This window comes from Sparassis crispa, assembly GCF_003851025.1.
Source record: "Sparassis crispa DNA, contig_000007F, whole genome shotgun sequence".
Taxonomy (NCBI): domain Eukaryota; kingdom Fungi; phylum Basidiomycota; class Agaricomycetes; order Polyporales; family Sparassidaceae; genus Sparassis; species Sparassis crispa.
The window spans coordinates 1651846-1784114 of record NW_020939754.1 but is presented as its reverse complement, the minus strand read 5'-3'; the positions used below and the strand labels follow the sequence as shown (position 1 = coordinate 1784114).

The 132269-nt window shown below is 52.7% G+C and overlaps 43 protein-coding genes across 43 annotated transcripts in view; 23 read left to right on the top strand and 20 right to left on the bottom strand.

The window, feature by feature from the left end:
- Positions 1-1001, bottom strand: part of SCP_0805970 (metallo-beta-lactamase protein) — a gene marked incomplete at both ends in the record, with an annotated part of 1620 nt that extends 619 nt beyond the window's left edge. Inside the window, 5 exons of the mRNA XM_027761185.1 lie at positions 1-354; positions 413-438; positions 497-615; positions 704-786; positions 849-1001. The exon at positions 1-354 is cut by the window's left edge and continues 120 nt beyond it. Of these exons, the coding sequence (XP_027616986.1) occupies positions 1-354; positions 413-438; positions 497-615; positions 704-786; positions 849-1001 (735 nt within the window). The remainder of the gene's footprint in view (positions 355-412; positions 439-496; positions 616-703; positions 787-848) is intronic.
- A 235-nt stretch (positions 1002-1236) lies between these two features.
- On the top strand, positions 1237-2070 carry SCP_0805960 (hypothetical protein; the record flags this gene model as incomplete). The annotated part of the gene is made up of 4 exons (XM_027761184.1): positions 1237-1380; positions 1446-1592; positions 1639-1908; positions 1966-2070. 4 exons carry the CDS (start codon positions 1237-1239, stop codon positions 2068-2070), a joined length of 666 nt encoding a protein of 221 aa, XP_027616985.1.
- A 420-nt stretch (positions 2071-2490) lies between these two features.
- On the bottom strand, positions 2491-4724 carry SCP_0805950 (Efflux pump vrtL; the record flags this gene model as incomplete). Its single annotated transcript, XM_027761183.1, has 12 exons — positions 2491-2557; positions 2612-2750; positions 2806-2896; positions 2954-3048; positions 3117-3308; positions 3361-3473; positions 3534-3645; positions 3698-3959; positions 4035-4126; positions 4179-4262; positions 4324-4484; positions 4555-4724. 12 exons carry the CDS (start codon positions 4722-4724, stop codon positions 2491-2493), a joined length of 1578 nt encoding a protein of 525 aa, XP_027616984.1.
- A 4167-nt stretch (positions 4725-8891) lies between these two features.
- On the top strand, positions 8892-10973 carry SCP_0805940 (hypothetical protein; the record flags this gene model as incomplete). Its single annotated transcript, XM_027761182.1, has 10 exons — positions 8892-8935; positions 8992-9068; positions 9120-9174; positions 9233-9260; positions 9305-9481; positions 9537-9621; positions 9679-9766; positions 9819-9885; positions 9940-10236; positions 10296-10973. The coding sequence occupies 10 exons, from the start codon at positions 8892-8894 to the stop codon at positions 10971-10973; spliced, it is 1596 nt and encodes a 531-aa protein (XP_027616983.1).
- Positions 10974-11493: 520 nt separating this feature from the next.
- SCP_0805930 (zf-CSL-domain-containing protein) lies at positions 11494-11895 on the bottom strand (the record flags this gene model as incomplete). The annotated part of the gene is made up of 2 exons (XM_027761181.1): positions 11494-11652; positions 11713-11895. The coding sequence occupies 2 exons, from the start codon at positions 11893-11895 to the stop codon at positions 11494-11496; spliced, it is 342 nt and encodes a 113-aa protein (XP_027616982.1).
- Positions 11896-12117: 222 nt separating this feature from the next.
- On the top strand, positions 12118-15059 carry SCP_0805920 (Mitochondrial translation optimization protein; the record flags this gene model as incomplete). Its single annotated transcript, XM_027761180.1, has 18 exons — positions 12118-12193; positions 12241-12438; positions 12489-12544; positions 12601-12769; positions 12821-12895; positions 12945-13159; positions 13211-13313; positions 13365-13460; positions 13594-13743; positions 13807-13832; positions 13886-13913; positions 13967-14125; positions 14184-14261; positions 14317-14426; positions 14487-14536; positions 14591-14700; positions 14749-14906; positions 14955-15059. 18 exons carry the CDS (start codon positions 12118-12120, stop codon positions 15057-15059), a joined length of 1962 nt encoding a protein of 653 aa, XP_027616981.1.
- Positions 15060-15247: 188 nt separating this feature from the next.
- Positions 15248-17422, bottom strand: SCP_0805910 (hypothetical protein; the record flags this gene model as incomplete). The annotated part of the gene is made up of 11 exons (XM_027761179.1): positions 15248-15381; positions 15442-15863; positions 15917-15928; positions 15982-16020; positions 16071-16322; positions 16373-16561; positions 16613-16714; positions 16770-16807; positions 16868-17016; positions 17070-17231; positions 17299-17422. The coding sequence occupies 11 exons, from the start codon at positions 17420-17422 to the stop codon at positions 15248-15250; spliced, it is 1623 nt and encodes a 540-aa protein (XP_027616980.1).
- A 787-nt stretch (positions 17423-18209) lies between these two features.
- On the top strand, positions 18210-19151 carry SCP_0805900 (predicted protein; the record flags this gene model as incomplete). The annotated part of the gene is made up of 4 exons (XM_027761178.1): positions 18210-18381; positions 18438-18575; positions 18627-18797; positions 18850-19151. 4 exons carry the CDS (start codon positions 18210-18212, stop codon positions 19149-19151), a joined length of 783 nt encoding a protein of 260 aa, XP_027616979.1.
- Positions 19152-20998: 1847 nt separating this feature from the next.
- On the top strand, positions 20999-24508 carry SCP_0805890 (hypothetical protein; the record flags this gene model as incomplete). The annotated part of the gene is made up of 4 exons (XM_027761177.1): positions 20999-21660; positions 21714-21874; positions 21927-22326; positions 22390-24508. 4 exons carry the CDS (start codon positions 20999-21001, stop codon positions 24506-24508), a joined length of 3342 nt encoding a protein of 1113 aa, XP_027616978.1.
- A 1229-nt stretch (positions 24509-25737) lies between these two features.
- On the bottom strand, positions 25738-29073 carry SCP_0805880 (hypothetical protein; the record flags this gene model as incomplete). Its single annotated transcript, XM_027761176.1, has 5 exons — positions 25738-25742; positions 25805-27485; positions 27544-27627; positions 28283-28594; positions 28654-29073. 5 exons carry the CDS (start codon positions 29071-29073, stop codon positions 25738-25740), a joined length of 2502 nt encoding a protein of 833 aa, XP_027616977.1.
- Positions 29074-30696: 1623 nt separating this feature from the next.
- On the top strand, positions 30697-31641 carry SCP_0805870 (hypothetical protein; the record flags this gene model as incomplete). The annotated part of the gene is made up of 2 exons (XM_027761175.1): positions 30697-30802; positions 30863-31641. The coding sequence occupies 2 exons, from the start codon at positions 30697-30699 to the stop codon at positions 31639-31641; spliced, it is 885 nt and encodes a 294-aa protein (XP_027616976.1).
- Positions 31642-32107: 466 nt separating this feature from the next.
- On the top strand, positions 32108-33669 carry SCP_0805860 (Geranylgeranyl transferase type-2 subunit beta; the record flags this gene model as incomplete). The annotated part of the gene is made up of 8 exons (XM_027761174.1): positions 32108-32164; positions 32210-32363; positions 32427-32543; positions 32599-32814; positions 33042-33175; positions 33230-33328; positions 33390-33465; positions 33545-33669. The coding sequence occupies 8 exons, from the start codon at positions 32108-32110 to the stop codon at positions 33667-33669; spliced, it is 978 nt and encodes a 325-aa protein (XP_027616975.1).
- A 221-nt stretch (positions 33670-33890) lies between these two features.
- Positions 33891-41077, bottom strand: SCP_0805850 (Brefeldin A resistance protein; the record flags this gene model as incomplete). Its single annotated transcript, XM_027761173.1, has 23 exons — positions 33891-34022; positions 34110-34363; positions 34417-34514; positions 34570-34646; positions 34700-34987; positions 35043-35394; positions 35449-35582; positions 35643-35673; positions 35736-35848; positions 35904-36018; positions 36076-36192; positions 36247-36350; positions 36407-36871; positions 36928-37143; positions 37293-37488; positions 37602-37823; positions 37975-38070; positions 38138-38546; positions 38660-38901; positions 38959-38976; positions 39035-39476; positions 40356-40660; positions 40710-41077. The coding sequence occupies 23 exons, from the start codon at positions 41075-41077 to the stop codon at positions 33891-33893; spliced, it is 4794 nt and encodes a 1597-aa protein (XP_027616974.1).
- Positions 41078-43998: 2921 nt separating this feature from the next.
- On the bottom strand, positions 43999-44579 carry SCP_0805840 (Mitosis protein; the record flags this gene model as incomplete). The annotated part of the gene is made up of 6 exons (XM_027761172.1): positions 43999-44024; positions 44077-44146; positions 44204-44231; positions 44293-44340; positions 44394-44437; positions 44487-44579. The coding sequence occupies 6 exons, from the start codon at positions 44577-44579 to the stop codon at positions 43999-44001; spliced, it is 309 nt and encodes a 102-aa protein (XP_027616973.1).
- A 305-nt stretch (positions 44580-44884) lies between these two features.
- SCP_0805830 (Peptidyl-prolyl cis-trans isomerase H) lies at positions 44885-45981 on the top strand (the record flags this gene model as incomplete). Its single annotated transcript, XM_027761171.1, has 11 exons — positions 44885-44917; positions 44968-44982; positions 45036-45077; positions 45149-45193; positions 45246-45259; positions 45315-45337; positions 45397-45458; positions 45570-45617; positions 45668-45700; positions 45756-45903; positions 45965-45981. 11 exons carry the CDS (start codon positions 44885-44887, stop codon positions 45979-45981), a joined length of 480 nt encoding a protein of 159 aa, XP_027616972.1.
- A 293-nt stretch (positions 45982-46274) lies between these two features.
- On the top strand, positions 46275-51386 carry SCP_0805820 (hypothetical protein; the record flags this gene model as incomplete). The annotated part of the gene is made up of 10 exons (XM_027761170.1): positions 46275-46944; positions 46992-48180; positions 48231-48609; positions 48657-49258; positions 49323-50456; positions 50509-50789; positions 50843-50951; positions 51009-51070; positions 51122-51262; positions 51316-51386. 10 exons carry the CDS (start codon positions 46275-46277, stop codon positions 51384-51386), a joined length of 4638 nt encoding a protein of 1545 aa, XP_027616971.1.
- A 582-nt stretch (positions 51387-51968) lies between these two features.
- SCP_0805810 (hypothetical protein) lies at positions 51969-53220 on the top strand (the record flags this gene model as incomplete). The annotated part of the gene is made up of 9 exons (XM_027761169.1): positions 51969-52023; positions 52085-52103; positions 52163-52262; positions 52322-52726; positions 52788-52796; positions 52859-52874; positions 52927-53030; positions 53088-53142; positions 53195-53220. 9 exons carry the CDS (start codon positions 51969-51971, stop codon positions 53218-53220), a joined length of 789 nt encoding a protein of 262 aa, XP_027616970.1.
- A 1446-nt stretch (positions 53221-54666) lies between these two features.
- Positions 54667-54973, bottom strand: SCP_0805800 (hypothetical protein; the record flags this gene model as incomplete). Its single annotated transcript, XM_027761168.1, has 2 exons — positions 54667-54863; positions 54913-54973. 2 exons carry the CDS (start codon positions 54971-54973, stop codon positions 54667-54669), a joined length of 258 nt encoding a protein of 85 aa, XP_027616969.1.
- Positions 54974-56144: 1171 nt separating this feature from the next.
- On the top strand, positions 56145-56431 carry SCP_0805790 (hypothetical protein; the record flags this gene model as incomplete). The annotated part of the gene is made up of 2 exons (XM_027761167.1): positions 56145-56205; positions 56262-56431. The coding sequence occupies 2 exons, from the start codon at positions 56145-56147 to the stop codon at positions 56429-56431; spliced, it is 231 nt and encodes a 76-aa protein (XP_027616968.1).
- Positions 56432-58159: 1728 nt separating this feature from the next.
- On the top strand, positions 58160-61179 carry SCP_0805780 (hypothetical protein; the record flags this gene model as incomplete). The annotated part of the gene is made up of 3 exons (XM_027761166.1): positions 58160-58464; positions 58519-58841; positions 58979-61179. 3 exons carry the CDS (start codon positions 58160-58162, stop codon positions 61177-61179), a joined length of 2829 nt encoding a protein of 942 aa, XP_027616967.1.
- A 393-nt stretch (positions 61180-61572) lies between these two features.
- SCP_0805770 (Ubiquitin-like protein pmt3/smt3) lies at positions 61573-62222 on the top strand (the record flags this gene model as incomplete). Its single annotated transcript, XM_027761165.1, has 5 exons — positions 61573-61653; positions 61732-61844; positions 61983-62050; positions 62105-62128; positions 62203-62222. The coding sequence occupies 5 exons, from the start codon at positions 61573-61575 to the stop codon at positions 62220-62222; spliced, it is 306 nt and encodes a 101-aa protein (XP_027616966.1).
- A 714-nt stretch (positions 62223-62936) lies between these two features.
- Positions 62937-64262, bottom strand: SCP_0805760 (hypothetical protein; the record flags this gene model as incomplete). The annotated part of the gene is made up of 3 exons (XM_027761164.1): positions 62937-63648; positions 63950-64004; positions 64064-64262. 3 exons carry the CDS (start codon positions 64260-64262, stop codon positions 62937-62939), a joined length of 966 nt encoding a protein of 321 aa, XP_027616965.1.
- Positions 64263-64611: 349 nt separating this feature from the next.
- Positions 64612-66225, top strand: SCP_0805750 (hypothetical protein; the record flags this gene model as incomplete). Its single annotated transcript, XM_027761163.1, has 1 exon — positions 64612-66225. One exon carries the CDS (start codon positions 64612-64614, stop codon positions 66223-66225), a length of 1614 nt encoding a protein of 537 aa, XP_027616964.1.
- Positions 66226-68500: 2275 nt separating this feature from the next.
- Positions 68501-70260, top strand: SCP_0805740 (hypothetical protein; the record flags this gene model as incomplete). Its single annotated transcript, XM_027761162.1, has 3 exons — positions 68501-68570; positions 68626-69385; positions 69444-70260. The coding sequence occupies 3 exons, from the start codon at positions 68501-68503 to the stop codon at positions 70258-70260; spliced, it is 1647 nt and encodes a 548-aa protein (XP_027616963.1).
- Positions 70261-71510: 1250 nt separating this feature from the next.
- Positions 71511-73951, bottom strand: SCP_0805730 (hypothetical protein; the record flags this gene model as incomplete). The annotated part of the gene is made up of 7 exons (XM_027761161.1): positions 71511-72844; positions 72896-72995; positions 73054-73128; positions 73180-73317; positions 73388-73543; positions 73599-73832; positions 73907-73951. The coding sequence occupies 7 exons, from the start codon at positions 73949-73951 to the stop codon at positions 71511-71513; spliced, it is 2082 nt and encodes a 693-aa protein (XP_027616962.1).
- A 758-nt stretch (positions 73952-74709) lies between these two features.
- On the top strand, positions 74710-75907 carry SCP_0805720 (WHI2-like protein; the record flags this gene model as incomplete). Its single annotated transcript, XM_027761160.1, has 5 exons — positions 74710-74967; positions 75025-75431; positions 75486-75684; positions 75740-75847; positions 75902-75907. The coding sequence occupies 5 exons, from the start codon at positions 74710-74712 to the stop codon at positions 75905-75907; spliced, it is 978 nt and encodes a 325-aa protein (XP_027616961.1).
- A 566-nt stretch (positions 75908-76473) lies between these two features.
- On the top strand, positions 76474-77532 carry SCP_0805710 (DUF1715-domain-containing protein; the record flags this gene model as incomplete). Its single annotated transcript, XM_027761159.1, has 6 exons — positions 76474-76514; positions 76578-76751; positions 76816-77022; positions 77084-77207; positions 77266-77306; positions 77391-77532. The coding sequence occupies 6 exons, from the start codon at positions 76474-76476 to the stop codon at positions 77530-77532; spliced, it is 729 nt and encodes a 242-aa protein (XP_027616960.1).
- Positions 77533-79110: 1578 nt separating this feature from the next.
- On the bottom strand, positions 79111-81931 carry SCP_0805700 (Copper amine oxidase 1; the record flags this gene model as incomplete). Its single annotated transcript, XM_027761158.1, has 11 exons — positions 79111-79301; positions 79367-80029; positions 80082-80259; positions 80314-80389; positions 80443-80596; positions 80653-81016; positions 81081-81217; positions 81274-81440; positions 81499-81518; positions 81574-81762; positions 81824-81931. 11 exons carry the CDS (start codon positions 81929-81931, stop codon positions 79111-79113), a joined length of 2247 nt encoding a protein of 748 aa, XP_027616959.1.
- A 2093-nt stretch (positions 81932-84024) lies between these two features.
- On the bottom strand, positions 84025-85593 carry SCP_0805690 (hypothetical protein; the record flags this gene model as incomplete). The annotated part of the gene is made up of 1 exon (XM_027761157.1): positions 84025-85593. The coding sequence occupies one exon, from the start codon at positions 85591-85593 to the stop codon at positions 84025-84027; it is 1569 nt and encodes a 522-aa protein (XP_027616958.1).
- Positions 85594-86556: 963 nt separating this feature from the next.
- Positions 86557-89298, bottom strand: SCP_0805680 (hypothetical protein; the record flags this gene model as incomplete). Its single annotated transcript, XM_027761156.1, has 7 exons — positions 86557-87736; positions 87789-87890; positions 87960-88170; positions 88224-88785; positions 88834-88904; positions 89000-89073; positions 89159-89298. 7 exons carry the CDS (start codon positions 89296-89298, stop codon positions 86557-86559), a joined length of 2340 nt encoding a protein of 779 aa, XP_027616957.1.
- A 1996-nt stretch (positions 89299-91294) lies between these two features.
- SCP_0805670 (hypothetical protein) lies at positions 91295-92388 on the bottom strand (the record flags this gene model as incomplete). Its single annotated transcript, XM_027761155.1, has 3 exons — positions 91295-91533; positions 91603-92099; positions 92159-92388. The coding sequence occupies 3 exons, from the start codon at positions 92386-92388 to the stop codon at positions 91295-91297; spliced, it is 966 nt and encodes a 321-aa protein (XP_027616956.1).
- A 1120-nt stretch (positions 92389-93508) lies between these two features.
- SCP_0805660 (hypothetical protein) lies at positions 93509-93823 on the bottom strand (the record flags this gene model as incomplete). The annotated part of the gene is made up of 1 exon (XM_027761154.1): positions 93509-93823. One exon carries the CDS (start codon positions 93821-93823, stop codon positions 93509-93511), a length of 315 nt encoding a protein of 104 aa, XP_027616955.1.
- Positions 93824-95099: 1276 nt separating this feature from the next.
- Positions 95100-96170, bottom strand: SCP_0805650 (hypothetical protein; the record flags this gene model as incomplete). The annotated part of the gene is made up of 3 exons (XM_027761153.1): positions 95100-95335; positions 95401-95906; positions 95956-96170. 3 exons carry the CDS (start codon positions 96168-96170, stop codon positions 95100-95102), a joined length of 957 nt encoding a protein of 318 aa, XP_027616954.1.
- Positions 96171-100576: 4406 nt separating this feature from the next.
- Positions 100577-100882, bottom strand: SCP_0805640 (hypothetical protein; the record flags this gene model as incomplete). The annotated part of the gene is made up of 1 exon (XM_027761152.1): positions 100577-100882. One exon carries the CDS (start codon positions 100880-100882, stop codon positions 100577-100579), a length of 306 nt encoding a protein of 101 aa, XP_027616953.1.
- A 63-nt stretch (positions 100883-100945) lies between these two features.
- SCP_0805630 (hypothetical protein) lies at positions 100946-102298 on the bottom strand (the record flags this gene model as incomplete). Its single annotated transcript, XM_027761151.1, has 1 exon — positions 100946-102298. One exon carries the CDS (start codon positions 102296-102298, stop codon positions 100946-100948), a length of 1353 nt encoding a protein of 450 aa, XP_027616952.1.
- A 972-nt stretch (positions 102299-103270) lies between these two features.
- Positions 103271-107548, top strand: SCP_0805620 (hypothetical protein; the record flags this gene model as incomplete). Its single annotated transcript, XM_027761150.1, has 1 exon — positions 103271-107548. The coding sequence occupies one exon, from the start codon at positions 103271-103273 to the stop codon at positions 107546-107548; it is 4278 nt and encodes a 1425-aa protein (XP_027616951.1).
- An 11155-nt stretch (positions 107549-118703) lies between these two features.
- SCP_0805610 (hypothetical protein) lies at positions 118704-119713 on the top strand (the record flags this gene model as incomplete). The annotated part of the gene is made up of 3 exons (XM_027761149.1): positions 118704-118992; positions 119051-119191; positions 119250-119713. 3 exons carry the CDS (start codon positions 118704-118706, stop codon positions 119711-119713), a joined length of 894 nt encoding a protein of 297 aa, XP_027616950.1.
- A 232-nt stretch (positions 119714-119945) lies between these two features.
- SCP_0805600 (hypothetical protein) lies at positions 119946-121055 on the bottom strand (the record flags this gene model as incomplete). The annotated part of the gene is made up of 1 exon (XM_027761148.1): positions 119946-121055. The coding sequence occupies one exon, from the start codon at positions 121053-121055 to the stop codon at positions 119946-119948; it is 1110 nt and encodes a 369-aa protein (XP_027616949.1).
- Positions 121056-122478: 1423 nt separating this feature from the next.
- On the top strand, positions 122479-123321 carry SCP_0805590 (hypothetical protein; the record flags this gene model as incomplete). Its single annotated transcript, XM_027761147.1, has 7 exons — positions 122479-122544; positions 122600-122634; positions 122683-122764; positions 122818-122880; positions 122941-122993; positions 123048-123126; positions 123202-123321. The coding sequence occupies 7 exons, from the start codon at positions 122479-122481 to the stop codon at positions 123319-123321; spliced, it is 498 nt and encodes a 165-aa protein (XP_027616948.1).
- Positions 123322-123746: 425 nt separating this feature from the next.
- Positions 123747-124321, bottom strand: SCP_0805580 (hypothetical protein; the record flags this gene model as incomplete). Its single annotated transcript, XM_027761146.1, has 3 exons — positions 123747-124027; positions 124117-124202; positions 124251-124321. 3 exons carry the CDS (start codon positions 124319-124321, stop codon positions 123747-123749), a joined length of 438 nt encoding a protein of 145 aa, XP_027616947.1.
- Positions 124322-127466: 3145 nt separating this feature from the next.
- SCP_0805570 (hypothetical protein) lies at positions 127467-127751 on the top strand (the record flags this gene model as incomplete). The annotated part of the gene is made up of 1 exon (XM_027761145.1): positions 127467-127751. The coding sequence occupies one exon, from the start codon at positions 127467-127469 to the stop codon at positions 127749-127751; it is 285 nt and encodes a 94-aa protein (XP_027616946.1).
- Positions 127752-128174: 423 nt separating this feature from the next.
- On the top strand, positions 128175-128693 carry SCP_0805560 (hypothetical protein; the record flags this gene model as incomplete). Its single annotated transcript, XM_027761144.1, has 1 exon — positions 128175-128693. The coding sequence occupies one exon, from the start codon at positions 128175-128177 to the stop codon at positions 128691-128693; it is 519 nt and encodes a 172-aa protein (XP_027616945.1).
- A 3039-nt stretch (positions 128694-131732) lies between these two features.
- Positions 131733-132050, top strand: SCP_0805550 (hypothetical protein; the record flags this gene model as incomplete). The annotated part of the gene is made up of 1 exon (XM_027761143.1): positions 131733-132050. One exon carries the CDS (start codon positions 131733-131735, stop codon positions 132048-132050), a length of 318 nt encoding a protein of 105 aa, XP_027616944.1.
- Positions 132051-132269: the final 219 nt, after the last annotated feature.

Genomic DNA, 132269 nt, shown 5'->3' with positions numbered 1-132269 from the left:
GACAGCGTGCCCTTCCATGTGAGTCTCTACGACCCCTCCTTCACGGGCGATCTGCTCCAACGTCGGATCGGCGGGAAGACGCCCGAGGATCCGTGCGCGCGAGCCGACGCCGCGGAAAACCGGGCGGTCCGGGTGCAAGTCGACTATGCAAGGGGATGACTGTAAGGTGCTGGAGGTACGGCGCTGGAGGAAAGTGAGCAGGCCCCCGCTGTGGTCAGCATGCCAGTGCGAAAGGATGACTCGCTCGATGCGCTCGATGGGCACTTGGAGCGCATCGAGGTTGCGGGCCATTGTGCGGGAGTCGGGCCCGGTGTCGAAGAGGATCAGATGAGTCTCACCATCAACTTGGGTTTCCTACAACGCCCGCGATGATTATAGGATCCACTTCCCATAGCTCCCAAATAATGCTTACGATGAGGGCCGAAAATCCATGCGCACCTGTAGTCATCGAGGCATCAGTATGAGTTGAATCATACTTTGTTTAAACAAAATTCACCGCAGCAGTATTTCTCGAGATCGATGATAGGGACACCGCTAATCTCACACAATTCTGGCTTCTGCTCGAATAGATGTTGTGGTCGCTCATGCGTGAATCCAGGAGGTAGGGTAGTTAACCTGGAATCGTGATCCCAACGTCAGTTGAGTCAGTACTTGTCAGATCGAGCGATCGCCGTCAAAATTCAGAAGAGGAAACAGATTATACCATTCTACACTGTTATCCACGATGAATTTGACAACAAGACGATCCACGCTTTTCAAAGTGGGACTCATGGCTATTGCTGGGGGCTAAAACAATAATGTGAGGCGCTGAACTTCTATAGTTTGCAGATCATGGGACTCCAACATACCGGCAGGACTAAGTTACTTGTCCGAAGTGGCCGACTTGTTCGTCCACAATTCCCTGCGATTTTTGTACATGGAAAGGTTACCGTATAAGCTTCTTTCTTTTTTTTTGAGGCGCGACGGTCGGGGTTTGAGGTTGGCAGTAAGAAAACACGCATCAAGACAGTACATAAGTAGTACCTATCAAATTCAAGTTAGAGTTTGGGGCTTAGTAGAGCACGACGTTCTATGGAGCTTACTGCCTTTAGTAAACTGCTCAACTCAATCATCAGCGCTCAGCTCGGACTTCGAGGGAGTCAGTCGGGTTGACAAACTTCTATTTACGATATTCTACCACGCAGTTCTCCGCTGAACCATCATCAACCGCAAGCTGCTCTTACTACTTGCTACGCCATGTCAGACCCAGTTGCGGCGAAGTCTGGCTTTCTCTGCATGTACATGTCGAATCACCCGGACACCTTGGTCTCGTACGTGCGGCATTGGGGAAGAGTTGGCGAGAATGTGACTAGTGCTAAGATGATAGCCATAGACTCGAAGGTTTGAGCGCTCACCTCTCGGGGAGGCATATTCACGAATGGTGATTGATGTTTGTCGAAATGCAGGGAATGACTCTTACCTACAGCACGAAATCCGGCGGTGAAGCAAAGAAAGAGGTCCGTGTCGAGTTCGACCCGCCACTTGCTGGGTACGAAGAAGTCAAGCCGCGTCTGCTCAGCATGAAGGTCGATGCGGAAAAGGCGCTGGGCATGGTGTGTATGCCTGCTGTAGCTCGACACTCTCACTTACACTTCTCAGAGCACCGCACCACAGGTTACGACCTTCCACTTGCCATCTGACGCTCTGGTCACGGTGGTGGCGCTCGGTTGCCTCTTCTATACGATTTATTCGCCGGGGCCTTCGTCTCCGTACTATTCGCCCGTGTTCAAGCTCGGGTATTGGCTCCAGTGCAACCTCCCGTCCTGGGTTATACCTAGCTCTTGCATTTTTGCACTGGTCGTGCATGCCCTAGAAGCTACATATACCTTTTCTCTGTGCAAGAAGCATAGGACTGGCTTTGTTGTTGGCGTACGTCATTGATTAAACTCTACTGATGATATTCACTCAATATTCATTCGCTCTCAGGCACAATACGTACTGTCCAATTTTGTGTTTGGATACCCGGTGCTGTTCGAGCTTCGCCGCCATATCCACGCTGCCAGGATCGACAGTATTACAAAGGGACAGTGATAAATTTCCCCCTCCTAGTTTATCCTTGATCAAGATGTTTGCTACCGAGTGATTCATCGCCCATCGTCGGCAGTTAGAGTACGAGCAGTTATCTGTCATTCAGGGCCCCCTTGGAATTTCTTATAACTGAAGTTGTAATTATAGAAATTTGAAGGTTCGATGTAGCAGGATATCAGAAGTTCCCTGTGACAGATCTGAAACTTATCGGCCTGTTGACTCACAACAGCTGTAAAATAGCTGGTCTCCTGGCCGACCCTGGATGTTCCTTGGAAACACTTTCACTGTAGGATGGCGCTTTTAAACCTTCCATGTCAGCTGTATTATCATTGATGGGAATAACGTTGTGAGAAATACAGTATTATCCACAAGGCGCCCAAGTAACTAGAACGATTCAAGAAGCCAATCCAGAAGCAGTTGAGGTCACGCCTTTGTTGCGAACCTGCTAGCTTTTCGTATGCGTTCGCCATAGAAATACAAAACGAATGGCCTAAGAAAGGGTAGGTTGAGCGACGGTGAGCAGCCGGATACGAGAGCAACGTACGCAGGACAGCCGATGACGATACCTGCAACGGCAAGGATGGTGTTACCCTTGCCGAATCCTAGGGCAGTATACATGGAGGGGGTGAACAGCGGGAAGCCGAACCCCGCGAGACTGCGTAAGAATGTAACCGCCGCCAACGCTAAGCACAGAATTTAAATTCTAGCGCTACAAGCCCGGAACTGATTGAGTAATACCTGACGCAGCGTGAAGCGAGAAGGCATCGACGATGTACGTTTGTACGCAGATGAAGTTGAGGATCGTACCTGCTCCTACCATGAAGATTCCCTGATGTAAAATATGAGATTGAAATGCGAGAACCGTGCACGAGTGCAACGAGCTCACGATATCAGGGACTATCCAGTGAATGTTTGATCTTGCTGTCCAGCCCGACAAGAAGAGGCCAATGGGGGTAAGTATAGTCCCCGGCACCATGGAAGCTATTGCTGGCGCATCAGTGCGCACATTCGTCGATTTCAACCGCGATGAATGATGTGAGGTAGCTCACGTAGTCGGTACTCTGGCTTTCCTTCGCCGCCGTTCTTCTTTGTTAGGTCCTTGTATATCTTATCCAAGAGCAGCGCGTTGACCTGTGCGGCGCCTACTAGACCAACACCCAGAGCGAAGTAGTTGAGTCCAGAAATCCCAATAGTTTCCCTGTATACCCGTTGGAACATGGTAGGTATTGTTGTCAGAAACACTGTAAGGGGTGTCAAAGGAAATTCTTGATGATATAGCAATTATTGACATACCGTATAGCACGCCATACACAAAGCAGAAGTACGCACCGAGCAATTGCACGATCGGCTCGCAGAGGAAGAGCATAAAGGGTCGCTTCAGGGCTTTGACTACGGCCGCTTTAAATCTAAGAAGTTTTAAAAAATAATCAGGCTATAGGGCGTACAGTAGGATTGAAAGCACGGACTGTCGGTCAACGCCATCGTATGGAGTACAGATCTTCTGTCCCTCGCGGATTTTCTCAGTCGGATTGTTCCGTAACCGGTCAGCTTTCTGTTCTAGCAGGACGGGAGCAAAGGCTACATAGCACACTGATCAGCGATGCACAATGTCCGCGAATTTCATGCTCACACTCCCTCAAAAGAATAATGCCAAGGACCTGGACCACCCCATCTGCTAAACTCGTGCAGTAGAACTCCACCACATCATGAACACGAGTAAGCCGAGATGAGTTCCATCGACTTACCACCCATCGCCAGTGTGATTTCTGTGCGATCCAAGCCCCGACAACCGGACCCAGGACTGGACCGAGCACAGGGGCGGCCGAATACAGGGCGATGGCTCTGCCTCTTTCTTCGGGGGACCAGCAGTCCGCAAGAGCACCTGCACCAACCTACAAAATACGTAGAAAATGATTTAAGCCAGTGCATGTACCGATGACGGTGCAAAGGATGTGAATAGGACGTACTGATAACGGGGCGCTGCCGCCGAGGCCAGCAAGAAATCTGAATGCCAGAATCTGACCTGTGTTCTGAGCAAATCCACACCCTATATTCCATGCTACGGCCCGCGTTAACAACAAGGCTTAATTGCGCATAGAGTAGCGCCATACCCAAGAACCAGAGATTCGCCAGCTGAAGTACTCTTGTCCGGCCATATAGCTCACTTAAAGGCCCGAGAAGCAGTGGCCCGAACGCTACATGACGTCAATTTGTTAGTTCGGTTTAGGAGACAGCAAACGGAGACGAATGATTCACCATAAGCGAGCACAAAGATAGTCGTCACCATAGCTATCACCGTTGTGTTTCGCAAACCGAATTCCTCGGCCAGTTGAGCACTGGCGGGAGCAATTATGGAAGATGTCACAGGAGTTATGAAGGCAAATGCAGAGACGATCACAGTAAGTGTCCACTTTCGCCTGTAAGTCCAGCTAGCCATCGGACGGTATACCTAAACATACAGAAAAAGCAAGTAATGCTGCAACTCACTTCTTCGGGTTTTCGGGATCATCTGGGCCATCCCAATCCACGATGTAGACATCTGTGTCCAACGGCGATTTCCCATCGTGGTAAGACGTTGTTTCGCATGAAGTAGATTGAACATCTTTCGCAGTCGAACGGCGGGAGACCTCATCAACGCCAACGGAAGCGGAGCCCATGGTGCCGGTTAAACGGAGTGTAGCACAGTCACGCCACAATCGTTCTTATAGGTACTAGGATCCATCTGTGTGGGCGCATCTTTGCGTCCTGTGGAAATCTTCAACGTTTGTACCTTACAGGTGCCCTTGAGCAACAGGTTGTGAGCAAAAATCAGCTGCCTTGGTTCTTCCCACCGAACAAAGGCGGTGGGAATACAAGTGGGGGGAAGGGAAATGTATAGAACCTGCCCAGGGTAATCAAGACGTTCAAGGCACATCCTCAAACATATCACATAAGTCCGTGACACGATGGCGATGGAATGGAAGCACCTTCCTGTCGTAATACCAACTCGATGTCGAAGATTTCGGACGTTACCGTGATCTCCAAACTCACCCACGCACTGAAGACGACTTTAATAAATTGGTTAACTGTACTGTAAGTTGCCTGTATCAAAGCAGTTTCAGTTCTGAAAGCTCGGCGCACCAAAGAATAACGAGACCTGCCTTTCATTGCGGCAGTGAGGGGATTAGTCTACTCAGAAACCCCCCCTGCTTTGGGTAATTTCGTGATGGCTCTGAAAACAAATGAAAATGCTCACCTGTCAACGCTTAATAGCGGTCTCCTGGGTCCGCTGTGGATCTCAGTGAGGCGTACCAAAGGCGTACGCATAGGCCGGGCGCTACCGTGGGTCGCTGTGTCCGATGAATCGTCCATCGGGTGCCGCTCATCACCTACCGCATCGAGCAGTGGTGTTCCGTCGTTGTTAAGGTGAAGTGAAAAAGCTTCGTGTCAAGTGGGCATCTTGACCGCACAGAGCCAAAGAGATGACACACACCAAATTCGGCCGGCCGTTGCTCGTTATCAATGATGACGCCGACGCGGTCCGCCCTGTGCGACACGCCGAGCAATATTGTCAAAGACGCGCAGTGCTCGATGTCAGTGGTTGACGCCAGCGATGGCGCCTATTAACTTTGATGGTATTTTCGTCTTCACATTTTTCTCTTCAGCAGTTTCGGGGGAAGGGGAGGTTATTTTCCCGCGGGAGGCTTCTGAACAGACTCATTGGCAAGGAGGCTCCGAATAACGTGCATTCTAATGGCATCTCTAAAAACGAATAACCAATGTCGACGCTAAGTTCTCCGAGTCAGTAAACCGTTTAAATGATTCAGTCCGGCCTCTATCAAACTACCCAGACTTGTTATCCGATTGCGGTGGTAGGGTACATATAATAACCGTCTGGGTCGCTTTGACGTCGAAAATTTGCGGCCGAAGTCAAAAGAAGTACTCGCAAGAAAGCGAACTTGAATGAAGTGGGGGCCGAGAGGTACAAGTCGGCATCCGCCGCGATGATCAGACTCGGAGCATGTCAGTCTCTGTTTCCATATACTATAACTTGATAATTAATGGTCAGACGAAAAAAGACCGAACTGCGCAGTAACTGAAGATGCTCACGAGAAGTGCTCGTTCCTTGTTTCTCCGGGGAATTCTGGCATATTCAGAATGGCTACATCTCTTCCAGAGAAATTCCTGTAACGCTCTAATGTCCACCTTCATCGAAGATTGCGCTACTGTCCACGCGGGTCGACACGAAAAGTACACGTTGCGACAGGGCAGTTCGAACGCTTCGGCAGTGCAATAGATCGGCACTTTCACTCCGAGCAAGCAGCTGAATGAGTGTGGGTATTCAAGTCAGAGCGAGATAGGAGCCTTCTCAAGAGCTTCGAGAGTAGCCAATGCTTCTATGACAAACCAAAAAAAATGTAACGATGGTTCTCGTGGGGTAGAGAAAGCAAAGGTCGCGCCTTGGGACGAAATGGCAGACATCAGTAATTACATAAAGAAGCCCATAAGCGAACCTTCTCAAGCGGCTAATTACTGCAGGCTTCAAAACTGCCCCCAGACGTGTTATCAGCGGTGGTAGGTGCGAAACCTCCATTGTCTTCCTAATGCACCCGGTCAAAAATCGATGCGAATGTAGTCAATTCCCACCAAATCTGATCAAATTCTGAATGATATTTGTTCTCGTTCTGTGACAGTTGCCCACGTTTGAAAATGGCACGACTCCGTGAGTGACAGCGAGGATCATATCGTTAGGCCCCTGGTCAAAAAATCGAGCATAGGCGGCTTTTGGGCGCAAAAAAAAGCTCCTGATAGGCGGGGTAGCCTTCGCATCTCGCCGGGATCAGGGACATTGTGGATGCGAGCGGCCTGGTCTCGTACCCAGACGGTTATCTCATCGCACCCTACCACCGCAGCGGCGCAGATAACACGTCTGGGGCATTTGATAGAGGCCTCCTACTTTACGGTTAGCGCCCGCTAAGGCGCGGGCTAAATGATGGACCATGGGCTAGGTCTGTGCCGAATTAGGCAACTGTTGTGAATGTCTTCCTTCATCATGCAGGCCACAAACACACAAAAAAATCATCACTGTGTTTTAATGTTGTATATCCACATAGAAACATTTCACTACCCGCCATTTGAGCAGCCAAGGCAGCTGACTATGAGCATTTCCGACACCCCTTTGTGTCAGAGTAAACTCAGAGCCATCTCACAATAGTTTCAGAGGTTTTTAGAAGCTTACTGAATTCATAGAAACTCAAAAAATACATGCAAACTGTGAGCATTGGGCATAGAAAGCAAAAGTTGAGCTCAATGAGTGAGACGGCAAAGCCAGGTACAGAATTGAAGAAGCTGGGTGGCTAATGGGCGCTAACCGTAAGGTACGTGTTATCTGCGGTGGTGGGGTGCGATGAGATGACCGTCTGGGTACGAGACAGAGCGGCCCAGGCGGCGCGACTTGGTAGCACCAAGGTGCACGGTGGGGCCGCCACCCACCTGAATTTCGGGAGCGTTTGATTTCGCAGTCCGCAACGGAGCTTTTTGTAGGGGCCTATCGATATCGTCTTTGCTGGAAGGGCACCAATCGCTTTCGAATAACGCCGCATGAGGTGCTCTCCAATTGCATCAAATGCTTGCATTTCAGATGCTCACACTGAACTACAGCTGACACCCACAAGGATACCTGTGAGATTATGTTGAAAAATATATTTGTGCCCTACAAATTATTTACATACATAGGTACACATTTATTCATATCAGCATGCTGCACTGTGCATAAGGAGGCACCCTGTGACTGCCGCCCTGAACTTCCCCTGACGGGACTTAAGTAGGTCCGTATAGCGTAGGAACGGGTAGGAATACTCACCAAGTCGTGATTACCGGCATACGTGGATGAGCGTGCTCGGGTTCAAGCACTGCTTGAACTGCAGCACGCCTAGCCACGATTTTAAATTTGTTCCCGCAAGTAAACAAGTCACAACTAAGCAGGTGTTACGAAGTAGGAACATAGTAAAAGGATGACAGCATACCTGTTGTTCACACTTGACGTCGATAGGGTCACGGTATCGCCGCAAGGGTCTGAAGACGACACTGGAGCTGGACAACATTGCGAACACTGGCACATCATGTGGAATCGCGTAGCGTGCTCACCTCCCAGTCGATGCAAGGATGGATGGAGTGGGATTCCGGGAAGGAGGCAGTCAAAAGGACGAGACGAAAGTGAGAGCGGAGAAGGAGAGAGTGGGAAACAAGCAAGAGCGCCAGCACCCGTACGCCCGAAGTACGTTACCCACGCTCGCTTGGATGGTGCGATGAGACTCTGAGTGGTATAAAATTTTGAGATCCATTCCGGGGACGTTTGAGATGATTTAAGGCCATTGGAAGTTCTTAGTCGCTGCACGAACCTTGGTGTGAATTGGCAGAAATGAATGTTGTGGTCACACGCATCGGACAGTTGACCTCGCTTGCTCTCGTTACATGACACAGGTACGTTGCCTTTGCAGGCGTTCGACACAAATTGCTCCCATTTAGGACGATTTTCACCGGGCCTGACGAGTCGTCATACGATCAATGGCCTTTAATCTATAAATAATGAAGGAACATACAATAGCGAGAATTCCGTCTCCCGTCGCCGCACTTGTATCGTTAGGACCGCATCATCTACCATCCAGTTTCAGCACATCTTATCCGTACGCGAGGCACCATACGTCGGAAATTGCACAACATGTTGCGCTGCTTCTCAGGCTCGTTCTGACTCCGACAAGAGGTGAATTGAATTCGAATAGACCCAGACTCAAATAAAAGCTCACGGACGATGGCACTCCAGGCGTCGCGACCTGCAGTTCAGCATGACCGCAACCACCACCACCCCTTGGTCGTACTTCTGTATCAGGTATGTTTCCCACATAAACAAGCGCAACTCATGTTGATCGAATTTCGCCTGCAAAGACTGTTTCTGAAGCTGGTTCTCAAGATTTTCTACGGAAACATAGTCGTCGAGAATACGCACCTGATTCCAGGAGATAGTGAGTCTTGGTATATACCGTCGATTTGAAACAGTCGTGGCTTTCTCTCAGACGCGCTCTCCAGTATCTTGTGTGCCAACCATGACAACTCGATCACCGACGCTTCGTGAGTTGCAATGGGATTAATCAGAATGTACGTAGCATACTAACTTTCCTTACACTAGCGTACTTCTGACCTCTGTGCCTCTTGAGGTAAGCCACTTTGCTCACACGTCCGCTGGCTGAAGAAGTAACAGGCTCGGCTCATTCAGCGACGGAGTTTGCTAAGGATGACCGCGAAGTCAACTCACTTTGGAAAGAAATCCTTTGTAGGTTGGCTCATAGAGGCGACCGGCGCCGTTCCGGTCAAGCGACGAGTCGATTTCCCAGGCGCACCGGTTGACAATACAGACACAATGATCAAGCTTATTGAGGTATGCTTCCTGACATCTAAGTCCGACCAAATGTTGAATATCAGCTCTTTGCCAGGCATTAGAAGATGGAGAAATCATTGGATTCTTTCCGGAGGGCGTCAGTAGGTACAGTCCGGCATTGGCACCTCTGAAGTCCGGAGGTGTGTCTCGTTCGCTGCTTCCACCTGTTTGGCCAGCCCTCATCCTATTACGCTCAGTCTCTCGCATCGTTTCGCAAGTCTTGTCGCGAAATAGAGACAAGCCAGATTTTGAGGTTTCCATTCTACCTTGTTCGATAACTTACATGTAAGGCGACACTCTTTTCATCCCTATTTCGTGACCAACTAATGTTGGGCAGGCGAAGACAGCACTTCCGATCAGACGTCCTAGTGTCCTTCCAACCTCCGATCAAATTCAGACCGAAAGTGCGTATGTGCTCGCGACACGTGACATCTGGAAAGTTTCTCATCGTCGTACAGTACAACCCGGAATTGTTAGAACCAGTAGACTTCGAGTGTATTTGCAAACTCACCGGGATAATCCACGAACGTATCAGCGCGGGGACTCTGCACGCGCCGTCATGGAAGACGCTGCGCAGTGCGAAGACAGCGGCACAAATCTATGCACCTCTCGGCACTACGATCTCTTTGGGTGACCACGTCCGCATGGTGAAGACTTTCCTGGAGGCCTTCAAGGACGCCGGAAGCCATAAAAATGTCAAGATACCTGTTAATACAAACAGCAGCAGAATCATGCGGTTGGAAGACGCGCTCGAAGTAAGAATTAATATTCCTCGTCCTCGCCTGTAGCCTTACACCCATGCACTTGTTCGTAGGAGTATCAGGACCAACTATCGCGGTGGCACATCAAAGACGAATGTATCCACATACCTCTGTCACTGCGTGCCATCCTGTGCAAGATGACACTTAGCCTCATCTGGACGGTCCTCCTGCTTACATTGTGTCTTCCCGGCGTCGTTCTCTGGGCACCGGTCTTCATATCCACGGGGCTGGGTGCGCGGTGGTACAAAACCACAGGCCCGATGTCCGAGACGGAGGTTAGGATCGCCCACACGAAGCAGCTGCTCGGGTTCTTCTCACTATCGTCCGTTCTCCCTATCGCAATGGCCTGCACTTGTTTCTATTCCCCCGCAGCAGCGATGTTTGTTCCGCTGGTGATGTGGGTGACCCTCAGGTGGCTGGAAGACTCGATGGCATCTGCACGCATTTTCATCGCCTTCGCGTGCCTCCTGTGGATCGGTCCTGCGGAGCTCCACAGGATGACGCTCGTCCGCGAGTCTCTTCATCATCGCGTCATGGATTATGCCGAGAACTCGCTAGGACTGCCAGCCGATCCGGCGCGGCACTTCGCTGATAGTGTGGTGAAGGAGATGGTTCGGACGAGGGGATCCTGGATGAGCAAGTTACACTACTCCATCGGCGCGCGGAGAAAGAAGAGTTGGAACGAGAGCTTGAGGTTCGACGAGAAGGTCGATTATACTGAAGACGACTGACCGCGGCGCGCTCGTTGGCCGAGATATCTGCACCCTCCTTAGAGTATCTTTCATAATTTCCTATTATGCGTAAATGAAAGCTCAGACTACGTTAATACCGCAGGAGAATCTCCTTAATAGAAGGTGGGATACGTTGTACACACCGTTACGCGGTTCAAGACGCAGGTCAAAACAGACAATCATCGCCGACAAATTCGAACGCCGTCGAAGGAAAACCTGGAGTATGGCATTGGCAGTCGGTATGTCAGTGAAAGGTACGAGTCTGGAACGCCTGAGTATGTGCCGAATGTGTTGAAAAAGGGAGGTCAATCCACGTTATGGATAAAAGGGTTCTGTTGTGACCCTCGAAGCAAGATGTCAAGATCCGAATAAATCAACAGAGAGAATACATCATACTATCGATACAGTGGGAAATGCGATGGCATGGTACCCAATAGAATGGGAAAAAATTTATCCTTTGCAAGGATTTATCAGAATATATCATAAAAACTTTACGCACGCAGCCCACCAATCGGTACGACTAAGCCCCGACAAGAACAGGGCGCGGCTGTTCATCAGAGATGGTCAGACGCTCCATCGCGTCTTCAGAGTTGTTGTCGCTCTGTTCTTCGCTGTCGTCCGATTGCTCGCTCGCAAGCGCATCCTCATCGTCATCCGAGGGCTCATCCTCAAAGTCGAGCTAGACCGGAGAACTCAGATCGCTCGAGCTCATTGTAGCACAATAAGAATGATAGCTTACTGGATCGTACACCACTCTGATGATGAGGCTGCAACTTGGGCATATGGCAATGTCCTCGTAGTTTGCAAGCTGCTTCCGGGAGATTTCGAAGCGGTCTCCACAGGGACAAGGATAGTGATAGACCCGCTTTTCTTCATCCCATGCCATGTCTTCTATCTCTATCTCATCATAGTAGGCACCCATTGCGATGATAGCGTCAATGAAGCAGTGTGTCTTATGAAAGAGGGCGAATAAAGAAACAAAGTTTTCGGTTCGATGTGTATGTTTGGATCAGAGGTCGTTGCCAAACATGTTAGGATCAGAAGCTTTTGCCAAACAACCACCTGATCACATGACCATTTCACATGCAAGTTGGGACTTGCCTACTACATTCCGAGTCTATCCTCCTACTTAGATCTCTATTGGATGCGTCACCGTATATGCAACTTGTCTCTGCGTCGCACCTATACTTCATTAGCGTCCAGGAAGAACTTCTATGATGGTGCGTATCGACTATTCTCTAAACGAAGACTGCTGATAGACGATTAGTATGCGTTATCGGTGGTGGGCATGCGGGATGCGAAGCTGCTGCAGGGGCGGCACGTACAGGCGCACGGACGTTGCTGCTGACACAGAGACTGGACACGATCGGTGAACTCTCGTGTAATCCGTCCATGGGAGGGGTGGGAAAGGGCACATTGGTCCGTGAGGTCGATGCTCTGGATGGTGTCTGTGGCAAAGTAACAGGTATTAACCTTCGTTCCTATGCATTAATTGGAGTCTGATTATCAGCCCAGATAAAGCAGGTATTCAGTTTCATATGTTGAACCGTTCAAAGGGCGCGGCTGCATGGGTAGGTCATAACTCTTTCGTAAATGATTCCCGAATTTGCAACAGCAGAATGCCCAGGGTCCGCGAGCGCAGGTGGACAGAAAGCTGTACAAGGAGCATATGCAAGAAGCTCTCCACAGCCAGCACAATCTCCGTATTCGTGCAGCCAGTGTATTCGATCTCGTGCTCAACCACTTTGCTGGTTCAGATGCGAGTAATTGGGGAACAGTTGAGGGCGTAAGATTAGGTACATGCGTACGATCATACCCTGGACTTACAGCTGAAAGTATCATGATAGATTCTGGTGAGGTTATCAACTGCTCACAGGTGGTAATCTGCACTGGAACCTTTCTCTCTGGAGAGATACATATCGGTATGATGATTTCTTGGAGCTTTCCTTTCTCCGCTCATTGGGGTGTTAGGCCTGAAAACCTTTCCTGCCGGTCGAATGAACGAAGCTCCTTCGGTTGGGTTGTCGGGTTGTCTCCGCTCTGCTGGGTTTCAGCTTGGGCGCTTGCAAACCGGCACACCAGCAAGGCTGAAATTGGATAGCATTAACTTCAATGGACTGGAAGAGCAAAAGGGCGATGCTTTTCCCAGTCCATTCTGTTCCATGCACAGCAGTGTCGATAATGCCGTACGTTCTCACCTCCTTGGCCAAGATGTCGGAGCTCATTCTATATGTCAGAACCGCCAAATCTCGTGTTACAAGACCAATACAACCCCAGAGACTCATCAGATCATTCGAGACAATATACACCTCAGTGTTCATATCCAGGAAACTAAAAAAGGTTGTACTGTCTTGTTTCAGATGTCAGCCTCCCATATTAATTCACGTTAAGGCCCCCGATATTGTCCATCCCTCGAGGCGAAAGTAAGACGCTTCCCAGACAAGGCGTCTCACATAGTATGGCTTGAACCGGAAGGATACGACTCCGGTTTGTCTTTCCTTTTCAGTTGCATGGCGCAGCGGTCTGTCAAGCGTTCTCAGTTCTATTGCGGTGCTTGATAGCCCCCGCTTGCTTCCGCAAGACTCATCTTACATGTTATGACCTGATCGTGTCTACTCAGATCTCATCTATCCCAATGGGCTCTCGTGCAGCATGCCTGAAGAGGTGCAGGAGAATATGTATCGCACGATACCGGGTCTCGAGAATGTAGAGGTTGTAAGACCTGCATATGGAGTCGAGTACGATTACGTTGACCCAAGAGAGTTGAAACGTGAGTCAATGAAGTCCAATGCCGTTCTATAAACTTCTGAATCCATATCTTTCCTGTGTTTAGCAACGTTGGAAACGAAGCGCATTAAGGTATAGAGAACGCGTGTCGTCTGATAGAATTACTCACTGGATCACAACTCCAGGGTCTCTTTCTTGCTGGTCAAATCAACGGTAAGCGCTAAAATGATGGACGTTCCTAGCTAATTGCTCATCTGCAACTGCAGGCACCACAGGGTATGAAGAAGCTGCCGCTCAAGGCGTAGTTGCAGGTATCAACGCTGGCCTTGCTGCTCTCAGCCGTCCGGCGCTCATAATCTCGCGTGTGGATGGCTTCACTGGCGTAATGATTGATGATCTCATTGTCAAGGGGGCGCAGGAGCCGTGTAAGTGGCTCGCCCCGCTATACGCCTCTTGCTGATCCCGTTCCTCATGTTGTTGCAGACCGCATGTTCACGTCAAGGTCAGAGTATCGTATGTCTATCCGGAGCGACAACGCTGATTTGCGTCTAACTGAGCTTGGTAGGGCGACCTTTGAGGATCGATTCATATTGTCTTGACATCCCTTCTCGCACAGGTCGCAAAGCCGGCGTGGTATCAGATGAGCGCTGGTCGCGTTTTCTGTCCACCCGGGCTGAGATTGAACGACTTACGGAACACTTGAAAGGTCATGTCCTTACTCCCCATGTGAGTGTTATATTGTAATTAAATTTTAATCGTTTCATACTCATTCTTCCCGTTATCAAGGGCTGGCGCGAACTTGGCTTCGATGTCAACAATGATGGACTGCCGAGAAGGTTAGTATATACTCCGTCCGTCACATCTGAGTGTCAATTCATCATTGTATTCAGTGCTTATACCTTACTCTGTCATCGAGGGGTTACTGTAGACCGTATAATGAGTACGATACCCGGGATGGCGAAATTCGACCCTCAGCTTCTAGCGCGTGTCCAAACAGACAGTGAGTCCTGTCCTGCATAGCACGCTATTTTAACTCATGTAGCTGCAGGTATTTACAGATTCCATCTTCGTCGACAACAGGCAGATCTAGTCGCCTTCCACGAAGACGAAGCACTTGTCCTTGATCCACAGCTAGACTACTGTGCTGTTGATGGTTTGAGTTCTGAGGTGAAGGAGCGTCTGTCCATCGTTCGTCCCACCAGCATTGTGAGTCGCTCCTAGTGCATATGGTTGCGTGCACTCATGCATTTGTAGGGCGCCGCGAAACGTATGGAAGGCATGAAACCTACGGCGATAGTTACGCTACTGAAGTACGCGAAGAGGCCTTTGAAGACATCCGCACCGGAAATGGACATTTGATAATGCCACACCAATACTTTATTTTCACCAAAATACTTTAATACACATTAATGTCGCCTTCATGGGACAGTTTACCAGGTATGTTCAACGCCTTTGTATGGGCATCAAATGACATGCGAAGATCGAGATTGTGCTCAAGAAAGAACTCATTGCAATGACGACTGGACTTCGAAACATAAATATCAAAATCAAACGTCATTCTCTGCGTCTTGAATCTTGCCTCCGGCAAGCTCGATCTTCACGGGGGGCATAGTCGGATTCAGTGCTGTACGCCAATCAGGATCGTATGGCTGCGATTGCAGAAATGGGGACGGCGCCGCGTCTGCAAACGTGCGCTGAGTCAGTACCTCGAGCGACATACCACGTAGCCACGAGTGCGTACCTCCACCGAGCCATGGTCGGACTCCGCGACCGTAAGACAGCACGAGGAACATAACTCCTCTTCCCCGCATCCCAGTCGAGTCCATCTCGTCGAATATGCTCTTGACGTACTCCATTCCCTCTCCTGCATTGAGGTTCATTAAGCGCTCGATCTCACCGAGGACGTCGGCGATCAGGAACACCCCGCAGCGTAGGATGCGGAACTTAAGCCGCACCTGCGCGGAGGCCTTTGGGGTATACACAACTTCTTGGAAGATGATGTGCGTGCGCCCGCGACTGGGATCTCTCCGGAGCCCCAAGGCGTGGTGAAAGGCGGTTTGGTTACAGATCTCCAGCCAGGCGTGGAAGTCCTTCTCCTTTTGAGCAGCACTGGGTTGCGAGACGGCAAGCTTTGCAAGCCTGTCATGTAGCTCTGCCTTGTCTCTGGTGGTTGCACATCAGCAATGTACGAGGGAAAGGAGGATTCCTGTACTGACTTGCATCCGGCTCTAAGATCGAGACATGAGTACGAGGCCGGTCAGCCACAAAAAGGAATACTCACTTGTGATACGGCCAGTTCTGCTTCTGACACGCAGAGGAGCTTGGAGAACATGACGATGACGACGACCAACGAGCAGATAACGAACGCACCAGTAGTAGATGGTTTTGCAGCCACTGCACAGCGAGAGCTTCACGATGGGCTCTCTTGCACCACATTGTCTGCACTGCTTCGACAGCCGATGGACAGTCTTATCGGTGTGCTGACGATTGTCGAGCCACTCGGGCCCACCGAGTGCCTCAAGCACCGTACTTGGCTCCCCTGCAGGCATCAGCAGCTCTTGCATCAGGTTTTCCGGTAGGAAGTGGGGATTTTTGCGGAACCACTTGACAAGCCACTCTTCACTAGAAACTCATGCGTGAATGAGATCACGAGCATCAGCGAGAACACATACTGCTTCAGAGCCTTCTGCTCAAGACCATGAGAACGGTACACACGGGACACGAGCGCCTTTGCTTTAACGAGGTACAGTAATCCTTCAGGCGACGGATCCTCGACCTTTAGGACACGTTCCAGGACCGTCTGTGCCTCATTTTCCTCACCGTTACAAAGAAGAGCTTCGGCGTAGGTCACAAATAGGTCTCTGCCACTTTCTATCAGTTGTCGTGCCGTACACATAACGCGAATACGTCACCGATTTCCGCTGTATAAGTCGCTGCCGGAGGTACTCTTAACAACTTCGACGACGTGTTTCAAGTGCGTTACTGCATCAGCTGCACGGTTTATGGTTGGTTTTCTGCACAAGCCTCGAATCAGTCGTGTCGATGCACCTGTACGAAGGGGCGACCCACAGCATATGTATCGCAGCTTTGAATTTGGCATGCATGATCTTCCGGTTTCGTGCTCTGATTGAGTCTGGTACAATGAATATAGAGAGCGGTGAGCGCACCATCGCGTTCTTGGCGTACGCCATTTTACTGTCAGCAGTTCGTCGCGTAATGTGCCCCATGGCGCGGAGCTGAGCATCGGAACTCTCGATAAGCTCTAGGATGAACATCTCCAAGGCCCATACGCATTCTTTCAGTAGGTCGTCGGGAACTATGCGGCGCAGTATGGTATCGGCAAAGAGAATGCAAAGGGTGTTCACTTACCGTCGTCAGTATGAACGAAAAAGCTCCATTTGAAGAGGTTCGGGAGGAAATGATTGTATAACAGTCCGTCAGAGACGGGGTCGAGGATGACCTTCCCCGTACTCCCATCTGTCATTACTGGCGTGGATCTGTCACTACTTTGACTCTCCCTTAAAGACGGTGCTGAATACCGTAACACAAACAGCTTAGCGAGGACAGTTGTCCGCTGTAAGGAACTTTGGAGTCTCACCAAGCTCAGCATCCTCTCGCACGGATTGGATATCGGGCAATTGGACATTGGAGAATAAATTGGTCAGGACATATTGAACCCTGTATACGCCGGTGTGCGCTGCAGGTACGACGGAACCGTTCATGGTAAACGCCGCTGGGAGATTGAAATGCCAGGTGGTTCTCCTTGCTTCCTTACAATGCACCGGAAGTCAGCAAAAATGTAAACGGTATTTAGAACTGCAGTTGTTCAAAACTGCCCACGTTCTGTCTTCAAACCATCCACCTTGTTCTGTGGCTGGCGGCCCGCGGGCAGGAACGAAGACGATGTAGCTCACCTGAGTCAGTCCTTATTTCCGATTACTGTTCCCGTTGGTTGAACGTTTTCTGAGTCTTCTTGCGTTGTGCGAGAACACTTATGATAACAAAGTCTAAAGCAGTTTTCCGCCAAATTCGACTTGACGAAGATGGGAGACGCGTCGATCGAGACGCGTTTCTACTAATTTGGCAATATAAGCGCCAGGCGAGCGCCTCAAATATAATAAATATTAGCCGGCGCCAACTGAAGAGGACCAGTGCCATAAAAACGCTAGAATAACCAAAGTGATTGAAGGAGCACAGAACAGACGTTTTGTTACCCCTTACTGCAACTCAGAAAGTTGGGTATAAGTAGGTATTATTTCTGTGTATTTATGTTAATCTTTCACAGTCGCGGTGCTATGCCTCAAGCTCGTATCGGCGTGGACAGCTTCTAGCTCTGAAGTGCATCGATGCAGTGAAATAGCAAATCTGTTAAAAATGCAGAGACGTAGCTCAGTACGTACTCATGCAGTACTCATGTGTGCCATGCGTGCCAGATCTTTACAAGATCTTGACGAACCCTAATGACTCGTGTACGTAGCTCGGCGGTCTTGTAGTCCGACCACCACGACAATGACAGACTCCATTTCTCCTCATCCTATCTCTGAAGCCGTAGAAACAATTCGCGTTACTGTGGGCCCCGAGATTACAGCTACCCAGCTTGCACAATGCGCCGAATTGTTCAGCGAAAACTATGGTATCTGGGCCACGCACTGTAAGGATGTAAACCCTAAATACGTACCCGGTGAGCATTCTCAGTGGATGGACATCACGCGATGCACTGATTGTTGGAATACCAAGGTGATCGGGTGAAGAATACGGTTTCTAGGTTGAAGGCTCAGTGCTTGAGCGATCCCGAGCGCAGTATCTTGGTTACCCTCACGAAGGGTGATAAATTGATCGGCCACGCCTTCGCCACTTCTTGGGACTGCGGTGAAGGTTTGTTGTAATCGTAAATTACCTCTCGTCAAACCTTACCATGTGTTTTAGATGTGGTTGGATGGGTGACACAACTTGTGGTCGAGCGCAGCTTCCGCAGGCAATACATCGCAACCACGCTCTTACTGCGCCTCAAAAGAGATGCGTGGTCGGCTAAGCTAACAATTATCGGTTTGGCCTCGTCCCAACCCGCTTCATGTAGCGCTCTCGCCAAATTTAGTCGTAAGCACGATATCTTTCCCATCGGAATCATGATATTTGACGAGATCACTAGATGTTCGGATGGACGAAGTCGATACCGAATTCATCGCTCGGAAAGCTCGAGCAGTGCTTCAGACTTCGTCGGTCGAATACATCAAGACCGCTGTCCTTCGCGGCACTCTGTTCGGTGATGCACGCACCGATGGCGTGATCTCATCCGTGTCTACCAACTTCCCTGTCGACCATACTGAGCCCCAGGAGGTGCTGGACGAGTATGTGCGCAGGGGAGCCTGGAAGTTGGGTAAACTCCTGAAGAACGACGAGTTCCTGATTTTGATCCCAGTTTTGCCGTCGGAGCGTTTCTGTGCTGTCTGAGAGCGCTTTGCTACCCTGATATTATGTCCATGTTCGGCTTAATTGTCTTTATGGTCGGGTGTATCGATGTTATGAAGGCTTCAGGTTCGCCTGTCCATTGTGAGCTTCCACGTCCACTGGCACGCCCTACCAAGATCAATTTCCCTACTCCCGCTCTCCTCTCCTACACACAAAAAATGCATGCATACCTCGTGCTAGATGTAAAGGAAGTTGACCTCCCGAAGCGTGGTGGCTCAAACGTCGTGTGAGCCACGACGATGTCGCGAGGCGATTAACGCTACAGAGAGATGCTCGGCAAAGCGCGGTCGAAGCTGTCCCAATCAAGAAGGTGGACTTCCACTTATAGATGGGTGTGCCCTTCTCCCTGGCATCTGACGGTGTCGCGCGTTTCATTTTCTCAACTGAAACATTCGAACCCTAAGCCCAATTAATCTGGCTGAATCAGTGACAAAGGAGATCCTGCAGGATCTGCGACAGAATATAAAGTCTGGAGACAAATGAAACATAGCTGCCTTTCCTTTCCACCTACCTGCATGATCCCTGCCCAGCCTCCTTATGCCTCCCTTTCAAGTCCTTGCATCTCCTTTGTTGGACTCCAAAATAGGCTCAAAATCCTGGGAGGTCCGTCTCCGGTACACCGTCGGAACGGGAACAAAGTATAGGTGTATCAACCGATACCTGTCGGTAACCGTAATGATGAGGCCAGCAATGCGTATGACGAGCTGTTCATGCCTGAGAAAGAAACACAAGGCGTAGTTTGCGGTTACAGGCTACTACTCTGGAATTAAAACATCGGTGGCCATCGCAAGATTGACAGCAACGTGAGTGTTAACGACACAAGACGATTGACTGCTGCGTAGGCAGTGCGCACTGACCTCGGTGCGAGGAGCAGGTGGTAGTTGCGGGATGTCCTGCGCTCTGTATGCAGGTTCCTCCATTGCTACAACTGACTCCTTCGTAACAAACGTCTAGGAATAGACTGAAGTCCACATCGCGTGACGGGTCCGGAGTGTAGGCCATCGTCTATTTGATGCATTTCGTCCATTGCTTCAAGTATTCTGCTCGGAACACGGGAGGAAAGGCATCGAGACAGATGGGCCCTAACCGTACCTATCCAACAGAAATAGGCAGTCTATAATCCACTCTGATTGTTCATCGATGAGACAGGGGATAGACTCGCCGCATCCAGTGACAGAAAGCTCAAGGATGGTTGGAATCACCTGATGGCGGCTTTCGTGCAGAAGATACTTTTTTTCAGAAGGCCACGGGTTCCAGCTGGACGTCACCTCATTTCCATCAGACTATTCATTAGGCGTCGAAGCTGATTATCGTGAATGGACCCACGAATACAAACAGAACGTCAACTTACGGATCGGGTAGGTCTGGGGAAAATCGACATGGCAACATAGGGAGATTTCGATAAAAATCGCATCTTCATCGTCGACCACCACTCGGATAGTCGTAACAACTGATCTGCCTCACCTTCGTTTCCCTTCCTTCATTTCCGTTCAATTCTCGTCGCCGAAGTTGTCGTCGATTGCACGGAGGTATTTCCGGAAGCAATTTACGGGGACATCCGGACGCGCCGGCGGCTAGTACATATTGGTAAGTTGTTGATGGTCGACGTCGGCTTGCGCGTTTTTTGTCTGCTCGCCCTACACGAGGCTGCCCATCGTCACTGCGCACGAGGCTCTCGCGTTCAAGGTCCCAGCAGCTGCTGCGCTTTAGAGCCTGTGTTCAGCTCTGAGTGTCGCGCTCGCGTCTCCCGTTTACGCGTAACCTCATCTTATCTACACGGACTTTGCGTACTCTACTCATTTTTGCATGTTTGCATCTAATCAACGGATATGTCACGACAGTACGACTCCTCAACGCCTCCAGAGGACTACAGCCAAAATTCTTCTCCTTCGCGGCCGAGCTCTCGCGTGGAATCTGACCAGGCAGAGCAACAGCACTGCCGCCCTACCCCGGTTTCAGAACAACCGTCGTCTTCGGCGCAGTCGCCGCAGAGAGTGTCGTCGAGCTCCGAAGGATACCCATCTTGGCTTCCAAAACGGCCCCCGCCGCCAGCCCCCCGTTCGACCATACAGTCGTCTGTGGTGGGCATGTTCAGCGAACCCGGCCCAAGTAACGAATCCTACGTGGTCGGGCGCAAGCCGACTCCGAGATCGGTGCGTATCGTCAGCTTGCAGGGCTCAACAACGCAGGGTGTGGAAGATGTAAAGAGGCAGCGCGAACCCACGGACCAGTCGCGCGCGTTCTCCAACCCCGCCCATGCCCGCGTTTGGTCCCGCGCGACAAGCGCCGGCATGTCACCGACGCTCTTCTCGTCGGGTGCCTTCTCACATTTCCCTCGGCCCCGCTTCAACTCGATGGCACTCCATCTAGAGCTGCTTCGAAGCCCCTCCTGGAAAACTCGTCTCTGGTTCTTCCTGTTTCCTGTACTTGTTCTCGCCCACATCCCTCTGCAGACCTTTTTCGACTTCAATGCTGTATATATATTGATACTGTGAGTTTTTCTTTCTCGTCGACTTATCCTGTCTCACTGTGTTTTGCCTATAGAGTAGCCAAGCATCCGAATCCCGTTGCACCAGGCGTGCCAGGCTCTGGTCGGAATTGGGCGCTAGGCGCTGCCGCGTATATTGCTTGCTGGTTTGTCTGGATTGCTGTAGTGTTTATTGTGTATGAGCTGCTATACTCCTTCTACCGGCGTTGGAGAGTTAGTGAGTACAAGTATGGCTGCTTCGGGTCGCTTTTACTGATCCGTCCGCATAGAGCGACCGCTAATGTTCCCAATATACTTGTCCTCACCTGCTTTCAACTATGTCTGCATGACCTCGTACACGAACTTCTGCTTCATGTATCATATTCGCTCCTCAGCCTTTTCTGGCGAGCATGCCAACGTTCGCGATGGACTCGCCGAGACTGCATACTATTATGCCCAGAATTGGCCCACTGTCGCACTCCTATTGCCGCGTGCGGCGCTGTCGCTGGCCCTGCTGCTGGCATTTTCCTCCACCCAAGCGGATTATCTTGCTCTTGCCGATGCAGGCATCAGCCAACGAGATGGGGCATTCTTCCGCGCGAACGGAACGCTATCCGGGTACGCCCGTGGCGTGCTCATCGCTAATGCCGCATGGACGGCATGGCGGATCCTGGTTCTCTTCTTGAGTCTGTATGTCGATAGATCTCCGCGGTATACCTTGCCGGTGATATGTTCTGATATACCTTCTTGCAGGATTGGCCTCTGGATTTTCAGCGGACACGGCTGTGCCGGTCTGTGTGGGCCACGATACCGCTGGGAGGAGGAGGACGCGGAGAAGACGGTTACGGCGTTCAGCGGCGAGGACGCTGCGGATATGGATGCGCTGCCGTGGAGCTGGAAGGAGTGCACGCTCCTGCGCATCAAGGACTCGTATGACTTTTGCATGACGCTCAAACCGCCGCGCTCGAGCTCGGGCGTCGCACCGAAGGAGGGGCACGCAGAGTCACCCGAGGCGTCCATGCCGTTTGAGGGCATGCAGCAGGTCTTTGCGGCCGCGGGTCTCCCGTCGGGCCCGCAGCCTGCGCGCCGGCCCGTGCTCTCGGACAAGTTGTTCGAAAGTCCTGTGCCGATGGGTGCAGAGCTGGTGGAAGAGAAGAGGAGCCAGGAGGCTGGGGAACCGGAGGGTGGTGTCGCTCCGCCTGCTGCTGTTGTACAGTCCAAAGAGCAGCTCTCAGCTGATCCATCAGGGCCGTTGATGAAGCTGCCGTATCCGTTCACGGGGTATGGCGCGCAGGTCTCGTCTCAGGATGTTGTGCCTTTCCCGCCTTCGCCGGAGCCTGAGGAGGGGGTCGAGGTGCCGATTGAGGGTGATGACGAGGAGGATGGGGAAGAGGAGGAAGAAGAGGAGGGAGAGGAGGACGAAGAAGAGGAGGGAGAGGAGGAAGAAGAGGAGGAGGAAGAGGAGGAAGAGGAAGCGAGTGAGGAGAGACGCACTTCCGGTTCTATGTCCAGTTTGGGCCGCCCGGTCGCCTCGCGATATCCCTTCCAGTTCCGCAGACCGCAGCGCACGAGCATGTCTTCTGCGTCTCGTATGTCGCCGCCCTCACACTCTACACCTCACTCAGCGCATTCTCGCTCAACGCAGACACATTCTACACAGTCGCGCTCCACACAGTCGCGGTCAACACAGTCGCGATCAACACACCATTCGCGATCGACGCAGTCGACGGGGAATCGGGAGTCAACGGACTCACCCTTGTCCCTCGGAAGCTCCAACGCTCCAAGCCCGCTGGCATCCAGCTTCAGCGGCAGCGTCATGCCGATGCCGCCCAGACATCCGCAGGTGGAAAGAAGAGCGAGGGCGCGAACTGTTCCTGCTCCAGGCACTCCTGGTTCCGCCACTCCGAGCTCTCCTGGATCGCCCTCGCCAGTGGTCTTCCCCGCCCGGCCTCGTGCACGCACTCGAACAGGAAGTGCAGCGACGGAGACGTCTACGACATTCGGACCCGTACCTGTCCCTGCGGTCGATACTGACAACGAGGGCTATCACGAGGAGTCTCTCATGGACGTGCCAGAGGCGGAGGGTTCGATAGAGGAGGCAGAGCAGCACGACAGCGTCGGTCTACTTTCAGCTGGGCCCAGCCCGCGGCAGTCGCTCATCAACCTGCGGCGGGGAAGCAGCCTCTCCCAACGTCGGGCGAACGGCTCACGATCACGATCTGGTACGGGATCGAGATCAGATTCGCGCTCGCGTACTAATTCAGCGCACTCTCATTCGGAGTCGGTGCGCTCGCGGGCGCAGTCGCTCATACACTCCATCGGTGCAGCTTCCCGGTCATCGCTGGACCTCGTGCGGTCGCGCACGAATTCCATGCAGCGGCTGTCCGACTCGCCGTTTGACTCGGCCCAGTCGGACGCGGTGCTGAGCAGTCCGGAGAACCACACTTTCGGGCATCCGCTCAGAGAGCAGTGGAGGAGAGAGGAAGCGGCCCAGGGGATTGAAGATATTGCCGAGGTCCCGGCACCACTGGAGGAGACTCAACCTGAGCCTGCTGCAGCGTCGGGCTCAGACATCGGGGAGGGCTCCCAAGGGCTGCAGACCGCTCTGTCCACGTTCTCTAGCGGCGCACCGTCGGCGCCGCCATCTGAACGGAGCGTCCATACTGAGCGACTTGGCGTGCCGATAATTGGGCATGGACAGGTAGATGAAACGAGCCAGCCAGACATCAGCACGGCGAATCAGTCATTCGTGACAGCTGCGCCGACTGTTGAGGGTACGACGACTGACTCTTCTGGTCAGACTCCTCCGAGCTGGGGAGGTACAGACATTGAGCGCCAGTACGCCCCAGGAGGAATGGGGCGGCCGATGTGATCGCTGCTTCCTGTAGAGACGTCTGCAGTCTCTCCTGAAGTGAATTGGCTCTGCTCCATCTCGCTACGCCGCATTGCTTTGCTATCTTGTGTTTATACTTACTATTCCTCGGATTCCCGTGCAATATTCTCGTTCATAGACCATTTGCATTATTTCCCTATTTCAATACCCCACGTCTTAACCTCTTCTATCCTCCGACTTCCTTGCGATACCTACTTCGTTGGGTCGGGCCACTTGGCCTAGCACTAATCGTACTACTTCCATGTTCCGAGTTCTTCGGTAACTTACGAGAATAACAGCAGATCGACGAAGACCGGTCCGTTGTTGTACATGCATGCGTAGCCTGTCGCTCCACGATCAGACACAGATATTGTGAGGCACAAAAAAAGTAGAAGCCGATGTAGCGTCTACTCTGCTCGAGCCTGAGGATGAAAGTGTGCGCCACACACGCGTTATTTGTCCCGGACAAATAAACCTTTTTGTGGTAACTTCACATGACTTCAGCCGAGGAATGGCCACTGGAGCGACAATTTTTGGGAAGTCACTTCTCTCGAGTACTCCGTACATCAAGACCCAAACAACTGCAGAATTTTTGAGCCACTTTTGGTCGAGAGTCGATGTGGAGGACGGTGCCCGAGAGTATAGGCAGCCACCCGCACCTATTTGTCCGGGACAAATAAACCGATGCGTGAACGCGCACTGAACTTGAAAGTGCGACAGCTCCCGTACCAGTCGCGATGGATGGCATTTCCCAGTTGACGCTAAATATCGCGTACGATGTCCTCTGATCGACCTTGAGCGAGCCGTATGTGCTATTTAGTATGGCGTGCGTATCTGAATTTGCCCGTTTTGTATACTTGCAGCGTCGCCGATCCGGGGCAGCATGATTTGAATGTCAAATGGCAGAACTAGTTGGACGTTCACCGGCTCACCAGTACACCAGTACTAGAGCGCTACAGGCCATGTACAATCAATGACCTGTCAGACGTGCGGAGTGAGAAGGTTACGCGTTCACATACTTCTCGGTAGGCTAAGAATCAACATGGAGATTTCCTGCCGGCATGGTGGAATTCATGATGAGCAGATTGCGGCACTCAGTGGTCAAAGATGATAGAACCTGAATCCTCCAACATAGTATGCATGCACAATGAGTCGCTCTGTATGTGGCGATAGAATAAGGCATACACACTGTCATCCGAGCTCATAGATGCTCCCTATACACAGATAGCCTAAACTGTGTGTACAGCCAGAACAAAAGACGGTGTCACCACGGGAGGTTCCTTCTTCCCCACTTACAAGACCCATATTCCCGCTGGTACGAGGGGCAGAACTCCCTTTGCCATTTATCTCCCCACGGACCATCTTCTGGTTCGTCGCAGAATACCCTTCGCCATTTATCTCCTGATCCATTGTCTGGTTGTACCTCGATCACTTTTTCCACAAGACGACGTATTCCCTCGACATAACCGTTTGCGACCAACCGAGGTATCGTTAGCGACTGTAGTCGCTTACCACAAGATGCCCGCTTTTCCAGAACGTTGACTAGCCGGGAGAAGTCAATACAACCCTCTTTACAAGAGATCATCAGGATATTGAGATGAGGGCACATTGGTACAGTGTAATCGCTAGAATTGGCCACCCGGGAGAGCGCATGAAGTAGTTCAGATGTGTCTGCAACATAGCCAATCCGCAGTTGCTCCAGGTCGTATAGGGAGGCGAGGAGCGTGTCCCACGGAGGATCCACAGCGATCCCAAGAAACAGTGCAAAATCTGCGACAAGGGATAACGATCTGCAAGAGGGAAAGAATTCTGGCAAGGCCTCAAACAAGCTGTCAAGGGCCCCCTTTCCAGAGGTCAAATCAGTTTGCATAGAAATCACGAATGAGAAACGAGGTTCCGCATGAAGACCGTACCCCACAAGGTGGATGTGACAATGATTAGTGGAGTCGACCACAATCCCGACAGAGACCTTGTGACACATCTTGAAGACAGGAAGCGACGACCTATCGGAAGGAAACGCGGCACGGAGAGCCTCGCCGAATCCTCCATGGTTGACTACGTTTGTTTTGATTTTCAAGTCACAGGACTCGGAAATGCACAGGCGAGATATGAGATGAAATATCTCAAGCGGCTCGGCTTCCATCCGGAGTCTGACAAGCTTTTCTAGTGTGACTTTGGCTAAGGACTGGGAGAATGGAGTGGTTGGAGGCGACGGACCGCAATCGCACAGTGACAGCATACTCAGCACGGGACAAGCCGCTAGGATTGCCAGGAGTTCCTCCGTTGTTGGCGCGTTCTGGTACAGGTTGGCTAACCCAAGCGTCACCAGGGAGCGAAGAATGCGTGAAGTCCACGGCAGAGCAACGCCTCCCAAATCAAGCGAGTAAAGACTTGGGAATAAGATTTGGTCGGGCTGCTGAGGAAGATCCCAGAAATATTCGACGTTCTTCGAGCAATGCACGCGAAGCAACCTCAATCTAGGCATGCAGAATATAAGATCCGGAAGCAGTTCTTCAGCCCGACTCTCCGTTCCCATGCCTAAGAAAGCAAGTCGGCGCGAAAGCTCCGGGATCATGTCCAAGATGAACGCTTCGTCCAGCGGCATGCCGATGCTGATTCTTAGTGGCTTATTCCGGGAACGCTCCACAAATTTGTGCCAGTGAGTAGGCGACCATGCACGGCATAGAATCGCAGACCATAAAACAGGTGTCGCAAGAGTTACAGCGCGCCAATGTCGACATACCACCGTTAAGCCAACCCAGCTCGTGATGTCTCCTTTCTTCAGCATGACATCCCAGACCATGGCGAAGATAATCATGAGTAGCTCATCTGGAAGACGCTTAACGGGTGGCCACGGCTTCTCAGAGGAGGTGGAGACTAGGACATGGTCCGTCGCGGTTGCAGGCGAAGGCACTATATCGCTCGAATGACCTCGGTCCATCGCGAAAATATCGCGTTGGACGGAGGGATGTTTTGGCTAAAATGTGAATGATTCGTCAATATGAAAACCAACACATCCGAATGGGACCAAGTACCTGGATAGAAAGTTCCGGGAAGTGATGGGGAGACGAGTGTTGATGCGTACCGGTCTTATACCAGAACGGGCTAAACGCGCCACCCTGTGCAACGTGTTCTACACAAACGCCCTCGCCGCATGTTCTGCAGTTGTCAAAGGAATGGTAACGGGTTCGGATCTTGGACAATAACCAAGCGTCTGTGACTGATGGCACCTACTTGTTTCTTTGTCCGCAGTTGCTTTACACGTCATTGTTCGTGAGTTACCCGGAGTCACATTTTGAGTAAGACATTGTGACCGAGGCACATCGAATCTCGCCCTGGCTTCACAAGTTGCAGGGTTCCTCGAACGGAAGTTTCAGGAAAATTATCAAGTGACTGCCAGTATTGGAGGATATACTCGCCTTGCTCAATCCCTAGGTTCTTACTGGCGATTCCCAGCATTCATTTAGTCTCGGCGGTCTCACGATACTGGCGTGGATAACCTGCTCGCCAGCATTATACTGGCTGTCGCAGCATTCCTTCATCTGAGGCGAGTTAGTGGTAACACCTTTTGCAATGAGTTCCTGCCCGTCACAGGCTAGACAACTGGAGAACGCATCGGTCAGTGCTACGACACGCACGGAAAGGGATCAGCGCACCTATCAAAAATGATATCGACAGCACCTTCCACTTCCAGACTACCATCAAGCTCTGGAGATACAGTGTCTAAAACTCGGATCGCCTCTTCTCGTGCGGGATGATGAGACAGGCACTCACTTCCCCCCTGATATTAGGACGCCTTCGTGCCTTCTCCACTTCATAATCACTGTCACCTTCATTCACGCCCTCCAGGTCCTCGGTATAGTCGCGAGCCAGATACCCGCCCCTGATCTTGCGCGCGAACCGATCAAGAGATTTCTGATGCTGGTATTGTTCGTACGGTGTAGCATTCGGGACAAGCTTGACTGTAATCAAACCCTCATTTTTTGCGTCCCAAAGCCATACCCATGTATTCTGCCACTCTGGAAACGCCTCGTTGATCTCACACCATCCGGACTTAATCTGTGAGAAAAGACTAATACTCGCGATCTGAAGGCATTTAGAGCGTAGATCAGTGTTAGCCTGCGTGACAAGATACCAGGCTCCACCATTTCCTCCGGATGGTACGAGTGATAATGAAGCGTATTCTCTGCCAGTCGCAGAACGTCATCATTCTGCTGGGTTAGACAGAATATTTCTGCGATAACATCCCATGAGAACGAGACCTTGACTTTGTCTTCGTCATTCTGCGCCTGCCTACGAACCACGTCGAGCAGCATAGGGCGCAGATCGGGTGAGACACGGACAAGAGATTTGTAGAGGGCCGAGGTCGGTGTGGCTTCAAATGCTCGAATCGGAGAGGACTGAAATAGCTCGCGTAAGGTTGGGACGGCTGCCTTTGTCGCATCGGTCCAATGAGTGTTAGAATAGCCCGCGGAGTCATATTCACCGGCAAAATCACCATCCTCTGCCTCATCTTCATCCTTAGCCTTGAGAAATGGATATGAGCGGGGAGATCCAAGAATCATACCATGGATTCTCGTCAGTTTCCTCTCCAACCTTGGGAGTATATTCAAACCTTCGCAGTCGGAAATCATACTTGCGGCAAGATCCTTATTATTGTGTGGATTGAGGCCAACATGAGCTCCACCCAGATCCAGTAGTGGGGAAGTTCGACGGTCCCGAACTTTTGATAACATACTTCTATGTCTGAAATCCAGATTGTGTCGTCCTGGTCACAGAACCCAAACCTGGCACCAGTAGTGTTGTAATCTGGGGCGTGACACAACTGGAATGCCAGCGACACTCACCAAGTTAGTACCAGAATGTATCATCCGATTGATCATGCTCTGACAGAGCAGTAGACGTTTGTGCACCAGATGCATTTCCAAACCCTTCTCTACGCCTACTTGCCATAGGAACGGAAGCCATTTCTCTGTATGAAGGGATATCCTTATCTCAGCCTGCTCCACGAAACAATTCGTCTAGTCTCGACGACAGCTTTTCTCCAATGCCTTCACATCGTCAGTCTACCTGACAGACAACGTGCCAAATGTCATTGCGTTCCTGCTGGGTTTTACGAAGGATCCGAGATATGTTTCTGCGCTGTTCTAGTGGTAAAGAAACAAGTGCGGGATGGACGTGTCTTTCGAGGATAGAAATGAAGCTTTCAGACGGAAGTGAAGATGAGAGATCGTCTAGAATTGCCCTGGGTTTCGTCTCATGATCATCCGACATAGTGTTCCTTGCTGGGAAAGATAAAATATGAGCACTTAGAGACCTATCTTGTGAGCGAGAGAAACACAGAGAAAAGACTAAAAATTAAAAAAGAACATGAAGCACAAGTACGATGTCTATTTTTGGGAGATTCACGTCTGGCTTGTGACTTGGCGTCCTGATTGGCTCCGGGCCCAAGATATATTCCAGGCAGAGAATTGATATCATGATCACAGCCATACGACAGCATGACACGCTTTACAAGGAGTCTCCTTGCTCACGACCAGTAGGCCTAGACTCCAATGTGAAGCCTTGAGGAACGGTTCGCATGTCTCGAGGACCGAGCTGTGAATGTGGCAGGATATCTATGGCTAATCTCCACTTTTAAATGGACTCTCGATGGGCTGGTTCTATCTGGCTGGAGTCGACAGCGATATCCTGGCGATATCTGCACGTTGTTCTGCAGCGCTACCTCGAAAGCACTCAGTTCCGTCGGCGTGGCGAATTGCAACACTTGTTCAGGACGTTTGCAGACTCCAGCTCGACACCCCAACAATCACACCAGCCGAATGGCATGTATGCAGAACCCGAGGTGTAACGAAGAAAAGGGGAGCTATAGATCGCCGACCCGAGTTTGAGAGCATACAGTAAGTAACTTATGTCCGAGACGAATAATCGTCGCGAACGGCGCCAGATCTCTTTCATAGCCAGACGTACGAAGCTACACGATTGGCTGGCACACGTCGCAAGGTCTCGGCTGCTGCGGGCTTCCGTCACACAGCCTGTGTGGCGGGGGCCCACAGCGGCCACGCCCACAGCGCCACTCAGCTGTTCTATTATCCTCGAAGTAGCCATGCAGAGTTTAAAACGTGACCATCACTCCTGGTTCACTTCTCGTCCGACATCTGCATCTCATCAATACCCTCTCATCCACGATGGTTGGCAATTTCACCCTCCACGGCGCAAGCCTCATCGACACTTCTCTTCACCCCGCTGCTCTCATGCAGATGCACGATATCCCCGTCACTCGTGTTCTCATTGGTAAGTTTCCTACTCGTCCAGATTGCGTCTCTTCCCATGTCTGACTGACCTCATCTACAGAGCACGTAGTCGAGAACGTTATCAAGACAGTTGACTTCTCGATGGGACGCGCATCCACTTCCACCCGCGGCCGTTCTGTCTCCCGGGACTCCCACCACGGCGCGTTCACCACCTTCGTGGCAGACGTCATCCACAAAGCCGACGTCAAGGTCCCCGTACTCCTCACCACCCTCGTTTACATCGTGCGCGCGAGGCCACATATCCAGATCCCGGTCGAGACGTGGGCGTGCGAGCGCGTCTTCCTCGGCGCGCTGATCGCCGCGAACAAGTACCTGAACGACCAGGTGCTGAAGAACGTGCACTGGGCCGCCTGCTCAGGCGTGTTCGGGATACGGGACATTGGTCGGATTGAGCGGGAGTTCCTTGAAGTACTCGACTTTGAGCTCTGGGTGAGCGAAGCAGAACTCGCGCAGCACGTGGATGCCATAGCGTTGCCCCAGCGCGCTGGCCCCCCCACGCGCACACGCGCACGCACACCGCTTCCCAACCGCCGCGGGTTCTCGAGCGGCTCGTACGATTCAAGCGATCTCGACTCTGATTCAGACGAGTCGTTCATGTCTTCTCAATCTCCGTGCACCCCGCCACGTGCATCAGATGCGTCCACACCCTTCAAGCCATCGCTCCACCACATTGCCGACGCACACACCGATGCGACGCAGTCGCACCAGATGTCCGCGGCGCTCGAGCTGCTCAGGGCGTTCCCCATCCCCGCTTCAGATGCCTGGAATAATGCACATTACCACCCATGCTTTACCGCTGCCACCGCGGTGCTGGTGTGATTTCTCGATAGAAGGAATAGGAACGTTGTCCGTCGATCAAAAGCCTCTCCATTGCTGCATGTCATTATTTATTTACTGTATTTTTCGCACTGTACCACATGCCATATGATACCCTTACCTACTTGTTGTTTTCGAGCGTACGACAGAATAGATGGTTCACACGGAACCTGGTTCGGCTGAAGATCTTTCCACAATCAAAAGCGGGCGCAAAGTTCGGTGATGATATAACGAGGTCGCGATGTTATGATTCGGCTTATTGCCATACCTTCAGCACTTCGATTGATATGTCGGTGAAAGTCAAGCCTTCTGACAGACGCGTCGCGACGCGTCTGTCACGTGCTGACTCAACGCGCTAATCAGGGGCCGGGACTGAGAAGTTGTAGTCCTCAGACTCCGAAGTCAGCTTGAATTTACGAAGTGACTTACTCCCTACGAATCTCGGAATTTTTCCTCAAAGCAATCTAAGATGTCGCTAGAGCTGGACATCCCCCTGCATGTCAATTACATACAATCTTTGGGAAAGGTATGTCAGTGGATTAGCGATTCTACGCTCTGACCCCCTTTGAAGAACAAAGATGACCTGGTTTACCATCTCACTGCTCACCTGCGGATGAATGCCATTTACTGGGGTCTTACAGCACTCTGCGTTATGAATCACAAAGACGCTTTGGACCGCGAAGAGATGATCGAGTTCGTCATGAGCTGCTGGGACGACGAAGTAGGTTAGGTTTATTCTCTCTGGCATACACTTCAGCCCAGGCTCATTCGACAAACGTGATTTATAGGAGGGTTTGGGGCTCATCCCGATCACGATGCACACATGCTATCAACGTTGAGCGCAATACAGATTCTTGCCATTCAAGACGCACTAGACAGACTCGACGTACCTCGTGTGACAAAGTGTGAGTCATATTCGCTGCCGCGCTTTTCTTACTCATCTGGAAGGGGCTTGAACAGTCATTCTTTCTCTCCAACAGCCATCCGGAGTGTTCGCGGGTGACTCCTTCGGAGAGACAGACACCCGGTTTCTATATTGTGCGGTCAACGCGCTTTCGCTGATCGGCCGTCTGAGCGAGCTTGATGTCGAGAAGACAGTGGGATACATCAAGCTTTGCAAGAATTTTGACGGCGGATTCGGTGCGTGCGTAGGTGCGGAAAGTCACGCAGCTCAAGGTGATCTCACGTTCCACGTTCAATTCCTGCCTTTGGCACCATCTGGTTCATGGGTGTAAGATGAGCAGAGGATCTACCCCTTTCATTTTATGTACCCCACGAATGGATCCACGAGGGTGTAGTCCCTGTTATTTTGTCTGCATATCGAGGATAAGGTCACCCTCTCGAACAGGCAGTGCTTCGCCCCTTTGGCATCAGCGGTCATATTGCTGAACAGTTCTCTGTAGTGTTCGTATGCACGGCTGCGCTTGCTATTCTGGACAGGCTCGACGTCATTGACCAGGAGACGCTCGCATGGTGGCTCGCGGAACGACAACTCCCCAACGGCGGGCTGAATGGCCGGCCGGAGAAGTTGGAAGATGTAGGCCAATCGTCTGCTCATACCTCTGCTAGAGTATCTGATTTTATCTCCCAGGTGTGCTACAGTTTCTGGGTGCTCTCGTCGCTTTCGATATTGAACAAGGTCCCATGGATTGACGCGGATAAACTGACCTCGTTCATCCTTTCCGCTCAGGTGCGCATTGACATTCCCCTGGAGAGTGTAGAGAAACTTGACTGTCTGTGCGGACGAGCAGGATCCGGACAATGGAGGGATCGCTGATAGGCCAGGGGACCAACCTGACGTCTTCCACACACTCTTCGGTGTTGCAGGTGAATACCTCCATTATATGCTTGATCTTGTCCTCTGTAAGGGCTGTGCTGACGGACGATTTTGTCCTGCGCCTTGTAGGACTCTCCATCCTTGGTTATCCGGGTTTGGACGACCTTGACCCTGTGTACTGCATGCCAGCAAGTCTGACAGAGCGCATGGGCCTGAAGAAAGGCTGGAAGGCCCTTCCTAGGAAGACGGCGTAATGTGGAAAATTGGGAAGCTCGACGGAGACGTTGTACAATCACACACTGCTGTATCGATTACATGCCTGAAGTTTCTGCTAATTGTCTCGACGAATCTATGGACGCAAAGGTATGTGTATCGCCTTAGCTGCAACTAGACGCACGACGACAAACCGACTACTTCATACAGCACAGTACTCTAGATCTTTGTATTATAATTGTACAAGTCCATTATCTGTCCACTATGCAGTAGTATGAGCATTAGATAGTTGTCGGAGCCATCTCCAATGAGCGACGAAGCGTTTCCTCAACAATGATAAAGGGTTTTCCGACTGGATTCGGAATAAGAACAAGAATAAATAGATGGCGATGACCTGCAGGTAGACATGTGAGAAACGGGGTACTCGCAGAGTGACGCATCAAACCCGAAAGAATCGAAGATAAGTGGAAGAAAGACTCACGTTGACCAAAGTGAATACGAAGAAAATGCCAAAGTCTCGCCAGTGGTGGCCATACGAGAAGTTGAATGTATTAAGATACTGATCGGTGGTGCTATACGCGCAATAATGGCAACTACTTGACGCGTTCGGGTTTGTCAGGTAACCACCGGCAGAAGATATGTAGGGCCCCATGTACTGCATGCAGGTCTTGCCCGACGGTGGATTGATGTTCACGTACTCCACGGGAGCGCAGACGATCGGGTGCTTCCCGACAGCTACGAGATATCCGTGAGACGACAGTAAAAAACACCATGGGCAAAAATATCACCTTGGCCGAGAAGCCCTTCCATGAAGTACGTTGAAGGGGACAAATGGTACATCCACTTCCACCATCCTAGAGACTTGTATGGTTGCAGTACGCCGTCGCTGTTACGATCAAAGTTAGACAACAACCTCAGACGACCAGCTCGAAGGCACCCACAATGCAATCTGGAAAGCGAACAGCGAGCTGAAAACGAGAGAAGCAATTTCGGCGTTTGGGCACATCGCCGCCATAGCCTGAATACTGCGTTAGCGAAGTCCAGGTAGCTAGCATAATGAACGGCACCCACCTGACCGAAAGCAGTCCAATAAATAGGGTAAATGACAGCAAAGAGCAAGAACGAAAAGCCGGCGCGGTCCGTCGGAAAGCCCACAGTCCAATACCAGCAGCAGAAGAAAAGTGCAGACCCAACCATGTTCCATGGCACCTCGACAAGGAGCTGCGAAGTGACCATGGCCGTCCAACCATACATACGGCTATGTCGCTCGCGGATCTCGTATAGGTTGCGCATGTCAATGAAAGGAATCTGGAGCTGGTCGACGATAGGCGCAGCAAGGAAACTCGAAATGTAGATTGTCTGCACAACCGCGAATGAGATTTACTCGGCTACAACGACGAAGCACGGCACGTACAAATATTTTGTTTTGATTAGCTTGTTGAGTATTCTTCGTCTTGAAGTACGTGAAGCCGAGTACGAGACCACAGAGGATGTTCACCCCCAGTTTGGCGATGATATACACCGGATCCCGCCAGCGGTTTTGGTAGTCCCGCATCACCAATGCATACAGTTGGTAGATCCACGACGTGGCAAAGTGTCCCGTGAGGGTGGCTTTGATTGGCGGGCGCGTACGGCCTTCCTTGCAGATCAGGGCGAGTTCCATCTGCAGGTCTTGCGCCTCTCTGCACTGCTTCCAAACCTCGTACCAGTCGATATCGGACGACGCTGTCGCACCGGCACCGATGGCGTCGAGGATGAACTCAGCACTGCAGCAATCGATAAGTATATTACTTGAGCGAATGGGGGGAACTTCGACTGACGGATTTTCCATATCGCCGCAAGGCCGAGAGCCGTTGCGCTCGAAGTACTCGATTACCTTGCAGGACTTTTCGCCGAGGTCGCCAAAGTAGACCGTCTGTCCACCCTTGCGCAGCAGCAACAGACGGTCAAACACCTGATCGAATCACAATCTGTCAATACCGTTTCCTGCGACAGGAGTGCGCTTGTGATGTACCTCAAACAGTTCTGCCGAAGGCTGGTGGATCCTGTCATTGCCAAGCTCAAAGTCGGTAAAAAGCTCGCAACACATTGCGAGCCAAACACGTACGTGCACACAATCGACAGGCCATTATCCGCCAAATCACGTAGGAAGCTCATGACCGCCCACGCGCTCTGCGAGTCGAGCCCGGAAGTTGGTTCGTCTAGGAAAATCAACGACGGCTGCACCAAACCAGCGTAAGCTCGACGTTCACCGGTGCGTTCCCGAGCCACGCACCTTCGCGACGAGCTCCACGCCGACGGTCGTGCGCTTGCGCAGTTCGCCGTTGAGCGTGCCGACGATCGCGTCCGCGTACTCCTCAAGCCCACACATCTGCAGACACTCGTCTACGCTGCATAACGCATCGTGTTAGCTAGCATCCACACGGCTCCGCACAAGAGGCACGCACAAAGCTTCCTTCTCAGCGAGCGGGACGGACTGAGGTTGGCGGAGCTTCGCAGAGAACAGGAGTGCCTCCCGGACAGTCGTCGACGACAGGTGAACGTCCATCTGCTGACAATATCCACTATATGCACGCTTGGATTAGCTATAAATCCCCGTCCCTAAACAGAGTACTCACGTTCGCGCATGGAAGTCGAGCGGGAGCGGCTGGCCATCGAGAAACCGCTGACCAGTAACCACACCCCCAGTCGTGCGCTCCGAGAGCACGTTCAGCAGTGTCGTCTGCCACATCCAGCCGTTTGAGAAACCCCGCCACAAAAGTAAAACCACGCACGCACCTTTCCCGCACCAGACTCACCCATGAGCGCGGTAAGCTTTCCAGGAACGACGTACCCAGACACGTCCTCGAGCAACATGCGCGAGCGCCCACCGGGAAGCGGAACGGTGTAGCACAGCTGCTGCCACGAAAAGACGTCTCCCTTGATCTTCGGCAAAGCCGGGCGCTGCGCCACAGGCCGGTCCATACGCGAGAGCTCGATCTCGACCATGCCCGACTGGTTCGTCACAATGGGGAACTCAGCAGACGCGGGGGACGAGTCGCCGCGACCCTTCTCAACGTCTTTCGCGGACACTACGTCCGGCGCTTTACCCTTAAGGGACGACGTGGCAGAAGAGGAGGGGCGACGCCGGCGACGGGCATACAGCACGACAGACGTCTCGCTTGCCGTGCCAGTGTTGAGCTCGGTGAAGAGCAGAAAGCTGCAGATGAACGCAACGCCGAACATACACACGATGGCATAATTCTGCAGGTCCCCACAATCAGTAGCGAACAGATATAGAAAGTTGGAGCAAAACGCACCCGCCACAGGTGACGATATGAGAAACCGTTGTTGAGCAGAGCGTAGCGCGCGCCAGACACAGTGGCCTGGCCGGGGAGGGAGCCCACTGCAGAACATGCCTGGTTGAGGATACTGACTCCCGCATATGCCGCGCCCGAAGGAATGAGCGACGAGCATGTCGCATTCTGCGTATGGAATTCGTTCACCATAAGTCCTTCGTAAGCGTACTTGAGTGGCTGCAACCCGCGTAGGCCCATTCCAAAGCGCAAGACCCGATTCAAGCCGGCAGATACACAGTCCGGTGCATCAACATCAGTTCGATGGCAGAAAAGAGACGGCGACTCGTCAGCAAATGAAATAGTAGAGAATGGAAGATAAAACGTACGTTGATGTATGAGATCCAGCGAAGCGCACGGGGAATATACGGCTCCGGGACAGGGTAGCCTGTGTAGAGTACCAGGAAGAGCATAGATACACCGGCAGCCGCCTGCGCAGGCGCAGGATCGTTGAACGCAGCCGTGAGCGTGCGGAACCATGCCTTCATAGCGACCGTCATCGTAAACAGATATAACATGAACACCCTGCGAGCCGACGTCAGCACATCACGCAAAAGAATTTCGATTCGAGTGGTGGAGATAGGAATTCGAACGTAACCGAAACCAAGACTATAAATTGCCAAAAAAAAAGTACTCACATTGCCTGTCCAGCCGTCTGCTGGAAGCCAACTAAGAAATACAGCGTGAACGAAAACAGCACCATCGTGACAAACGTGATCGGGATGTCCACAAGCGTGAGCGCGAGCGATTCAACGAACGGGCGGTACAGCGCTGCACGGGACTGGCGGAGCACGATGGGTCGTTGCGCGAAAGACGTCGGGATCTCTGCCATAGTCGAAAGGCCTGCCCAGACGTACGCGCTACGCGTCGACAGCGAAAGAGTTTCAAATCGGTGATGGCGCGGTGACAGATCGCGGGCGTCATCACAAGCGTAGCGTCAATCAGCGCAGCAGAAACGAATAACGGATAATCAGCAACGAGCGCAACCAAGGCAGGAAAAGGTGGACGCACAAGAAGATGACGCTCTCGCGCGAGAAGAACGCCTCGGTGTTCTGCTTGAGGCGCAGGTACGACGTGCCCACAATAATAGCCAAAATCACAAACGACCTGCGCCATTTCCGAATAAGCGATCAGCCATCTCGCACCACCGAACAAAAAAAGCCAGCCAACGCACGAGAGCTCGATCAACACCGCGACCCACGCGCCCTTAAGAATCTGCACGCGCCGCAGCATCAGCATGCGCACCTGCATCGGCACGCTCGTCACCAAGCTCCCGCCGCCGCGCCCCCACTCCTCTTCATCACCTCGTCCCTTGCCCTTCCCACTTTGGGCAACAGCACCGCGCTTGGCGTCGCGCGCCCGACAGTGCGACAACGATTCCCGCGCACGCTCCTTGCGCGCGCTGGCAGCGTACGCCTTGCGCTCAGCCGGGGACAGCGCGGCGTGGAAGGCATCCATGTCTGCGCGATTCGCGCGCGCGAGGGGGTGTGCGGCAAAGCGAGCGGCAAACTCGGCCGCTGTACGTGGTGGGGGCGCATGCAGCTCCGGCAGCGGTCGCTGGATACGTGCATGCGGGTCGGTCACTGTGACATGAGTCAGTACACATCGCAGGAAACAGAGAGATAGAGGTGATATTAAGAAAGTTGAAGCAATCGACGTAAAATAAACTACGGCGGAGCTTGAGAGTAGCACTCACCTGTGACAAGGAAGTCGGCCGTCGTCTGCCGATGGGCGGGGACATAACCCATATCCTCAAAATACCTTCTTGCCTCACTGGCGGGTCCGAAGTATGCCATGCGGCCCTCATAGAGGATGCACACCTTGTCGAATAGCGCATACAAAGGCTCGCCGGCTTGGTACAGCGATGCAATAGTGGTCAAGCGCTGTGTAGTCGTCTGCTGGCGAAGTGCGCGAACGAACTCCAACGCAGTGGAGGAGCTGTGCACAAAATGTCAGGGTCAGTAACTAAGGAGATGCCCACTAACTAGAACTTACTCAAGGCCTCGGGTAGAGCTGCACACAAAAAAACAGTCAGCTAAAATCCAGCACCGAAGGAACACAAACGACGCACTTGTCCCAGCAACCAAGTACGCTTCTTCCCGCGAGATCCTCGGCAATGGAGACACGCTTCTTCTCGCCTCCACTGACGCCGCGCACCTCCGCGTCGCCGACGAGGGTCTCCTTCACATGCGAGAGGCCGAGCACTTTCTGCAGCCGATCCACCAGCGTCCGCGCATAGGCGGCCCGCGACACCCCCGCCGGCCGAGCCGCAGCAGCAGGCGCACGCGCGCTCGTCGCAAATGCCAGCGTATGGTCCACCGTGAGCGTCGGGAAGTGCACGTCGTCCTCCCCGCAGTACGATACGTCCCCGCGGAACTGGTGCGTGATCTCCGCAGGCCCGAACCCCGAGTACGAGAGCGAGCCCGAGATCGTCAGCGCGTCGGTCGGATACAGGTGGTTCGCCAGCGTGCGCAGCAGCGTCGTGCATCCTGCCCCAGGGCGCCCGAGGACCACTGCGGGCGAGATTTATGAGTTAACGGCTGGTAAATTTGATTAAAACAGAAACAAGGCGACCAGTCGAAACGTTAGTTTACTGTACCCAGATTTTCCAGGTTTTGAGAGAACGGTAGCTAACAGGTCTGACACAGCGCGGGGCTATTCTTGCTGCATACGCCCACAGCATCATCGACTTGCACAGAACTCCGGTGCTAACATCCGCCTGAGAGAAAAAAAAACTTCATCGCTCGGGAAGGATCAAGGAAAAATCCCTCAAATCTCCACAGAAAATCAAATCAATCACTGCAACTCTGGGTACCAGACGTTCGATCCCATCTGATCCCGAAATCGGTCGCCAGTTCTTGCGAGCTTAACATGAAATCAAACCTCAACACGAGACGTGCTCTCCCCTGCACCCACAGCCAGTGCGTCAACAACCTCGACACCAACCGGCTGTACGCGGTACTTAGGCTCCCTCGCGAGCGCTTAAACGAACCACCGACGCCGGATCGGCACAAACCCTAATGTAGGGTTACCTGGGAGTTCCCGACAGCGAGCGGCTGCCGTGATCTCTCCGCCGTCGGGGCGCGCCGAGGGGCCCAATGCCGGCTAAAGCATCCACTGGTATACCCGCAACCCAGGCAGGACGGGTGACATTCTGCCAACAATGCGAGAACCACGCCAATCTGCTGAATCACAAATGATGTGATCGGATAGAAGAGCAGTGCACCATGCTCCCGAAGACCAATGAAGGATAAAGGAGTAAAGAAAATCAAGGCGAGAGAGTAAAATCGAGGCAAGAGAGACAAAATCAAGGCATGAAAGAGAAATTCAAGGCAAGAAAGAGAGATATACGGCAAGAGAGAAAAAATCAAAGCAAGAGAGAGGAGACTCACGAAGCATCTCGCCGGGACGCACGACGCCATCGATACCAGAAAGAATATCGCGCATAGCAGGATGTCGCATCGACTGGATCGCATCCAGAATCGAGAGCGGGTTCAACATCGAGCCGAACGTGGGTTGCGACGTCGCAGAGGCGCTCAGTCCCACGACGCGCAGATCGCTGAACAGGACACCGAGCTCGCGGCGCCGAATCCCCGCAGCTTCCGCACCCGCGACCTCGTCCCGGAGCTCCTGTTCGTAATCAAACATGTCCAGAGAGGACGAGAAGGACGCGCCGCGGTGATGAGCGTGCGCTGCGCTGTGTGTGTGTCAGCAACAGACGCGGGTACACTGTGTAGGAGACGCACGGGTAGACGTGCTTGGCTGCGTCGTGCTTGGCTGCGTCATCGGCGGATGCAGGCGCAAGCGTGGCTGGCGCAGTCATCGGGCGCGGCAGACCTTCCGCTGAGCTGAACGGGTCTGGGTATGGCGGCCAGGGAGGGCGGTCTAGCGAGGAGCGGCGAGAGCGGGAAGCAGTGGTATTCGTCGCTGGAGAATGGAGATGGTCTGCAGAGTTGTTTGGGTATGTGAAGGAGGGAGCGTGGGCGAGGAGAGCGCGGGGCTCGTAGAGGGCTTCGAGGTCGTCGTACTGCATCTGCTGATCTTGGCGGAGACGGCCGGGGAGAAGAGCGGTGAGTGGCCAGGGGGGCCTCGGGGATGGTGTCGAGGAAGACATGCTGGCGTGATGTCTCTCGCACGGCGAGGACTTTGGGAGGTCGAAACGGAGAAAGACAAAACAGAACAAGCGGACGAAGAGGTACACAGGCGCCTGGCTCTTCCCTCTCGCCAAATTTAGCGTGGCAGTTGCGGGACGCCCGACACATCATCTCGTCCTTCACCGCCTTGCGCTCTGACTGATCCGACACTCTTTGCCGTCGTCGCCATGTCTAATTCCTCGACCTCCACAACGAGAATTCGCTCGCCGGTCTACCCTGCGTACGTAGCTCTATATTACAACGCTGATTCATCCGCCACTGCTGCGGACTCGAGAAGGACGCTGCAGCGCCGAGACACTCCCGCAATCTGCAGATCGTGTCGCCATCACGTGCTGGATTTCCCCCAATCACGTCGTTGCCTGCGCGACATTTCGCCGGCCGTTCCGGCCTCTGGCTTCCGGATTTGGTCGGTTGTTTCCCGTTTCTCTCATTCCACGGGTACTTAAACTAGTTTCTCTTTCTTCTTCAATTCTTCTTTATATCGTAGAGAAGAACAGCCTTCAAGAGCTCAACATTCAACTATGGCTGCAGTACGCGTTTCGTCTGAAAAATCCTTGTCACGTATAATCGGTATGTTCTGATATGGCATCAGACTTTGCGTTCACGAAATTTGACGCATCCTTCAGAATCTTACCGTCGAGGCAGGCCTGGTGCCCGCTCTATCGTCCCTCGGCGTGCCCTGTATTAATTTGTTTCTACGGCGATATAGCGACTTAAGCATGTCATTGCCTCCCCGTACCTATTGAGTCCGACCTGCACTCGCACACGTTCACTGGTTTCTACCGTAGCGTTGGTGGGTTATTTGCTGACTACTGGCTTGACTGAGAGTCCGCATGCTGATACGTATGCGCTATTCTTGTGTCGAAGACAGGATCGTGAGTGTGGGGTTCACAACTCTCCCAGGGTGGGAATGCCGGCCATGCGGCATGCCACTTTGGTCGAGGATTTCTCGTGCTCTCGGAGCTGTGTGCTTCACATGTTTGCAATGTTGGCTTCTTCACCTTCTTTGTCTGGCCAACTTTGCAATCCTCAGGAAAGAAGTACCGCTCTAATACCAAGGCACCACCGAGGACTCTTCTATTTCTCTCCCACACAAATCAGCTCTGTAAAATTCAATTCTCGGTCACTCCTCGAGTCCACTTATGGCCTTTCTGTCTGCAACCCACCTTATACGCTGACCCATCCTGTTACATGTCCGAATACTTCTGGGAGCGCACCGTCGTACCTCCTCGCAAACTGCGCCTCATCGCCGACACGCAACCTTCCAATCTGCGCTACATTCCCAGCGAATGTCATCTCGAGCACGCAAGTATAAACGTCCCACGCGCAAGCCCAAGGCTTTCCTCCCATGGTTACTTCTCTCAATCCGCGCCGTTGACGCATGTTCGCTTTGTCCACATCCCACGTCGCGTGTGACAATATCGATGGTGGTCCTCACGCGCAAACGACCTCTGGTCTTCCTCTCGGCTTTTCGGACTAGATTAGCTTCTGTCGACCGGACACACACGCGGAGGAACTCGCAGCTAACGCCCCGCAGTTCTCGTCGATACCCCATGCGCCGAATGAACGGAGACTCGGCCACGAGACTAAACTGCCCAATAAATATTTGCACGCTTCCCTGCGTCGCACGCAAAACCTGTCCGCACTGTTCGCCCACGTTCATTGGGTACCTGCCCGTCGACTTCAGTCTCGTGCCTAGCAGACTCTCTGGTTCGAGTTTTCTCACTGTGCCTGATTTTTCCTCGTTGGACAGACCTACGTTTCATGCTCTCGTCTACCCGTCGTCCTCGCTCGGCGCTCTTTGCGACGATCGCGCTGCATCCCGCTGGCCGGTCAAACGCAGTAGAGCTCGACAGCTCCAAGTCAATGCATGTCGGCCAATGGTCACGATTGGGAGGGCGCACTGCACTTTCAACTTTACAGGCTCTCCTGGTCCTCCGCAGCGCGCTGCTGCCTAATGTTGTCTGTCATAGGGTCGCCAGACCGGAGCCTTCGACATAAAGAAAGCGCTCGCTGCACCACCTGCGAATCACAACCGGCGAAATATCTACCGGAGAGCCTCCACAGATGGAATGCAGACGCTCTCAAACCCTCTCCGTCCACCCCGGGATCTCAAGGTTATGCCGTGTGATACGCATGGACGAAATGGCCTGCCTCACATTGTTTCTCACATCGAGATCGTTGAAATTTATTTCGGCGGAATGAAAGAAGCGGAAACGCAAACAGCGCGCGCGCCGATTGGCGCTGTACTTACACGACACGAGCTTGCACACAGAAAGACTGGAAAGAGACCTCTAGCCAGACGTACAAACAGTTCCCGTGCTACACTTCTAGCATGCCGAGCCTAGGTCGGAGGAAATTGATATCGGCGAGAACGCGGGCGTCAGTGCGCGGGCGCTGTTGGTACCATCACGAGTGGTTGTGGCCAGCAGGCAGGTGATCGCTCAGAGCCTCGCGTAGTACAGGTTAGGTGGAGGCAACCTGCATCGCCTCGGGCACAGCTTTGCGGAGTTGATCGCAGTTGGGTGGAGTAATAGTGCACGGATAAACAAGGCCAGCTGGGACGCGAACGACCCTCCTACGCGCGTAATACGCGCTGTTTCAAGTGGTGACAGTGTGATGTTATCCTCGTGCTCATGAGCGTTTATGGGGATTATCAGGGAGTCTGGAAGAGAGCATAGAAGGCTCACTACATAGCATCCCAAGTCAACGCGATCGGTCTGAGAATTGTCGGTGGGCGAAGTGAAGTGGTATTTTCCAGACCTGTTGTCTTCTACTGCTCCGTTACATAATTTTGTGGGGTAAACATCAGATAAAATCAAAGTTTCATTGATACACACCAGTCATATGTTAAGAAAATGAAAAAAGAACCGTCCAATGCTCAGTATCTGTAACGAGTCGAATAATCTAAGAAGAGAAGCTTATGAGCGGCATCATTATATCGGTTGATACCACGCACCTTTGGGAGAAACGACAAGACCACGACCCTTGGACGCACCGCGATACACTGTCTCAATGATGTCAATCAACTACCAACGCGATGCGTCAGTCGATGTCGGTGCAAATTAATCAGTAATAACACTGACCTCTTGCTTGTTATCCATAGCCCAGTTACTAACCACCAGAAACAGAGGTAAGTGACACATGATCAGTCCGACAACATCTGCAGACATACATCTTATTGTTGTTACCAGTGCCCAGATCGATCATGATGTGCTTGTTGCTGGCATACGCAGGGTGAGCTGTGCGCCATCACATGCACCGAACTTCACATACCGATAGAAGAACATGACCGTACATGGATCGTACAGCTCGTACATCTGCACCACTATCAGCACGCCACACGGCCGGGGAATGAATTCCACGCACCTTGTTGAAGTCCGGTACCTCGGTGATGTCGACGAGGTAGATGACGGCGAAGTTCTGCACCTTCTCCGCGACGGAGTAGAGCGTCTCGTCCATTGTCATGCACTGGCCGTCCCAGTCGTGCCCGAAGCGGATCACCACTATACGGTCTTCCTCAGATTTGATTGCTTCGTCAACATGCCAGCCACTGCCCAGGTGGGGGAGGAAGTAAGACATCTTCGGAAGTCTTTGACGTTGACAAGATGAGAAGAAAGACGAGAGAGACCTTGAAGAAGTATTTGCGTTTATTTGTCCTCTTGGACAAGTCCGCATAATTGCCTTTTTGGGGTTCTTCGCCTTCACCTTAAGCAAGTAGGCCAGTTTCGAGCAGGAAATATCATTCTCTGTTTTTCTGCGCTGCTATGTCGTCGACACGCCCTATCGTTTTTATGGATGTCAACATCGGAGAGACACCCGCAGGGCGGTTGAAAATGGAACTGTTCAGCGACATCGTCCCAAAGTGAGTCTCAGGTCGTTACTCCCAGACGTTCACTGAGATCACGTCTCTAACAGAACCGCAGAGAACTTCAGACAACTCTGCACAGGAGAGTACAGGTGATTGTTTTTTCCTTCTTGAGGTCTGTTTGACACGCTCTCCGATGACTGCCGACTAACCGGGATACCAGAGTGAATTCGCGGCCGCAGGGGTACAAAAATGCGACGTTCCATCGGTAAGTTATCATGGCTGTTGCTGTGATAATTTAGCCCATGCTTTCTAACAAGCTTTTGAACAGAGTGTAAGCTTTTTACGCACCGTGATACCTGTTTCGTTCTCAGCATGTCTTGATGCAGTGTTCCTAATTTCATGTGTCAAGGTGAGACCAATGTTTCTTGCTACATGGTCGTGTCTATGTCTTATGCGATGTGTGACAAGGTGGTGACTTCATCAAGGGAGATGGAACTGGGTCCTTTTCGATTTACGGGGACAAGTTTCCTGTACGTATATTCTATGCCATCTTGCCATTCGACTGGAGTGCAGTTACCATGCATTCCCAATCCCTCTAACTCAACATTTATGATTTTCCTAATCTTTGAATGGCGTATTAGGATGAGAATTTCCAAGAGAAACACACAGGGCCTGGACTCCTATCAATGGTATTTCCCCGTCTCTCAGGTAATGGTGCATTTCTCATTGAGCGAGGCAGGCAAATTCAGGAGCAAACACAAATGGTTGTCAGGTAGATATACTGAGTCCCTTAGTTGGATGTGTCTAATCAAACCTTGATTGTGCAGTTCTTCGTCACGACGGCCAAGTGTGACTTCCTGGATGGAAAGCATGTCGTCTTTGGTAAAGTCATAGATGGAATGCTCACTCTGCGCAAAATTGAGAATGTCCCCACTGGCCCAAACAACAGACCAAAGCTAGCGGTGAAGATTGTTGGTAGGTGGATATGTCTGTCGGACAGCCATTATTTACTCATCCTTCTGTTTCCTCTTCTCAGAATGTGGCGAAATGTGATGGTAATGTAAATGACGCTACAGTACAGCATGGTGCTTGTAGACTAGTGTACCCTTTACACCTGAGAGCGCTGTCTGAGATATATCCTGAATCGCGACTTCGACGTCGATTAACTTAGAGTTTTGATCCGGATCCTAGCCATCATGCATCATGACGCAGTGCGGATGAATGCCTCATTGAGACCGGTCGGCACAACACCACCTATTTCTCTGGCTTAAGCTTGACCTGTGACTTCCATGCAAATCGCTTCCACTCTCGGATCTCTGCAGCCTTTATTTGATAGCAGCTAAGATATGGCTTTCGAGAAACCGCTTCCAGACGTGCCGTCGCGGATTCCGAATTTGACGACTCTGACGCTTGTTGCGAGTGCTCATCTACACAAATTCATCCGGAATTCATTGAAGGAAGAGGGAGAATTTACCGGCGAGCGCGAGGTATGGGCAAATGCGCTACAAGATGCACTTCATGAACTCGGTGCGGATATTTCACGAGGTGGTTGGTTAACTGGTATCAAGCGGTCACGCACGGCAAGGCAGAAGGCGAGGCAAAGAAGAAGGGAGCAGGAGAAAAGAGAGTGTGTCGAACGTAACAGCAAGCGAAGAATCGATGAGAGGGACGCGGAGAAGGAACAGACGAACGACCTGGAACCAGGCTGCGTCCGTTTGGCGTCGAGCGAGACGGTCAAGGCTTTTCCTCGACTTCATGCCGGTAATAATCGCGAGGCAGCGCTTTCCCATCTTCGCGAGGCAGTCTCGAAACCATTCCCGCCCTCGCCCAAACCTCCAGCGAGGCATCTGTTGCTCACTGTTGACGCTTTCAGTTCTCCCACTGCCGTGCAAGAACGGGAGTTTCATGTCGTGCGTGCTGGAACTGCCTGTCTGTTTGTGAACGACGTGTTCACCCTTCCGACGGATGGTGACGACACGCCTGGTCGTGTGCTCTATGGTCTGGACGAATGGGAAGGTACGTTAGATGCACGGTCACATATATTTGTGCCTCAGTATCAGCAGATGCAGAAGATGAAGACCCTGTGCAGATCGTAGGAGGAACATTCCGGTTTCGAGGTACCGTATCGCCCGTTCAACACGAGTCGCTGTGCAAGGTCCTACGTCTATCTATATTCATGTACCTCTCGCTCGTGCTCGAGCAGCACGTCCTCTTCAATTCACACGTGGAACTAAATTTCCCGAAGCCCTCTTTCCCCACCGCTGCAACAGTCCCGTTTCCTGCAGGGCCGAAGTCGCCGCAAGAAGTCAAGGGCAGGGCGAAACACGATTCCACCTTTACGTCGGGCCTATGGTCTTTCTTCTCCAAGAAGACGGAGCATCTGCTTACGCGGGCCGCTAACGTAGGCCCTTCTCTGGTTCGTCGTGGCTCTCTGGAACTTCCCTTGATGCACAAGCATGCCGCACCCTCACTCTCCACTACGTCCGACGACGGCGTAACTCCACGGCAACGGCATTTTTCGTTCATGTCCACCGTACCACCGCAGGCATCGGGCGAGAGTGGCCCTCCAAAGCAGCCGGAGTTCACGTCCATAGTCAAGCATATCGAACGGTGCAAAGACCTCTTGTCGACCTCTCCAGGCCTCAAGTTCGCTGTGCCGAGTGTGCTCGTTAGTCTGGCGAAGAAAGAGACCGCAGATCCGACACGTAAACTGACGGGCGACGAGAAGGCTGCACTATCGAGCATCCTCGGCTGGGAAGGCAAGGAGACACTGGCGCAAGGCATGACTGGCACGCCAGGATTTGTGCGACACCAGGGGCTATCGGTGTTGTACTCGCAACACATCCCTCTCCCCCTTACAGTTTCGGCAGCCCCGATGCTGGGCTCATCTGGAACTTCGACGTCTTCCGCGCTGCAAACTTCTGCGCGGCCTGGATATTGCGGCACCTGGAGAAAGTGGATCACCTATCGGTACTACGGCCGCGATATTGGTGCGGACGAGGCACTCGGAGAGAAGATAATACAGATGTGCATTGATGCAGAAGATGCGTGCGATAACCCCGACTGTCATTTTAAGCGTGGCGATCATGATTCCCGGTGGATACATGGCGGGGTGCGGATCGTTGCAGCTGTCGGACGTCGTGGCGGTTCAACCGGCAATTTTGCCACAGGAGATGAGACCATTCAGATGTGGGAAGCTTGTGCGATTTGCGGCAAAGAATCACGAAAAGAGCAGATGTTCGACGGAACATAGTAGGTTCTGTAGTTGTAGTGTGTTCGACGCTAACCTCTTTGTGTGACAGTTTGCTTTCCTTTGCCAAGTACCTGGAATTGTTGATTTATTCACCGACTATCTGTGCCTTCAGGACACCGCTATGTGAACACACAACTTCTCAACCCGCATCTACAGATACCATTTCCCCGATGAGATTGATTATCCTTCGCAAGTTTTCCTACAAATCGCGCACGGTCACATTCTCACAGACGACGATCGAGGATACCTTTGAGCTTCGAGTGCCAAGATTTCAGATCGTCCGACACAAGATTGTCGAGAAGGCCCCAGAAGGTGCCGATCTGATAGAGCAGTCGAGATTCGAGTTATCTGGCGAAGACGATAGACGGACTTTACGACGAGAGATTATGAATTGGTGGCAGGGCCTATCCGAACACATGGACAAACTTGTGAGTTGCTTTTCATGAAATAGCTGAATACTCATAATTTTTGGCAGGAGGAGAACTTCTTCCACGACGACGATCACCCTCTCCACAAAGCCCTTCCGCGACTACCTTCAAGTGATGATGCCTACGAATTTGATGATGCACACCTGGCGACTCCTAAGAGTCATCCACGACGTCTCTCATCTGGTGCGATACCGCCTATCACGCAGTCGAACCAGAATGCTTCTGGTTCCGGGAATCACACCCCGTCCGTACATGCAACTGCCCCTGCAGGTTCCGCTTCCAATTCCGTGTCATCCTTTTCTACCGGCTCTTCGCAATCCCAAGGGCCCGACTCCATACATCTGCTCTCTGGCCTGCGGCATTCGTTTCAGCGGACTGAGCAGGCTCTCTACCTTGAGTTGTCAAGAACGTCCTCGTCCGCCCTGAACGATGTGCGTCGTTCATTCCTGACAGCTGCTCGAGGGGCATCAAGACGTCTTGCTGCATGGGAGCACAAACACTCATCTCACCTTCCAAAGGGTTCAGCTCTGAGTGGCCCACCCTCATTGTCTGAACCCGAGTGGTGGAAGACCGGCTGCCATGCTGTGCCTGGCGGGAATATTATTGTCAGAGAGAATGACTGGGGGAGCATCATAGCCTTCACGCTAAGGTATGCATTTTTACTTCACTTCTTCTGCGTGTGCATGATGGGGCTTATGATTTGGGACGCTCAGTTCGCAGGATTACCTTCAGGAATTGGCTAACATGTCTGCACCTGGCCGCTTAGGCGTGCCAGTCCTGCCTTCGACTCCAGCTGACGCCAGACCATCCTTCTTCAGTACTGGAGGCGCCTCGTTGAAACGTCTTATCAGTGGCTCTGTTCCTCAGCTAGACCCTGATGAAGAAGGTGTTATGTGGCAGGAGCCAGAAGCTTATTCTGCAGTCATCAGTCGCAAGGAACATCCTAAGGATCCAACGTCCTTGATGTCCCTTCGTGAGGTCCTTCGACATAGCAAGGGCTTTGCCGATGGTCAGGGGAGCCCATCTGGATCCAAATTTGTTGCTGCTTTCTCGAATACAAAGCCTGACCACCCTGTACCGTCCTCTGCGTACGCGAAACCTGAAGTAGAGCTATCGATGCAGGGTGCTGAGGGTAACGTCAGTGAGATGTCGGAGGCTGTCGAAGCTGCGGGAAAAATTCTGCACGATCTAGAGACCAGCACGAATCTCGCAGCATCTTGGCATAGTTCTGCAGCGACATCCGATACCACGCCAGTTACCACTTCAAGCTTTCTAGAGACTAATATCCGGCGGGGCAAATCATCTTCAATTATATCCAGCGATAGCCAAGGCACAGTCGGGGTTGTAAGCAGCAGTAGTTCTGCAACTCCTCCACCAGTACCACCCAAAGGTGCAAGCAGCTCAGCACAGGATCATCCCGAGAAAAATATGCATCCCTTTACAGATCACATGCAGACTGTGCAAACATCTCTGGCAATGTCACTCACAAATACTCTCACCAACGCCATGCGCCTTATGCTGAAGTCGGGCGATGCGCCACAACCACCTCCACACCCGGCCCGTCACGCTTTGCTTGTGGTCGACTCGCCCGCCATCGATGAACGACCTCATATCAAGTATGACTGGACGATTGGCAAGCGGCTCCGATTCAGCTGTACCGTCTATTACGCAAAACAGTTTGATGCGCTCCGCCGGCGGTGTGGGATCGAAGACATGTTCTTGAGAAGTTTGTCTCGGAGCGAGAATTGGGCGGCCGAAGGTGGCAAGAGTAAGTCGAATTTCTGGAAGACTACAGACGATCAGTTCATCATCAAGACTTTGGTCAATGCGTGGAATGTCGCTGATCTGTGAGTCATGTCTGTTCTTTTTTCTCGGTGCTATTGACATATTTTACCACAGCCAGGTGCTGATTGACCTTGGGCCTTCATACTTCCGATACATGGATGCGACTGCTAGTAAACCCACCGTACTTGCTAAGCTCCTAGGATTTTTCACCGTAGAGATCAGAAACCTTGAAAGTGGTACAACGCAAGCAAAGGCCGATTTGTTAGTCATGGAAAACCTGTTCTATGACCAGAATATTGTCAAGACCTTTGACCTGAAAGGCATCCAGGGTCGAAAAGTCAAAGCCTCAGCAAGTACTGGCTCTAAGACACTATTTGATGGCGAATGGATCGAAGGTACGTCTACCTGCCACAACGGAGACTTGGTGGTAAATAATTAGAATCTGCAGGCCAACGACGGGCTTTGACCCTTGTGCACCCTCATTCCAAAGTCGTCTTTCAAGAAGCAATCAAGGCAGATTGCGACTTCCTGGCACGAAGTAACGTCATGGACTATTCGTGCGTCTATATATTGAGTCCTGTCTGTCGCAGGTTTCACGTTATATTGCGCTTTAGCTTGCTCGTTGGGATCAATGAAGAACGCAAACAGATTGCTTGCGGTCTTGTGGACACTATAGGTATGATTCTTCTTTTCCGTAAGAGAGCATACTGCTAAAACCTACTTTCAGGTAGCTATACGTTTGCGAAAACGCTCGAGTACAAAGCCAAGCAGGGCCTGAGTGCTGGGAAAGAAGTAACCGTGGTGCCTCCACATGAGTATCAAGAACGATTTGTCAGCGCCATGAACGACTACTTCTTAGCATGTCCAGGTTCGTTTCTCACCCTGTTTCAGTGAATTGAGTTCGACTGATCATGTTTGCAGAGAAGTGGTCGCGGCCGCTCGACGACACCAAAGTCCCAAGCGGCTACCAGGAACTTCCAAGTGTATTATAACAGTAATTCTCCCCAAAGCTTCCGCGTGATCTACATAGGTGAGCTGGTTCGCAGGCTTGCATGCAGTCTCTGCTCTGAACTCGGGCCATTCCCGATTCGGCGAGCAGATTTGGCCTGTTACGCATATTCGGAGTCCTCGGACGCTTCACGCAATCATGTTTTCTGCTGTCGTATAAGAACTGTACTGTACTGTACAAGCTGCATTCGTTGTACATTGACACGCCATGTATACGTGGTCGAACTTTGATTGGTAATAATAAATCAAGCGCGGGCTGTCTGTCCGCTGACCATCGCGCCACTGCGTCCTCATAATGAGTTGATCCTGGAGAAGTTTGCGAAAGCTTGCCCCTAGCTGGCGTATTCGACGTTATCAATCTCATGCTGACGAAGCGATCGACCTCTCTTTGTTCCCGAGGTTTGCGGCCTCGGTGACGCCGACCTTCGCCTTCGCGGCGTCGGGTATAAAGCTAGCGTAGCGTAACGTTTGACAGGAGCACCATCTTACCCCGGACGTCGAATCCACCCACAGATCCCAATAAATATTCACAGTTTGCATTTGTGTAGCGACTCTTTACATCCAACATGTCCGGATCCATTCGCCCTGTTATCGTGATTGCAGGAATCGGCAACGCCACGGGTATGTCTCTCAGCCAATGTGTCGAAACTGTGATCGCTAATATTACCTGATATCTGGTCAGGAACTGGATTTGCGACGGCGTAATTACCTCCTGTGGACTGCATATGCTACAGGATGACTGATGGCCATCATCGTGTAGCCGTGTCTTCTCCAAGGCAGGATATCGCGTTGCCTTGATTGCGCGGAACGCTGGGCACTTGGATAAAGCTGCCAAGGTCCTCAAACAAGAGGGTGGCGAAGTGCGTGTTCTTCCATACTGGTAGCCATCTCACTAACCGCGCACTCTGATGCTGTGCAGGCCGCATCCTTTCCTGTGCAGGAGTATTCGTGGGCTGCCATCACCGATGTTTTCCAAGTCATTAAGGCGTATAAATGGCCATCTCCTGCGAAGCACGAGATTCGTGTCGCCCTCTGGAACGCCGGCACCGGAGTTTGGAAGCCCTTCCTTGACATCACTGAACAAGAGGTGCAATCCGTGATCGACAGTACCATCGTCGGGCCATGGGCGTTCTCCCACCAGGTCCTATCAATCTTCAAGCAGAATGAAGTAGACGAGCTTGGGAAGCGTGGGACGCTGCTGTTCACCGGCGCCACGGCCAGCTGGAGAGGTAATGTGACGACGAGTGCGTTTGCTGCCGGGAAGTTTGCTCTGCGCGCTCTCAGCCAGAGTTTGAACAAGGAATTCGGAAAGCAGAACATTCATGCGAGTAGCATCGGTTTATATCTGCATTGCAGCCAATTAATCTTTACATGCGATCCTGCAGGTCGCCCACGTAAGTCGTTAATGCGTTAACGCCCACTCTGGATTCTGATTCTTGCTCTTCGCATCCTTCAGTCGATTATTGACGGAGGTAAGTGGACGGCCTCTTTGGTTCGCTCGTGGTGTATGACGTCCCGTTATAGGAATTCTCACTGATCGCAGCGCGGGACGATTAACTGACCCGGCTGCCCTGAAAGAGTACAGGGAAAACGCGAATGTCAGGTTGGACCCCGAGAGCATTGGCAAGGTAATGGCTTCAACTGCTCTTTCCATCATCCTCTAACATGGCTTGGTCTTTCGCCAGGCCTATCTCTACCTTGCCAATCAAGACAATTCCGCCTGGACCTGGGAGCTCGACCGTGAGTGCTCCGTCGTGCTGTCGATTCTGCGTAGTCGACTCATTTGTTTTAGTTCGTCCTGCCCACGAGAAGTGGTAAACGGTCTCGCTGTGGTTTGTGAACACCTCCGCAATTATGTTTGTCGTCCAGCATTTGTACAAGTAGGCCCCTCCGCGTGTATGTCGCTCGAATTGCGGTGTAAGAATAAGACGTGATCTGTGGAAATGAGGATTAAGTGGAAGAAAACGCTTCAACTTCACAACCGATCTCATACGATGGCTTTTACACGTGAAGGCTTTTGCTCAGCTGTACTCGTCGCTTGGTCTGCTTGATAGTGTATATGTCATTGTAAAGTCATTGTCTACTTCCGCCTAAATGTCATGAGATACGTGAGTGCGAAGAGAGACAGGTGGGTGGATATGGCCTCTTACGTGCTCGATATTCCGCTTCATATACGGATACGAGAGGATGCTGCTTAAATGCATATAAGCTCAACGATTATCAAGGGACGCTAATCACAGCGCACAGTACTCACTCACGCATTCGCAGACAATCGACGGACGCAATTCTATAGAGAGGAACGACTCCTTCTTCCTATCTACTACTATCGTTACCCCAGTACTGCAATCTGGTCTAGTTATGCAATTTCGCCGTTTTGCCGCATTTTGCTGCACTAAAAATCACAAAAAAATATGCAATAGATGTGCACAGTCCCAAATACCTTGGCTGTGCAACTTGGGAGTCAAACTCGGAGGGGAAGAGTGCGAAGTTTCTGAATTGCAAGTTTGGAGGACTTAGGCGTGACAGTGAAATGTGCCATTTAAAACTCCGACTAGAGGGAGAACAAGGGAACGGCACGTCGGCAAGCGTGACGATCTGTGACCGATTCGGCGCTCTTGCGTGCAAATCAGTCTCTTCACTGCGTTCGGTCTTGGAGTCGCACAACATCAGGAAAAAAATTGGCAGTCACACAGAAGGTAGCTTATATGTTGTATATTTGATCCAAAGAGGTTCGAAGGAAAACGGGCCCGATTTGAAGGAACGGTGACAGAGATGCAATCGCAATTGCATTACTGAGGTAACGATAGTAGAGGCTGGTTAACGAGCCTAGGACGCAATTTCGTGTCTCAGACCCTATGCCCAATTCAAGTTGCTGGAGGTGGTTAGCGTTGAGGAGCCGAGCCGCAATCTCCATATCCACCATACGCCTCACAATTTCTCACTGAGGACGTACTCATACAATACATTTAATTAACAGCCTTGCCTGTCTCGTCGTGCGTATGTTTGCCTTCAGATTTCACCGACCCAGATTGGCCGGCGCTCACGATAATTGGTGTAGAGAAATCGTTCACAACAAAATTGTTAACAAGATTTGCAAGGGAAAATATTGTTTGAGACTTTGGCGTAAGATTTTGGTCAGGACTCGAATTTACGCACAACCCATGTAGAAGCGAATAAAATAGTTCTTTAAGCAATACATGAAGTGTCTATATGCATATTGATACAATAGCAAACGAACAGATCTCGACTCGAATGATTGTCCGCCTATGCGTGCACGAAAGTTGTAGTTGTTGTCGGCGTCACAGTTGTAGTCGTGGTGGTCCTTGTGAACGTCGTGGTGATCGGGACGACAGTCGTTGTACGCGAAGTCCTCGTGTTCGTAGTGGTGGTGTCGGTCACAGAGGTGGTGATAGTGTCTGTACGCGTGACTGTCCTTGTGTCCGCCTTGGGGGCAGGGCTCGCTATGCGACGATTAGACTATGAATGGAACACCAGGAAATGGGTACGTACCAAGCGCCATGGAGCAGACGGCAAGGAGAGCAGCAAGCGAAAGAGTGCTGGGGAACATCATCTTGTTTGGATTGATTTGATAAAGGATTTGGTGTGAGGATGTGTAAACGATGAAAAATTTTGAGTTGATGATTTTTGGCTGTCGTCGAACCGCACTTTATACCTGGATCTCCTGGCTCACGTCCTACTTGGATATTCTGCCTTCATCGCGGGCAGGCGGGAACTTGGGCCATCCGCAAGCCGACCGGCTGCGGAAAAGACATGCGCGCGGAAGTACGTCGAGCTCAACCCGCGCGGCATTCGCTGGACCGTCTAAATGAGGCTTTCCGCCTTACGCATCTCGGATATGGTGTCGGGAATAGCCTAGCTAGTTTCTCCACTATTTTGATCGGGCCTGACAGAGGTCAAAGAATTTAGCTTCCGCGCCGCTCGGGAGCACAGGTATCCGCGACGTTTACCGCAACGGACTCCACGGGTACGGGTAAGGATAGTACGGTGGAGAAGAGAAGAGGTGATCTCACCCCATGTGGCAGACAGCCGATCCGAGACTGCAAGTAGAGCAGGAAGGAAGACAAACCGCACAGCAGTACTTACTCAGGTCGTTGATCGAAAACTACAAGTGATCGATTTGAGTGCTGTCGGGATGATCGTGCTATGGCACCGCCGCCTCGAATTGATATGTCCACAACAGGGAGTGAAAATCCGGGAACGCGGATAATGACGACCGCCGTCGATCCTATCATCGGAAGGAAGACATTGGACACCGTCAGTAACCGTCGATTATGCAAAGCGGGGTATGCCGCACTGTGCTCACTGCTGGAGGACGGGACAACCTGGAGCGGCTGGCGGATGTGGCAGGCGGATGGCGAGTAATATGTGATGCCTTAGGCCAGTGGGCGCGGATGCAAATTCTGCTGCCGCGAATGGGTGCGACTGCCCTGGTCATGACTGCGAGAGCACAGCGGGATCGCCTAACAGGGACAAGGAACTTCGGATACTGCTGGAAAACTTTGGTAGGATAGCGGCTGGTGTTCGCTTCCATCAGTCTTCCCACTCCCTTCCGCATCTATGCAGTCTCATCCGCGAGGGAGCGGGAGAGTGGAGAAGATGCCAATGGCAGCGTCGAAAGGCATATAAGCCTTACGAACCTTGATAAAAAGTTATCATTCTCACCTCGCAAGCACACAGCACACACACTCACCTATTCTACGCCTCTTCACATATTGTTCATCATGCTCTTCAGTAAAAGCATCATCGCGGCTGCATTCCTGGTGGCTTCTGGTGTCAATGCCGGTAAGTCTGATACTATCGATGTCCAACCTGCACTCACCCGCTATTTCTGTTCTCAGTATACATCTACACCACTGTGTACGTAACGAGCACGCGAACAATCGATGTGCAGTCCATTACCACCACTCCAGTGACGTCCACCCGTACCTCCACGATTACGGCGTCCGCGACCTCTACAGATGTGATAACTTCGACTTCGGTCAAGACTATCACTTCCACCATCAATTGAGGACAGTAGACGTTTGTATGGAGATTAGCATGTGGCGATTCGTGTACTCTAGATGCTTCTATACTCCTTTTCTGTGCTTGAATCATTGTAGCACATCCGATGAAAACTCAAATCTCGTTAGTATAAGTTTGAAATGACACAAACTTGCACGTCTGAGCTGTCCTTCTCCGCGTGGTTCAACGAGGTTGTATGAATTAATGATGGTGGGTACAAGATCTTCGTTTACAGTGCCGAGCCTTTCAACGAAAGTTAGTAGACGATGCTATCGATGTATTAGAGTGTACACTGAAGCTGGACAATATGCGAGCAGTTAACAATTACCTTTTCGCCCGTGTTCTCGTTATGTACAGCATATTACGCGATCTGCCTCTTCGCGAGCATCTGGTTGAGCTGGAGAGGGGTAGTTGACGAATCGAAGAAAGATGAACAGTGAGGGATGGGGAAATGAGGGAAATATGCGCGGTCGCGAACTTCAGGCGAGGTGCTGTCATCATGAGGTTGCCGAGGTTGTTGTGTGAAGTCGAAGGAGGCACTGGCGAGGCAATTTGCTGTCGACAGTGCTAAGTAGTCCCACAGTACGCGCATGTGGCTGGAGGGGTAGGTAGAGCGGGATATTTCAAAGTGCCGGATGAACTTGCTTCCTTGTGTAGAGCATCACCGCGCAGAGCGGGATCCGTGGAGGAGTCTGAGTTTTTGAAAAGCAAAGCACTCACAAATACATTGAGCGTCGGGGTTCGAATGAGCTAAACACGATAGAAGTATGTTGTCAGTATTGCTCGAATGGTTGAAGGCGGAGCACGACTGGCACTCTCGGATGGTGTTTGCTGACCGAAAGGATGTCCGCGGAGGATTTTGAGTCTGTCAGTTACAGGCTGCGCGGCGATAGTATGTGTTGCGCAGTGCCACTGGCCAGGTACTCTTCAGCGTAGTAGTGCAGCTCGATTTGGCTTACCTGAGACTCGACGTCGCGTCGGGCCCCTCGACCAAGGCTCGACACCCTCCGCATGACGCCGGCGAGTCTTCCGGGCATGCGGAAAGCTGTACTGTAACCTAGGTATTTTCTAGTCTCGGCTCCAGCCGTTCACTCACGGAAGCGACCGAGAACCGATATGTCGAAGATCGAAAAAACCCATTGCAGCTTCCGTGGTAGAACGTCTGGTGAACTTCGGTAGAGCGAGTGCAGGTAACACGAGCATGCTATGATATACAGATGAAGGATTAACTGCATAGAGCAGCAAGAAGATGGAACGAAGGAGGGCACAACATTCTGCTGGGCGGGCTGCAATGGTTTTTTCGATCTCCGACATATTGGCTTTCGGCAGCCTCCGAGGAACGGCACGATCGTCTGGCTTGAGACTAAGTATTATTTTCCATCTCCCTGAGTTATAAGACACAACAATGAAGAGGACTCGCCATCAAAACCGCTGGCTCCATCGCAGAACCTCAATTTGTGGAGCTTTTGTATTGTAGTTCAAATTTCAAGTTAGATCTCAGATCTCAGGCTTTGATAGGGATGCATCTCCTGGATTGGATCTCAATAGCCCGAATTTAGATATTATGTGTGACATTGTCACGTAAGTGTGACCCACATTGTTCCCACACGCAGTGGAGCTAATGAGGATTACTACGGCTGCTACGTCATCTGTGTTGACATGCGCCAACGACGTTGTTGCCTCACCGGAGTTATATGACTTCAGACTTTACCCCCGACCGTCGTCATTATTTTGAATGGTTCATCGGCCAGCAGACTCTCGGCTTTTGACGAATTTACTATCTCACGAAAAAGATTACTCGAAACATCTTTCTATTCTACTTGACTATTCGCAAGCTTCTCTAGCATCATTCTCGGCGTATGCGTCGGCGTCTGCTCCACCGGCCTCCCAGGTCGTTCTCGCTGTAGCAGGAGCTCTTGCGAATGCGGACGATGCGCTGCGCAAGTACGCAGCGTCGCTGGAGCGGTGGCAGGCGCAGCTGAAGGCGCTGAAGGACCTGGAGGACGAAGTAGGGAACATTATGCGGGACCGAGAGATTCTGTAAGTGTATTCTCGTACAGATCTTCATCCGAAGTCTTCATGTCTACAATGCAGAGTCACGCGCCTTATCAAGGTCTCCAAACAGCGACCTGCCCGTGATGGGATCCTGGGTGCTTCTGGCTCCACCTCATCTCTGTCCTTCTCCAAGTCCGATCCCCAGAATATCAGCAAATTGACGACAGCGCAGACTGAGCTCCAGGCTTGTGAGGCTCATTTGGCGATGAAAGAGCGCGAGCTCGACTCTCTCCGGACTAGCGCAATCAAAGTCGGACTACAGGGTCGTTGCAGTGCTATGGTCGAATGCGGTTGGACGTGGGGTGAGATGGGAAAAGAAGGCTTGAGAGCGCTGGAAGCGTTCGGCGTGCCAAACGGAAACGGTATGTGTCTCTGTTCATGCGTGTACTCCTTAAAGACTGCTATCTACATGCCTGAGGCTGTCGTGGGGCAATATCCAGTCAGCAGCGATTGGTTCCGGTCGTTACGCCCGCGTGCTGATAGTGCATATCCTTCTCAGGTATCCACCAGCACCCGTATGCGTCTGCTGCTGCCTATAAGCCGCTGCCAGATATTGGATCTGATTCAGGACATCCACCGTCTGACCTATCTACTTTAGCTCCTTCTCAGTCGGCATCTCAAGTAGCACTTGCTTATGCAGCCCCGCCACATGCGGATGCTGATCTGTCTCCACCCAATGCGCCCTTAGCCGTTCCTACGGCTCCCAGACCCTACACACTCAGTATTCCTCCCGCACACGCCATCACGGACATAGCGATGCCGAATGGTCTGGCATCCGAAAGAATACCCGAGGAGGAGGATGGCGACGGAGGCAGCAGCGTGGGCGAGGATGAGGGACAACTCGAGGTTCACGAGAACTCGGGATTCAGAGCCAATGGCAAGCGGCACGACTCCCCTGTCTCTGGCCTACGACACCCGCATTTCTCTATCCGTGGATCTCTGGATAGTGCCAGTGAACCGGAGCGACACCACCGGCTGAAGAGCCCGCCGCCGCGAGAGCGCCATCGGTCACTGTTCGGAAAGACGATGGCAGCGCTGTTCCACAGAGACAAAGAAAAGGAAAAGGATAAGAGTGATGGTGGGTCCATGGATGGGAATTCGCCCACGAAGGCGTCTAGCTCGGCTTGGTACACTCGCACCGATCGACACCTGGCGAAGACGAAGGGAGGCGATGATAGCTCTGACGAGGATGGAGCAGCGCCATCGCATCATTACGCGACGTGGTCACCGTTTGCCTCTTTGCCTGCGCCTGTGAGTCCCAAGACTGCCGTTACACCCTCCCTATCGGATGGCTTGAATAATGCCCAACGATTGAAGAAGACGAAGCGGAGCTCCTCGCAAGCACGTCCAGCACCGCGAGTTAGTGACTCGGACAAGGGGCATATGAGCGACGGGGCAACGGTTACGGGATCGAAGGCCCAGGGTGCAGCGCAGTTGAAGAAGCCTGTAATTGATGGTGCGACAAAGATGAACGGCAATGCTCGCCCCAATCCCTCGATGCCACAGAATCTGGGCACCGTCAGAGCGAAGAAGTCTACACCTTCTGGGAATGCAACAGGCTCTGCTCTGGAAAATAAGCCATCACTTTCTCGCAACTCATCCCTATCGAAACAGAGTGTCGTTTCTGCACCTCTCTCAGGCTCCCCCCTTTCTGGTATTGCCCCACTACAGCGTTCATCGTCCACTTCCACAGCCACGCGAAGACGCACGACATCTACTGAAATCTCAGAATCCGCGAAATCCGGTCCCAAGGGTAACCGCAGGCCACTGTCCGCATCTCAGCGTTCAGGCTTGACTCGGACGAACGAGCCTAGTCTGATGAGCATCGTGGAGGGAGTTTCTCGCCAGAATAGGGAGGCGTGGTTGCGCCAGGACCCGAATCGTATGTTGGTGGTCCCCAAAGCCCCAGCTCCTATAAACTTCGAGCACATTATGGGTGCCCAAATCATCTCGACACAATCTGCATCGCATTTCGCTGCACCAGAACGACACGACATGCATGCTCGGGACGCTCCGCGAAACCCTGCTCTTGTTCCGGCGTCTGCATCGGCACCATCATTGCCTGCAACACCACATGGCGCAAGCAGGCCGCTTCCCAAGTCTCCTTTGCGTTCTGCGTTGCGTACCAGCCGGTCTCCATCGCCGAAGTCTCCACCCCCGGTAGCTGGGCCGTCGCTAAGCGGAATATTTGATGCAGTTGCGCCGCCGAAGGTGGACATTACTCTGGCTGAGGACGCAAAAAACGACGAAGCTGCATCAGTTTCTTCGTACGAGACTGGACGTGAGGAATTCGACGACGATCCAGAGCCACCTGCGGTTGACCCGCCTCCCCCACCTCCCCCCCCTCACGATGACAAGCCATTGGTTGGCGGCAGTGACCTGTCGCACTCGGACTCAACCGCGACAACTGCCACTCCGCCGGTGCACCGGAAGAGTGTGCGCATGTCGTTGCCGCCCACGTTCTCCACAACGCCGCCCGCCATCGAGGACGACGACGACGACAATACAGGTACGCTGAGGGGAAGGCCTCAGCCAAGGGCCTCGTCGGCCCGGGACAACGATGTGCACCAAAGTCGCTGGAAGTCCAGGATTGAGGAGCCTCACCATGCAGATGTGTGGCAGGACTCGAGCTCGGAGGATGAGGAGTATCGCTCGGCGAAGCGGCTCCTAAGGCGGTTGTCAAGAAGAAGTGTTGTTTGACCCATTTTGGAGCAGAATCAGAGGGCACTTTTCTCCATGTTCGCAATATTGCCCACTTCGTCTTTGTTCGCGTATGTTTCTTGGTTTGTCGCTCACATTCTTTCCTTTGGGCACTTCGTAACCTATCTCATAATATTGTATACTACTGGTCTCAAGGTGTATAATTCCATATGTCTCTCGACTTGTACGGCTACTACTGTACACTATCGCCTAATCTACTTGTCTGTCAGTTCGTATGTTTTTATCCAGAGAAACACTGACGTAAGCCGCGGGCGCTCGAAGGCATATTCGCCCAAATATCCTTTGCCCAGGCGTTCACGTTTACGCTCTCGAGTAGCGACCTCGTCTACCCTCTCAAGCCCATCCACTTCACACTAACTGTATCTATACACCATGTCGGACGCAGAGCAGCCAGCATCTACGAACGACGTCGAGCCCAAAGCTGAGGAGGCCAACGCGCCCATCAACATCAAGGTGCGTGTGCTCGCGCGACGTGCATCGCAGGCGCACTGGAGAGCCCTTGTGAGTTTTCGCTGATGCGTGGAATCTCAGGTAGCGACACAAACGGGAGAGGAAGTGTTCTTCAAAATCAAACGGAACACAAAACTTAGCAAACTCCAAGGGGCGTACGCCGCAAAGGTGGGGAAGGATGTAAGCAGCATCCGGTGAGTGGCCCACATCGTCCGCGAGAATATTGGCGTTTGTGGGATGCGTGGCGCGTTCATCGCGTCGCCCTATTCGTTTCGCGCCACCGTCGGGACAATGCGAGATTCTACTCGAGATAATGACCACTTGGTTCGCAGATTCTTGTACGACGGCAACAGGATAAATGATGATGACACTCCCGCCTCACTGGATATGGAGGACAATGGTACGTATCTCTATGAATGGAATTGGAATTTCCACTCACTGAAGTGCTTGGTAGATACAATCGACGTTATGGTAGAACGTATGTGTCCACCCACTTTGAGGTTGTGACGCTGGATCAACTGATTCTTTTTCTTATTTTTGCCACTCTTGTAGAGGTTGGGGGTACAGCTTGACATCAGCCCTACCTTCAGTTTTCTATATTTGCTGTCTGCGTATTGTCTGCTCCTATTCTCACCTCGTCGTTCCGTAATCACATTGTAGCGTCCCTTTCAATTATTCAATTCCGCGGTGTTCGCATTGTCCCATACGCTTTGACTGAGGGTGTGCCTCATGTGTCTTCTGTTTCCGCGCTGGGATAGCGCCAAAAACGTCATGCCCACGAGTCTCAGCTGTTGACCCAACCACTTAGATGACCAAGAGGCTCCCAAATCTTTGATCTGGCAAGTGCTGCAGCTGGTTTCGACAATGCGGACCCTGACATCTACTTTACGACCTCTAGGTCCTGCCTTTTTGAATAGGGTGAATATCTATCTAGTCGAGGAGATATGAGGAACGAGGACTATTTTGTGGCGAGGTCCATCTCTGCTAAATGCTGCTGAATTCTGCAACACTTGTCTTTCCGGATATCCTGCCTTCAGATCCAAAGCCCACTATCCGATAGAGTCATAAATGAGAATAGGTGAGTGACGGCCACCACTTCACGATCACAAGGCGATCGATTCAGGTGAGAAGCTTCTTAAGACGTAGGAAACGAGAACTACAAAATTCCCAGGAACTGTCCATTAATAATTTCGAACTCCGGTTCACCATGAGCCTACAGTATTGTGCAACGAAAGCCATATGCATATCCAAGTCAAAACATACCAATTATAACGTCCCTTGTGCCTTTATGCGCTCTTCGCAGTACCATGTTCAGACCTATCCTTCACTTCAAAATGCAAGACATCGGATCCCTCTCCGTACGTTCCTTCCCAGTCAAATTCGGTACTATGATTCTCCTTCCCGAATGCCTCGATGAGTTTTTCCGCCTCCTCGCCGCCTCTGATGACCTCTCTCGCTTCTTCGCGCGTCTTCGCCTTTGCACCTTGGCCGTAGATATGGTTCCCATCGGGTGTGAGGAACGTGCCAATGTGTCGAAACGTCAGGCTGACGCGCGCGCCGTCAAACGCGGTTTCAGGCGCAGATTTGAGCGTGGGGATGCGCTTGTCCGCACGGATGCTGTGAAGCCACTTCTGGTTCGTTGCCAGGCCCATGATGAGCATCGAGTTGTGCGGAAGGGGGACACGCTGCACTGCGCGGGCGTAGCGGCCGTTCGCCGCCTCGTGCGCGTGCGCATCGCGCGCATCCTTTTTTGTGCGCAGGGTCATGACGCGTTCCGCACCGATGCTGACGTTGACGATGTGCGAGCCATGAACAACGTCGATCGTCTTGTCGGAATGTTCGGAGATGTAGTCCATCCCATCGCGGTAGTGCTGGATGAGCACGTGGTTGACGGGCTCCTTAAGCACTTCCTCGACGCGGTCACGGATGCGCGCGACGGTGGGCGAGAACGGAAGCAACGGCGGAGACTCGTCCGCGGGGTGACGGTAAATGGGTTCACTATGAAGAACGTTAGATATGGGGATAATCCCGCAACAAGCCAGGCATGAAGTGAACCGCACATCCAATGGACGGCTCGCAACCACATGAGCCGATGATCCCAGAGACGCGGTCAACACATACAAATGTCTGATGCTCCAGCGTAAATGCTAGAGTCATGCTACGATGTATGAGACCAAGCCCTAAGCATGATTGACATCGAGCCTGACCTTGCTCGTGTCTGACTGAATTTTCGCGACTCTCTTGGAATACAGTCGGAAGACTTGCCCCCACTCGAACTGTACTGCGCGCTCTTACCTACCTTCCATCAGGCGCAACCGCCCCCTCAACAGCAACAAGTCTAGGAACTTCGCCACCTACGAGACATCGTTGGGTTTAGTCGCAGTATTTAAAAAATATTAACTACGATGCGCACCTCGGTGATACATGGTGTTCCACTGCACCTCCTTGATCAGGTTATCGAACGCCACATTCGCAAGGTCCGAAGGGAGAATATCTTCCACGAGGAACGTGTCCCCCTCTCCGATCTTGTCTCCCGGGCCAAGTATCGTGTCCTCGTCCCACTTACGGCTACGTGTAAGGTCTGCGTGTCCGGAGGGTGCTTTTGGCTGCATGATGTCAGACGGCAAGCCACAAGTACTGTCTGTGATGGTTGAGAGTAAACAATTTATTCTGTCGGGAGCCTTTCATAGTCATTCATGATATTCACGGCCGAGTCATTGTCTCGAGGCAAGGTCGAGGCGAGTTGGAAGCGAGATATGTAAATTATGGATTTGTGAGATATAATGTGAATGATAACCATGTTATCACGAGCTATCCGAAATTGACCGATATTGTCTTTTATCGTTGTCTTTTATCCCGCATCGCCACCGCTTTTGTCCTCCGCATTCACGGAGAGTATAAAAAGTTGTCGCTGCATAGAGATTCAATACAGAACTCGCTCTTCCCTCAGTTGCTTGAACAATGTCTCCGCGTAATTCCTCCAAACTCACCAGCTACCTGACTTCAGGCAAGATCAATGCCAACTGTTCGTTTCGCGAGAACACCGCCAGCGAGCAGGGGAGCTCCAGTACCAGCGGAAGAGTTACCTTGAGCTCGCCGCATAGCCCAGCGGTCAATATTTCGTCAACTACGCGCGAGAGAGATTCAGCAGGTCGCGCCACCAGTTATTCCACACCAGGGAGCTCGTCCCAAACTGCCATGCAACGCCACTCCCCCTCTCCCTCGCTCAGCCCGCTGAAACGGAAGCGCTCCGACTCTTTGCTGGAAGAAACACCTCTCCCTTTTTCTAAACGGCAGGCCATGTCGCCCGAGTATCAGCCACAGCCTTCAACACCCACTCTTCCCAAACTTTCCGGCAGGACTATACGAGAATCCGTGCACGTTGAAGACAGTATGCCCGCTGTCGGCACCCCTCTGGATGCGCGGGCGGGGGCTACTGATGTTGGTGCAGAAGGACCGGGCACATTCGGCATGGAGCCTGACGCGTTCAAACCGCAGTATCTTGGGGAGGATCGAGACGCGTTTTTGGAGACGGGTCATGACGCGTATTCAAGCGTATATGAACGGATGTACGAGGCGGCCTTGAACGCGCGTGGAGAGGTCTCTGCGGGTGCACAGAATCTGGAGATCGGGGACGGCGGTGGAACCGACGCTGATGCAGATGCAGACGCGGACGCGGACGCAGATGCCGACACGGACGCGTTCGCAGACGGAGATGCAGTGGTCGCGTACGCAGGTGCAAACGAGACTACGAATCAAATCCCAGGGACAATCGCAGCTGTAAACACAGACACAGATGCAGATGCAGATTACCTCCGCCGTTACCCTTCCCCCGTGGCGACAGAAATCGTCGAAACATACGAAGAGCCCACTTCCGAAGAACGCATCGCCGCACTCAAGGATCTCGGCATCAAGGTCCATGACTTTGCTTACGAGCCCGTCTCTAAGAAGCTGCGCGCCCCCGAAGTGTGGCGCAACCCTCTACACTCCCTCGCCATCCATGACACCTACATCCGGGTCGCACCCGACCAGCGGCCAACCTACCAGCTACCGGGCAAGCTCCTCCGCCGCCTCCTTGACCTCAACTGGGTCACGCGAGAGGAGGCCAATCGCTACTGGACGCTTGAGGATTGGAAAAACCTGGAGCAGTACGACGCGCTCCCCAACGGTCCGTACCCGTATCGCCTCGCTCCGCCTTCGCGCAAGCCGTCAAGCGCGTACCGCCGCTTCCTCCGCAAAAGCGTATACCCTCCACAAGCTACAGATCGCCCCGAAGAGGAAATATACGTGCCCCCAGACGAGCCTGACATGGACGAGGGCCCAGGCAACGACGTCTTGGAAGCACACGAGGCCAAAATGCAGGAACTTCACGAGGGGCCCACCCGGCCCAACTCACCCCGCCCGCCCATCTCTGATCATGTCAACTGGGCGCCCATGCCTGCAGATCTGCCTCACAAGCCCGTCACGCCTCCAGACTTACCTATCGAGCCTGTTACGCCTCCTGCCTCGCTACCACCACCGCCACCATCTAAGGGTGGTCTTGCACGCCATAAGACGATGCGTATCATTCGCTGAACTCGTCCCAGCCCTGGTTTCCTCCCCCATATTGCCCTCGAAGGAGAGCGAGGGTCGCGGAGTGGACTTCCGCTACTTGGCCTGTATTGACTGACTATTCTTTATTCTTACTTATACCTCGCCCTTCTATACCTACAACTAGACGTGGTTGATCACACTGTATTGTAATTCAGATTGTCGCGACATGGCTGACAGAGACCTTTTCATCAAAGACCTTCTAATATCCTGCTACACGAGTGCTGTTTAGCTTGATAGCTACTGATATAACTCGACTTAAAGATCACAGTAAGCTTGTGCCGAAGACAGTGACACATGAAGCGCGTGAAGTGCGACGCATACCCAGCTAGTTCTGGTCAGCACGGACTTCAGCTAACAAACAAGGAGGACGACGGAAAGAGCACAGAAAGCGGGCAGTCTGGAACAAACTGGTGCCAGTGTTCGCAATCCAATAGCGCGAGGTGTCAATATTTCACAAATGCTGTGACGCACCGTCTCCAGGGATGAGCGTCGAAAGGATAGGATGATCACCGTTTCGGCTAGAGAGGGTCAAGGAAACATACATCGATCTCTACGTACCTCATTTTCAAGTCGATTCCGCGACAGACGCTCGGCGCTGTATATTAATGGCAGCGCTCAGGTAGCCTGAGCTCGGACAATACACAGGCGACATGTAACCCAGATTCACGGTAGCGCCTCAGCGGGAGCTCGTCTTACCTACGAGAGGCCACCTCGGAAATGCACTTCAAGTTGTGGAACGAACATTCTCCTTCGCTGCCGCTACGTATACAGCACTGATTTCTGCGGATATTCCTCAGTATTAGCTTCGGGAGACAGACAGACCCTGGAATACGAGTCCGACACCGGACCAACACGCCCCATGACCACAGTCAGACGACCAGCTCAAGCCAGACTCCAGAGGCCTCGAGACGGCAAGCTTCGTCAATGAGTATTCCGCAGTGTCCCCACATGTTGGGTGCATGTGCGAAAACGGATCCGCGCTTGTGTCCACCCTCCAGAGACGCACAACAGGAAATCGAGCGTGATGGACAGGATCCTCAAGTGGCTGAAAAAGGTCTTCCTCGTGCTGTCTCTGATACTCCAAGCTGCCGCAATAGAGGCAAGGAGCGGAGAGTCAGGCGGCCACCTTACGTCGGACTCCGGAGTTCTGGAGATGCCAGACTTCATCAAGAGTATTCCGCACAGGCTTCCAAGAGGTGTCATAACGTTTTGCATCCATGGCTTGTGCCCCTCCTCCCAGGGCGAGAAGGCGCTCACCGTGTAAGAAGACAAGTGAGAAGTAATCCCAGGCCTCTATGCAACATATATCGCAGTCCGTGGCCTTCCACCCTGTCTGCGAAGAATGACAAGATAGCAACTTGCAACCGCGTCTGCATCCTATATGAAGGCCCACATTGCGCAGACACCTTCTTCCTGGAGATGTATCTGTACTGCAAAGAGTTCTTTTTGCCGGAGGCGCAAGGCTTTGAGAGGTTTTCGACAATCATCAGCCTGTATGCCTATACTTATAACACCTCCTGCTCTTGGCCTAATCGTCAGGAAAGCCGTACCAAGTTCCGGCGGTCCTGATCAGGCCTTCAGGACAGGCGGAATGAGCGTCGCTCGGCCGGCAAGGTGTCAGACCCAGTATATTAGAACTACCAGTTCCTGTATAAGACTCAGAGGTGTTCCTCTGGTTTCGCGATTTTTTGGGGTTTCTCGGTGGAATTGTGTCCGACTTGGCAAGTCTACGGTCTGAACAGAACATTGACGCCGTCGTTTCTCAATCGGACGTTCGACGCTTGCCACCAGGCGCTCCGCCTAGAAATGGAGCTATCGAAGGGAAGATTAGTCAAGCTTGTACCCAGTGAGATCCAGCGCGCTCACGAGGCATGGAGATGCTCGAATGCCCAACTACAGCTAGCTTCAGTGTTTGCAAAGATGACGAGGAAACAACGTATTTGTTTAATAAGTTCCATTTCGGTGGCATACCAGAATTATTTGTGAATATAACAGAAATGTTGTATCCCATATTTCCAATTTTCTTTCACCGTGAGGATCAGTGATCGAACAAAACTTCGACACTCCACAGACTTCTTTAAGCGTTGTCGGTGAGTTTATTGAGTTGGTTGAGTGGATCCTCTGTCTGAGGTGGATTGTGTTGATTTATCTTTAGAAGTCATTTGACCCGCCGTTCGCCATCGAAGCCATACCAGTAACCTGTGTGCACGATTGAAACCCTCGGCATACGTTACCGCATTACCAGTGTAGAACTTCTATGGGTCTCTCAGGCAGGAAGAACAAACAGCGTATTCCCGCAGACCCTCGGAATCTCTCCTGGGCGAACGGTACGTCCGTAATCCTTTTTCCCTTTTTCGCACTCACGTACCACCGTCACCCCAGATGCCAACAAGTTCGGCACTTCGTACCTGCAGAAGTTCGGCTGGGACCCCTCGTCGGGCCTCGGGGCGTCCGGCGAGGGCCGCACGCGACATATATCCGTCCACCAGAAGCTCGACATGCTCGGGATAGGCGCGGACCATCGTAACAGCCAGGACGGGACGGCGTGGAAGCAGGGACGCGATTTCGAGAATCTGTTGCGCAGGCTGAACGAGGCCGCTGGGAAGGAGGTGGACGCGGGGGAGGTGGAGGCGGAGGCGATGAAGGTGGATGGGTTCGTCAGACCTGCTTCGTCCGAGGAGACTGTGATCCGGGTCGAAGAGGAGGTTGACATGGACATTGAAGTGGCAGAGAAGAAAGAGAAGAAAAGACGGAAGAAGAGAGAACGGGAGCAGGCAGAGGATGAAGAGGTTGCCGGGAGAGACGGCGCGATGGAACGGAAGAAACTTAGAAAGTCCAAGTCTTCGGAGAACAGATCGGACAAGGAGGGCAAGAGGAAGGAGAAAGACAAGAAGAAACGGAAGTGCGACATTCAGGTCGACGAAAGCCCTGGGTCCGCCAAGAAAGAGGAAGAAGCCTCGACTTCGGTCGTATCGACCTCGACGTCCGTCATAATCACCGAGAAATCTAAGGTCGCAGTAATGGCCCGCCCGTACGTTTCTCTTTCTTCTTTCCATCCACTCGTGCATATTGCTACTGCTGTTCTCACCGCCATATCTTCCCCTGCACGATCGTTCGCAACGACGTATCTTTTCGTTTTACGGTTCGAATATATCGTCGTTCGTGCTAGACTAACGAATCTCTATTTCTGTTTAATACAGGATTCGAGCTCATCGCGCCCGCCATATAGCCGCGAAAGGGCTTGCCTCAAAATCCGCGGCCGCCATCAACGAGATCCTTGGCATCTCGAGCTCCTCTACTGCCTTCTCCACGCCATTCCTGACACCGTCCGCACCTGCGACGCCCTATCCACCCGCATCTTTGACGCCGTCGACACCGTCGACACCTCTGGATGCACCTGCAGTCGACTTAAAGCTGCAGGACCTAACCACATCCAGCAAGAGTGTCATGGACTATTTCCGGGAGAAATTAGCGGCAAAGAGCCGCCCATTGAGCTCATCAGGTACGTCTGTGGCAGGGCTAGGCACCCCTGTCACGGCAGGCGCGATGAATGATTACGATGACCGTCCAAAGGGCGGTCTTGGCGCGTCAAGACTCCGCTTCGAAACGCAGGTGCCGGCGGAGGAGATAAATACGGTGCCACTTGAGCAAGATAATCACCCGCAGGCAGGGGCCGTTGAGGGTGGAAGACAGGAAAATACAGCTGAGCTGCCGAAGAAGAAGGGTAAGAAGGATAAGCGGAAAGACGGAGGTGATGACGAGACTAGAGACTCGGAAACCGACACGATGCAGAATCTGGGAAGTGGAGTCGCAGCCACCGAGCGGAAAAAGTCGAAGAAACCGAAGAAGGCGAAGGAAATTCGCCTGGCCGTTGCTGATGGTACACTCCCCGGCAAACCAATAGAGGCGGGCGCTCTACGGAAAGAAACGGTCGTCGATCTTCCTGTGGATGGTGAAAAGACGAAGAAGTCGAAGAAGAAGCGGGGGAAAGGGAAGCAGAAGGATGTAGACGACTGATCATATCCTCTGCTGTCTCCAGGAGACGTGCTTAATTACTCCGCTTCCCTTGTTTTTGTTTGGGTCCGAAATGTGTTTATTTGGCTACCATTTGAATATTGTTCGCTGGTTCCTGTATTCCGAGATTTTTACCCTTGCTGGAACACCGCGCCGCAAAACATCGTGAACACGTTTGCCAAATGTGGGATGCGCACTGCCCGAAGTGGCAAAATTAGCTCCCGTGCCACCAGGTACTCTTTTTCCGTTTCTCAACTGGCGAGTCCACTCCAGATTTTGTCTTCCATACGGCGGCAGAGATATCATGGAAGCAGAGCCTGTTCGGATTTTCTGAGCTTCCGGGTCCAAGGTTGGTATATCATGACCATCAGGCGCTCGAAACACATTCTTAGACACTAACGCGCCCAAGGGCTGGTTCTACAAATTCTTACTGGCGATGTGCGACTTACGAAACCCCGTAATTCCATACATATCGGAGGATCACCTGACATTTTTTCATGATGACGGAATTCGATTTTCTGGTGCAATCCAATATCGTGTGTATGGCGCTGCACCGCCCTCGTCAGTGGTCACTCTCCGGTGCCACACTCGCGTTCTCCCAGGCCCACGCATGGCCGGGGGCTAGGCATGCGTCTCATGATTTACCTGTCATAAAGCCTCCTCGTCCGAGCCGCTCGAATCCGTGTTCGCAGAATTTTCATTTAGGGTTAACAAAGAGCTTCGCGAGCGCAGACCTCATGACCAGCAGCACTCGGCGAACTTCTTTAGGATCCGAGCCAGTACGGGCCCGTCTTGGCTCTTCTGTGGCGAGCCAAAACTCTCAGGTCTCTCGCAGTTTCTGAAGGTGCCCCGCTATGTCACTGACAGTGTGCGGTGATTGCACCATTGCAAGAGCAGAAGAGTCTCAATGTCAACACACTGAAAACATGGGCAGTAAAGTGATGCCTACACAACACTTTCCACGAGACCAAGATCCATTGGCATAATGCACAAACTTGCACAGAAAATGCTATGCTACACAGAAACAATGATGTTACATCTACCACGACCAAAATTCCCCGACGGACGAGAGCAAAGAAAATCGACAGCAAAATCTCGAGATTGTACCGCTAAGCACAGCAACAGAGCCCGTACGACGTGAGAGATAGCAGAACATCGAAAGTAGTACATTGAGAAGAAGAGTATGCAGGCAAACAGACCATTGTCCCGCCTCTGGGCCGCGCGATGCACAGACCGGAGCACTTCTTCGAGGATCAGGACGGGTACCAGGCCGACGACGGGCCGTACTCAGACCACGGACGGACTGGCCCTTGGCTTTGCCCGTAGTTCAAGTCTGTCGCCGCCGCAGCCGCGGTCCCCAGAAACATGCCCTCATTCTGTTGCCCGAGGTAACCGCCTTGATTAAAGGCCACCGGCTGATGCGGCAGAGGAATGTACTGCGCCTGTCGAATGCGAGAGTCAGCGCTGTACGGGTACAAGCCAGGCGCGGGAGCGGGCACGCTCGTGGAGACGGCCAGGGAAGTGTGTCGCTTGACCTCCTCGAAACGGGCGTGGACAAACGCCTCGTACTCGGGCGTGACCACGAATGGCTGGTCGTCTGCGTTATCGGACGTGCTTGTCGGCGCCGTCAGGCTCGGCGATGGCAACGGTGGAGTGCTCGCATCCTGACCCAAAATGGAAGGGCCACCGAACGGCAGTGACGGCGGGTGCTCGTTGGAGTTTGACGCGTCCAACTGCAGCTGCGGCTGTGGCTGCTGGCACGGAACACCCCAGCCTGGGTAGGCAGGGGCAGCGGTAAGGGGAGATGCGGGGGTGCTGTATGAAAGGTATCGGTTCTGGGACCACGTCGCGCTGGTCGGCTGTACGCGGTAGTGAGTAGGAGAGGCCATTATGTCCCCGTCGTGCTCGAGTGTCTGACAGTCTGGCGGCCGCTCGCTCGACATACCGTGCAGTTGGTCCATGGTATGGAATTCGGTGAGGCGCGGCGACATAGCTTCGAGGCTGCGCAACGCCGCGGCAGACGAGCTTGATGACGTGAGATACGAGTCTGACGAGGACGACTCGATGGCAGGTGGCGTCGGGAGGTACGGCACGCGACGGCGTGCACGGCGATCGTCCGCTGACCCTCTGTTGACAAGCGAGCTCGATTGCGTATGTATTGGAGAGGGTGCAGGCTCCGGGTGGGGCGCATCAGTGCCGGTGGCATTAGTGAGCACAGGGAAGGTATATGACGGCGTGGTCGAGATGTCGAGGCGGGGTAGGATCGGTCGTGTGGCCGTGCTAGACCGTAGGTCGCTCAAGGACCTTTTCGCGGGCTTGGCGCCATACGTTCTTTTCTTCGTGAGGCCGTGCATTTGTTGCAGGAAGCTGACCAAGCCCCTGCTGTCGGAGTAGGTGGTTGCCTCAGCTTTTCGACTCTTTTTACTTCGAGACGTCGTCGTGGAAGACTGCGACTTGCGCGCTGCCGCGGGTGTGTCCTTTATAGGTGAGGAGGGTAGAGAGGTTGGCGATGAGAGGGATTGCTCGGGGCTGCTTGAGAGGCTGGCTGGAGAATCCTGAGGGACAGCATTCAAAACAGGAGCTAAAGCTGCGACAGAAAGTTTCAGTAACACTGCGACTACTCACGGAGTGGACGAACCTTCGATTACGGGGTTTGCTGGCGCACAAGACAAATGTATTGATAGTGTCTGCTCCACGTGAAACCAAACCGGAACTTCTTGGTACTCCCCGTAATAAAGCTACGAATATGGTGTCGGCGTTGAAAATACATCCATATATGATAAGGAATAGTCCCACCGTCCTTTTGAAGAAATCATAGAAAGGTTCCGACCTAGGCCCTGAGTCGTTCATTAAATGAAGGCGAATGTCCTCCTAGGTGACGTCAACATGGTGCACATCACGCGGATTAGAAATAAGCCCCACCTGACTCAGAGTAACTGCAATGCTTTGCGGCGAGTCGATTCCGGTGTGGTTACTGGCAGGCGAACTCCCCAGCAAGCACGATGCGATGAGAATACAGTGTCGGGTACATCGTTGCTTGTCGACCGCAGTAACGAACAGCTAGATTTAAGAATGCTCAGAGCAAACACAAATTGGGAGTAGCTGCAACGAGGAATAAGTTGAGACTAACATCTATACTACGCCGGATAGTGGTGGTTGAGATCCCGACGCATGCATTGTGGCCGAGCTGGAGATCTGGAATGTGGTCAACCTGGCTCATCCCGCCGATAGTTGTCATGAGTGGAACTTCGAACGCAGGTGAATTCGTAAACCACCAGACGCGCATCTGCACAGTATCGGCGAGAGATCAGAATAACCGGCGCATGAAGCGAACAACGCACGGGAACGGTTAGGTCTGCGATCCGCAAGCTCTCTAGGAGCGTAGGCAGGTAGAAGTCACGAATCGCGTCCCATTTCGCGAGCATGGTAAGTGAATCTTCGACTAATACCATTACGGAAACCGGATCGCCAGGCATATTTGGCCTGGCGAAGGACGCGGACGGCTGCTCCGCCATGACGAGTGCAGATGGACTATCCTGACGCAGAGCAGGACAGGCGGAGAGCTCAACGACGTCCTGAGCGCGGAGCGGGGCAGTGAGTCGCGCGGGTCAGAAGTGAGAAAGGTGATAAGGTACATAAAGGCTCATACCATTCCAGGGGTCCAGCGGTCGGACTTTCGAATATATCTAGCCATGCTTCACGATATGGGCCGCCGCCCCCGAGGAAGGGGCTGTAATGCACCGAATAAAACGGTTAAAGCTTGATGGCAGCTGCCGTGGAGATACATTTACACGACTAGACAATATTCCAACGGTCCTCAGTTGCCAAATGCTTCCGCGCAGTCACTCCCCTCGATGAACGTTGGTTCGCAATCAGCTTGATCATCCTCTTTGTAAAATGAAACGCTTCCCCGGCCTGATATCGGCCCACAGTCATTTTGATCACGTCTGGCGAGCATTACGTGGTGTCCAGCACTAGTCTAATGCTCCTGCTTATGGGGGAAACTAGCTCAACTGGCAGAAGCTGGAAGAGCTATCCTTAAGCTTCTCTGTTGTTATTTCCCAGCGGCCTGGCCCGTGGGCGCAGAATAACGCTCATCGTTCGTGACTGGGAAGTGATGACCAGTGGGGAACGACGGTGTCGAATGCTGTTGGCCAGAGATAAACTCCACGCGTTCCGTGCTGCATTAGGCTGCATCATTGGGGATCAGACTGAGAAGACCTCAATAATGTTGTAGCCCATGTCGACTGTCCGGCACATCATGTTGTTGGATTCAAACCCAGAGAGGCGGAGCGCGGAAAAGTAGGTTTCTCCCAGTCTAAGTATCCAAATTACGTCAGCCGAACTATCCCTTCTTGGGCTATTCCTGAGGATTCTCCGAGGTGAGCGTCCAGTGTGTCGTCTGCCCTTCCTCACCTCGGTCCTCTGTCCAGCTGACGTTTGCTGCTACCCATGGCGACCCTCTCCAACTCACCAATCACGCAGGTGTCGCAGACACCCGTGCAGACGAACCTGCAGCCCCACCTTTTAACGAGGTTGCTCCTTGATTTGCGCGGAAGGCGGTTCTCCGTTGACCGAGAGACTATAATGAATCTTCCGGAATCCGTCCTCCTCTGTCTCTTTCCAAATGGCCTTGTTCTAAGCCGGCAGAGCGCAGCTTTATCAGATGGTGGAGACAATGACGACTACGAGGAGCTGTACGGAGTCGATGTGCGTACATGTATCACCTACACATGGTGCGATACTCAGCTTATACCTGGCAGCCAGTTTGACCCTGAATGTTTCGCCTACGTGCTGACGTTCTTCCGCAATGCCTCGGACGCATTTTATGGCACCGCTACTATACCCGGCTTGTTTGCAGCGCAACAGCAGCTGCTCGAGGGTGGAAGCTCCCCAACGTCCGATTTCGGGCCGTCACCATCGCAGAACCCGCTCCTCACCAAACAGGCCATCATCGTCTTGCGGGAGGAGCTGGAATACTTTTCTATTCCGCCAAAGGACGGTAAAGCATTGACAAATACGAACGGCATCGCCAATGACGCGCTCCTCGATGTGAAAAAGAAATGCGGCGAATTCCTCCTTCACAAACGCAACATTTTTACCGCACTACAACGGAATGTGAATAAGGAAAACAACATCGCGGAGCAACACTTGATTGATATGTTGTGCATGAGGTGCGTTCTGTAATTTTGTCAACGCATGTCGACTCTGATTCATCCTTGGTCCAGTGGGTTTGATCGGCAGGATGAGTGGGGATATCGTGCCATGGAACCGTCACGATGTTGCATCTCGTCAATAGCGCTTGTGCTGCTGAAGACCGGGATAGAGCACCACCCTCCTGGTCCCACCGGTGAGAGGCAAGTCACCATTGACTACAATCAGATGGCGACAGCACAGAAGCTACTTTTGTTCTGGAGGAAACCGGCGGTGCGTATCGTTGATTCGATTCGTCCATGCCTGCCGCTTAATTCTTTGTTCACAGCGGAAGTGCTGGTGGGACGGCATTGAGGTGAATCTGGCAAGTCCCGGGGAACCTGAAAAGAACATCAAACTTTGGTCACGGAGAGTCTGGACTCTGGAATTGAGTTTGGTTGGTGCTCCTTTTCCGATTGCTCGAGTGTTCCCTGACGCGTCTCTTTCTCAGGTGTGACGTTACCGGGCTGGCACCGATATTACTTCGTTCGCTGCTTCGCGTCTTCTGCTGCATTGTATACATAGGATACCCTCGCTCGTTGACTATACACAGACATAGCTGTCGGATTACTTGTACTTCGCAGCGCACCATCACGGTGGCGTGGCACTGATCCGTGTCCGATAATTGATAGGTCTCGATCGGTCAATTCAACGGTTGGCACGTTCTGGCGCTTCGGCGGCGGGTGGCGAAGGCGTGGAACGCGCAGGCGGATTCGGATTCCATGAAAGCATATCTAGGACATGATGCATGAGTATGGAGAGGTCTTCGGGACTTTGGCTGGAACGTAAACTCAATGGTTTGCAGACGTTTGCCGCTGAGAAAGTTTGAAACTCCATTTTGAGGTTCGGACTCCGCGGGCCATTTTCCACAAACCTACAGTCCCATCTTTTTGTAGAAACCACTTTCTAGAAACCGCAACCTCTTCAAGATCAGTCCACGCTTGGACTAAGTTCTGACCTGAACAAGGACAGTCTCGGACGTTATACACTAGCTACCCGCGTAAGTAACTGCCGGCGGTCGCTATGGACTTTGATTTGGAGGCTCTCGTGAACGTCGAGCAAACGTAGGTTTGGGTTTCCTCTCCCTGGGCGTGCGAGGGTCTCGCGTTCATATATCATTTCCCAAGCTTTTATGAACATGGGTTCACGGACGGCTTTGCCCATGGCCGTATCCACGGTTCGATCGAAGGAAGAGCTCTGGGAAGGGAGAAAGGTTTCGAGATGTGGGAGGAACTCGGATTTTACGAGGGTTTCGCGACGATGTGGCAGGCCCTTTACCAACATCGAGGTGCGCGCGACGAGTAAGCTCTACTTCTTCACGCATGGGCTGCGTCCTGACCAGGCCTGTTCGCCATCGATGTGCAGCCGGACAGCCCACCATATCCGACACCTGCTCGAGCTGATCGCCCAGTTCCCGCGAGTGAACCCTTCCGCAGGAGAGGCTTCTGACCTGGACATTCCGAAGCTCTTCCGCCAGATCCGGTCTCGTTACAAAGCGCTCTGCGCCACTCTGGGTGTGCGGCCAACGCTCCGGGCTGGTGGATCATCCGTCTCCCAAGAGGAAACGAGCGAGTCTGTTTCCATAACGGAAGATGCCAGTCCAGATGGGAAGAGGAACGTGTGGTCGTTGCAGGCTGATGATAAAACACCCTCAGGGGAACTTACTTTCTGAGGAAGAATCATCTACCGGGTGGCGTACGCAGGTTTGCGGCGAGGCTTATCAGCTATATCGTAGCACACGATTGCACGAGGAGAAGGTTTGTGTTTCCACTGTTTCTGTCCAGACATTCCGTTTATACACACATACCTGCACAGACGTGTTCCCTACGCCATCAGTCGCTGTGGGATTTTCTCAAGTGAGTTCAGCTTGTGCCGTAAAGAGTGGTTGTTTTATCATGCTTGGCATCTGCTCTCCCTTGATATATCTGACAACCCTTCAGGCTATTTCCGTGTCTCGAGTTACCTCCTCGCTCTGCTCGAAGTCTCCAGGCAGGCCGCGCCAGAGCTATTGGGCTGCCTAGAACGGAATACTGGGTGCAGGCAGACATCATACTTCTTTGTTTGGCTATTACCTTGGGTTAGCGAACGACGATGTGAAGTTCCATATTCATGAGATGTGCACTGCTCGACCTCAAACGCTTCCCTCTGGTCCATTCGGCAATCAGCCTGTGTTAATGTGCCTCTTCGTGGGTTCGCACGTCTCTCCCAGTCCGCAGCTATCTGCCGACCTCGCCATTTGCCTTGGTCTTGGTGGCCGGTGGTTCCGCCGACGAGTCTCTCTGGACACTCTCGTGACCGATCCGGGGAAGCCGCGGCATAGCTCCGGCAACTCGCTCGTGTATGTCGCACAGACACATCTTCATTGTCCAATCATCGTACCATCGTGCTTGCTGAGTTATCAGTCATAAGCGTTAACCTTCTCCAGCCTAGAGTTTCAATGTCGTCACCATTGCATCTACGGACATTCACAGTGAGTTCAATTCTCATTTTACTGGGGCCTTCCATGCGTCGATGGCCATCGAGCTTCTTGCACGACCGTGATATCATGATTGTTTGCGACAGTCATAATTGTCCGTTTAGGTGGATTTCATGGCCTAGTCCAGCTCGAGCAGAGGCATACAGCACATTCTCGTGTTATCGTTGCAAACAGTCAGCCAGTCGTGTCAGAACGCCGTCAGCTGTTCTACTACACCCGGAGCTTCTTCGCTGAATGCACGGCACGAATGTGAATGCGGGCGGTGGCAATATTCGATTTGCATCGCTGGTGGCTGATGGCGTGATGCTATTCTCGTCGCTCACCTGTTCTTCGTTTTCCTGACTGTTCTTCCTCCGTCGTCGAGGTTCTCCGGCACCGCTCTAAGCCCCCAGCAGATCTAAGACGCGCGCTGACCGACGCATTTGGCCCGTCCGTCCCTCGAGATCAGCTGCATAGGCCACGGCTCCGGCCGACAGTAGCTGTGGGCTTCATCCTGCGTTGTGGACGTTACAACAGTGCTACTAGCTTTGGTTATGTGTGCCATACTCTCGCTTCTGTCAGCTTCGCGGAGTCGACGATACAGGATACCACAAGTTTCACTTCTTGGCGTTGAGAGGTGTTTTTGTGCCTCCGAGCTTCCGGAAGGATCAAGACCTGAGGCCTCTGGTATAGGTCTGGTCGCGAGTAGCGACGCGGCTGTAGCGTCGGCGACTGGAGAAACTGCGAGTTCAGCTCAGTTCGCGCACTGTCCAATCCTGCGTCAGGAGTTTGTACTTATAAAAAACACCGCTCGACTCGGAGTTGTCAACTTTACGTGGAGAGCAATCTGGATGGGGAACGACCAGCCCGTCGGGACTCGCGAAAATCCTCGTCGAGTGGTCGTGAGTAAAGAATGTCCGCTCCACATCCACGCTCTACGACGGGCGCGCGTGCGTTTTCCCATGAAATTGCGAGTACCGATGCTGAATCTCAAGGTTCCGAGATGTGAATGAATGTCCGCGCACCATCAGATCGTCCGAGACGTCCTACTCTATCCAACGTCTATCTGAATCTTCTATTGGAGATACAGACGTACATGCGCGAGTACAATGCGTGTGCTCTACGATCTTACATTTGGTTTAGTGCTTCACATCGCGTGCCATCTAGTGCTAAGTGCTCCAGGTGATCAATACTCCCGAACACGATCAGCAATGGCAGGCATGACCATTCTGACCGTTTCCTTCGGAGGAGAACGCCGCCACACTGCGCTTGTCATTTGCCCCGGGTACATCCAAACCGGGATTCACCGTGAAGAAATTTGTCGGCCTGAAGAGTAAACGGATGTGCTCAACGGGCATGACGGGCCAATCCTCTGGTCTCGGGATGTGCGTGATACCTGGCGCAATCGCAGGGTCAGAGTAAGCGGCGCACGCACACGACCATGAGCAGAGAAGAACGCACCCACGGTGAGGAACAGCACGAGGTCCTCTTCGACAAGGCTTTCCTCGCCCTGCACCCACTTCGCCAACGAGTTCTCTGGCTCATCTCTGGTCTGCGGCATATACTTACCCGACGGCCACATCCGCGTCGATCCCCTCGCATCCTCCTTGTCCTTTACAACCCACAGCGGGCGCTTGGGGAAAATCGAACGCTTCGCGACCCAGCTGTCCTCGCGCGCCATCATCGGAGCCGTCGCGCCACGGAGCCCGGTGACAGTGTACGCCACGTTCTTACCCGACGCGGGGTGCACGCGCTTTGGGTTCGTGATCGCCCAGCGGCGATCCGTGGCAAACCCGATCTCGCGCCCGCCCTCGCTTTGCACCTTGACGGGGCTGCTCTGGGTGATGAACGCATTGCCCGCGTGGTTAGCCACGGAGCCGGTTGGTGCGTCCGGAAGCGGGACGATGTCCGTCTCGACCACGGTGTTGTGCAGTCCGTCGACCATGGGGTCCACCCGAACAGAGAACAGGTGCTGGTGGAAGTGCGCATTGATCCCCTTAGCGAGCTTCACACCGAACGCGGTCGGCTCGTCGTCTGGCGTGACATAGACTTGCAGGATACCTGTCAGGCGCACCTCGAGCTCGATGTTGCCGTCTTGGTAGAAGAGGTAGTTGAAGATGTACTCTGGTGCGCAGGTCAATGTACGGCTGCGCATAAGGAGGACCAGAGTGCTCACCATAATTGGCGAGCGTGCAGATCATGCTGACCACCAGTCTGCGGCTGCGGACGGCATGCGAGCGACCGCCGACACGGAAGTCCGTATGCTTCCACAGCAGTCCAGCGTCCTCCTCATGAATGCAGATGACGTTCTTGACGATGACCGCCGTACCATCATGAGCGACGTACGTTCCAGGCTATGCGTGTCACATAAGGCATTACTTCTGTCCTGACGAAATGTATGGACGTACGAGATAGTGGATCTGCCCGAGGCAATCGCAGCCAAGCGCGAGCTCGTTGGCCATAGTTCCCATACCATATTCACCGCTGGAAAAAAATAGTCAGGGGCAGCTCCAAGGGAGTATAACGCGGTCGCTTACGTATCGAAGGCATGTTTCCGCGGGTGTGGGTGGTCAGGCGCACCATAGGGCACGACCATCTCGGCAAGTGAGAGCCGGTAGAATACAGGGCGCACCTCCCCATCGTCATTGTAAGTGATCGTCGACAACGCGATGCCCTCGCGATGATGGAAGGCTGCAGGGATCGGTCAGTCGCGCACGCAGACACAAAATGTGAAACGTCGTCCTTACCAATGTGCATCTTCCACTTTTGCCACTCCAGCACGTGTCCGTCCATCTTGAAGCTGACACCCTCGGGCTGCACAACGTGGAGCGGCTTGACATCGTCGCGGACCTTGAACTCCTTGCCAGGCTCTTCCGCAATGAGGTCGGGCAAGAAATTGCACGGCGCACTGGGGGGAGGTATCCGCTCACGGCCCGCGGCAGCCTCGGCATCCTCGGTGAGCGGGGGAGGGGCAGTGCCTGCACAGGAGAGCTCGACATCCATGCCATGCTTCTTGAAGATCGAGTTCGGGGATGCCTTGGGAAGGTAGCGCGGCGGGAAATCGATGTGGATAACTTTTTTTGAGATCGAGTCTATCACTGGTATAAAGTCCTGCATCGAACGTTAGCCAATGCAAATTCAAGCTGGACATGTGCGCGAGGTTAAAATGACTCACTATGGGGTGGGCATACAGGTTATCATGCTGGGACGATCGGGCGAACAACAGCGCCTGCTGGATGCGCTGGTTCTTGGGGAATCGGTCGTCGTAGCCGATCGCCCAGCCATCCGCGAACAGCTGCTCAGGCTTGATACCTGCACGCGTCGCGACGTATGAGCGCGACGCCGATCACACGGATAAGGACACGAACCGACATCGGCGGCGAGCTTCTGCACGCGCGCATCCTCGCGTATGATATTCTCGCACAGCAGCAGCTCTTCCACGGAGATCTGCGGTTGCACTCCTTCGGGAAGCTTTTCTATTGACTCTACTTCCCACTCTGCGTCCTTCAGCACAATGAGAGAGTTGTACGCATCGCTATGAGAGCACTGAGCACTTCCTGCATTACGAGATATCAACAGAATTCAACACGTACCCCGTGACAGCGTCAATGAACTGTTGTTCAGTTGCATCAATGTACGATCGAGATGCAGAAGGTATCGATGCTCACGTCGACTTCCGCCTTCCGCACAATCTCGCTGAGAGGTTGTGGCTTCTCTCCCGGATTTAGAGGAATCCCGAGATACGCAAGCACCACCTTCTTCGGCGGTGGCACGAGAGTATTTGTGATGAACCTCAAAGCCTTAACCTGCGTCTTCGCGGCGGCGTAACGGCGAACACTAAGAGAAACAGCGATGATCTGTGTTTCCCGGTGCTGATCAGCGATATGGTAAGTGCAGAAAAGTAGCGACCATTCGTACCTCATCAGGCGTCAAAGGATCGAGCGGATGCTGAAAAGTTGACGGTTTCGCAGAGATCGTGTCCTGGACGGTCGTCGCGGTGCTAGGAGCAAGATTTGTGGAGGCCATGGCAGAAATATCCACGAAATGACTTCAAGAAGGTGGGCTTCAGTATGGTTGGTGTGCAGGGAGCAAACAGGCGTCTCGCGACTTACTTTGAACGCTGCAAAAGCTGCAGCTTAAATGCGCGAAGCAGCCGCCCAGACTCGGTCGTACCTGCGAAACGAATTGAGATAAGGAATTGGATGATCAAGTGACTAGCGATCATTCACATGCGTGGGAGATAAGCGAGATCTAAGCGAGCATCTATCTAAGCGAACTGATTAGACTCTTGACCTTTGCATGCTAAGGCCGAATTCAGTTGCTTCAGTCAACGCAAGCAGGAACTCGAAGCGGGGACGGAGAGGCGTCGCTTCGAATGTGAGGGGTAGGAGGATCCCGCTGGTCCCGCTGGACCTCGCTTGCGTATCGTCCCCGACTTCAGTCCAAACGACTTCCCTGTCGTCTACAATTCTCAGGCTGTCCGTCGGTTTATCAGCTTCGAGACAGCAATAACAACAAGAAGATACATACTAGGACGCGCCACAGTTAGCATCTCTGCAGAAAAGAAGTGTATTGTGTCACGTTGGCATATCTCATCTCTCGTCCAGCGCTGACAGGTGCACAGAGTTCCGCTTACGCCAGTCCGAAACGCCTGCAGGGGACTCATAGATAGGCATTCTGCAATTCACCTCGATAGCTCCGCCGCAGTGGCTCGATCGTTTCGTCTTCAGAGGGCGCCAATGCAAGCGAAAAATCTGTCTGGGTCGGACATGGACTTAGGATCGTTGACGATATGGAGGACCATGCAAACATGAGCAACAGATGAAGGCAAGATGAAGGTTCGTCCAAACTTCCTAGCCAGATGTTGCCTCGGAGTTGTTTTGATGTGAACTATCAGCACGTGACCAGCGTAGTTCGAGCGAAGTTTCTACTTCACGGACGCACCTCGCGATTGAAAATTGTGATTGTGATCACGAACCTGATATTCCATCGTCGCGACCTCCGGTTTCTCCCAATTCCTTGCAGCCAATTTCCCCTGGATTTTTTTCCACAGTGCTTGTGGCTCGGGCCCGAAGCTCCCGGATGCGAGAGATAGGCTATGTCCACGATGCCCTCCCGGGTTTCAATCGTCTCTTGCGGCAGAGCCAGATCGCCTCTTTGTTGAATTTCACTGATTATTGTTGCCGTAACTCGCGCAGGTGCGTATCTTTTAGATACGGATGCCACACCGTGTCTTACGTTGGTATTTTCCAAGGGAGCACGGCGGATGGTCAAGTCGCCGCGTTTTGTCATTTGAGCGGAGAGCCCGAAGGTCAATCGCACCGTTTATGAAGCGCGAGATGTCATGAAAACTCTTGAGACGCGGTGCGCGCTTCAAAACGGGCCTTTGGTCAACCATGCGGAATTGCCGCATGGCCGGTACTGCGCAAAAGACTCAGCACTATTCAAAACAACGATATGATCTTACCAGAGGCCGGAGGGAGAGTTGGTTAATCGCCAAGGTGTCCGAAGAGAGACTTTAAGCTGGAGCATAGCCACCACAGATGTCAGATCACTACCGACGGTACGTGTCCGAGTCTATAGTTTCGATCTGGAGTGGCATGTGGACGACCCGGAATTAGCGGATTCCAGCGGTGACTAGTTGACTACGCATGCAACGGGGAAAAAAATGCACGAAAAAATATGTCGAGAGGCAGATACATGGGCCTCTGTCGGACTCCCGTGTTGTACGTCTCAGGCTTCTCTGTTGGATTGATTGATATCGATGTCTACCCAAACACCTCTTCGGTGGATGATATATGTTATGTGTTGTCCTGCCAGCCTTTTTTTGTCACGCCGAAAGCTCGATGTAGCCAGGTTTGGAAGTCCAACCATCACAACCATCGCAAAAACCAACGCTAAAGTGATTCCAATATATCAAAGACTCTATTTGGTGAGGCCCGAGGTGGAAATGGATTGTAAGAAAACCCAACGGCACATGATGTAGGACCTTTAGAGTAAAAGTAAGCCTCCCGCTAATGTGGTAAGCTTGCAATAAAACTTACGTCGAACTCTACTATCAATGTCTATGCTCAGGGAATGTCTCTAAACCTTCTCTCACCCATATACACAGACTAGACCTAGGGCGATGGTGCATCGAGGTCGGACCATGACTCCAACCACGAAGGCCAGTGGAGATGTGTGCTGGTCGTACACACGGGAGGTAGATCCATGCGCGGAAACGTTTCGTGATATGCGAACTCCACCGACTGGAACTCATTTGCCAGGTACGCACTGTCAAACTGCGGGCCAGTATAGAAACGGTGGTAGCCAATGACAACACATTTGACGCCAACCTCCTTCAGCCGCACGACAAGGCTTGTGATGGCTGCGATATCCACATTGGAGTCCTGCATGATGATGCGCACCGTCAGACCGCTGCGCGAGAGCGGTGTCTGCGAGGGCTCGTTGGGTTCCAGGAGCGCATTGATAATGGCCGGAAGCCTTTCCCCCAATACCACCAGCTCCTCTAGCATCGGCATCTGAGGCAGCAGTGAGGCAACATTTGTTTTGTCACATTCGTGGTATTCAGTATATTCTTCACTTTCTTCGTCATATTCGCCTTTTTGGCCTTCATCTGACGGTGCTGTCTCAAACCTTTCTATGACCCACAACTCCCGAACCCTAGCCAATGGTAGCGCCCGAATCATATACTTCGCCAGTTCATCGAAGTCGCGATAATCTGTATCAATACATGTTCCGGAGAGCTCTCCTGTGGCCATAAGCTCATAGGAGTATTGAAATCGTTTGATGCAGACCTTTGTGATAGTCTGCACTGCAGGGAGGTCGAAGGCTCCGGGCTCGAAGAAGGAGAATATATTTGTCCGTAGTGCCGTGGTATCTGCAACGGAGAGACATGATAGTATGTTGGGCAAGTTGTCTAGGTATTCATCATTGCTGCTGAGCGTGATCCTGCATAACTTCGGGAGTGAGATCATTGGAGGTTCACTGTAGGACATGCTCAAGACGTTGGTCAATATCAGGTCCACGAGGTTGGGTGTTTTGTCAAGCACAGACAGGACCTCAGAATAAAACCCAGTGCACATAAAAACGGCAATATGAAGCTGTGTGAGGGATGACATGCTGTTCGTCGATAACCACCACGTGCTGGACAGGCACAACTGCTTGATGCAAGGCATATGCCCGTTCAACAGCGGAATAGATTCAAAAGACATAAATTGATCGACTGCTCGAGGGCATATAAGCGTGACAGATTCAACACTGGGAGCAGACAAACTAGCAACGAGTTCTTCGGTAGACTCGTCGAACTCCGCCTCCCACCAGATGGTCCGGATGCGATTGTTGTGTGGGGAAGACAAGAGCTTCCTAACTTGCTCTCCAGGGAAGTCCTTCAAATAGACGTTCAAGGGTGCTGTTCGGGACCGTCGTACCAGAACATCAACGGGTACATTAACGGAAGGGGAATCAACGATGTTGGCCCAAATGGTAGGCAGACTGAGTGCAAGATCACGCCAAAGGCGGCATACATGGGTCAACTTGACGTATGGCCCAGGTTTCACATAGCGAGGAGACCACGCAGGATCATTCCAGCCTTGCCAGACCTCATGTTCCAATACCCCAGGAGTGTCTGGAACGAGATGGAAGACGATACTGAGAACATCGGGAGGAAGCCTGTTGATCAGAGACATTGAATTGCGAAGGATTTCCGTGGAAGATTCAACGGTTGTGATCAATTGTGTTATCTGCAGAGGTTTCCCTATTGAGTTTCGCAAAGATGGGTGGTTTCTGGATTACTCACTGAGCTTATGCTGGAAATTCAACATGAAGTGAGCCGTTTGTGAAGATCAGAAGCAAACGAACCTCAAAAATCTAGCTTGTCTCTGAACCTTGGCAAGCAAGGTCTCCGCCAATTGCGTGAGGGACATATCCTCAAGTATATGCTCTGTGGAGTCCATGCTGACTCGCTGTGAATGGTCGAGATAGCTCGAGACGCTCGATCACCGACCTGGAGACTTCTAAATTACTTTTAGATTTGTTCCTCCTAGGACCTCCTAGTCCAAACGTCGCCCAGAGAACCGTTCTCAGTGAGTCGGAGTCACTGACAGTAAATTCCAACGTTCGTAGCAGTTCGCGGAAACAGTTCGTCACGTGTGCCTGTGGTCCGTCCAACCATCTGAAATTTCTTCGCGAGCTGGTCTGCAAGCCATCTACCAGTGCGGCGGATGGTTTCCCGACCCAATAGTTTTTTTTTGGCATTGACAACTGTTCCTCGAGCCAGGAAAGTAAGTACGACTGCACACTCAAACATTGGTTCGCAGACAGATTATAAGGAGCGCGTGCGCATTCCCCAGTCCCGTGGATACAGGGTATAAGTAAACTGGATGCTATCTATACTACCAAAAATGCTCGGGTACCACGAAGAGTCACAACCTGAGATCCAACACTTGGTATAAGTAACGAAAAACAACGGGGGCGTGGGCGTGGGCGTGAGCTGCGTAACTTTTGGATGAGTCCTCCAGACGAATGCACTACAGATATCAAGGATTTCACAAGCGGCGAGGGCGTGGACACGGACATGGAACATGGGCAGTGTGTCGAAAGCATGACAGAGCTAGGGCAAGTGCGTCCGCACGACGCAACCATCGCACCGCTCAGACGATCGCTTTTATGAGCATTCCTTCGAGTCGGCAGTACTCGGGCACGATCGCCGCGTACGACATGAACGCGTCTACGTCCGGCTCCGCGACCTTCGCTAGCCCGAGCTGCAGCTCTGCCTCAGAGGTGGGCATCGCAAAGACAGGCACGAGCGCCGTGGGTGCAGTGGGAGTAGCTACCTCGGGCGTCGCGCTGGGCGCGGGGCCACTGAGGCCACTGAGGTCAGGAGTGGTAAACGCGGTCGACGGCGCGTCGCCCAGCGTGCTCCCGCTCATCGCGGTGCCCGCCGTCGAACTCGTGACCGTTCGCATCCTGCTGGTAAGCTCGCCCTCGCCGAAGCCGGAACCAAGCCCGAACGCGCCGAGGCCGCCGCTGCCCATCTTCTCCATTTCCTCGATCTCGTCCTCTTCCTCCTCGACGAGGATCGTCGCGCCCAGCGCAGAGCGCGTGCTGTGCGCGTATGGCGTGCTCGTGCCGCTCCCTGCGGTGCTCCCCGCCTTGCTGCTCGATCCGGTGGAGTTGATTGTTGTCCGCAGGGGTGCACCGCCGGTGGCAGCCCACCGTTTGGCAAGGAGCCGCCGCACCTCCTCCTCAAAACCTCCACGCCCTGTACCGGCAGGTGTGCCCTTCTCCTTTCCCCACACCCAGCGCGCTACGTACGCGCCACCGAGAGACGCTCGCGCAGGAAAGCCGGCAGGAGGTGCATTTCTGTGCGGGACGACCTGGGCCGCGTCAATTTGTGTTGTAGGGACAAGCACGGGCGTGTTAAAGACGTCGCCAACGAGGTTCGCGATTGATGGGAAATTAGCGGCTGCGCCGGTCGCGATTATGCGGGAGGGAAGTGGGGAATAGTCATATGGGTCAAAGGCGAGGCCCATATTATTGGAATTGCTGGTGTTCTGAGCGCGTTTTGTTTGGCCTGCAATGGGGCTGGGGGTAGTGCTCGAGCCACGACTGCGGCCCGCATTGGGACCGAGGACGCCTGTGGAGACTATCCTCGACCAGCGCACACGGAAGGAGAGGACCTGGCTCTCAAGGAGACATCGCGGATTCGCACGCAGATCGCGGAACTCGCTGACCTTAACGCCTGTCTCGAACCTGAAGATGCCTTTGACGTGTGAGAACGGGAAGCTGTCACCCTGCAGAAGCCAGAAGCTGAACAGCTTATCGTCGAGCCTATGCAGGAGATCAGTCCACGTTGAGATATAAGATCGAAGTTCTGACTTACCCGATCGACCCTCCGGGAGGAACGATCGCACATAGCCGATCGAATGCGCTCCAGCTTTTTGTGTACATGTCGCGCACGAGTGCGCGTGGAACATCGGCATTTCTAGCCGGTTTTTTTCAGTACAGACTTTTTTTCTGCGTCGCGGTCGAATGCGCACTGCAAGACACATACCTGCTCGTGAGCATTACAACATAGCGTCTTCTCTCGCTGGCATCTTGTGCGGGATGTGGGAAAAGGCTGTATAGCCGTGTAGGAAGGTATTGTGCAGCGGGAGCAAGCATCACGTCCATAGGTCCAAAAGACAGCACAGCATCGGACGGCGACGGACACAGAGAAAGATAAGTCGAGAGGTAGTCCGACGTGAAAGGCGTGACGATAGCCTCTGCAGCGGACGAGACGATGAGAAACGTCTCATACACTGTGGCCAACACGCACCGGGGTCAAAGCCGTATCGGTCCACTAAATATCGCGAGACGTTCCCAATCCGTCGTCGCCCTCCTGATACGTCAACGTCGCCCAACCACGCCCAAATCCGCCTGCCCTCCTCTTTATTGCCGCCAATGATCTCCATCACGCCCTCGTCCCAATGACTCTGAGTCCCCGCCGCGGCGCCACCATGTACAAACATACCCGTCGCGCAAGCCTCCCCTTCGCCCATGCCGACCAACCCTCCGCACACCAGACTAGCGAGAAACGAGCTCGCCACCTGCACACGGCCCGTGCGTGCCCACACTTCCGGCCATGCCTCCCGTACCCGAAGCAGTTGCGCCGCGAGCAGGGACGCGTGCGCGCATGTCCCGACGCGCGCCGCCATAATGTCCGGGCCGCCAAGCGCGGCCTCCAACGCCAACGCGTGCGTGTGCGCCGAAGTGTCCTGCGCTACAGGAGAATTCGGGAGGGACAGAGCAGTAGGAGGTATCTGAACGTGCGCCGGGAGCCGTGGGTCGAGGTTCGGCAACTGCGGAATCTGTCCGGCTTTCCACCAAACGAGTGCGTGCTAGCGCTTGTTGGACCCTCTGTGTAGATGAGAAGAGAGCACACTCACCTGCGCTGCGCCGCCGATAGCCTTGACACGGGTAAGGTCATAACTCTTGCTGAGCTTTTCTAGGAGCAGGTCTGTCGAAATTAGGAAGGGAAAATCCCACGATATCCAGATCGAGTAAGTTCCCAGTGACAACAACATTTGCTCCCGCGAACAATGTAGGACTCACCGAACGCCTTTATCCACATTTCCACGGGCGTCGTGTATGCATCTCCGGGCGTGGTGAAGATACCGCCCTGAGTTCTGTGCACTCGCAATGAGTAATCAGGATGATACACCAAGTAATGGAACTATCAAACGCCACAGAAAAAAGGCAAGGAGGACTGACTGATATTCCGGCAACTCCGAATCAAAGTCTACAGCTTCAACTCCTATGAGCTCCAGGTTATCGTCTACAATCGATGCACGCAGCTGGTCGGTCGCCAACTCGAGCCCGAGGAAAAGCGCCGACAAGGATTTGGGCGGCATTGCGATAGAGCGACCAGGTCGAATAGAAAAAGGAGAAAAAAAGAGCGTTCGTCGCGTTTGTTGTCGCCACCAGTCTGGTCGTCGCCGCCAGTGTCAAAGGAGTAGTAGGCGGTGGTCGTGGGGAAGAGAGATGCGGAAGCCGTCTGACGGAACCGCCGACATTTCATCAATAGGCGTGTGGTGTTTGACGCCTTCCTCAAGCCTCATGTCCCTAAATTCCCACACACCGGCAATACCCGACCACTCTGCAGGTTCTCTCCTGCCCGTTCCAGCGCCGTCTGACTTTCTCTTTTCACCCTGTCGTACCCCTCACACCTTCAAAAATCCGCTCCATCTACTGTGACTACTATGTCAAGCGATGGCCCAACCGCATGGGCGCCGCATCGTCAAGGAGGGGAAGGGCACATCTATTAAGACGGCACTCAAATACAAGAAAGCTGCGGAAGAAGCCACGTAAAGTAAGATACAATGGATGACAAACGCTCGATGCAAGTCTCTGGGCCCGTCGAAATGCTTTCACCGTGGCGAATTCCAAAATGCTCGATTTTTTTTACGTGGACAGGTCATGAAGATGCAGACGACGCATACGCATGTATGTACGGACTCTCTATCTATGCACAATGAAACGCAGACGTCTCCGCATCTATCCCTTTTTGCAGGCGTCGTCCTGGTGCTGTGACGCTATTTGAGCGCCATTCTTGCAACTATCCACGAAGAACAATGTAACATGCGCGTATGCTGTCCGTTGTGGTTTTTTTTCGTCACAGGTTCTCTCGCCAGTTGGACGGCGGACGTCATGCGTATTGGCCTCGAGCTCACTTGGAGACATGTTTGCAAACCTGTTCCCAGGATAGGTGTCCAACGAACAGACAGCGTAGCAGTCGTCAAGTCAGGAAGGAGTATGCGTTCCTTGACTTTTGTCTGCAGCTTAAACACCGTCACTGCAGAGGCGCTTGGTGACGATTTGAGGCCCAATTGCGACTAGAGAGATCTAGCTGGTAGTGACTATGTCGCAGCCACTTAGGCACCCAACCTAGCGTCTTGTCAAACACGTTGCATCTGCATGATACCTGGTGGCTTCGCCGAACTCTGTTGAGCGTCAGTGAGAAATTGCTGACTATTCCCCCTTCGTTAGGACAGCGATGTCGTCCTTGCTTCAAGGTTCATTCTGCATGCCGCCGACTCAAAGTGCAGTCTTCTGCTGCGGCAACAGGCGTTCTCGGTCGAGACAGAAACTGACAGGCAAGTATGACGCATCCGTGAAGAAGGCCGATCACTCGTTCCGCACTCACATTGATCCGCCACAGTTGGGCTTTCAGTTGCGGGAAGCATGCGCACGTGCATATCGTGACCAGGGTGTACAGCGCCCAGAAGGATAACTCGCCTAGCCGTTCTTTCTCTCCCGTTATTAGCTAATTTCCCGGACCCATTGTCCTCTCTATACGCGCTCGGGACAGAACGGTCAGACTCAGTTTCGAAGGGGGGGAAAGGTGTAGCCTCGCCAGAGCGCCTACCCTAGCGTCCTCTCAGTCCATCGCGCCTCCCTTTGCCATGTCTGTCCAGCTTTGGCGCAAATGTATATCCACTGTTGCATAAGAACTCTCGGACCCACGATTCTCAGGCATTTAAAACCTCAGCAGAACATGCCTCGCTCGCGGCGGTTCCTCCTGTTACCTCACAATGGCTTCAGTACCAACACCCCTCTGAAGAAGTGTCGTAGGCTAACAACTCACCCCCTAATTTGCCTCTGACCGATCGCCTGCCCTAAAATTCGCGTTGTGGAAATAGGACCCGCCGTGTAATGGTTGTCTGCATAATCCATCCATCAAAAAACTGCGTGAATGCATCACGCAATACATAACCCTCTTTTCCCCTTAAGAGGTAACTTGAAGAACGGAAATCAACCAAGTAGGAAAACCACGAGGACAAAATGTGTGGCACTTTTGCCTCTTGTTCGTCATACTAACATGTATACTCGTAATTACAGGACCGTCTCTCATTCTACTCGACATGGTCTCACTAGTTGTAACTGGACAGTTGTGCATCTCCAGTCCTCTTCTGCTTGCTGAGCGACGTCGACATCGATGCTGAGCTCCCTCTCTCGAACCTCCAACTCGAGCCGGAATGCCCGATGACACCCATCAAATACCCGCAAACTCTCCGCCACGCGGTTTGCCTCGTGGGGGATCCTCTCTCGAAGGAGTTGCAGAATTGTCCGAAAGGTTTCGCTGCTCTCTGCGTGGAGTATCGTAGCAAATGAGTACATATATTGGAGAAGAGCCTAAAGACGCGACGATGACTTACGACCCCGGTTGTCCAAGTCAGCTGTGATTGCCGCCGCCGCCGAGGATATAGTGGATCCTATAGATAATGCACCACCAACAAAGATTCCGTTGGGCATGTAGCTTCTCGCGGCCATCGCGGCGGCTTGGAATAGCGCAACGAAGACATTTTCCAGCCACATGATAATCCTGTCCATAAAGTTCGGTTTCCTGTCGTGCGTCTCCTCGAGGGTGGACACAAGCGTGCGGAGGTTCTCGCACATGGTCGCAACATGACGTGACACCTCTGCGGAATACTCGCCGACGAAGTTCGCTGTGTCGACGACTCTGGAATCCTGGGTAAGCCGGCCGTCTAACTCTGCCGCTCGTCGCAGCCGCTCCGCCATAATCTCGCTGAAGCGCTGGTACGCATCGACGATTTTCTCCGTTGCAAGCAGGGCGATCTGGGCCTGGGCATGGAGCTGGTTAATCTGGTGTCGGATCCGTATCTCGTGACGCGTCTGTCTCCCCAGCTCCACGCTGAGGAATACCCGCAAAAGTCAGTCCTGTGCGGGGCGCAAAGCAGCAGCGAACGTTACTTGTCAAAATGTTCGATCCACGACTTGAAAATGTGCTCGCACGTGTTCATCTCGCGCAGCGCGACCCACAGAGTTCGGATGTCTGCCCTGGACCACGACGATAGCTCGTCCCGCGTTACCTGACGCGTGCGTGGTAGACCTAACGCTACTCGCGAAGTGAGCTCCGGGTAGCGGTTCGTATGGACCGAGATTGCGCTAGGATCGCTGCTGGAAGACTGGTTTGCAGCCATGTCGTCTGTGCGTGGCACTATCTGAGGTAGCCTTCTTTATAACCTCCTGCTCTGTGCTAGCGGGACATCGAACCTTCCCATGACTGTAACTACTGTCTCACGGAGGGAGGTGCGTAGGGCGTACGTACATGGATCAGCGTTGATCATCGCTATGATTTTTTGGTCGTTCCTACCCAGGAGGCGATTCATTTGCTCGTTGGTTAATCTCCGGAAATTCTGCATCATATGGTGCGTGTGCACCGTGTGCATCTCGAACTTTCTATGCTAGACTCAGCTGAGGCTGAGCGCTGAGCGACAATATCCTTTTTTTGGTTCAGACTACAAGTTTGCTAACTCTGCTCCCTATCTATCGTTTGAACTTCGGTTATTTCTGCCTCAGCTCTGCTTCCAGTGTGCTGAGCTGGGGATGCCATGGCTCATATGGTTCACGCCACGAGGTTTCCGTGAACGTTGGACTTAAGGTTCAGTCTCACACTGATTTACGAGAAGGCTTTGAACGAGGAACGCTCGGTGACCATGATCTGTGCTGAAACAAGACGGGTGGCATTCCATCCATTGTATTCCATATCAATATCAAGAGTAAGCTGAGGGTATCGGCTGCAGAATGATCATGGAGGGCCTCTAACGGCCATGAAGTAGCAACTGCAATTACAATATATCAATGATTATGCATGTCCAGCAAGTCTGGCTGTAGTAGGTATCATGCAGTACTGAAGATCTGAAGGTTGAAACAATGAAAGCTTGAAGTTTGTGCACAAAGGTTCGGGAATATGGTGAACAACGTTATTTTTGTTATTCACAACCATAATCCTGATGTGCCACACAAACGGAACTTATCACACAAATACGTTATTTCCCCCGCTCGTCATCTTCGCGCTGAAGCTAGCTGTAGCTGGGCATTCGGGCATCTCTACGCCTCCTGAGCACGCTAGTTGGGAGTAAGCTTGACCAATTTCCCCTTCAAAAGCTTCATTCTAGGCGGATTCGGAGCGCCTGGTGGCGGGCGTCGAACGTCCATAGACTTTCTGCAACACTGTAACGGAGGGTTTGAACGACAGCGTTGAAGTCTTTTTAAACCTCTTGTCAACCCAATATACTCCGGGGGAGGGTTTCCGGCTACTCACAGTTCGTAATCATTGATGATGCTGGACGAGAGGGATGAGGCAATGCTTAACGCGGCACTTGCAGCTGTTCCAAGGCCAGGAGCGAGCGATGAAGTAAAGCCAGGGCTGATCCGCTCGATATAATCGCGAGTGCGTCCGGCGTAGTCTCCCAAAGGCAGACTGACACTTTGCTTCAACCTTCGTTCCTCAGGATATCCGTGTCTGGCGTCCGGCGCTCTGCGCAACCACTTTAAGATGCGCTTCTTCAGCGTCGGTGGCTTTCGCTGCACTTCGTCTAGGGTGGTCACCAGCTCGCCGAGGTCCTCGCACATCTGCGCGACATGTTTCGACACCTCGGCGGAGTACTGATTTATGTAGGCGGCTGTTTCGGTTATCCTGGGTTCAGCCTCGAGCTCGCCGCCGAGCTACGAAGCGTACGTATCGCTGTCGGTCCACCATGATATCTGCGAAGTGGCGATGCGCCTCGACAATACGCTCTGTGGCGAGCAGCGCCATCTTGGTCTTGCCCTGCAGTATGTTCACTTGGTACCGGACGCGCCTCACTAGGTCCGTCTGCTCCCCGCTTGGACTATGATCTGCGAATTAGCTGGGCCTTTCCGTGGCACGATAAATTCTTATATGTCCAGATGCGGGTTCCACGCGCTGAATATCCGGTCGCATCTGCTCATCAAAGCTATGTCAAGGGTGTGCACCACAGCATTAGTCCTATTCGTCTACTCGAAGGTACCGCATAGGCTTCAAACGTGCGATCCATGCCTATAGAGAGGGCATGGCTTGCCACAGATGTTCGCGTGCGAATAATGCTGATTCAATTCTCCGTCCTGCGAGCCATAGCTCGACTGGGCATAGCTGGTGCTCTGGCCGATGGCCGCGTGGGGTTGCGACAACGGTGGAGGAGCATCAAGATATCACGTCAAGGCTTAAGACATACCACGAATACGGCGATGCGTCTGGGCATCCAAACATTGTCATCAGCATAGGTTGCGTCCTCGAAACGGACAATGGGGCTTGTACGGTCAATCTCTGCACCGCCAGATCGATCGTTGAGCAAAGGCGCCGATAGCATACTGTACTGGCTCTGAGGTCAGTCTCTTCTTTTCAAGCACGTACACCGACATGCTGTTTGAGATGACGGTCTGCTTATGAGATTCGTAGTCATCTCTACCGATCTTCGCCCGGTGCGGTCGGTTGCATGTCGGATTTGTACCGCGCCGGTCGTGATGGTTGTATCCCGCAGGTGCCCCAAAAACTCATTCGATGGTGGAAAAGTGGGTATCGGACGGTCATTGTGGGAGCGACCGAATTTCAGTGGCGTGGTCAAACGAGAGATCGCCGGCCTTGTCCCCGCCCCTGGCCAGAGGATTACAATGGATGCCCTGTTTAGTACGCCGCATCTTTGTTCCAGTAACTGTGCTTTGCGATGTATGTGCTGTTTTTACGACGCACCATAAACTGCATACACAAGTACCCGTACGCTGAATTCGCCGGCGGGGCCCAGTACGCGTTCCAACAATGTTTGGAGAATAAGCACGGGGACTACATCATCATGCTGACATCAGATACATTCGGATGCTGCGACGTTCCTCGTCAACGCCTCCGCACCACTTGCTGCAATTGGGTGTTCGTACGTTTCCAATCCTCCTCCGCTTGCCGAGCAACATTGACGTCGACTGTCAGCAGCTCCCTCTCCTGTATCTCCAACTCCAGCCGGAGCGCTTGGTGACACGCATCAAAGACCTGCAGACTGTCCGCTGCGCGTTGTACGTCTTGCGGGATTTTTTCGCGGAAGAATCGCAGCATCTGCTGGAAGTCTCCGTTGATCACTGGGTGGGGGTGGTGTAAGGAATACGTACATCGAGATAAGCCAAGAGATGCAGCGACGACTTACTACCGCGGTTGTCCATCTCAGATATGACCTTTTCTGCCACAGAAGAAACGAATGATCCAATAGCTAGGGCACCACTGGCCCAGATTCCATTCGGCACAAAGATGTTTGCGACGACTGCGGCCACTTGGAGGATAACCGTGAGTGCCTGGAGCACCTTTCTCAACCACGTCAAAATCTGATCCTTCAAGCTCGGTGTTCTCTTCTGCGTCTCATCGAGGGTGTCCATGACGTGGCGAAGGGTTTCGCACATAGATCCAACGTGTCGCGACACCTCCGCGGAATGCTCCTTGATGGAGTTTGCCGTCTCGAGGACTTTGGAATCTGGAGTCAGCCGGCCGCCTGACTCTGCCGCTCGTCGGAGCCGCTCCACCATGATTTGGCTGAAACATTCGTGTGTTTCGACGATTCTCTCCGTAGCAGAGAGTGCCATCTGCGCTCGGTCCTGCAGGGTGCTGATCTGGTGTCGGACCCGTATTTCAAGGTCTGTTTCTCTCCCAAAGCCAACACTGAGGAACGGTCAGTATCGCATGTGAAGTACAGCACTGCGAACACTACCTGTCGAGGTCGTCATTCCACGACTTGAATATCTGGTCGCATGCGCTCATCTCGCGGAGCGCGACGCCTAGGGTCAGGACGTCTGCTAGTGACAACGACGACAGTTCGTTCCGCGTAACGTATCGCGTGTGCGCCATACCCGACTCTGGCTGCAGAGTGCTGTCTGGGTTGGAGAATGCGCCGTGGTCGCCACTGGAAGACTGGTTGGCACCCATGTTGTGTATGCATCGTACGACCTGAGGCAGCCCTACTTATAATTGGCCGGGCTATTCTTTCGAGCGCCGGGGACTGACATTCGTTGCAGTTGTGCCAGGCGGACGTCGAGCCTTTCCTCGACGGGCAGCTATCCGGTGTCATTGAAGCGACCTCGCAAGGAGGCGCATCGGACATAATGATCATCTCTGCGATTCTTTGATCATTCCTACCGGAAATTTAAGTACGTACATCATTATGCCCTTTTTTGCAGGTAACACTGTTGACTAATTTCAGGAAGTACTGCATCATACGGTGTGTGTACATCCCGATTTTTCTATGCCAGGTTCAGCTGGAAAACGACAATCAATATCTACTGTAGGTTTTCGACCAATCCAGACGGTCACAGGTCACAAGGACCTTGGCCTGTCCGGAATCCGACACTCTGTCCGGTGTCACACAGGTGGTGTCCGGATGTGACCATGAGCCATTCCGGGCAGATTTTCTGGGGCCTGCGGTGCGAGGACATTCAGAACATGTAGGGAATGCTCTAATGCTAATCACAGGAACTCTAACACAATTAGCCTGTAACCCCCCCCTGTGGCAGCAAATAGCTGCAGGTTGGTCGGCCTGACGGCCGGCAGATGTCTGCAATATCCCATGGCATCAGGAAGACCTTAAATTTACTTTGATTGACTTAAGCATCTTATCTAAGGGGTCAACTCCGATAAGGGAACCAAGCCTTAAATAATATTTTGAGACCTTTTTTGGCTCTACTTAGTCTATATTAGTAAGTAGAAATAGTAATTATGACATTAAGCCACCAGATAAGGCAATCGAGCAGGCATGTCAAGTCCAATAAGTTGACTAATGTATATACTTGGTAAGTAACATAAGTTAGTAGAGGAGTTAAGCAGAACAAGGACACTAAGTGAACTGAAGTGTATTGCCATTGAATTGTTTGGCAAAGAGCTTGCCCTTTCCTACATCAGGAAAACCAAACTTTTTCTTAAGAGGGCACTTAAATGACTTAAATAGACTTATGGTCCTTATTTAAGGATATAAGGACAAAAAGGGCCCAAGCCATATTCTCTGAGTGTCTGAAATTTGACTTATTGAGACTTGTTTGACCTGAAATAAGGGTTGCCAGACCCGAAAGTCTAAATAAGTCCCTAAGGAAAAGTTGGGTTTTCCTAATGTATCATTTGAGAATGAGATCTAGCACAAGTGGGCATCAGCATTGGCATTAGCAAAGGAGACAGATATGCCACTGGATGACTAAAAGGCTCCAGAGAGGCAGTCAGGTCAAGCTTAGATAGAATAGAGATAATTTGCAGAGGGAGATTAGCCTGAAAGTGGATGAAGTCAATGAGAATCTGCAGGTCAGCCTCAGAGAGACTGAACAAAGACATGAGTGAGTGCTCTCAAGGAAAATTTTCTGGAACTGCCAGAAAAATTCCCTTGAGGCAGCCACTTTGAGAAGTTGTGACTTGTTCTCCCTCACCTCGTTCTCTCTGCTTCCCATCTTCTAACACACTCATTGCTCTGTGCACCATCGTATTTATCTCTCACTGTCAGGTAAGTGCGATAATCCACTTTAATTATCTTAGATCACTTATCCAAGGTGGCAAGCCTAAAAAGTCAATAAAGTGTCCGATATTTTTTTGACTGATTATTTGGCAGGACTTAATATACTTTCAATAAGTGTGCTAAGCAATTATGATGCTGAGCTGCCAGAATAAGGCAATTTAGCACTCTAAGCTGACACTTATCTCAGGGTCTCAAGCATGTCAAGCAATGTGTCTCTGAGTGCGACTCTGTACATACGTCATGTGGTCATATGACTCAGATGTTCAAAATCTAACAAGTTCTGCTGGCATGGTGTGAGCCTGCCTTCTTTCTCTTTGATTTCTCTCTGTGCCCTGTTATCTACTTTCTCTCACTCATATTGCAATGGATGTTATTGCCACATTTTGCATGTACTTACTGTACTTAATATGCTTGTTGTTCTTATTGACACCGGTACGGTTGTGATTTGCATACCTTCAAGCTAATTAAGCAACAACAAATCAAGCTTCAAGCTATTTCAAGCCAGTCAAGCCACTAGTTAAGCCACCGGCCAAGCTGATCAAGTATCGAGATCAGCTTACACATTTGAACATGTTAATTACTTGAATAAGACAGATAAGTCCCCATAAGTAAAGTTAAGGTTTTTCTGATGTGTGTCCATCATCACATCCCACCTGCCTGCCCGGATTGTTGCAAAGCTGTTTGCAGTTACACCCCCATCCGGATTGGTCAAAAACCTATAGTATATTGTGTTCAGACTGGAGACTTGCCAACTATGATATAATTCTATTGAGAAATCTCCAAAAAGTGTGAAACCCCGCGGTAACTCCTCGGCTTCTTATACAGGCACTGGCATCTCTCTATTGGCTTTAACGGCTTGCCGCCCGAGTAACCCCTGTCCCTGTCTTGCCACCAGATATTTACACAGCTTTCCTTAGGACTAAGCAAAGGGAGGGTTGGAAGTTCAGTATAGGCATTATGGGCGAGGGTGTTGATGTCTACTGATCCCTGAAAGGCTAAAAAAGCACAGATGCATATCCAGAAAGAGGGTGTCTATGTACAGCGGGTCTTTATATGGGATGCTTGATGAAGATGCAGCTGCAAGTTGTCCTCCAATTATTATGACACCTCACTTTTCCTTGACAGGCACCTACGATGCCACTGAGGCATCCTCGTGAGGAGGTGCATAAGACATGCATGGTATTCAGCATTTAACCATTGATCAATCTTATTGGAAAGGTGAGTCATTATTTCCTTTCATGCTGGTGACCCCGTTCACTAATTTCTCATGAGCATTGAACTTTCTATGCAAGATCAGCTGTAAAGCGACAGTATCATTGAATTGTTCAGACTGCAGGCTTTCCACATCTGGCCTAGTTGTATTGCAAAACTACAAAGACTGTCTTCTTATACGAGAGCCGGTATTTCTATATTGGACCTAATGGCTTGCCGGCTGTGTGATGCGGGATCATCCCATCCTGACCCCCAGATATTAAGATGTGGCATTTCTGAGGACTAGGTAAAGAGCAGGAGGTCTTACTGTACTAACTTATGGGCGATGCATCCAGAAAGAAGGTGTCTTCACACAGTCAGCCTTTATGTAAGATAAAGACACAGTTGTGGTCTTATCACATTTTCAGCTTCAAGGATAGGCGGCAGACACTAGGGTACTTGAGCACCTATGGACTCTGATATATGTCCAGACTAGCTCGGGAGATTAGCACAGGATTACATCTCACTTGTCTCCTTACAGTGAGGATGCAATCATGAATCAGATTACATGCATTGCACTAATATTTATCCTCTCATTCCAGTTACATCTCTTCTTAATGCCTTTACACCACGAGCTGCATTTTGGCATTGGCGCACCTCCAGTCCTTGGCTTGTCGAGCAATGTCAATGTCGACTCTGAGCAGCTTCTTCTCTTGTATCTCCAATCTCACTTAGAGTGTTTGGTGACCTGCAGACTCTCCACTACTTGTCATGCCTTGTGCAGGACCATCTCCCGAAGAAATTGCAGGACTTTCTGGAAGTCTCCTCTGCCCTCTAAGTGAGATGGAATAGCAAATGGGTATGTTGAAGAGAGTTCAAAAGGCACAGCAATGACTTACTCTCCATGTCCATGTTAAACATGATTGATGCCTGAGTGATAGAGGACCCTATGGATAACTCGTTCTGTTAAACAGGAATGTATTTGGGGTGACTGCAGTGCCTGAGAGTATAGGAGTAAGTGTAAGCAGTACTTTCTTGAGCCAATTGAGAATCTGCTTCCTCAAGCTTAGTTTCTTGACCTGCTGATATGCTCCCAGACCTCCTGGCCTCTGAAAACACATTTTTCAGTGATCACTCAGACCTCACTACTCTATCTCTTAGCCTCCGAGATGCATCTGTATAAGGAGCCTAAATCCTCAGGCTCACCAGGGCTGCAGTGGACTCAATGTATAGCCAAAACTAAGCTAAGACTGAGTGTGTACAGCTAGATGGTGAGTGTAGGGGATATAAAGCAACTTGCTTATGTAAGTAGTAAGCAGTCCATAACGAGTAACGGTCGTCAGAACCGACCCGTTACACCCTCCCCTACCAGAAACAACCCAGGGGGAAAGAAAGGAAGAGAAGGGGAATAGATGGGGATATGGTAAAGTAAAGTGTACTATGTATAAGGGAAGTAAAGAGAATGTATACCATAAAATAAATGTGCGATGCGCACACTCCCTCCCACTCCAGAAAACCCGTCGGATCCACCTCAGGTTACAGTTCCATAGACAACGACCGGGGGTGTCTGAGGAGACCACACACAGTGGTTTGGGAGGCATGGGTCCTGTGGGCGGGCCCACTGCCAGCGCCGGTCGATGTGGCAAAGTTAAGAGTCAGGGCATTGAATTTGCAGAGGTGGGATGGATGATAGGGGAGTCGACAAGGTCGACAAGGGTGGGTGGGGCAGCAACTGTGCACTGTCGTACACAGGTGCTGCTGCCTCGGGGGTGTCCTGGGCGCGATGCCGTGGCACTGCATCGTGGTCCGCTGGCGCTGTCGAGGTTGGCTGCTCGATGGCGCAGGAGAGTGGTGGCGGTCCGTCGTAGACGTTGGATGCAGGGTGTGTGGTCGACGGGGAAGGGGGGTGCGCAAGCAGTGCGCTCAGGTCCATGGGCGCCGTCGGGTGGCTCATAGTGGGGACAGCGGGGTGCACCTCTGGGCGCACTGGGATCGCGTTGTCGTGGACGCACTCCCCTCACGCCGGTGATGTGGTGCAGTGCATCGGCGATGCGGTAATGGGGTGCATCGGTGATGCGGTGCGCTCCCGGGTCGTGGCGCTGGCATGGCGCGCCCTCGGTGTTGGCGGCGTGGCGGGCACATCATCCTGGGTATGCACCCCTGGCGTTGTCAGCACGGTGCAGTGCGTCGGCGACGCTGTAGGCGTTGGCGGCGCTGGGTGCATTCGTGTGTCGGCGCCCGCGTGGTGCACCCTCGGTGCTGGCGGTGTGCCGGGTGCGACGTCCGCATCCTGCACCGCGGCCGCTGCGGGCTTCGTTGCGCAGCCGCAGTGCGTCGGTGTGCTCGGTGCCACCTGCGCTGTTGGGCGGTTGGTGGCCCGGACAGCGAGGCACATTGGCGTCGGGCTGTCGCGGGCTTGCACCCTTCGTGCTGGTGACGTGGCCAGCACATTGTCTGCATCCTGCGCTGAGGCCACTGTGGGCGCGGTCATGCAGCCGCGCTGCGTCGCTGTGCTCGTGCGCGTTGGCGCTGCACTGTCGCGGTCGCGCGCCCCTGGCGCTGGTGACGTGGCAGGCACATCGTCCGCATCCTGTGTCACCACTGTCATGCGCGTGTGTATGCTGCGATGCGGTGGTGTTGCACGTGAGAGCATTGGCACCATCGGCATCGTTGGGCACCCGGTGATGTGGGTGCATGGCAGCGACGCTGTGGGAGATGGCAGGGCGGGCGTACCTCGCGCATTCTGCTTCCTCAGCTCCTGCTCCTGGTAGTGCTGCGGCCATTCCTTCACCCTCTTCTCCGGCCTCCTCTCCTCCCTTCTCCTCTCCTCGGCCTCCTTTACCCCCGCACTCTCCCCTACCAGTTTTTGGGGCCAGTTTTTTCGGTCCTGACTCGGCACGATGGTCTTGAGGTGGTGCGGGAGCTCGGGCCTGGCAAGGATATCGGACGCGAGAGAGGGGGAAGTGGGGAGCGCGGTAGGAGTAGAGGTGTCGCATTTGATGCGGTCACGTGTCACGTGGTGATGCGTCCGTGCCACGTCGAACATTGCATGGGCGACGTCGGCTCCCCAGCATTCTGCAAGGGCATCGAGGCGGCGGTGAGCACGCTTGATGGTGGTAAGGTCATCTTCGCAAGCATAGCGCTTGTGAAGGGTGGCGAGGTGGAGGTGTCGCTCAACCAGCCAGTCGGTGATTGTGAGCCAATGAGTGAGGTTGTTCACCTCAACCCATCCTTGCAGTGTGTTGGCAACACGGCCTATGTCACTGATGATGACCGTGACTTCAGAGGTCCTGAGAGGCGTTGCCAGGTAGGTATGACGTGCAGGGCACAGTGAGTGCTCCTGCCCATCCAGCCAGTAGTATCCAGTCATAGCAGAACTTCAGCAGTAGTTCTGAGACTGCAAAAAAAGTGTAAGGAGCCTAAATCCTCAGGCTCACCAGGGCTGCAGTGGACTCAATGTATAGCCAAAACTAAGCTAAGACTGAGTGTGTACAGCTAGATGGTGAGTGTAGGGGATATAAAGCAACTTGCTTATGTAAGTAGTAAGCAGTCCATAATGAGTAACGGTCGTCAGAACTGACCCGTTACAATTTGACCCTTTCACAACCTTATGCGAACTTTTGCGACTTCGTTCGACTTCGCTCATTTTCTCGCGACTTCTCTCCGAGATTTGACATTCTTTTGTCACTTATATGCCACTCTTATGTCTCCCTGCTGTCGGATACCACTTATCTGTTGTCCTTTGGTCTGGTCCTATGCGCCCTGGCTGATTTCCTTCTAAGTCTATACTTTTTCGATGTCGTGCTGCCTCTCTGGATGTTGCGCCAACTCACTGGTTCATCACGCCGACTTATCAGTGTTGCACAACAGTCACGCCCTCCTGTTTTGCAAATCCCAATCCCTTTATCATTTAACCTTCCCCTTCAAGACCCCTACCTTCATGCTGGACCGGAGATGCCATTAGAGTGTTCCATGTGGTTCAGGACAAGTAGCATATGTTTTCTTTCGATTTCCCTCTAATTTACCTGTTGGAGGCTTCGGGATGACCTTATTAGGCAATCCGGAGCATCCAGGTAGTCGGGCGATATTCCCCGATATCTTATTCAGCATCGAAGGATACAGTAGCTACTAGAACTATGTGGCATGTTCTGGACTAGTCTACTGGTGTAGTATATAAGGAGGGACCTCTTGCAGGTCCCAGTAATAATATCTCTTCCCCAAATCACTCACTCGGAGGAATTCATACGAGCTGCGCTAATAGGTTATGAGCCCCGCTAGCTTATAGCTTATACTTTACCAGCTTCTACTTACTTGTTACACACTCTGACTATCGGTAGTTACAATGTCGAGTACTACCGAATCTCGTGACAGCCTGTCGTCCTTGTTCCGAATCGAGCAACTTCGCGATGACAACTGGCTCCCATGGAAGCGCCGTACTATGGCGATCTTGAGGGAGCGCGGTGTCTTGAAATATGTCGATGGAACATCGGAGAAGCCGAAGCCGGCAAATGCAACAACACCAACGGCAGGAGAAACGGCGGTGATCACGAAATGGGTTGAGGGCGATCAAAAAGCCCAGACCGTTATCGAGCTGCTGTTGAGCGACTCGCAGATGATACACATTGCGGACGCTACAACGGCTGCGGAGATGTGGAACCAATTGAAGTTAGTAAAGGAGGCGAGTGGACAACTGGGGATAATGGCATACCGAAGGAAATTCTATCGCACAGTTGCCACGGAAGGCAGCGATATCGCAGCGCATATCACGGAGCTCCGCCGGACACAGGAGCAGCTACACATGATGGGTAGCAAGGTGTCGGATGACGAATTTCGAACGATCCTGATCACATCGTTACCGGAGTCTTGGGACCAGTTCACATCTGCGTACCTGGGTGCAACAAGCCAGAAGGACAAGTTGCCGACATCGCATGAATTGATAGCCATCTTGCTCGAAGAATACCGGCGCCGGCGAGAGAAAGGCGGTGCCGACGAGTCTGCGCTGGCAGCACGCGGGCGGTGGACCCAGCCGAAGAATACCGCACAGGGCGGAACGGACAGGAAGTCCGACGCGGAGTGCTGGAATTGCCACAAGCGTGGACACACTCAACATGAGTGTTGGTCGAAAGGCGGCGGCAAGGCGGGTCAGGGACCGCGAAGTAAAAAAGAAGGCCGTGCGCAGGCGCACACGAACCAGGCACAGTCAACAAATGACGTGCTGCGAGATGTCGCATTCCGCACAGACGAGGCGACCTGTGCTGGGCAACAATTTAGTAGTCAGTTCTCGCGTTATGACTGGCTAGCTGACTCTGGAACGACATCACATGTTACAAACCTTCGTGACGCGATGACAGACTATGTGCCGCTTGAGGCCTCTTCGATTGCCGGGATCGGAGACCAGAGTGTGCGCGCTCTCGGGCGTGGCACTGTGGAAGTCAATAGCAGGATCAGAGGCAACACATGTACTTTTTGCTTGAAAGATGTCCTGTACGCACCGAAAGCGACAAATAATTTGGTGTCGCTGAGCCGCCTGGATGAAGCGGGTGGACACTTTGATGGCGGTGCCGGAGGAATAATGCTGCAAGAAAGCAGCGGCCACATCATCACGCAAGGCCGAAAAGTCGGCCGATTGTACTTGCTCAACATGCGGGCCAAGGCTGCTATGCCGAGTGAAGAGCGCGCGAACATTGCGCGCGACGATAGCGACTCGTGGGAGTCGTGGCACCGGAGATATGGACACCTGGGATTCACAGGGTTAGAGAAGCTCTACAAGGAAAACTTGGTGGAGGGACTCACCGTTGATGAAAACTCGATGCCACTGACACAGTGCGAAGCCTGCGTACAAGCTAAGCAGGCGCGTCGTGCATACCTGAAGGAGGCGGAGGACCGCTCCCAGATGCCAGGCGAGTTGACGCATAGTGACGTCTGGGGCCCCGCACATGTAGTATCGATCGCCGGATCGCGTTACTACATATCGTTCACGGACGACTGCACGCGGAGGTGCCAAGTCCTGTTCATGAAACATAAAAGTGAGGCTTTTGAAAAATTGAAAGAATACCTCACCTTTATTGAACGACGCTTCGGGCACCTGCCGAAGATCGTGCGTGTTGACAATGGGTCCGAGTACATCAATAAAAACCTGAAAGGGTGGTGCCGTGAGAAAGGAATTGAGCTGCAAACAACAGCACCATACTCACCTTCGCAGAATGGTGTAGCTGAGCGATTTAATCGCACGCTATTGGAGCTTGCTCGCGCAATGTTGATTGCGAGGAAGCTTCCAAACTTCCTCTGGGCGGAAGCTGTTGCATACGCAGCATACCTGCGAAATCGAGCGCCGACGAAAGCACTGCGCGGGAAAACTCCGGAAGAGGCGTGGACGGGCAAGAAGCCCAATGTCGCGCACCTACGAGAATTTGGGTCAGATGTCTGGATTCTGACGGAAGGCCAGAATCTTTCGAAACTCGAGCCAAAGTCGAAGAAACACACCTTTGTAGGTTTTGCTGATGGCCCGAAGGCCGTGCGCTACTACGATGTGGGTGCGCGCTCGATCCGAGTCTCGCGAAATTTTGTATTCGCGGATGCCCCGAACCCAGCAAGCAATGTTCCTGTACATCAGCCTGATGACAGTGACAGGCTGCCGCTCGAGGGGGAGTCAGGGGGAGCTGTCAAGCAGCAGCCTCCCACATCTGCATCAAAACCAGCATCAGTACCTGTCAAAGCTGATCAGTCTAACAAGAAACACGATGGAAACTACATTACAGAGGAAGACTTACCTCCCGAGATACAGGAGAGCATGCGAGAGCGACCGACATTCTTGCCTGCACCCCCGAAGATCCCTCTTCATCGTACGACCCGCGCTACGCAGGACCACGACTATCGAAGGATGGATAACCCCCGCGCGCAGCCCGCGAAGTCGCGCGAGCCGCCGGGAGTGCCGAAAGAGAATGCACCTGGTGAGAGTGCAAAAGTCGCCGTGACGCCCGAAGAATTTGAAGAGATCGCGCAGGCGCTGTATGCGACAGCACTGGCATCGGGCGACAGAACGGCGAGTGCAGGAGATGAGCCGCGAAGCCTCGCGGAGGCCCAAGCCTCTCCGGAATGGCCAGAATGGGAAAAGGCTGTAAAAGCGGAATATGATCAGTTGCAGGGCATGGGGACCTGGGAGCTACAAGACTTACCAAAAGATCGAAATGCTGTGGGCTGCAAGTGGGTCTTCCAGAGGAAAACCAACAAGGAGGGTCAGGTTGTCAAGTACAAAGCCAGATTGGTGGCACAGGGGTACTCACAGATCCCAGGGATGGATTTCCTTGAAACCTTTGCCCCTGTAGTTCGTCTTGAGTCCATCAGGGCCATCCTAGCATTAGCAGTAGTTAATAACTGGGAAATAGGCCAGATGGATGTTAAGGGAGCTTACCTGAATGGAGACCTCCAAGAGGAGATCTACATGCGACAGCCGGAAGGCTTCGATGACGGAAGTGGACGCGTTTGTCGACTCCGCAAGACGCTCTACGGACTAAAGCAGTCCGGGCGCGAATGGAACCGCAAGCTGCATCGCGAGCTGACGGAGCTCGGGTATAAGCGGCTGGAGGCAGATCCATGTGTATACCTGCGGGAGCGAAAGGAAGGAGAAGTTCAGATTATCACGGTATGGGTGGATGACTTACTGTTATTCACCAACTCTCCGAAGCTCATGGAGGAGCTCAAGCGCGACCTGCAGGACCTCTTCGAAGTCACGGACCTTGGTGAGCCGCAGAAAATTGTTGGGATTGAAATCGAGCGAGATAGGGAAGCGGGAAAAATCCAAATCTCGCAACAGCACTACATCGAGAGCATTCTCAAGCGATACCAGCTTGAGAACGCCAACGCTGTAGGGATGCCGCTCGATCTGAATGTGGCGTTCACGGCAGAGGACGAGAACGAGGAGGTGGACGACCGTTTGGCGGGAGGTTACGCGTCGATGGTGGGATCGCTGATGTACGCAGCAGTGGGAACAAGGCCAGATATTTCCTACGCTGTACAGATGCTGAGCAAATACACAGCGTGCCCACGACCTGTCCATTGGACAGCGGCAAAACGCGTTCTACGGTACCTCGCAGGAACACGTGACTTGCACGTCACGTACACGCGACGCGATTCGGACGCGCCGAACGGAAATATAATAGGAGGATATACGGACGCGGATTATGCATCAGATCATGACCGAAAATCAGTCTCGGGTCATGTCTTTTACTTGGGAGGTGGAGCCGTAGCATGGAGTTCGAAGAAACAAACAACAACGGCAACATCCTCGACAGAAGCTGAGTATACAGCACTCGCGCACGCGACACGTCAAGCAATATGGCTGCGAAACTTACTGGCAGAACTTGGGTTTGCACAAGAAGAACCCACAGAAATTTATTGTGATAACCAGGCAGCGATCGCGATAGCACGCGACCCGCAGTATCATGCGCGGTCAAAGCACTTTGACGTGCAGAATCATTTCGTGCGCGAAAAGGTGGAAAATGGTATTATTCAATTGTGCTACTGTCCTACAGATGAGATGGTAGCAGATGTATTTACTAAGGCCCTACCCAAGCCTAAGCACCAAAAGTTCACATTGGAACTTGGGATGCTTCCGGCTTGAGGGGGAGTGTTGGAGGCTTCGGGATGACCTTATTAGGCAATCCGGAGCATCCAGGTAGTCGGGCGATATTCCCCGATATCTTATTCAGCATCGAAGGATACAGTAGCTACTAGAACTATGTGGCATGTTCTGGACTAGTCTACTGGTGTAGTATATAAGGAGGGACCTCTTGCAGGTCCCAGTAATAATATCTCTTCCCCAAATCACTCACTCGGAGGAATTCATACGAGCTGCGCTAATATTACCATTCTTTTCCATTGCTAACATACAACATTCACCTCTCCACTCCTTTTACCTATTTATCCATTGGTCCTAGACCATTGTGACTCTTTTCGATGTCAGGATCCATCTTCCGATATTTCGTGACTTTTGCATTTCACCTCTCTCATTTCCCCCTCCATAAATACCTGCTGTATCTATGTTGATTACCATCGAAGACTAGTAGGAGACTTCCCCCTTCACTTCAGATCACTGAGAAACTGTGTTTACTGTGATAGCAACTTCGAGCTGCAATATACCCCACTGCAACATAGTGACACTGTGACACTGCGATATAGTGACACTGCGATACTTCGAGACTGCATGCTGCGACTGCAATAGTGAACTGCAACACTGCGATAGCGACATAGTGATATAGTGATATATCACCTGCATTAGTCTTAATCCGACTTTTGCATTAGACTGACTGCTACTTCGTCGAGACAGCGAATACTGCATTCCCCCATAGTGTTCTACCCCCACAGATAGTTCCCTTCCTCTTTGTGATTTAGTTCACCTTCACCTATGAGTTTGGCGATCACATTGCGACTTTAGCTTCCTACCTTTGACTTTTGCGACTTTATCGTAGATCGTCACCCAGCTTCGCGTTTACATTGCGAGCCCTCGTTCTCTTACAGGTCACATCCCCCTTTGGCTTAGGTCGAGGTTCTGGGACCCACTTGCATTATTTTACAGTTGCGACGCCCTTCCCTCACACAGATCGCCCCTGCTTCTCATTTGTTTTAGTTGGGTTTAGGTGTTTGTGTCGGATGTGCACTCATCACCGCAACTCCTTGAGAGTGAAAATAAGCACAGAGAGATTCTTGTTCATGGATGCAAGATATCGTGACATTGCTGCAGAACACTGCCTGATGGTATTTCCCATCTCGAGGACTCTGGAATCAGGCTTGAGCTGGCCATCTGACTCTGCTGTTCACTGCAACTGTTCAGCCATAGTTTTATTGAGGCGTTGGTGCACTTCGATGATATTCTCTATTGCCAGTAGCCCTGTCTGGAATTGGTCCTGGAGCCTGTTGATCTGGTGTCGAATCTGCATTTGAAGATCTGTCTGTTTCCCAACAGTAATGCTAAAGGAGAATCAGTCTTGTATGTGGCTTTACAGGTGTAACAAATGTCACCTGTCAAGATGCTCATTCCACGATTGGAATATCTGGTTGCATGCACTCATCTCACAGAATGGAATGCAGGATGGTCATATCACTGACCGATGACTCAGAAGTGAATGCATAAGCCAGTCTTAGATGCCTGCAAATCCAAACAGATGAAGTAGGTGTCAGGTCATATGGCAAAATGTGCACTGTAATAACAATCTACTCTACAGCAAGGTAGCAGAGCAAAGAAGTCCCTGAAGGACATCAGGAAAGCTCAGTGATCGATACTATTTATCATCCAAATCTGCAGATTCAAGGTGATGTCAGATTCAAGGATAGTGCTGAGCTCAACAATCTAGTTCTCCAAATATGTGCTTCAAGTTACCCTCAGTACTTAGTTCTGCCTCACCTTCAAGTCCCAGTGTGTTCATCATTCCTCATTCCCCCTACTCACATGCTCTTTATTCTATTCATTGTTTTGTCTTCAGACAGGATTGCCAAGAGATGCAGCAGCATTTCACTGCATGGCACCCCAGCAAGGTCATATATGTGATCGAAGGCAGGCACACTCAACTTGAATGAGATGCTACATGGCAGTATGGAGGAAAAGTGCATGTGAAGGCTGGTGCGATATTCAGTGACATACCATGTGATAAGTAGATCCATTGTTAAGAACCCGAGTGCCACTGAGCAATTCGTGCAGACCTGCTGCTATACCACAGTATCTCTTGAAGATCAAGATCAAGACCACTGGGCAGCTATGCTACTCTGGTGTCTTTGTGCTTACCTAGTGATTTTCATCGGTGCTTCCTTGATTCTCAGACTACTTGGATGAGACTTATATGGTGCAGCTTCCATGATAACTTCTAACAGAATGGGATATCAGCATGATGTACATAAGTTTTGACATACATGCCAAAGAGTGAGATGTGTAGAGTCAGGACATCTCTACTTACCCTTGTGAACAATTGTAGTGATCTCATTTAATGCACCTTCATGCAAATTTCTGTTCAATCTTTCTTTCAATGGGACACTCATGGCATATCTCATGACCCTCAGCTATATACTTCAAGTTTAACACTGAAGTCTGAGAGATTCAGTGAGAGAATCTGCAGTTATCACTTTGTGTGACCTTTTTCTCCTCCATGGCATCCTGCTGACCCATGTTTCTGTCTTCAGTTCTTCCATAATATTCACCTGACCTGTGAAGGCAAAGAAAAAGTGCATCATCACTTATGACAGTAATACCTTCAGTACTAATCATATAATACCACATTCGAGAAAAGTGATTGCAGAGGATGGATCATAGACAGTAAAAAGCATGGGAGAAAATTGTTTAATATCTTTCTCATGTTATCCAAGGGCGTGAATAATGTAGTCTGATAATATGATGTGTGCTAATAGATTTCTGGTGGCCGTCTTTCAAGACACCTCTTCACAAAATACTTTGAAGGTACTAATCAGAGCATAAAGGGATTCCGTGATAAATCTGCTTATATGTCTGCAGATCAAATAAAAAATGTAATGCATTTCCCTGTAATGAAAGAGCTACATGATGATACTTATTGTGATCCATGTGCATCTGATCAATCCATAGTATCTTAATATGATAACAAAGTATAGGAGTGTCATCCATGCATGTATTAAGGATGTCAAGAACAGCGACCTGCACTTAAAATGTCCATGTTAGATATCAATGACAGTTTGAGTATTAAATTAAAAAAGGATCAGTACTCACTCACACAGAAACAGCTCCCTCTATCCCTCATGTAACAGTAATTATTTCCATTCCGAGTGGTTCTGAAGACACTCTCTGAACCTCAAAAAGCTCAATTTCTCCTGTTATCTCCTCTTTGCCACCACCCTCTCCTTCTGAGACATCAAGGCCATTTTCTGGAAGTTCTAAGCCATACAGGTCATCAAGTTCTGAGGGAGATCCAAGACTGAGTGATGCACCCATGTTCCCAATAATCCTCGAGGTGAATTGCAAGCTCCGCAGTGGTGTGCGTACAAAGGAGAGGTTAGAAGTAACATTGTTGTGCATATTGTGTGTCTAATGCAGGTTCAAGAGAAAATGATAGATGATGATATATATAAATCTGCAAGGTTGTGTTGTGTGAGTATAAGTAAGTTCTGGTAGATAATAATGAATGAGCGCACGGGTAGGTGAAGTAGACCATGTACCCAAAGACCTGATGTGAGAACATATGTCTTAAGAATATACAAGTAGAATGTAACAGTAACAGAACGTACATTATAGTAGTTTAATAGTGTAAGTGAGGTGTTCAGCAGGATAAGTAACCTATAAGTATTGTTAGCTTAAATAGCTATCACATGTCAGACTCACATAAAGTGCAAAGTACCTTAGAAATTAACAGAAGGATAAGTGCATGAGGATGGGTTGGGCTGATGGTAAATGCACTAACCATCCCTTAGTAAGAGAGTCACCATAGGAGCCTCTATGTGAGCTGAGTTTGCATATTTCTTGATTTTGTAGGTCTTCATCCAGGTTACCATAAGGACAATAATGTCTGCCACACTAAGACTAGCTCGTGTTGTAATGCTGACTGTCAAAGAGTATATTAAGCATGATGAGCAAGAAGTGTAATGTGGAAGATAGTTAGAATTGCATACATCTGCATATCTATCAGCCAAAGAGTCAACTGAAAAGAGGGGATACATGCATTGTATGTTTCTTTCCAACAACATTTGTTTCATCTGTGCATATAGGACCAAAGATAGGAATGATGATGATAAAATATGAGAATGTGATATAGTTGTACTGAGACATCAAAGGTTAGTGCATGCTACCTGTGCTTTGGTGGGATTGACAATACCAGGTTGGTTGCAAAAGGCACTAAGCTTAACAGAAACACTATCCCAGCAGGAAGCCATGCCCGACCTCCTACTGCATACACCCAGAGAGCAGAGAATGCTGCACATTATTGATGCCTATGAGAGAGGTCAAACCACTATTGTGACTTGACTTACCAGCCCATTCAATTGAATAGAGTTCTAGAACAGCTTCTATTAACAGGTCTGAAGCATCACAGCTGTAAAGGCCAGACAGTGAGCTGGTTTCTACTAAAGAAGGAATCAGACCTCTGAGTAGAAAGTGATCAGATGAGCATCAGTGACAATGTAAGAAGCATTAGATACAACCATGGCAACTTACTGGATTTAAATGCCATGGAGGTATCGACACCACCATGCTGACAGCCAATACCAATCCAAAGAAACGGTTGGAGATAAATAAGGCTGTAACTCCTGTTATCTTGCATCTCCATATGTAGTCAATTTCATCACTAAGGGTTATTGCATGCTCGAAAAGGAGCAAAGCTAGCCAGGAATCTACATCAGTGTCGGGTCAGGGTTTCAATAGAAAGCTCACCTGCAACTGCTACACTGCAATAGTTGCTTGTTATGCTAACAAGGGGAGATCCATCAATGCATAAGCATCATGAAACAATTGCGGTGAAACACAAACTCCTCATAAGCCAATTGGACCAGCTCTGCTTCACTGGCACCTGCTGATGACATTGGAGGAACTGGAAGGAATGCTTCAGCTGACAAGGATCACTACAAGATGTTGCTTTGCAGAGTGCGAGTAGACTGCGGCATTCGGACGAGGAGATTGTGGTGCTACTTATGTCGCCGTGTTGACTGGAACCCCTGCTACAGTTATCTCCTGCAGGCATCATCACAACGAATGAGATAAAGTTGTGCAGGGCTCCGATTCGTGGCAGGTTTCGCGGATAGCACTCCATTGGAGCTCTGTTCAAACTCAAAAAGTTGATTCGAGCAATTTTAATCAAATCAAACACAATCAAGCACTGAGTTCACAAGAGGCCCACCCCGTACATACGCTAGTACAGCCTCAATGAATTTAGCATCCAGCATCTACCACTGTTTATAAAGGTATGCCACAGCCGGACAAGGAAAATTCCGCACTGCCCTGCCGTTATGCTACGAGTGAGGATATTAAGGAAATGAGGGTTTCAAACCACTAGTGTTGTGTCCGCGGAGGACAGTGAACAGTTCTCTCACTCAACTTGAAAGCCGAAGTGAGGGTTTGGCAAGTGCCGGAATGTCTGTGGAAAGGAAGCACAGCGAACACAGAGATGACCAGTCCACCGGGAGGAATCACAATGAACTTAATCAACATGGCACTAGTACTGTAACTGTTTGAGTTCATGCCGGCATACTCCAGAGGAGACCCTAAGATAGCTTGTTCTCAGAGGTACTGACTGTCCCGGAACGACGGGCGACCCAGCTCAAGGGCCCGACGACTGTAGAAGATGATCCGGTCATGCATCTCCGTAGATCGGACACTCACAGTTTTTAGATTATCATGCATCGTGATGACTCTTCGACGAGCTAGAAGTGCTGAAGACGGCGTGAAGTTCAGGCAAAGCTATGTCTCTCAGGCATGCAGTGAGCCCTCTTGGCCGGAACACCGTATATTCTTGATAACCATGGTGAAATTGTATCCTTATGCAATGGAGCGCATACAATTAAAATACTAGAATGGTGGCCGCGATGCCAGAGTGACTCACCAGATCTATACGACAAGATAGTCGAGATCCGGACACCTGCAAAAATAAAGTCATATCAATGAGATTGTCTACTTAGACAATTATGGCTTTCATCACACGGGTGGAGTCAGTGCAGAGGACAATAGGACGTTTGAAACATCTGGCGCAATGAGTGCAGCTCCGCGACACAGGCACAGTCGACGTGTATGCACGCGAGCACGACACATCTACACTGGAATCGTGCCGGCGCAGCACTGTGTCTCTCACTCGATGTTCGCAGGCCCGAAGGAAACATCGAAAAGAAGGGGCATTGATGCAGGGATGGTGCCGCTGAGTGGAGGTCGAGTAGCATAATGTATATCCTCACACCAGCGCTCCCCATCTCCGGGAAAATGACATCTATCGCCGCACCGTCCTTGCCCCTGGAGCTTATTGTCGCTGGACTGAATGCAGTACCGCCGTATTCACACTGGAAGGCTGTGGGGATGAGCCTGACTGGTGGGCGAGGGCCGCGCCGAGATGCTGATGTTCAATGGAGCGCGTATCACGCACACGCACTGCAGAAGAAGACATCCAGACATATTCTGATGGTGCGGAGCCTACTTCCATGACAGTGTCCTTGTCTTTCATATCTCCCGTGCACAATCGGAATCATCGAGGTTTATCATAGGAGCCGGAGATAGGTGCAAGAGCAGACGAGAAGCATCTCGGGGTTGGCCTGTGGAATGGCACTCACGCACCTATGCCCAAATAACGCAACCTTAGCAAGAGAAAAGCGATAATCTCCTCCAGCGCGTCGTCTTGCTGATGTCTTGCGATGGCTTCTTTTAGTGAGTACTGGCAGCATTACCACGATCGTCGACGACTCTGCGTTGAACACGAAGAAGTGCATTACCCGTGCAGTTTGTTTTCTTCACATTTGTGCAAGGACTGAAATTACGGGGTTAAATGGACGAGGACCGACAAAGTGACGACCAGCAATTATACCAGCGCGTCTCTCACGCTTGAATTCTCGAGCTTTAGATATGGCGCAAATGCCGACATAGAGTGTTTCTCGAAACTAAAGATATCCAGAAGGGGATCACCCAACGGCCTCCTGGGAGGGGGTACATCGAACGCAGTCAGCGTGGCACTGAGATGCTTCAGATTTTCGGGAGACATACGAAGTATATGTCAGTGGATCGCTGGCTCTTTGTGCCCAATCTTACTGGAAACGAAGTATCTGGGGAGATGGAGGATGTCACGGAGAGAGATACTCCTCTATGTAAATGGATATTACGCGTATCGCACCGCGAACCGCCATTGCCTCCGCGCCTCTCTCGCCCGACCTGTATCTCCTTGGTGACTGGGAAGCTATTGTCGCCTCCGAATAAACATAAGACTGTACTGTGCACAGAGCGATACAGAGAGACACAGAGAGGGCCCCCCACCGTAATGGAGCCCCTAGGTGGATTACTGTCACGGTTGCGAATGCCAAGACTCGGTGCTGGTGTGATGTAAGAGTCAGCCTGTGTGATCATAGTCATGTCAAGGATGAATATACTCACTGAGGAGACCGGACTCGACTGTGTTAAGCAGACGAGACTCTCGGGAGTATCAGCCGTGGGATTTGGAGCTGCAGCGCTCAAGTCAACGCGTACTGACTTAGGGTTAGGGCTTGTGGTTGCCCTACTGTGACTGCGATCTCATATTTCCTTCAAGGTTACGCTGCTCCTTTTGGTACGTCCATGCCCCCTCAATCTATATACTACTTCTGCAGCTCCCCATATAGATTGATTGTGCAGTACTCGTCTCCCGCTTCACCAGGTGTTCGCGTTCCTCCTGTTGGCTTTTCATCCCTTTCTATCTTGTCCAGTTTTCCAGTTTTGTGAACGACGAGCATGACAGATGGGGATGATGTTGCGCTGGGCCGTCGTCTTAACATTATCATGCGCACGGCAGTGAGCTCATCCTAGTCATATCTCCAGATCCCTGTGGCCTCGCGGAGAATCACAGTGACGGCCTCCTCAGTCAGTCCACCTTCCTATCTTGTATGGTATCGAAGCCCGTTGTCCCCCGTAGATTGAATAGAGTTGGTCCGTGATTGCCGTCGTCTGTGGTCGATAGCGCACAACCCCCTTAGTAGGAGCTTCCGCTGGGAGAGTGGATTACATGTGCCATAAGCCTGGTTTCGGCCTGACCACTGATTCGTCTCAGGCTCAGACATAGACAAGATAGCGCGTCTGTCTATAGCGATATCTCATAATCCACCGATTTGACCTCATACTTGTCCACATAGACGCCATGCCCTGCTCGAGAGCTGCGCGAGGTAAACAGGTGGTACTGGCAGAAATTCTCCGAAGGCCAAACTCACTTCGCTCCCTGGGTGATTAGCTTGAAATTTTGGAATCCCTGGGCATCGTGCTGGTGTCGAGCTTCGTCGCATGCTGGCGTCCGGTGCGTCCTCCGCTACTATTTCCGCTCATGGTCTTCTCTTATACCTTTCCTCCCCAACTGGGACCAGCCATCTCGGGTACTCCAGCATCCTCTGGCCAAAGTAGCAACCACGGAGAAAACTAGACAACGTGGTCGCTTTCCTGCCACTCGTTAGAGAGTAGTCTTCACTCACGCGGATATTGATTCGAGCTCAGGTCGCTCGGGACGCCAGCACGTTATTCATTCGGAGCAAAAGGTACAAAGACATCTCGCACTGCTGTCGTTGCAATGGTCTGACCCGCCCCGCCAGATTCCTTCTCCTTCAAGGTGTTCGTGGGCGATCGAACCTCCGCCTTGAGATCGAGATCAATGATCGAGATGCCGATGACTTGTTGAGGTCCAAGTTCCCTGTGGAGCCGCCATCGATTCGAAGCTAGATTGAAGTTTCGTCAATGCGCGCAAGTAGTACAAGTAGGTCGACGCGAAAAGCACGCAAAAGAAACAGTGGTTGCGGTTGTTGAAGAATCGGGTTTGGGACGTCTACAGCGTCTTGTGCGGCGTGCAGGCTCGCCCCAGGGAGCCACACGATCGTGTTCACTTCACCCGAGTATCACATCCACAACGCAAAACGGTAACTGTCTTTCATCTGCCCTCCCCTTCGCCGACTTAAGGGAGAGGCCGGGGAGGGGAAGACCGGTGCTGGGACGAGCGGACGTCGAGTATGAACTGTACGCTATCACTCTGAGTCCCAGCCGCAGCTAAACGCCGTCTCGTGCACCATCCGTGTCTTTGGAACATCTTGTCCGCAGTGCTGAATCGGCGTACTCATCTCTTGCATTAATGGGTGCAGAAAGTGGGGGCAGAAAGGAGGATAAGCTTCCCGAGGCATGGAGATCACGCACGCGCACCGCGGAAGAAAATATTCGGATATATTCCGATGTGAGGAAATACACAAGGGCACTCGCAGACGGAGTCGGCGGAAGAATTTTGCTCACCGCCTGAGCTCCAACAACGAGGACGGCCTCTCGTTTATAGAGTTGAACTTAATGAACTAGAGATGCGGGACCGCCGCAGGAGGGCGAGACGGAGCGACGCGGATGGATTAGAGAGAGGCCTCGAGAATTGAGATTGAAGGCACATCCGATGCGGAGATTGCCTGCGATGGCCGAGTCAGGTTCACATGGCGGAACAATTGAGTATGGGGCTTCTCATTTTTTGCGATTGAACATTAAAAATAACGACCAAATGATGCGGGCGTGCGGAGAGTGAGATGGACAAGCCTAAAGGTGAGGCGGAACGTAGGACGAAGTGATACTAGAGATAGAGTAGGAACGACCGCGGCTGCAGAGTAGAGGAATGTCAACATACAGGAACCTGGGTCGGGTAGTGAAGGGAAAGAGCTGCGGACGCGCAAGTGCTGTGGAGATGGATACCAGATAACACAGGATCAACATACAGAATCGAAATTATGCACCTGTGAAACCTGAGGACGGCCCTGCACGACAATCGTTCCTATCTCTCATATCTGCCGTTCACCAAACGAGAGGATGAACTAACAGACAATGCGAATGAGGATGCATGGATGCAAACTCGCACGGGAGAACACATGCTCGCATGGACGCCCAAACCAGCTCGCGCAACACCGGCTACGTCTGAGGATCACCCGGTAGGAAATGGGAGAGACAGAGTTACGCGAAAGAAGAGGGAGGTAGCTAGTGTAATGGGCGGAGCGCAGGAGTGTGGTAGGGATTATGGCAAGCGGCAGTCGAGTACGACATCACTCTCAGACCCGGACGAAGAGGTCCATTTTTTGAGTCACGTCCGTCGTGCGGAGAGAACGGCCACACCCGTACGTGGACATGTCGCAGGCAGCTCTGATTTGTGAAGGTAGACCGGAGCTGTTCATCCTCCCAACTTTGAACGCGTAACGGACCAAAGACGACATATGCGAAGAAGGAGGATACGACCATCGGCGAGGCCAACGTCGACTGCCTTTTCGGTAAGTGCACCGTTCGGAGCGCCCGCTCCGCCGCATTCCCACCGCTCAGTTTGCCGTCCGGGGGGGCACGTATTCCAGCTCTTACCGCCTCTCCCGCAGGACCTAGTGGGAGAAACAACTCTCTCGGACCCAGCTGCTGTCGCGACTCCGGAGAAGATCTGATTCACGTTCCTGAACAGTCATGATCGTTGCTCGGTGTGCTCAGCCTCACCGACCAGTACGCCTGGGAGTGGTCGAGCCCAACAGTTGACCGAGATACATACTCTGCATCCTGAGGATGATCACGATGGCTAACGTCCGAGTCAATGTTTTGCTACAATCCGGTGCGGGCTGAACTCGAATCTGTCTGTGGTCACTGCCTTCGCTGAACACATGAGAGATATGATGTGGTTTCTGCTGACGTGGCTGACAGTGGAACTTTAGGTCAAAGTGGTCTGAGGCGGACAATGGACCACGGGAGGCTGCCTCCCGCTGTAGGCGTCGTTGTTTCTCCACGTGCTACCCAACGACCAACATATGGTTCTCTGCATCTTGGCACTCTGTACGGAGTAGTGGTGGTGCATCCGGGTCCTCTCTGATCGATCATCTATCCAAGATCATCATCTGAGAGATATCTCTCGCTCTGGCAGTGACAGGCACTCGGCGAGGCGGACGGTAGTATGTGCCCATTCTTTCGGGCGTAACGAAGACAAAACCAGGAGCATCTACTCCTCCATCCCTGTCCGTGCACGCCCACAGCCCTGGTGGTCTCTGGTCTCGGGCATCCCTCCTTTCACATTCCCCTCATTTCGTTCGAACCAGGTTGATCCTGCCTTTTCTTCTTCCCCTCGGCCGACATGCACACCCTCACGCGCACCCTCCTGGCACTCGTGCCCCTACTTCCCCTTGTGCTCGCCTCCCCGCTCTTCGGCATCAACTTCGGGAAAGGCACCACCGCGAACGGCGCGCCGACGCCCGTCTCGCAGAGCGACATAACCAACAACCTCCTCCGCCCGGCCCAATTCTCGCGCGTGGTGTACTGCCCCTCGAGCAAAGTCACCAGCTGGAGCTGCGGCGGGCCATGCCAGGCCCTCCCCGGTGTCCACGTGCTCACCGCAGGGGGTAACGAGGCGCAGGTCCCGTACTGTATGCGCCTCCCTCTCCACTGCGGCGCGCGTGCTAACGCCCACCTGTGTGATCGCAGACTTCATCGCGCAGGACGCGCAGACGCAGAGCGTCGTCGTCGCGCACGGCGGCACGGACCCGTACAAGCTCTTCTCGGACCTCAACGACGCCGAGTTCAAGCAGGTGCCGCCCAACGCGACGCGTTTCCCCAAGGCGAGCGGTACGTCTCCCCTTGCCTCCCCCCTCTCCTTCCCCAAGCCCACGTTTCCGCTGCGCAGGCGGCACCCAGGTGCACGACGGGTTCCACAAAGCGCAGGGCCGCACGGCCGACCTCGTCCTCTCCACCGTGCGGAACGCGCTCGCGTCCAGCGGGTACAAGAACGTGCTCGTGACAGGCCACTCGCTCGGCGCGGCCGTCGCGTCCCTCGACGCGGTCATGCTCCGCATGGCGCTCCCGGGCGACGTCCAGGTGGGGTCCATCGTGTTCGGCCTGCCGCGCGTGGGCAACCAGCAGTGGGCGGACCTCGTCGACAGCCTGGTGCGTCTCCGATCTGTTACGACCCCCCCCACTGAGCACCGACCACGGCGTGCCGCTTTGGGTAGTTCCAGAGCTTCACGCACGTCACGAACCAGCAGGACCCGGTTCCGCGCGTGCCCCCGCAGTGGCTGCAGTACCAGCACCCCTCGGGCGAGGCGCATATCACTACTATTGCCCCGAGCGGTCTCATGTTTTGTCCGCTAGCTGACGATGCACCGGCTCTGATCTACCCTGGCTCGCGATGTCTTTATCTCTTTACCTCCGGCGATAGCACTGCGCGGACGGGAGCGCGCTGCTGGAGTCGTCCATCGCGAACCACCTGGGGCCGTACTTCTCCGGCATCTCGTTCGGGACGGCTGCGTGCCTTTCGTGAACCCTAACCCGGATCGGTGTGGGTAAGCTGGAGCGTCCGCGGAGTGCGGCTTGGCTTCCTAACTTATTTGTCACGGTTGCGTTTTCGGTCTGTACGATTTGTGGGAGTGGGCGTATATAAGTCTTGGAAGTAATATTTTGTGTAATTATGATTTTCACCGCTATACATGTTCGGGCGGGAGTTTGGTCCGCGGACGCTAGCGTGGAGAAACTCGCATTGGAGAGTGGGGGAGCCGTGCGCTAGTTGACAGTATTGCTGCCGTTGAGGCAGACCTATCCTTGCTGAGCCAATAGGCGCAGAGCGTAGCGCAACTCTGCTTCTCTGGCCTGCACGCAAGTAATCACCCCGAGCATCCATGAGTAGTCTCGACTCCTGACGGCATGGTAAAGAAGGGGGTGGGGAGGGGGGCAATAACATACCAAGCCCGACTTCCGCCGCTCTTCCTCCGGGCCCAGCCTCGTATGTCCGTGCGTACGGCGCATCGTGACGGCTGGAGACGAGGGACGTCTCGCAAGGATTGACGATTACTGTAAATCTTAATGGGGGCGTTTCGCGTGCTCGCGCGTGCGCTTCTCTGCGACGCGATGCGTACGGGGACTTGCGCATAGTCCGAGTCGGCGTGCCGCATGCGCGAGTCTGCGACAGGCTGCCGGGACCATGCCTTCGCGACTCGACCTTGGACGTTTTTTCTTTTTTTTCTTTTTTCTTCTTTGGCGTAATAACGATTTTCGCCGCGGGGCGACGCCGGGTGAGGAGGGGTTCGCGTTGGGGCAGTGTGCGCCGGCCGGCAGCGTTTCGTTCCCTGCCCGCAGCTTCGACCGCTGCCGTTCCAGGGCGCGCCTCGACAGAACGGCGTGAAATGGCGCGGCGCGAACATGCACGAGGCGGGTGGAGCGAATCGACGCGTCGCGGGGCGAGGGTGCGCATAGCCGCGTCGGGTGTTTGTGCGCGTGCGAGCGGGAGTCTGCGGGGGGATACAGGGGATACTTGCTCGGGACCGTGCCTCTGCGCGTCGATCTGGGTTGGGGTCCCAGGGCCTCCATGACCCTCCAAGCGCATCTTGCGCCCGCCCTGCCCGAGCGACCGAGAGAGAGCAAGAGCGCGCCGGGACAGAACCCGGTCGCGCGCTGAGCACGGACGGGGTGCGGAGAGACGTGCGCTGGCAAGGGACATAAAACGACCGTTGATTCGGGATATGAGCGGCGGCGGCGGCGGAGGTGCGAGGCGACGAGTACGCGGTTGGACCGTATCGCAACGTGGCTTTTGTACGATAGAAGAAAGAGAAAGAGAAAGCGGACGTGGAGGTTATTAGTATCTGCGATTCTTGAGTCCGTGAGCGATATACGCCGGACGACCAGGGCGCGGTAGAGACTGAAAGCATGCGACGAGACGGGGACGGGCGCGACGGTGCGGTCTCGAGAGGCGTGCGCTGGCGGTGGACAGAATGACCCGACGCGCGGGGGGAATAAGGGCCGGCGCGGGCGGTCTGCCTGTCTTCATGAGATGAGATAGGGAACGCAGTCGCCGCCGGTCCCGCACACTAGGTGCGAAGTGTGTGTCGGGACCGACGAGGCCCTCGCGCGCGCCCCCCGGTCGAACTTGGCTTCAAGAAAAAGCAAAATCGAAGGCCATACCGGTACCGACTCGTGAGCAACACACGTACGTCCGAGAACTGCGGTAGAGACGGGCCAACTGCCGCGGAAGGGCGAGGGTGCCAGGTGGGCTTCGGAGCGAGTGAGTGTTTGCAAGCTCGATTCGAGGTTGTGTGGCATTGCGATGGCTGCAAGGAGATGGAGTAGTCGGGATGGCAGCAGCGAGATAGCGGGTGGTTGGAGATCAATGCGGAGGGACAAGCTAGATCGCGTGCGGCAGAGCGGTACACGAAGGCTCTCCTAGAGGACGGAGAGAGACCATCGAGACGCGAACCAAGGGAGCAACCTTTTACCTAATCAATATACGGGAAGCGGTGGAACGTACGCAATAACTATACAGCTCAAAATTGTGGGCTCGGGGATCCGCGCCGGCCGCACATATGATCTAGAGCCAAACGGAGAAGAGAGCCGACTGTGACTGCAGCAGGGCAAAGCATGCAGCGGAGAAAACGACAAGCGAGATGCAGCTGGACTACGGAGTATATTCGGAGATCCTTGCGTGCCCGCGCTAGACACGATGACGTCACGAGGCTGTCGACGCGCGACAGCGGACGACCTCCGACGCGTCGCTGTCAACGGATGTCCCAACCACGGACTCGGAGGCCGACATATCATAGGGGCGCGCCTTCGCACGTATAAAACACGGCCGCCCTACCCACACCCCCCCTGCAGCCTTCCCTTCCAAACCCAAATCCAAACCCCGTACGAACCGCACAAATGGCCAAAGAGCGCGAACCCGCCCAAGACAGCGCCACCCGGTGAGCACACCCCCCTCCACTCGCCCGTCCGCGCAGCGCCCGACCTGTCGCGCCCACGCCCGCGCCCCCAAGTGCGCGCTGCAAAGGCATACCCTGCAGCCAGATACCATTCCCGGACGAGGACGAGGTGCAGAGGGTGCGCACTCGAGTCTAGTCCGCCCCCCGCCGCGAGAGTCTAACGCGCGCATGGGCGCCCAGAGCAATACCGACGCGGCCGAGGCGGGCTCCGCCGACAAGAGTGCCGGCCACGAGGTGAGCCACTCGCGCGGCGCGCACGCTGGGCCGCTGAGCCGCGCTGAGCGCACAGGTCGCCGACGTGCTCGAAGAGGGCCAGGACGTCTCGTGAGCGCGCCCTCTCTGCGTGCGTTGTGAGATCTGACCCGTGCGCAGATGGACGTGGGGCGGCGGGACCGCCACGGGCAAGGTCGCCGCGGTCGTGGAGGAAGGCTCGGCGCGGGTGACGAGCGACAAGGTGAGCGCGCGTCCGGGGGCCCTCCGCGAGAGTCCTGATGCGTATGCGGGCAGGGCAACACTGCGATCCGCCACGCCAGAGAGGGAGACCCCGCTGTTGAGATCACAAGGGACGGGGTGAGTCGCGCGCACGAGACCTGCGGGCTGATGATGAGCTGACGGAGTGGTGTGGCGTAGAACGATGTTGTGAAGCTCGCGCACGAGTTGAACGAGGTCGAGGACGCTGCTGAGTGAGTGAGTTGTGCGCTTGTGCACGGAGGTTGCGGGGTTCGGGTGATGCGTAGAATGCCGTCGCGGCGGGTTTGCAAGTTAGCGCGAGTTATTTGTTACGAGATTGACGGTACCAAATTGACGGCCATGAAGGTATGGGTATATATGGCGAACTGAGTGTGAGAGGTGCATGTCGCAACACGGAAGAAGCTGATCATGACGGTCTAGCGCTACACCGAAGTGTGCACGATAAGCATCCCAGGCCTCCCGTCTTCCTCCTGTATCAACAGACTATGTGAGGCGAACCGCCAACGCCAGGGTCCTGTGCTCAAGCTCAAGGATGAGTAAACCCACCCGATCGACAGCGTGCGTCACACCCGCAACTCGAAGCGCCGCATTAAAACGACGAGCGTTCTGACGCGGAGGCTAGTACCCGCTGAGGTCGCGGTCGACGAGCATACATCCAGCTGCAGTGATCCTTGCACCAGCGAACTGTAGAGTCTGACACGCGCCTCGAGCATTATCATATTGCCGAGAGCGAGAAAATTCGACACGCTCGGTGCCAGATGCGTCGAGAATCACGAGCGGCGATACTAGGAACCCCCTACTGCCCTACCGTCGACGACAACAGCGAATCGAGTACCAAAGACGACAGTCGAGATAAAGAGAAAGGATGAGCACGCACTTATACGCATATATAGCTTCTCCGTCCGTCTGTCGGGCAGCGACGACTATTTATGTCCATCCCGTGCGGCTGCGAAGAGACGTCGTGTTCAACGAGCTCGATGTCTCCCCTCACTGCCTCCTCGCTGGCGCCCCCTTGCACCATCAGCATCTGACTTATTCGGGTCATTTCCTGGGAGGTCCGACCCGTACACATCGTCGACTTGGGAGGGAGAACGGAGACGGAGCGATGCGATGCGCCCATATTCCCGACGATCCACGAGGCGAATTGCGAGCTCCGCGCAGGCGTGGGCCCGGAGGAGAGGTCGTTCCATCGTGTTCACCTGTCGCAGGTTCGAGAGGAAGTGGGAGACGATGACACAGGTGCAATCTGCGACGATGCGTGAGCGCAAGTGCGTTCTCTGGTAAATAGGAGGGGACAAAGCGAACGTGACGAAGTGGACGAGATCATTGTCGCACCTGCAGCGAGAAGACGTGTCGGTGGTGTGTTGGTTACACCATAGTAGTTTAATAGCGTTTGCGCGAGGTTCGGCAAAAGGAGGAGCCTGTTGTGGTTATCGTTAGCTCGATCGGCTGTCACACACCGTACTCACGTGAAGTGCAAAGAGCCTTTGGGATTAACAGAGGGATGAGCGTAGAACGGAGGGAGGCTTTGGCTGACCATATTTGTACCCGCCATCTCGTAGTAAGAGCGTCACCAGGGGAGCCTCCACGTGAGCCGAGTTTGCACATCTCTTGATGCTGTATGTCCGCATCCACGTAATCACGAGCACAATAACGTCCGCCAAAACGACACTGATGCGTGTTGCGATGATGACCGTCGGGGCGTAGAGTAAGTCGTGCATCCGCGAACGTCACCGCACGAGACAAGGGGTCGCCTTACATCTGCCGGCCTGTGTCAGCAGAACACCCGACGGGGAAAGAGAATGTGCCTACATCGTAGGTCGCACCTGGTCGAAACGTACCACGCAGCTGGGACCCAGACCGGGAACGACGGCGATAAAACACGAGGCTGAGATGTAGTTATTACCGAGACCTCTAGCAAGTCAGCGCACACCACTTCCGCTCTAGCGGGACCGACAATACCAGGTTCGTGGCGAAAGGCACCGAGCCCAGCACGAACACTATTGCGGCAGGGAGCCATACCTGACCGGGACCCCCTACTGCATACACCCGACGAGCCGCGAACGCTGAAGAATCGTGAAGACTACAAATGCTGAATTATCGGAGACACATCGCATATTGACTTACCGGCCCATTCGATCGAGAACGGTTCTAGACACGCGTCGAATACCATATCTGTGGCATCACAACTGTCAAGACCAGCCCATGAGCTGGACTCGACCTTCTATCGAAAAACGACCAGACCTCTGTGTAGGGTAGGAAATGAGTCGACGAGCACCCTTTACGATGTGATAGGCATCTTACTAGGTGTGTAGTCCACATAGGCGTCAATAGCACGACGGCGACGGCGAACGTGAAGCCTAAAAAGCGATTTAAAATAAAAAGCACTGTGACTCCAGACGTTTTGCGTCTCCACATGTCGTCAATCTCGTCCGCAAACGTGATCACATGGTCAAAAACCAGCAGAGCCGCCGAGAATCTCCGTCAGCCTCGGGTCGGACATTTCGGTACAAGGATCACGATCACTTGCGCGACTGGCTATACTGCGGTAGTTGCCTACAAAGCTGAGAAAGGTATAAACCACGAGCTCCGAAGCACCGCAGAACAGACATGAGAAGACACGAACGTCTGGCGAGCCAGTTGGACCGGTTCTGTCCCATCGTAGTCGCCCGATGACATTGCGGAAGGTGGAGGGAAGAATGCAGCTAACAAGCGCCGCAACAGGACGAGGTACGAGAGGAATCCGGCGTCTCGACAATTGCAGGGCGTCGCGGTACTCATGTCGGTCACGTCGACAAGCACCGCCTTCTGCACTTTTCTCCCGCGTGCACCATCGCAGCGAAGACGATGCAGGATGCCCGCTTCTGTTCGAACCTCTGATACGTTCGTTCCGAGAATTTCAACGGGCTCAAACGCAATCACCCAGCATCTAGGGGGTCTGCACCGGTCTCTCAGAGAGTACATCCCGCCCCAATATATCCCTCAGCACAGTCCAAAGAACCCAGGCGTGTCCGCAGCCATCGACAGCTGTTTGTGAAGGCACAACAAGATCTAAAAAATATCTCGCACCGCACTGCCGCCCCCGCAGCTTACGAGGAGCAAAAAACAGAGGATCGAGGAAAAGGAGATTCCGGGCCACCGGCGTTCGGCCTGCGCAGGACAGCGAGCGACCCTAGACGACCCTCCAGATTTGAAAAGTAGAAGCAGGGGTTGGTGAGATGCCAGCAAGGAAGCACGACAGACCGTCAGTCCACTGGGAGCCACCATATCAAACTCGATCAATACGGCACTGGCAATTGTCCCAAGTTCGCGTCGGATCTATGTAAGAGAAGACTTTGGAATAGCCTGAGCTCACAGGGACTGACCGTTCTGGAACCACGGGCGACATCGTTAAAGGGGCCGAGGACCTATAGAATACGATGCGGTGATGCATCTTCCGCATGTCGGACAGACTCACTTTTGAGATCGTTGTGCGTCCCCAGGCACTCTTTGACGAGTTGCAAGTGGGGAAAGCCGCATAAACTTTAGGCGAAACCCTGCTTTTCGCGCGCATGGAAACAAGAATATATTGGTGTTCCGACCAGGGGAGGCTCACCTTAGTCGGAACAGCGTATAGTCTTGTTTCTATGTGAGTACTATCATGAATTGGTACCTTGCTGCGATGGAGAGCATATTGTCGCGACGCCAGCGCGACTCATCAGAGTAAATACGGGGAGATTGTCGAGATCCGAACACTACTTTCCCGGAAGGCAGGCACAGAGGAGTAACTTGCACGGACTACGAAAATGAAGTTCAGCCCGTCATCGAGAATGTCGAACCAGACGGCCTTTAAGTTATTGCAAGGGAGAAGTCGGTGCGAAGGTGAATAGAACGTCTACAACGACTGCAGCTCCGCGGTCGGCTCGTGGAATCACAGCGGGGCGCCACCGTGTCTCTCTCCACTCATTCGCAGGCATAAAGAAGAGGTGGACAAGGGAGATTTATGTAGGCGTGTGCTGTTGAGCGGAGCCCGAGCAGTGCGATAGACATGCAGATATATCAGAAGATGCGAAACCAACTTCCACGACGGAGTCTTCGGTTGTCGTATCTCCCATTCACGAATGGGATCCATCAGGGGTTGATGTAGAAGAAAAAATATTACACAAGGCGAGCAGCACACTGGAGAGGAAATGTCGATTACGGTCACACGCCCTCGCTCCAATGATGGACCGTGAGAGAGACACCATCCGCAGACTGCCATAAATTTCGTTCATTAATCAGGAAAAGTAGATGAGACAGCACCTCTGAAGGGGCAACACGAACACTCGGCGAAGCCCTCGCATGCTCTACCGCTTACTTTGCTTCAGCATGCTGAGGTCGGGCGATGGTCATGGTCGACGAGCATATATACATCCAGCTGCGGGGATCCTTGCGCCAGCGCGAAGGATGCTGTAGAGTCTGACACGTATACGAGCATATTGTGGAGAGCGAGAAAATCTGATACGCTCGGTGGATCCCCTTGCCAGCGCTGGCACGATGACGTCACACCAGGAGGTCGACGCGCGCGGCCAACTTGATTTGACAGCTGACGACGTCCGATGGGTCGCTGCCGACGGAGGTTGCATAGGCGAAGCTGGGGCCAGCAGGTGTAGCTCCCGAACGCGGAGCCCGAGTGGCAGTCCCTGCATCGGACAGGTTTCTCACTTATGGACGAAATTACTAGGAAACGGCCTCTTTTGTTACGCTTCGCCCCGCGACCCCGCTCATCCCAACTAACCCCTCCCGTCCGCTTGCTCGGGCCCAGTGCAGCAGCAGTTCGGGAAGTGTACATAGACCGGGTGTGGCTGCTGATCGCACCGCTTGCCTCGATCGCCGTTTACGCCGAGCCGTACGCCCTCGACCGCGCGCCCTTCGTCAATAACTCGCGCTCCTTGTCGCCCACATTCCGTTCTTCTGTGTTAAGGAGCCAGCGGACCATCCGCCGGGCGTAGGTCCTCGGGCCTCTGCCACATCACAAGCACCCGTGGGTCATCGCTCCCACCCCCGCCGCTTTCTCCGGTCTATCCCCCAACTCCGGCGCCAGGCGATGCACCACGCTCTTAGGCTTGAGCGGGCTGGTCGGCGTAGGGACGGTGCCCGGTAGCTGCGAACGGTGTCGTGATGAACGTCGTACTACTCGTCGTATGCGGGAGCTCTAGCGACGCTTCAAGCTTCAAGCTTCAGGCTGGACATGGGATGGAGGACGTCCGCAACGCGTGTGTGTTGCGTCCCTCGTCATTATTCTTCAAGTTCCTGCCCGTCCACGTCGTTCGCTCAGGAGGAACCCGTGATCGAGTCTGGTACGGCCTGCTCTGTCCTTCGCGCACTCAAGTATTCACGCGCGGCTCATTGTTCGACAGCCCTCCTTATTGCAGATGGATGCCCCCCCCAATGCCAGTGGTTTACAGACCCGTAGCACGCACCCGCAGATCCGCTCGGCCGAGGTTAAAACGTTAACGCGCGACGAGGCGCGCCTCCGAACTATCTCATCGCAACAGGCGCTACACGACTCCTCGCGGGCTCGACGGTGTTACCTGGTATATATCCCGGAGCTATACGCCATATCTCTCCCGCGCGAGCAGGCGTGCGTCGAGGATCCTCCGCTGGCGTGCGTCCCGATCCCGACAACAAAGGCGCAACGTATATGCCGTGGGCGGAGAGCTCGGTCGATCGTGCGTGGGTACCGTCCTGTCTCTTTTGCCCGCCGTGCGCGGGCGGCCGTTCCGGCCGCGACCCCCGTTTGCCGCACGCTCTTTCGCGGCGGCGCACGGACGGGTAAGGAGGGGCGTATACGGCCGGCTCTGTCCCCGCTCTCGCTTAGTGTGGGGGGGAAGAAGCGCCGCTGGCTCGTCACTCAGCTATTCCCCGCGGGCTCCCTCGAGAATGAGCGGTAGGTGAACGACGAACGTTGATGGGTGGCTGTCGCCGCGCGCGCTAATTAGCATATATCTCGCTAGGTACAGCTCCCGACTTCCCGACTTCGCGTTCCGTGCGCGACGTTTGATGGCTAGCGTGCGCCGGGTTGCGGAGAGTAAGTCCTGTTTCCTTACCGATATTTAGTGCTTTTACTTGCATATCGAACCGCTCCGCCGACCTCCGCAGAAATCCTTGCTTCATCCTGCTCACCATTCCCCCCCTTCCCGCAACCCGTCCGTCCGCCGTGTGCGCGGTATCACACGTTCGACGCTCGTCGGATTCTCAGCAGGTCGAGCAAATCGCAACCACCCCCGCAGCCTATCGACCCACCTATGCTCACCGCTCTGTCAGTTCGCCATCAAGAATAGCTGTGCCATACACCATACACTGCACGCAGTACGTCTCACCGCCGTGCTCGTTACGCGTTCTGATCAACCGACCCGTGAGGGAGCGTAGCACCGGTAGATCGGCCGGGTCGAGGTAACGCGCTTCTGAACCAACTAATTACAATAGGCGCTACATGAACTCTCCGCGCCATCCCCATCCGCATTGCGAGCTGCCCGTGTCGCGCGGACTCGACGGTGTGACTTGGTATGTCACCCGGAACTTTACGCGATCTCTCTCCCGCGCGAGCAGGCGTGCGTCCCGGTTCCGACGACAAAGGCCCAACTTTTATCGTGGGCGGAGAGCTCGATCGTGCGTGGGTAAAGTCCTGTCTCCTTTGCGCGCCCTACTGAGTGCGCGGGCGGTGATTGTAGGGTACCGTTCCGGCGGCGAGTGGTGGATGCGACTCCCGTTTGACGCACGCTTTTTCACTGCGGCGCACGGATGGGTAAGGAGGCGGGTTACGCCCGACTCGAGCGAGCTCGGTCCCCGCTCTTGCTTGGTGTGGGGGAGGAAGCGCCGCTGGCTCGTCATTGAGATATTTCCCGCGGGTTCCCTCGGGAATATATGAGCGGTAGGTGAAAGGCGAAAGCTTGTTGATGGGTGTCTGTCGCCGCTCATACTGATCGCATATATCTCGCTAGGTATAGCTCCCGACTTCGCGTTCCGTGCTCGACGTTTGATGTCTAGCGTGCGCCGGGTTGCGGGAAGTAAGTCCTGTTTTCTCGCCGATATTTGTTGCGTTGAACCGCTCCGCCGACCTCTGCGGAAATCCTCGTATCTTCCTGCTCTCCATTCCCCCGTTCCCCGCAACACGTTCGTCCGCTGCGTGCGCGGTATCACGCGAACACGTTCGACACTCGTCGGATTCTCGCTAGATCAGCGTTCCGCAGGTTGTCGGCCCACGCATGCTCACCGCTCTGTCAGTTCGCCGTCAAGAATGGCTGTGCTATGCACCATACACCATGCACTGCGCGCGGTACGTCTCACCGCCGTGCTGGTTACGCGTTCTCAGTCGCAACTGCTCATCTGCCATCTCGTGATGCCCGTACGTGTTCGCGCGGCAGAACTATACTGTGCGGCGCACACCGGCTCGTCGCTCTATCCGCCGTTGAATGTGGACCGAAATCGAACGAGTGCGCTGGCAGCATCGTCGGACGACACACTGATCAAGATGAACACAGTCGGCGTCGGATCACCTGCTATAGCGCGGTCTTTGCGGACGCCAACTGGCGGCGTGCGACGCTGGACGCCCGACAACCGACGCCGAATCTGCGGCGTTTGCGGAACCGTCTGAAAGAGGAACAGCAGAGGAAGGCAAGGCGGGGTAGTGGGTTGGACCCTGTGATGTACCAAGAGATCAACGAAATATATTTTCGTGTAAGTTATACCTGCAACGTAGCACTCTGCAGCAAGTTTTGACGAGAAGTCTCTACGTTGGCTGCACCATGTATATATCGCGGGATATTTTCGGAAGATGGACTGCGCTGGACGCCGTGTGTGCGAGTCGCACTGAAGCGAGGCACACGTGTAATGTACGTCAGGAAAATAAGCGCACGATAAGCTGCAGACGGTGCTTGCAAAAAAAATACAAGAGGGCCTCACAGCGACAGCTCAAAGTGAGCAAGACGACAAATAGCTCTGTACTACAACGGTCAAAAAATTATTATTCATAAACTGACCCTCGAGGACATTGACGGTCTGGCTCGGGCGCGCGGCGCCTGCTGCGAAGTCGCATGATATAGGCACCGGAGATCATCGATCAAAGCTTAGCGAGCTTGTATGATGGTATCATACCGCCTCCCACTCGCTCTTCCCTCTTCTCTCTTCCCCCCTCCTCCATCTCCCCTTGGATGCCTGCTGTACTACTGGCTTTGTTCCTTCGCAGCTCTGCTACGCCTTTCTCTGCGCAATCAGCATTCTTCTAGTCACTCTAGCGATGCCCTAGCCTTGATATCGCCCCAGGAAGGTTCCCCATCGATGGCACAAGCGATTTACGCCTCCCCAGCCTGGCAAGAGGCTGGCGTTCGTAGCGCGATGGATTATGGAGGAGGGAGGTCGTGCCGCGCGGCGGGATGAGGGCGGGGGATGCGCTGGATAGGATGGTGGTTACCTGCTCACATGGAAGTAAGTGTGCTCGTTTATCTCTTCCGCGGCGAGCGTACCCCCCCGGGCCCCCTCCTCGACGTTCGGTGACGTTCGGTATACCCTTGAGGTGGGGTTTTCGGAGTTTATCTGCGTCACGCGCATGGCAAAATCCGGCTGGGCGCCTCTGCCTTCCTCCTCTCCCGCTTCGCCTCTACCCCCATCTCCGCGCGGTGAGTTTCCTCCCGTCCGCCGTATTTTCGCGCCTAACATTACCGTTAGAGTCATTGATATCAAGTAGCAAGTGTCGGCCGTCGTACGTGCGGCAAATTGCTCCCCAATAGTACTGAGCGCTCGCTAGTTACTTGTGGCATCGGGTAGTCGTAGCAGAATTTATCAAGTTTGGGCAGTTTTTGCGTTGTGGTGTTGCCAGATATTGGGTTTTGGGCTACAGGTGAGCCTAAATCTGCTCGAAACTGACTCCTTATTGCAGAGTTTGCGAAGAGACCACAAGGTTTCGAACACCATATTCACTGTTCTTCTACAATATGACTGATAGGCTGGAAATCCGGTGCGAGTCTCATACCGTATACATTAATAACTACAAGCAAACTCTTCCCAGAGCTGAGCTGTTGCAGTTGGTGAAAGGTTATCGGAATGAAAAGACGCTATATCTAGCAGATTGCCTCTTTGAAGATCTGCAAAAGGTGGACGAATTAATTGATATGTTTCCACACCTAACTGCATTACATACCCGCAGTGTGAACGTCACAACACCCAAAGAGGCACAGGGTAAAAATACGCGACCCCTCGTTGAGGTCTACCTCCGAGAGCTGTTGGCCAAAATTAAGGAGGTCTTTGGATAGGAAGGATGCGCGGGATGTGTTGAGGTGTTGCAGCGGGACTACATTTTCTTCCACCCTAATCGATTTGTCGAGTTTGGCTGCTCATGTCTGCGTGAAATTGCTTGCGTTTCTGCGATGTACCCGCCTGGTTTTGCAAGCCTGATACTGTGGTTACGAACGCGTGTTAATGAGGTTTCGCGATCACATGACCTGCACGTGATCATTTCTGACGCGCTAAAT